This window comes from Chenopodium quinoa, unplaced genomic scaffold, assembly GCF_001683475.1.
Source record: "Chenopodium quinoa cultivar QQ74 unplaced genomic scaffold, ASM168347v1, whole genome shotgun sequence".
NCBI lineage: Eukaryota > Viridiplantae > Streptophyta > Magnoliopsida > Caryophyllales > Amaranthaceae > Chenopodium > Chenopodium quinoa.
Genome location: NW_018742810.1, coordinates 1,038,727 through 1,182,100, shown reverse-complemented (window position 1 = coordinate 1,182,100; position 143,374 = coordinate 1,038,727). Strand labels below are relative to the sequence as shown.

Here is a 143,374-nt window from a genome sequence, read left to right as displayed (position 1 = left end):
ACTCTGTATTATTTTGTCTTCAGAAGCTTAGTTGTCGTGTATATATGTAAGCTTGGTAGTTGCTACTGCTAGCTGTTATCTTTTATTGCTGGTTCAAGGACTTTTGTCCTTTATCTTGGTAAAAATAGACCTAGCCAACAATTAAAAGATCAAGGACAAATGGTTTTTTTTTTTTTTTTTTTTTTTTTTACCTAAGGCTTTGTATTTCTTTTATGTGTTAAAAAAAAAAAAGAGATTTAAACCTGACGTTATTTATATGTTCATTTTTGGCGAAAGTATCGATGGTAGGATATATTACTCGCAAGTACTTTTTTTTTTTTTTTTTTGAAGAAACTTACTCGCAAAGTCGCAAGTACTTGTATTAAAAACACTTAATACTTGACAAAAGTGTATTAAAAACACTTAATTATATGTTCATTTTTTCAAGTATTACTTGTAAGTATTGATGGTAGGATCATTACTTTGATCAGAAGAATAACTTTTGGCACATATATATCACCAATTTGTTTTGAAACAAATAGGATAGCTAAGTTATAAATATTAACATGAGTATAAAGTAGCATCAAATAGGTAAATAGTACCATTAAATATTGTAGTGTTATAAATATTTTTCTAATGGTACAAATAAGTATGTAAATTGTACATAAAATATTACGGAGTATACCTCTGTGAGATATAATAGTATTACTAAGACAATATATAATCTAATGATATAATATATATGCATAATAGTACACAAAAATACCATAACCATACAAAATACCTTTATGGATGTCAAATGACTATTTTATCCTCCTATTTGCAAAGAAAAAATTTAGATTCCAATTAGAGTTGTTTATGGACGGGACTACTCGCTAAGTCTGCCTTACCAAGTTTGTAAAACGGACGGGCTTGGACAACAACTATGAAAAGAATAGGATATTTTGACTGGCTAGACCCGACCCTCTAATATATATAAGCGGACATAGACAAGACAACTTGTATCGCAGGCTAGCCCGTTCGGCCCATTTATTATAAAACATTAATAATTTATTTTAGTCAGTCAAATTGTGTAGGTATATATATTTAGAAAAATATACAAAGAATGTATATTGGACTTTAAGCTTTTATTAGTTACAATAACTATATTTCTTTCATTTATATATAATAATCGAAAACTTAGGTGTTGTTTGGTTGCCTTTATATTTCATAGGCAATCAAAATTCTCATGGCTTTCCTTTTGGACATGCTGTTTGGTTGATATTTAAAAAAAATAAAAAAAAATAAAAAAAATTGGAGGAAGTCATAATTCATGAAAATTTCAACTTCTTACAAAACATGAGAATTTATTATTAGAGGTGATCAAAGGCCGGACCGGGCTAAAGCAAGAAAAAACAATCCGTATACTTCGGCGGAGCTATGCATCGATTAAAAAGTGCTTGCCCTAAGTCGTAAAATCATCGGGGCGAATTTCCAAGTCAGGGAAAAAATCAACTAAATATCATAAATATGCATGCCCAAGCCCGCCCCAAAAATTGCACTTGGCTCTTGCCTCTTGCCTGAGGGGATTGTAGGAACCTTTTCCATTTCATAATAGAAAGTGTTGCATAGATTAAAAAAAGCGGTCGGAAATTAAAATGATGCACTTGTTGTAAAATGATTGAATGTAACAAATGATACACTTACTTAAAAATGAAGGGAAAATGCAAATTCTAAACTATCCAAGAAATTAGGATAAAAAGCAGAATTGTTATGAAACCAACCCTACTGTTTTTAAAAACAAGTAGTATATATATATATATATATATATATATATATATATATATATATATATATATATATATATATATATATATATATATATATATATATATATATATATATATATATAAAACAAAATGTTATTAAGTAATAGGTTGTATGATTATACTCAATTAAAAAATATAAAAGTTGTAAAGTAATAGTCGAATTACATAAAGTAGGCAAAATAAAAACCAAAAAAAAAAAAAAAAAAAAAAAAAACCCAAAAATAACACTAAGAGGATTCGAAATTGGGACCTGCATACTTGTTTGGCCTTAAAATCCCTCCCCTCCAAAACTCTTGGGCCCATAGCTACACAGTTACGACTTACGAGTATTATTCATAAAGAGCAACAAGTTTAGTCATAAAGAGACTTGACTTAAATGATGATTTTAACCCTTCATAATGTATGTACTTTTGTAACTTCCTAGAACTCTAGAAGGCTAGCATCCTTTATTGTTGAAAACGTCAATGTTAGAGGAGATTTTTGTAACTACCTTTATTGAGTAGTCAAAATTATTACTCGCATCTCTTTCCAGTCCATTTGATGAAAGACCAAAGTAGAATGGCCGTTTTAATAACCAAACAAGGATAATAATAAAATAAAATAAAATAAAAGAGAAACACTCAACAACAAATTATAAATGAGTATATGTCAATAATTACATAATCGATAATTGATACTTTGTAGCTTATTCATGGAGTATCAAATTATACAATACATACATTTATATTATCTCTTTCCAGTACTAACTACTAAAATCTATTTTGTGATTGATTTTGTGCATGATGCACATTATACATTTGGGTTGTCAATTTGTCATAATAGAAGCTCATTTTGTTTGAGGTAAAATTACCCATGCCACGTGGCCCAATAGGTAGCTGACACATGTTAGCCCCTTAGAGGCCCAATGGGATCCAATCGGATGCTGACACGTGGCAGAGTAACCCTAATAGGAGGACAACTCTTCTTCTACTATAAATAGAGGAAAATCCTCATTTATTATTCATTCATGCCCAGTCATTAATACAAAACACCAGTACCGAGCAATATTAATTGCGGAATCTCCCGGAATCCGAGAGAACATTTACTTTCCGCATCCTTACACACTCAGACGTATTCTAACTTGATCGTTGGAGGCGGAGCTCCAACCAGCCGGAGTCTCTGTGCTTTTGCAGGTACAGGCGGTCGGCTACTAGTTCTGGTGTTGTAACTCTCCCGCAAGACACATCAAAAGACCCCGAAACATTGGCGCCGTCTGTGGGGAGAGTACTTCCAGAATGGCATCCCACGAGTCTGTACCCCTTAATAGCGAGAAACGGCCCTTGGTCGAACCCGAGGTCCATACGGACCAAGACAGTGGCGACGACCAAGAGGTCGAAACCCACATGGCCCCAGACGGGTCGTTCAGATCCAGGCGTCCCCGTCCCAAAGAAACAAGGGAACGAGATGACAAAGGTCTCAACCACCCAACCGGCCATTCGGCTGGGCAAGCCCAAACGGCTAAGGTGTTGCCTCTGTAACCAGAGATGAACTCATGAAATTCATGAGTAGCTTCAAAGGGGAAATCAGGGATCTGATCAGCAAGAAGGCAGGCTCCCACAAGGGTCAATCGGCCAAAAAGTCGTCCCCTTCTGGGAAGAAGCCTACTCCGTCAGGGAGGAAGCCTTCTCCCTCTAGGAAGAAGCCGGTGAAGGACCGGGTTCCAACTCCTCATCCAAAACCACATGGACCGGATTGGCCCATGGTGGATCTCTCAAAATTTCGCTTCCCTGAAGCGGGGAAGAAGAAGCCCCTCCGGCAAGTACAGCCGGATAGGTAAAAAAGGACGTTCTCTGATGCTCGGATGTTCCTCCAGCAAAAGAGAAGTCAATAACTGTCTGAGTCGGCTTCAACGTCGACATTCTCAGACAGTCTCCCTAATACCTCAATGGGGTATACAGAGACAAACCGAGAGAGTCAGTCTGGCGGTATGTCTGTCCGGACTGGCCCTCAGATTATCCAGCCGGCTCCGTATGTGCCCCAACAGCCATACATGCCGTATGGATCTCCTTACATGTAGCCGACCCTCTTTGAGGGTCAGGCGGCGTAAAATGTCCAGCCTATGGACTGGCAGCTTCGACTGCTAAACCTTGGGGAACAGCCTTCGGCTTTATCTAGGGAGATAACCGAGGCGGCTCAGCCGACCAAGGTTAAGAACGTGTTGGTTAGTGCCTATGATGGTACCACCAACCTGGAAGATCACCTTATGGCGTACACCAACCTCATGTATTTGTAAGGGTTGGACGATGCCGCCTGGTGCAGATGCTTCCCGGCAACATTGAAGGGCATAGCCCAACGATGGTTTGGTAACCTGCCAGCCGGTTGCGTTAACAACTTCAAGACACTGGCATACCTGTTCGTGTCTAACTTCTCTATGAACATCCCGGCCAAGAAGACAAGTCTCGATCTGGGGGCTATACAGCAGGGAGATAGAGAAGGGCTAAGATCATATGTCAGGCGGTTCAATCTGATGAGAATTCAGATTCAGGGACTGTCTGACGAAGATGCTTACACAGACTTCTTCAAGGGTCTGAAAGACGGGTCGACCTTTAAGTTTGACCTAGTCAGAAAGAGGTTGGCAACCCTCCAGGAAGCCTTGATGGAAGCCGAAGCCTACATACAGGCGACGGAGCTCTGTGCCGTCAAGCAGTCGTCGGACCCTAAAAAGTCCGACAAAAGGGACAGCCGGCTAGCTCAGCCGGTAAAAAAAAAAAGAGAGCAAAAAGAGAAAAGAAGTTTGGGTGGATGACCACTCTGGTCAATCATCCCAGAAGAAGAAGAAAGAGTTGAGGCCGTATGCCCCTAAGTACGAGTTCAACAAGGATTGCTCCTCCATCCTCATGGAGGTCACAGACCGGTTGTCTATAGAGAAACCGGCTGTAATGAAGAGTCCCATCAAAAGCCGGGACAAGTCTAAGTTCTACCATTTTCATGAGGACATAGGCCATGACGCCAATGGTTACTAGATCGCCTGGAAGATGAGGGGGCTTTAAAGTCCTACCTTGTCAAGCCCAAGGGCAACGCCCGAACAAACAATGGACATCAGTCCAAGAAGCCATACAACCTTGCTATAAGCTCTGACACTGATGAGGAGCAAATCATGACCATAGCAGGCGGCTTTGCTGGCGGTGGTCCAACTATCCGGGGCACAAAGGATAACATCCGGAAGTTGGAGGTCAACTCAGTAGATGAGGGCCAGGTGTCAAAAGACACCTTCCCTGAGGTCATCATCTCTGAGAAAGACCGGGGCAAGGTCAGGCGGCCTCATGATGACCCCATAGTCATCGAGTGCAAAGTCGCCAACCAGCGAGTAGGCCGGATCCTTATTGATACTGGGAGCTCGTCTGACCTAATCAACTGTAGGTGCTTAGAAAAGCTTAAGTACAAACCTAGCAGCATGCACAAGGCCTCCCACCCCTTGGTTGGTTTTGAGGGAGGAGTGGTGCATCCGGTGGGGAGGATTGACCTACCCATCCGGCTAGGTGAAAGGGGTAAGGGCGACACATGGTCGTCAAATTTCTGGTGGTCGAAGAATTGATCGCCTATAGCCTGATACTGGGCCGTCCTACTCTCAATGAGTCCAAGGAAGTCATCATCTCGTCTCTCATGTTGTTGAAATTCAAGAGGGATGATGGGTTAGTAGGCTCCCTAAGCGGGGATCAGAAGGCAGCGAGAGAATGCTATCTCTCAGACGTCAAACCCACCGTGGCTGCAGCCGGCTAAAGTGGGAAGTCTGCTGACCTTGACGACTGTCAAGAAGCCGCGCCTGCTCCCAAGGCAGTCGGCAAAAAGAGAAAGGCGGAACACTTAGTGGCCGTCAAGAAAGAAAAGCAATAGCAATCACTAATCGGGGAACGATCAGATGATCTCCGTCCCCAGCCGGCTGGTGAAAATATTGATATCGTTCTGGGCGACAGCCAGCCAGAACGAACTGTGAAGGTGGTATTCAGTGATCGACATCTCCCCCATAGCAAGATTAGAAAATTCCTCAGCCTTTTGTTTCTGTAAGAAGCTAGGGTAAAACTTGTCCCTAATCTTCTCCTGAAACATCGTCTAGCTGAATCTAAGTAGTGCCTTAATGGTAGCTTCATTTTGCTGCCACCAAAGGTCAGCTTCACCTCTGAGGTAATAGGTAGCACAACCTACTTTTGAAATTTTCGGACATCCTACTGCACCAAATAGTTTCTCAAACTCCCTCAACCAGTTTTCGAGTATAGTTACACTACACGAAACCAGCAAATTGGCAACGGCTCAAACCCCCCCAAAGGCAACGGTTTTGAACCGTTGAGTATTTGAGGGTTGCCAAATCCCAAAAAAATTGGCAACGGTTCAAAACCGTTGCCAACTCAAGCAATTGGCAACGGTTAACCGTTGCCATTGACCATGGCGCCCTTTTTTTTTTGTTTTTAAAAGTAATTGGCAACGGTTAACCGTTGCCAAAGCCAATGGCGCGCCTTTTTTTTTTTTTTTAAACATTGGCAACGGTTAACCGTTGCCAATGACCTGTATTGTTTTTTTTTTTTTTTGGCTGCACTAATATTGACCTGTTTTTTTTTTTTTGCTGCAATATTAATAATAATTATTATTATTATTATTATTATTATTATATTAATAATAATAATTATTATTAATATTATAATAGTAATAATAATAATAATAATAATAATTATATATGATAATAGTAACAATAATTAGTAACATTAATAACAAAACATAAATAATCACTAAAATAACAATCGCAAGAGATGATATAAATTAGAAAAATGTTTCATGTATAGTACATAATTAATAAGCTAAGGCTAGGATTGATGAAGAGATGATATAGTACAAAAATGTATGACGATATTTACAAATTAAATGTGATGTAGGTTGCCAACATCTCCCGAATTACATGGAGTTCCTCGCTCGTGTATGGAAGTCCCGTTTGCTCGTTGCAAAACTTAGAATACACAAAACGTGAGTTAGTAGAAGTGAAATAATAATAATTGGGGTTAGTTATAGGTGCCTAATGCTTGAGATTACAAGAAAAGAGCAAGTAAGTGGTTTTGGGACGCAATTTCAACCAAAATGGCTCAAGTAAGGCCATTTTGGCTACTATGATGCCTATTTTCTATATTTCTTGTCTATTGAACTCATAACTAGTTAAAACATGTCATTATCACTTAGTTATAGGTGACTAATGCTTGAGATTACAAGAAAAGAGCAAGTAAGAGGTTTTGGGACGCAATTTCAACCAAAATGGCTCAAGTAAGGCCATTTTGGCTACTAGGATGCCTATTTTCTATATTTCTTGTCTATTGAACTCATAACTAGTTAAAACATGTCATTATCACTTAGTTAAATGTGACTAATGCTTGAGATTACATGAAAAGAGCAAGTAACTGGTTTTGGGACGCAATTTCAACCAAAATGGCATACCTCTTCAAGCTGACGTGTGTCTGTACAATGACTCATCACTATGTCATACATGAATCTCATCACGTATAGGCCACAGTCAACTCCGTTTTCCTGTTGTGCACACTAGCATGAGGAACAAAGCACATGAATCAAAATTCATAGCAAATAAGCAACATCTTAAGCATTGTAAAGTAAGTAAGAAAATCACAACATCATGGGTGAATTACCTTGGGTGCTTTCCATGTAGGACCTCGAGGAGATCGAGGATTTATCTTCTTCATGGTACTACAAAAAATCAAAGTAATAAGTTCAAATTTGACTAGTATAATCAATACATATGAGTTAAGATATGAAAAATGAATAATCAGAAGTGAAACAAACTAGATGCTTACTTTTGAAGTATGGACCTCACGAGGCGCTTTCTTACTTGAGGTAACCGAGCAGAATCAAAGTAGAAGATTGTGTTACTGGAAACACAAATCACAAGTAGGGTCCAATGATAACTACACACGAGACAAACAAATCAATAGTTAGCCTATTACAACAAATAAACTGGGAAAACAAATGAACTTGACTAGCATAATCAGACGTACTCCTCATAGTATGGGACGAATATGAACTTGTCTCCCGCACTCACTGATTGCCTGATACCCCGTTCAGCATAGTACAACACGTCAGCGGAGTTGCCTAAGATTCTAGCAGTGGACATCTACTCAGGGCACAACCACCCAACTTGACAAGGAGATTCAAGCTCCCATATTTGCTCCTGGAGTGCTCTGCATGCATGATAACACAATGTTAATCGAAAACCAAACGACAAACACCACTAAACTGAATAATATAAATTGAGTATCAGTTGAATTACCTCATGGATATTTGAATGAGGGAAATGTTAAGCATTGCACCACTTAGAAATTCCTTCACATCTTCTTTGAATAGCCATGCCGTTGCATCATCATCGTAGTGGAACATTTCCTTAGGAAGTTGGATTTAGATGGGGCTGTCATTAGAAAACACGCAAACACGGTTGTGCAAATAAGCTAACTCCTGAGATAGCGATTGAAGCACCGTGTCTTCAACTAATGGAGTAGCTTGCGTAGCTGAACCTCGTGAAGGGCTCTTCATCGACGCCTTTCCACTCACCGAGCCATGTTCACTCCTGTCCTTTGGCCCCTGCACCCTCTTCTTTGGAGTTTGGCTTTTCCTCAATGGCTAATAAGACAGATCACACAAATGGTTAGATAAGATTTCCATCCAACTCTTGGGAAGAAAAGATTAAATCGTGAAATCTAAATCTTAATTACCAGCTGGTTCATCAACCGTGTCCAAGCAGATGACCATTGCACAAAACTACCTTTTGCTGCCCAGAGTGTAGTGAACTCATCCTCCTCCACGGGCACAAGTATTAAGATCTCTTCGAACCCGGGAACCACAGAATGGATCCCGACAGAATAATGCTCAGGCAAAAGAGGTTGAAGATGGACCGTACCTTGTTCGGCCGGTTGTGCACTACCATAGGCAACGACTTTAAAAGGTCCATCATATGATTCGCCCGGGTGAAGAAGTTCACAACGGGTCTCTTCCTGCACCAATTAGGAAGATACTTCATTTAAATATTCATAACTAAGTATCTTAGGTGTAATGTAGGAGTTAAATCAAGCATTGAGCTAAAATCATGAAAAATGCTCAAGTTAGAACTCATTTAGGCCATTTCGAGCCGTAAACACTCTAAATGAACCTAAAACTTGTGAAATTTCTTTTTTTAGGTTGTTTCAAGATTTAAATATTCATAACTAAGTATCTTAGGTGTAATATAGGAGTTAAATCAAGCATTGAGCTAAAATCATGAAAAATGGGCAAGTTAGAACTCATTTAGGCCATTTCGAGCCGTAAATACTCTAAATGAACCTAAAACTTGTGAAATTGCTTTTTTAGGTTGTTTCAAGATTTAAATATTCATAAATAAGTATCTTAGGTGTAATATAGGAGTTAAATCAAGCATTGAGCTAAAATCATGAAAAATGGGCAAGTTAGAACTCATTTAGGCCATTTCGAGCCGTAAACACTCTAAATGAACATAAAACTTATGAAATTGCTTTTTTTAGGTTGTTTAAAGATTTAAATATTCATAACTAAGTATATTAGGTGTAATATAGGAGTTAAATCAAGCATTGAGCTAAAATCATGAAAAATGGGCAAGTTAGAACTCATTTAGGCCATTTCGAGCCGTAAACACTCTAAATGAACCTAAAACTTGTGAAATTGCTTTTTTTAGGTTGTTTCAAGATTTAAATATTCATAACTAAGTATCTTAGGTGTAATATAGAAGTTAAATCAAGCATTGAGCTAAAATCATGAAAAATGGGCAAGTTAGAACTCATTTAGGCCATTTCGAGCCGTAAATACTCTAAATGAACCTAAAACTTGTGAAATTGCTTTTTTAGGTTGTTTCAAGATTTAAATATTCGTAAATAAGTATCTTAGGTGTAATATAGGAGTTAAATCAAGCATTGAGCTAAAATCATGAAAAATGGGCAAGTTAGAACTCATTTAGGCCATTTCGAGCCGTAAACACTCTAAATGAACATAAAACTTGTGAAATTGCTTTTTTTAGGTTGTTTAAAGATTTAAATATTCATAACTAAGTATATTAGGTGTAATATAGGAGTTAAATCAAGCATTGAGCTAAAATCATGAAAAATGGGCAAGTTAGAACTCATTTAGGCCATTTCGAGCCGTAAACACTCTAAATGAACCTAAAACTTGTGAAATTGCTTTTTTTAGGTTGTTTCAAGATTTAAATATTCATAAATAAGTATCTTAGGTGTAATATAGGAGTTAAATCAAGCATTGAGCTAAAATCATGAAAAATGGGCAAGTTAGAACTCATTTAAGCCATTTTGAGCCGTAAACACTCTAAATGAACCTAAAACTTGTGAAATTGCTTTTTTTAGGTTTTTTCAAGATTTAAATATTCATAACTAAGTATCTTAGGTGTAATGTAGGAGTTAAATCAAGCATTGAGCTAAAATCATGAAAAATGGGCAAGTTAGAACTCATTTAGGCCATTTCGAGCCGTAAATACTCTAAATGAACCTAAAACTTGTGAAATTGCTTTTTTTAGGTTGTTTCAAGATTTAAATATTCATAACTAAGTATCTTAGGTGTAATATAGGAGTTAAATCAAGCATTGAGCTAAAATCATGAAAAATGGGCAAGTTCGAACTCATTTAGGCCATTTCGAGCCGTAAACACTCTAAATGAACCTAAAACTTGTGAAATTGCTTTTTTTAGGTTTTTTCAAGATTTAAATATTCATAACTAAGTATCTTAGGTGTAATATAGGATTTAAATCAAGTATTGAGCTAAAATCATGAAAAATGGGCAAGTTAGAACTCATTTAAGCCATTTCGAGCCGTAAATACTCTAAATGAACCTAAAACTTGTGAAATTTGACAATTTGACAATTAGGAAGAACGAGCACCAATTAGGAAGAAACAACACAAAAAATAGGGCCTATTTGACAATTTCATTCAAAAAATATAAATACAAAAAAAAAGGTAAAAGAAAAAAAAAAAGAAAAGGCATACATATATGGCAAAGTAATACACCAAAAAAACATCAAAAGAACGAGCACCAACAAACGAGCAACAACAACACAAATCCAGCAACACAACAAGCAAGGGAGCCGCAAAACCAGCAACATACAACAACAGATCTGCTGTCTGCTGATCTGCTGACTGCAGGCTGCTAATCTACTGCCCTGCTGGTCTACTGATCTGCTGACTGCAGGCTGCTGGTCTTGCTGCCTTGTTGCTTTCTGTTGCTGAATGTTGAAGCTGTTGCTGGTTTCTGTTGTCGGATCTGCTGACTGTTGTTGCTGGCAGCAACACCAAAACCAACAACACTATAGCACACCAACTCACACAACATCATAGGCACAACACAGATCAAGGAGATTAAAGGTCAAAGTATCACAGATCGGGAAAATGTGAGCATGGGTCTTTCGTGATTTGCTAATAGGAGTGTAGCAATCCCGAGGAGAACTTTGCAAATTGATTGAAACGAACAACAACATTAGCTTAGCAACAACAATTATAAAAGAACAACAACAACATCAACATCAACACCACCAACAACGACAACACAAACACAACATAATCCAAACAAGTAAGTAAAAAATCACCTGTAGAATAGTAATGTGATGAGGTGTCGCAGTATCAAGCCCCCTTGAGTTCGCATGTGAAGGAGTACCAATCTGCAATAGTGTATTGATAGTGAAGCATTAATTAGAACCGTACCCACGTAACTCAACATATCAAAACTTATACAGTTGAATTATAATCACGTACCTCCTCGCGTGCATTTATCTCCTTTTCTCCTTCTCTTCGTGGGTGGCTACTTGATTCGGCCGGTGTTGTCGAGGAAAAGGGCAAGGTCGGCAAATTCATTTGCTTCGCCCATGCATTGAACTCTTCGCGCATCTCATTGCGCACTTGTTCTTTAATTGACGCCACTGTAGCATCGAAGTTCTGTGGCGAGTTCACACTTGCTCGGGATCTTCCAGATTTGGTATATTCGGGACCCATTACCTTCTCCCATCCTAGCAAGCTCCCCCAGCACCTAATACCCGTCCCGGATGGTAGGGCTTTCCCATAGCCAAGGTGAAGGGATCCTTCTCTACCGTCGGGACGAGCTTGCCTTCAACAAGCTCTCCAGTGTACTCAAGCTGTAGCAAAAACAAAACGGCAACATGAAGTAAGTGTTTATATAAAGTGATATACATGCAAATGAATAAAGTAGTTCACTAGTTCATAGTTGCTTACTAGCTTATCTGTCATTTCTTTGGTTTCCGGAGCCTTGATGGACCATTTTCCGGTCTTCTAGTCCCGCGAATGCATAGAGCAAAAGAAATCCCTAGCACGACTCACCAAAGTACTGGTCGTGGAGTCAGACGGCGCTGTGGAGGACCCTAGAAGCGCAGTGGGGTATACTCCTTCACTCACCCACGTTCCCTCCATTCATCATACGTCATTGCTCCCATATGATGGTGGTATTGCTTTTGCAATGCATTCCTGGAATTCTGCTCCCTTATTTCCTACATAAAAAGATATATATGTTAGTTTCATTACTAATAAAAAAGACGATAAATTACAACACAATTGTATTCAGAGTTCTTTAAACTTACAATTTCTTCTTTTTTACATTTTTGATGAACGAAAGCCTCCTAATCGTCCTTCGATATGCTAGGCCATATTTGCCAAGGGATTTTCTCTTCATCGATGACATCATCATCACTGCCACCTCCTTTCTTGTTCTTAGGTTTCCTCACAAGTTTCTTTGTGATAAACCGACGAACTAAGTTACACTTGAAGCTTCTGAATCTTGCCGCAAGTAAGGATTCAAACACCCTTCGCTTGGCGTACTCATTTGGAATGTTAAATAGACTCTTCAAGCAAAAATAACAAACATTATTAGTTTGCCAATAACATAACAATAAATTGAAATTGTTTATAAATAATCACATCAAATCAAACTTACCCTGGTATCATTCCAAAACGTGTCAATCAAGCCTGTAGGTACGTCGCTCATACGAAGCGTAATGGGGATTTTGCGCGCACAAATCCCAACTTGACCAGCATACTGACGACGCCATTTACCTGAGGGTTGCCCTACCCTGTCATACTCCAAGACCATAGGACCGACAGGTTTCTTGAAAGCTGTCGTCGGACCCCTCTGCTTTTTCTTCGTTGGTGCCTGCACCCCCGCTCCACTTTGATCCTCACGAAACGGCTCCATAATGGTATTATCGATTGGAGGCGCTTACTCAGCTGCAATTTCAAAGTCATCTATCATTCTCTCCAATACATCTTGCGCCTGATCTTTTGGCTCACCCAAATCAGTTTCCTTGTTCACATCATACGGCTGGTCCCCATCATTAGATGAATCATCTGAGTTAGATTCAACATCCTCAACTCGAACACGAAATCGATCGTCCGCCATTAGATGTTAAAACCTGTCATTACAAACATAACACGTTATTAGCTGCTGAATTGTAAGGTAAACTTATAATCATATATAAATTGCTGAATTATAATACAAATAAACTGTGAAAATGGTGATGCAAGTTACTTTATTCATTTAAAAGAGTATAAGAAAAATGGGCAAGTAGTTCAACAATTTCATTCATTTTCACCTAAAATGTGATTTTTTTATTCTTTCTACGCCTGCAATTCAAACTAACAGAAAATATACAGTACCTCAATCTAATATTCCTTCATCGTGGTCTGATCTCATGTAATTGGCTTGGTCGTCTATCTCATTTGGCATAGCAGGTCTAGGAACAGTGAAAGGTGCCGAGTCATCAAAGGCATCATATTCTTCCTCATCCTCGACATCTCCAACGCCGAGAATTCTTCTTTTGCCGGCTAGCACAATAGACCATTTTGAGTCGGCAGGGTCAGATACGTAAAACACCTGCTTAGCTTGAGATGCAAGGATGAATGGTTCCGCACTATCATTCAGGTTGCCAAGATCTACAAGAGTAAAGTCATCAAATTTGACGTTACGCTTGATATTATCAACCCACTTACACCGGAAAAAAGCAATCGTGAAGTCACAATAATCAAGCTCCCATATTTCTTGAATTCGACCGTAGTATGACAACTCTGCATCAACGGGTGATTTATCCTTAGCACTTGCAAACTCCCTTGACGATGCCACAACCGTTATACCACTGTTTTGGGTCGAGGACGATTTCAAATCTTGAAGCTCAGTCCAAAATGTGTACCCATTTATGTCATATCCCTCAAATGAGCGAACATCATCCCTAGGACCATAAGCAAGCCACCTTACTGTAGCTGTGACACTCTCATCCATTCCACCCATCACTCGATCACGAAACCAACTCACAAACTTCTTATTGTGCAACTGCATCAGTGCCCTTTCACCTTTCGACGGAAACTCATCACGCAAACTAGCCATGTGCTCGTCTAAATATGGGTGAACATCTGCAACATGGTGCAACACATAAAGGTGTGCTTGTAAGAACTTCTTTCGATCAGGTGACATTCGTTTCGACCCGATTGTGCCATGACCATCAAGTCTACCTTCATGTCGAGAAGTAGGAATACCAATAGGTTCAGCAACGGCTACATAGTCAGCCATAAAATTACCAATCTCCTCGGCCACGGTCCCTTGAATCATACTTCCTTCCGGGTGAGCCCGATTCCTAACTTTATCTTGCAATGTGCCCATGTGTCTTTCAAAAGGATAGAACCACCTCAAGAACACTGGACCGCACAACTTAATCTCACGCACCAAATGAAGAATCAAATGCACCATTATGTCGAAAAACAAGGGCGGGAAGTACATCTCAAATTTGCACAAAGTCACAACCACATCCGCCTGTAAAGCATCAAGGGTACAAGGATCAAGCACCTTGCTACATATTGTATTGAAAAACGAACAGAGGCTTGTAATAGCTTCCCTCACGTGCTTTGGCAAAATACCACGTATTGCAATTGGTAGAAAAACTTGCATCAGAACATGAATGACAATCATGGGATTTCATACTTGTTAGCTTCAATTCTCCATTTAAGGATACAAATCTTTTCATGTTAGATGCGTACCCTGATGGAACCTTAATGCCATACAGACATTCACAAAACCTCCGTTTCTCTACCCTTGACAATGTGTAGCAAGCCAGAGGTAAATAGGCCTTCCCCTCTTTGGCTTTTCCCTCATTTTTCTTCTTTGACGCATCCGCGGCCTTTCCCTTTCCCTTGCTCTTCCCCTTTCCCTTTTTCGAACCCATTTCTTTTTCCTTTTCCTGTTCCTTTCCCTTACTAACCCTTTGCTGAACCCACAATTTTGGACGCACCCCCATCTTTTCCAAATCTAAACGTGCACCCTTTTCGTCCTTTGTCTTGTTTTTAATATTCATCAGCGATCCCACAAGAGCGTCACACACATTATTCTCTATATGCATTACATCAAGACAGTGCCTAACGTCATGTTCTTTCCAGTATGGGAGCAACCAAAAGATTGATTCTTTTTTAAAGAGAGCAACTGATTCCGCCGCTTTTTCAGATTTCCCAAATACTGTTCGTACACCCTTAACCCGAGCGTAAACCTCCTCACCAGTCAGTGGCCTAGGAGCAGTCCCCTCTTCCACCGTCCCATCGAAAGCCTTTTTCTGCCGACGGTACGGGTGATCGCGCCTGAGCAGCCTTCTTGTCCTCAATACACCTGTTTGAAAGAATGATCAAGGCGTCTGCTTGGCGTATCATCAATACAAATGGGACATGACTTTTTCCCTTTATTCTTATACCCAGACAAGTTGCCATATGCAGGAAAATCATTAACGATCCACATAAGAGCTGCACGCAATGTGAACATCTCATTCTTATGAGCATCAAACACGGAAACCCCTTCGTCCCACATCTTTCTCAAATCATCAACTAATGGCGCAAGATACACATCTATGTCGTTTCCAGGTTGCCTTGGCCCCGATATCAAGAGTGAAAGCATTACGTATTTCCGTTTCATGCACAACCAAGGAGGCAAATTGTAGATCACTAAAAGTACCGGCCATGTGCTATGCTGGGTACTAAGAGTGCCAAATGGATTCATCCCGTCCGTGCACAAACCAAGCCTTAAATTTCTGACTTCATCACCAAATTCCCCAAACTTCATATCAAGGTTCTTCTATTGCGGGGAGTCGGCTGGGTGCTTCAGCATTCTGTTTTTCTTTCTTCCCTCTACATGCCACCTCAAGTTTTTAGCGTCTTTTGGTAAAGAGAACAGACGCTTAAACCTTGGAATTATGGGAAGATACCACAACACCTTAGCAGGAGGTCCCTTCATGCCAGCATTGCAACTCTTGCGCTTGTAGCGCGACTTCTTGCATCTTGGACACTCCTCCAATTGTTCATATTCATTTCGGTAAAGAATACAATCATTAGGACATGCATGTATCTTCTTATACTCCAAACCAAATGGACACATGAGCTTCTTAGCGTAATAGTAAGACTTAGGAATTTCATTCCCATCGGGCAACATCTCACTTAACACGCTCAACAAGGAAGTAAAACTATTGTCCGTCCACCCATGCTTCGACTTAATGTTAAAAAGAGTGAGCACGACTGATAATTTGGAGTATTTTTTGCACCCAGGATACAAAGGCTTTTTAGAAGCCTCCGATAATGACTCAAACACGTCCCCTTCAAAACCACGCATCATCTCATCCACACCTTCATCCTCAACCTCATCCACATGATCATCCTCAAATCCCTCCTCAGCACCATCATCAACAATATGTTCATCATTCTTGTATTCCTCGTCCACACGGATATCATTGCTTCTATCATCATGCACATCATACCCAATAACATCCCCACTGTACTCTCCTTGTTCACCATGCCAAATCCAAACATGATATTTAACCCTAAACCCACGACAAACTACATGATCTCTAATGATATCAACACTATTGACCACCTTCACATTATTACAATCAACACAAGGACAATAGAAGCACTCGAAACCCATGCTGCGCTGATAAGATGAAGCCGTCTCGCAAAACTCTTGAACCCCATTAAAGAATTCCAATGTATCACGTCTACCATACATCCATCCACGACCCCTCTCCATTAAGTACATGTCTCTAAACATGGCAACATATTACGAATATTGTATAATTGCTACATCTATTATATATACAAATCAAATTCAAACACACAATATGCATATAACATTCATATAGATACAAAAATGCATATATGCTTCCAAAGGGTCCTTATCACTCCAACCTAACCCATCCTTGAACGTTTACTCTCACTAGTGAATGTATATCAGATTTCCAATTTTAAGGAAAATCCGGCAGCATTTCCCCCCAGTTCTCCAAGTACACGACGTAGGTAATTACTTACCCACATATGTACCCAGAGAACATGGTGATCCAGGAAATGCTAAGCCAAGATGTTCCTTAAAATCGAAAAAAACTGACATACATTCACCACCTAAGTGAGAGTAAACGTTCAAGAACAGTCCCAACCGGGGACTATTCAAGACTTTCTCCTAATGAGAAAGCCTTGAACGGGTATCTAGGCATATGATGATACATGCAATCAATAAAAAACCAATGGATTAATCACACATCATGATAGAAGATGCACTAAAGTTATATCACACACCATCTCCACAAAATTGTGCAACCAAGAACTTATTGAAAAGTACCTATAAAGGCTCAACACTCTCAAATAGAAGGTCAATGCCAAGGTCTATGCTTCGCCCAAAAATTCCTGATAATCTTTTTCAGTGTAACCTATATAGAACACAAATAGAAAACCAGATTAAGGGAAAAGATAAGAATGATATTAGTGAGCAATGCAAGAACAAGGACAGTCAGAGTAAGATACCAGGATGTTTTCCGCCCACTCTCCAAACTGATGATCTTACCCTAGAAGCCCTTGACACCCATTTCTTAGCCTGAAACACGCATATATATAGTGAGAAGCAACTCATAAAGAAAAGTATATTCAAACCCTAAACCCTAAACCCTAAAACCCTAAACCCTAAACCCTAAGCCCTTAACCCTAAACCCTAAACCCTAAACTCTCAACCCTAAACCCTAAACCCTAAACTCTAAACCCTAAACTCTCAACCCTAAACCCTAAACCCTAAACTCTCAACTTTGTTCTCTTAAATAAAAAGGACTAAATTATCCTATAAACAAAATAAAATTCTCAACTTTATTAGTGGTGAAGGGCTTTTTGAATCTTGATTATAAGCTCTTTTGCGATAAGTTCATATACAAAACATGCATGGTTTTATATTAAGCTAAAGTATATATGAACATATAATAGTGTGTGAACTACTGTGCAATACCTCTTATTGCTGCAATTATAATGCTACATGACTTATTACTTTTTTGATAACATATTGTATGTAGTTTTTATGTATGGTGGATAGGTGAATTTGAGGGTGCTACTTTGGGAGGTTTGGGGTAAACAGCAACAAAGTTTAATTAATTGACTAAACAGCAACAATAACAACTACAAAGGACTTACATTGTGGAGGGGCAGCCTTGTGCGTTTAATGGAGGGGGAGCCTTGTGCGTTTAAAGGACAAGCCCTAGCAATTACAAGAAACTTTCAAATATTAAACTAAAGACAAATTCCTTAAAAAACCCAACAATGGTTTTAATGCAATACATGGAGAAGCTAAGTGAATGGAGGAGCGTTATTACTTACCTAGGTCGAAGCTGCTTCAATAACGCATGGAGGGAGGCAGAAGAGAAGAACTGAGTGCGTGCGTGAGGAGAAGAACGAAGCCCAGACAGGAGGCTGCGTGCGTGAGGAGGCAGAACCTTCAATGGAAGCTTCAATGGAAAATGGAGAAGAACGAAGCCCAGACAGGAGTGCAGTGCGTGAGGAGAAGAACGAATTGAAGCCCAAATAGGAGCTGCTGCTTGAGGAAGAACGTTGATAGCAATGGAAGCTTCAATGGAAAATGGAGGAAGCTAAGCGTTTGGGAATTGAATGAAAGCAGAGGCGTCGTGGGAGGGAAAGCAGAACGAAAATCGAATTGAATTGAATGAATGAAAGTTGAAGATGAACGTTGTAAACCGGATTTTTTTTTTCACTTGGCAACGATTAACCGTTGCCAAACCTTTACCTTTTAATTTTTTTTTTTTAAAAAAACGCAATTGGCAACGGTCAACGGTTAACCGTTAACCGTTGCCAACTATGATATTTAAAATGGCGCTCACTTAAGTTGGCAACGGTTTTCATGAACCGTTGCCATAGGGGGGTTGCCTATTTCATTTTTTCTACTAGTGTTAGATCAGGCTCTCCTTGATATCTTGGTGGCTTGCTCTGCACCACCTTCTTAAATAGCTCTCTTTGAACATCTAAATTATTGGTTGAGTTCCTTGCTAATTGTTGGGCAACAGCTGCCAACTGCCTCACAACTTCACTTAGCTCTCCTTCATCGTTGTTGTCACCACTCCCTCTTGCCATCTTTCTTCGCCTGAATTAACACAAGGGGTTTTTTTTTATTTATTAAAATATGGTGTTGGCTAGCTCTCAAGTTAGACGCCCATCTAACTAGTTAATACCCTTGAAGCATACACATTAAATTTTAAGCTAATAAATTGGGATTACAAAAGTTAAAATTCCCAAAATTTGCAGCTTTGTCAACCAAATATTGATTGCTAACCACCCACACATCTAATAAAGCATCACAATAATAAATAAAAATAATTCCCATGGATTCCCAGAGTTTAGTAATTAATTATTGGAATTTTTTTAGTAAGAGTTGGTTTATTGGAATAGTGATACGAAATGAATGATTTGGAAATGAAATGAATTAATTGTCGACGAAATGAATTAATTGACAAGGAAATAAATGAAATTTTATTGTTGAGTAAGGAAATGATTAGAATACTGACATAAAATGAGTTTGAATAACTTGTGCAACTACATAAGTTTACTGACTTACTGTGGACATGCCACTTATTACTTCACTGAAACTGAAATAAATAAAATGCGGAAACGAATATAAGAATCCTAAAAGAAATGAAACTACAAAAATCTAGTCTTTTCGAACATTATCATTCTTGGCGGTAGATTGTTTGTAGCTTCCAGGATCGAATTCAGGGTCATCTTCTTCCTCCATTGGTTCAGGTGTTTCTGGATCTTGCTCTACTTGGACAAACTCTTCATCTTCTTCATCGTCAGATGAAATGTCGATTATAATTGGAGGTGGATTTGGATTTGGAATCTCCATAATGGAACTATCAAGGATATGGTTGCTCTCATCCATCATCTCTCTTTCTTCCTGCCCTCCATCTATCCCTGCTTGATTACCCTGAGTGGGAGAAGAACATCCTGGCTGATGACTGGTGGAAGGGGAATTATTACCTGCCGAATTTTCATAGTAGTAGTTTGGATATGGAATATGCAAGCGCTCACAATGATATTTCTCAACTCTAACGAGGTTAGAAAAAGGGTACCTATAATCTGGATACCACTGGCCATAATAGTCTCTGTATTTAAAGTAGTTTGGGATGTCCCCTGGTAAATAGAAATTAGAAAATTTTGCTTTGACAGCAAGGTATGAGGGTTCATCCAGAAGACAGTGAATAATCATAGCAGAAACTCGATCGGGAAGGTCATAGTGCTCGTCTCCGAAGACATCGCTCATATGGGAACAATAGAATCTGATTTTCTTGACATAATCAAACGGATGTTCATTGTTTTTCGTAATTAGAGTACCAATTTGGGAATGTTTGCTAGGAAGAATCAGCATCCTGTAAAGGAAAAGGCTAAGAAAAGAATTCCTTTCCCAACAAAATAAAATAATACAGTTATTGCATGAATTAGGTTCAATGTTCAATCAAACAATTTCACCTATTTATAATCATATAATCACATGCTTTCAATCAATTCACAAGATTAAACATCACAACCTAAATATTAATGCATACAAGAACATAATCATTTCTAACTTATATGCCTAAATTCTTTCCTACCCAAGCTCACCAACATGCTTTTATAAACTTTTAATTTAACACATATTACTTACCTCAATCCTTGTTTTCCTGCAAAATGAACAAACTGAAAATATTTTTGACTCTTCTTTTAAATAAATTTTTCAAAAATAAGCTCCGAAAAAGGCCCAAATATTCGGCCAAATTTAAAAAAAAATCCGGACACCCCAAAATAAATAAAAAAATTCGGATGTCCTTCATAAATTTTTTTTTTCGGATTTTCTATAATAAAAAAAAATTAGAACCTTTAGAAAAAATAATGAACAAATTTTCCGGTTTTCAAAAACTAAAATAAGTGAAAATAACTCTCTTTTAAAATAACTTAATTAGATAAGCACTTGGCCAAGTTTAAAGCAAAACACTTTAAAACACGTTTTTGGCTTTAGTGGTAATAAAAATCTCAACCAAAGCTCCCAGATACCACTTTGTAACACCCTAGAAATTTCTTTCCTTTAAAATACCTGTTTTGCCTTTTTTAAAATACAAAATAGGAAAATCTAAAACTTTACCGCCACCGTGAAAACGGCTAAGACAAATATTAAAGACACACAGCGGAAGACTTTCTTTAAAACCATTCAAACGAATTAACTTAAAAGTCAAACCAAACGAAAGTAAAGTCAAACGAAGTCAACCTACAACTTGGAATTAATTTATCAAAGTCGTCTACATATTCAAATAATTATCAAATACGCGAACGTACCTTGAATATGATCTCAAAATCGCCACCACTACAAGAAATCACTCACTTGGAATCTCCTACAATCCAAAATTACAAAGAGGCATTAATACCTATTCCACACAAATTTCCGGCAATATATACACTCCTTAAATCACTCATAAATCCTTTAAAACAAGCTGAAATTTAATTTAAACCCCTTACTTTTATTCCCAATTAATGGGTAATTAAAAATCCTTTCAAGAAACTTAATTGTAGCTTATATACAAAAATTCCAGCTTTATTAAATCATCTAAAGTGCTGTAATTGTGTTTTAAAACACTTATTTCAATAATTTAAATCACCCATAAACAATTTCCATCAAAATAGATAAACTTAGAAACCTAGGTTTTGTATGTAATTTGGGGCTTTTTAATTCAAAACCAAATATGAAAATTTATATACATCATATTTAAAATCAAACATCATAAAAATCATCACAAAACCCCAAAACAATAATTAGATCAAGGGTGGATTTAATTAAAAATCAAAAGAAGAATTTTATTTCTTTCAAAAAGGGCACACGACCACCAAGGCCGGACTGTTGCCGCGCCCGCCTGGTGGTTGCCGCTGCCGGTGAGTGCTGGTGGCCGGTGGTGGTGGTAGCCGGCTGGTGGTGGTTGTGGTGGTGGCCGGCCAGTGGTGGTGTGTGTGTGGGTGGTGATGAAACAAAATAAAAATAAAGGAGAAGATGAAAATAAGAGAGAGAAAGAGAAAATAAGAGGAGAGAGCAAGAGAGTGTTACCTTGGGTATTCTCCACATTGGGAAAAGTTTAAATTACCCATGTGATGGGTATTTATACTCCCTTTTTAAAACCCTCCTAGACTTAAATTTCCTTTTTACCCTTAATGATCTCATTCCTATTTAAACTAACATTTGGACTTTCCTTAAATACCATTGATTTAAAAAATTACCTTTTTATAAAATTATATGCCCTAATGATTTTAAATTATAAAATAATGTATTTCCAAAATTATTAAATAAATAAATTGGACCTTTAATTTAAAACTAAAACTCTTTAATTTAGTAAAACATCATAAATAATTCATTTCAACTTATTTAAATACTTTAAGAAATACTCATTTAAGTTAAAATACGTATAAAAATACGAGGTTTACGTAACTGGGCGCGTAAGTGGGTTTACGTAACTCCTCAACAGGAAAATACATCATGAACGAGCAATAATGTCGTAATTGTAGGGGGTCCATAACAATAGAAACCATAGTACCATATACAGAGATCCCAAGGATATGATACACGTCATGTAACATGATAGTCATCTCACCGAACGACAAATGAAAACTGTTAGTATCTGGCTGCCATCTCTCCACGAACGCTGAAATCAAAGGCCAGTCAAGGTGCTGATACATAATACCTGGAAGATGTGATAGCTCGCTCTGATCTATCGAGGCTAATGTCTCTGAACGACAAATGAAAACTGCTAGTATCTGGCTGTCATCTCTCCACATACGCTGAAATCAAAGGTCAGTCAAGGTGTTGATACATAATACCTGGAAGATGTGATAGCTCGCTCTGGTAATAATGACTGTCACAACTGATCCAGTGCAGTGCACATCTTCCTCCTACTCATACATCTCAAAACACCTCGCTCCACACCACCCCATATCGCAGTTGCGACATGACCACCATAGCTAGGAATGACGCTTCCATCCTTTGGACCGTCGGCCATCGGCGTAGTCACTAACCAATTGTCCTGTACCAGAGTCCGACTACGACGAGTCTCCTGAGTACTAACAAATCTCCCACCGGCACCCCTATACGTATGAACAATGTCATCAGGCTCCTCCTCGTCATCGCTTGATAAACCCTGTCCTCCTTTGTACGAGTACTCAGGGCCCGGTGACTCAGTCTCCTCATGCTCAGACTCGAAACCCGACCTAACCCCTTAAGACCCCGAATGATGATCCTGTGCCTCAGAGTTCGAACTCGCCATGCAACCATCGAGGACTGGTGCCGTCTCGGTTCGAGGCTGAAGACGATAATGGTCTCTCTCCCTCCTAACCGACGTGTTCAAGCGTAGTGCTAAAGCGTGTCGTGTTCCCGAACCCTCAATCTTAATTTTTTTCAAAAGAAAATTAAAATAAGCCTATCTTTAGTTCAAAATGATAATAATAATGATAATAATAATAATAATAATAATAATAATAATAAAAATAATAATAATAATATATAACAACAACAACAATTATAATTTCATTAGATCAACCTACCCCTCTCCCTTTTTTTTTTTTTTTTTTTTTTTATAAAAAAATGATTAGTTACAAATGGAGTGTATAATGTACAATATCAATGACTTAATATATTATACTTGTACTAAGTATGCAATAATAATTTTTTTTTATCTCATAAACACCCAATTATCTCACATAATTTAAAACGAGGTAAGTTTATATGCTCTAGTCCAGACAACTCATAAGTCACAACTCACAAGGGAGGTTGTTGTTACTCTGTTGGAACAAGTTGCAATAAAAACTAACTCAGTTACGTATCTTATAAAACAGTTAACTTGTTAAGATAGCCAAAGTCCACTCATTTAAATGGGTCTTACACCCTTTGAACCAACCAAACAAACACACCCAAAGCCTCGTTAAATTCATCTCTCCTACTTTAAAATCCCAACTTCAAACCTCCTTTCTTTCTCCCTGCTCAAAACACCATAAAAGCAACTCACATACATAACAAAAACAAAAAACTAACACACACTCCCAAGTCCCACCTACAATACTAATGACGACAATCCATCTCCTCCTCCTCCTCCTCCCACTCTCTCTCCTCCTCCTCCTCCTCGGCTCCTCTCACCACCCACCGCCACCGCGCAATCACCACTCGCCTTCAATTGCACGAGTAAGCCCACATGTAGAGCAAGCCCACCCCTCTACTGGTTTCTTCTTTCTCTCTCTTCCCCTATCACCACCATCCTTCTTTTTCACTCCTTTCCCTTGCATGGCCTTCCTCCAATACCACTTCACCTCCCTCAACTCACGACACAAACACTAAGAGCCACCACCGCTGCCATCTCAAACCTACCACTAATTCGTGCCAAATCAGCCCCTTATGCCCAGCAATAACGACCCACAACAACCCCTATACTCAACCAATTCGTCACCACTCAGCCCATATAACAAGCAATTTCGGCCACCTATTGCCGCCACAATACCACCATAATTAACACCACCTCACGAATTGCAGCAGCCCACACCTCAATACTCGCCGCCCTCCTCTCCACCGTCTACAACAATGCAGTTACAATGCGGAACCGCCGCACGCCACCTCTTCTCCACCGCCTCACCAATCCGCCACCGAACAACAACACCTCTAGCCACCACCACCAACACCTCCTGCCACCACATACCTCCAACCACCACAAACCTTCTTTCTCAAAACTAAACTAAACATCAATTAAAAATTAAAAATTAAAAATTAAAAACTATGACAATTAAAAATTCATACTTCCATAGTTCCATTTAGGATCTAAAATACATTTCAGTCACATAGATTACTTCTGGAGATCTAAAAGACCTACGAACGCAACAAAACTCTTACTACTTTTCTGCTTTTCGGATTTAAAAGACCTACGAACGCCCAGAATTTTCAGATCTCCGGGGGTTCATTCGAAAATTTCAGGCGTTCGTGGTTCGCCTAGGATTTTCGAATGAACCCCCGGAGATCCGAAACTTTCGGGCGTTCGTAACCTGGAGATTCCAGATCTCCAGGCGTTCTTCAAAATCGGCGAAAAATAAAAAAAAAAGGTCAACTCACCCGCTCGCCGGTGACGACTGCCTTGTCTTTGCGATTTCCCGACATCTGCGCCTCCCTTGTAGCGTCTACGTCAAGATTAAAAAAAAAAAAGGTTTTCTTGGTGGTTGAATTTGGTGGTAACCGGTGATGGTTGTTGATTTTGGGGGATGAATTTGGGTGAAAGAAAAAGGTAGGTGAAAAGGGTTATTTAAGGGAGGGGAATATTAGTATGTTTATTTTAAAATATGGGCGTTACCCGATAAATACCGGACGTGATTTAGTAACCTTTTTATATTATTGTTTCCACTAATTTGTGTAGACGCTCGGCACAAAAGGCGGAAAGCAAGGGGGCCAAAGACCATGAAACGGCACCATAGCGGTGATGAGGAAGAAGAAGACGAAGAAGAATAGAACGAGGTTGCGGCAGAGGCAGATGAAGACGAGGACCTCCACCCTAACCCTAAGAATGCCCAAAATCCCAGAATTAGGGCAATATCTGGACCGGAAGTGATCACTAAAAGTGGCATCCGAATCTCGGACTTCCCTGCTGCCATGAAGTAAAATGTGAACAGGCCCCATTCGCTTGTGCTAGAAATTGCTGCTGCTGAGAGAGAAAGAGAAATCAAGTGGCAGGGGCAGTGTTTGGGTGGAGATGCCAATTTGGAGAATATATCGTACGGGCAGCTTCAGGCATTGTCCGCTGTGCCAGCAGATAACCCTGCTCTGTTGGGTTTGGGTTCTGGTTCAGGGGACCAAGAGAGTTCAGTTGTGATTACTCCACCTCCCATTAGGGAAGGTAGGGGTATGGTTAAGATGTTTTGGGACAGGCTTCATGTTCTCCCCTTTCACACAGGTGTCTTTCTTGCCTTTCTTCTCTCAACAAAGTATCATTATTTTTGTTTGAGTTGCCTCTATGATCTATGTTCAGATGTGATTTCACTATTTTTGTTTTGATCGTTGCCTCTATGATCTATATTAGGTTGTAATTTGCTGATTGGTCCTCACTATTTGTTAGCTCAATCCCCGTCTAATTAATAATTCTAGTAAACTGGATAATTGGGACTTTGTATAACAATATTATTCTAGCTAACCCAAGTTATTGCTTGGTTTTCTATGAAGTTGGTTGTTATTACAATTCAATCTCATTTGTTGTTGACCTTTGGCTTCTTCTTCATCGACAGAGTGGTTTCAACCAACAACAGTGCACAGGTTGGAACGGCAAGTGGTGCCTCACTTTTTTTCTGGCAAGTCTGCTGAACACAATGCTGATAAATATCTGGATTGTCGTAATCTAATTGTTGCCAAATACTTGGAAAACTTGGAGAAGAGGTTATCAATTGGGGATTGCCAAGAATTGGTTGTTGGTGTTGATCACGAAGATCTCAATCGAATCTTCCGTTTCCTTGATCACTGGGGGATCATTAACTATTGTGCTCCTTCGCCTCCTTAGGAGTCTTGGAGTTTTGAGTCGTATTTGAGAGATGATTCAAATGGCGAAGTTCATGTGCCATCAGTTATGTTGAAGTCCATTGATAGTTTAATCAAGTTTGACCTTCCAAACTGCAGGTTGAAGCCTTGTGATTTGCCCTCGTCATTTCCCTCAACTTCCCCTGATCTTGCTGACTTGGACAGTAGAGTACGGGAGATGTGATCAGAAAGTAACTGTAATTTTTGCTCTCAGCCCCTGTTAACTGCATATTATCAGTCAATTAAGGAGGTAAATTGCATTTTTTTCATTTTTTTTGGCTATCATAGTTACCTTGAATTTTTTTTTGTTTAATTTTAATTTATTTTATTTATAATTTCTGATTTTTGGCTATCATGGTTATCATTTATGCTATAATGAGGCGCAGTCTTTCAATCTTATTCGTTTGCACATTAGCTTTGCGATTTTATGCAACTCCTTTTGTTAATTGAAAGGTACAATACGTACTCTTATTTTCTGTTACTGAAATGGAGGAACTCCTTGTGAAAAAGTATCTATATCATAGCCCTATTATGTTAATTGGTCAAAATATAATGAGGGATGGACTTTGTTTAATCATTTAATATAGTAATTAGAAGAACTACACTTGAATATGAGTCATCTGGATGTTTTTTGGTCCATTTTGCTGACATTTGTAGCAGAATTTAGAACAAGTTATTCTAAGTTTTATGTCAAATCAACTTTAGAAAGATAGTAGTGAAAGGGAATGTGAGATATATATGATAAAAAGATACGATAAATTCCAGCGGTCTGATCTAAGGGGGTGTCTGGTTTCACCTTAAGAATGTAATCAAGAAATGGAAACAGATGAAAACCCTTCCATTATACATGCTGTATGCTGGGTATTCTAAGTAAATAGGAATTATTGTTGTTTGGTTAGTGTAATAATGACCCCCACCCCTCCCCCACCCCCCAAAAAAAAAAAAAAAAAAAAAAAAATTTCAACCATCCTTACCTAGTACTGTCTCCTCCTCATCTCACCTGTCAACTTGATCAATGCTTACTCCAATTTCAATGCTTCCACTGGAATTTTTTTCACAAGATCCAGATTGGTCATTGGACATCAAACATCAGACTACTGATTTGCATATGGTTGTTTCTTGCCCTCTAGTTTCAACGAAATAAATAGATGAATAGTTGTTTGATAAATAAAGTTTTCAACTTTTGTTTTTTTTTTTTTAAGAAAAAACTCGGTATAAGCATCTTCATCCAAGCACTGACCATGGTGGATTAAGAGTCCAAGTGGGAGGGATACTCGAATACATTTTATTGATGGAGGAAGGGCTTGCATTAAAGTAGGAAAAAAATAAGACATCTTTGTGTATTTGAAGTCAAATTGATGTTAATGATACTTGTTTTAGTTTCTTCGGTTAAGTGTTTGACCCACCTCGATCTCATGGGATACCCACGACTTGGTGTCACCAACCAAAGCTAACATGAGTTGTTTCAACTCTTACCTCTTTATTTTACTCCACGAACTATTCCATGTTCAAGATGGAGTTTGCTTATTTATCCAATCCCATCACCTTCACATCTTAAATTACCAAAGTGGTGCATATACATGTGCATGCCATTGGGTTGCTTGCTAGTTTTGTTTTTTAGGGTCATGCTCCCTTGACTTTCTTTAAATCGACTCTTTTGTTGTGAATAAAAAAACCCCATAATTTAGACTATTTCTATAGGGCTATGCACCATGCTAAGCTTAGTAAATGGTTTAACTGACCCTAAAACATAGACATGCGTTTAGAAGCCTCAATCTGTTTTGGCTATACCCTGGATCTGCCAGGGACGTATTGAGAAAAAAAGGACTAGATGGAAAAAGAGTTATCCCAAGCTTCAGTGCTTGTAACCTGTCCTCTTTTTAAACTGGTGACTGCAACATACTTTTCGGTACTTGTCCTAGAAGACTTAGAAGCATGATTATTGGGCTATAGATTGTGATTCATTGCTGAACTCTACTGTAATGTGAATTGTGTCAAGGAAGAGGCCTATATAATCTATGGTTCAAGTTTTAAGATAACAAAGGTGAGTTTTGTATTACAAAATGCCATGTAAAGGGAAAGGAGTAATAATTTATCACTGTAAGCCTTGTCCTTAGCAGGTCACTAAGTTGAAAGAAGCTTCCTGCATAGCAAGTTATGGCCTTGTACATATATCTTTTACAATTCTAATTGCTGGTTCTATGTGGGTAATGGGTTAGAGAAGAGGAAAAAACATGATGAGCCTGTTTCTCTTTACTGGCATGTTTGACTTAAAGATATGCCTGATATATTATCTTTTTTGATTTCCACTTGATGAATCCAAGACCCTTTATACCTGTGCCATTTTTTTGGAGGTGGCATGGCCTTGTTGTTTGTCTTAGTTTCATGCAATTTTCTTCACCTAATAATCTTTCGTCAACAGGGTGATACAATGCTATGTTCTAATTGCTACCATGAAGGGAGGCTTATTATTGGTCATTCAAGCATGGATTTCATTAAGATAGATCCTTCAAAAGAATATGGTGATCAAGATGGAGATACTTGGACTGATTAGGAAACACTTCTACTGCTTGAGGCACTTGAAATTTTTAATGATAGCTGGAATGAAATAGCTGAGCATGTTGGAACTAAGTAAAAGGCACAATGCATTTTTCACTTTCTTCGTTTGCCCGTAGAGGATGGCTTGTTGAAGTTCCATGTTCCTCTGGTCAAACTAATGGGTCGGTTATGGACAATCATGGTAGACCATGTCTGAATGAAAATGGCGTTTCTTCAGGTTTTTATACTCCTTGTGTATTTCCTCATGTAATCATTGCTCTCTTGCAATATCTGCCTTTGTTTTGTTTAATGAAACTCAATGTTAATACACACCCATATGTCATCGGTTCAGGACCTCAGGAGCATGATTCTCCTGAAAATAGGTTTCCATTCGTAAATTCTGAAAATCCTGTCATGGCCCTGGTATGTGCATACTGTTCGTTTTACTTGCTTTAGTTTTGATTTTTCTTTCTTGCGTAATAATCAAAATAAAAATGGCTTTCCCATACATTATTCTGTGCGCATTCTTATGGATTAATTTGCATGTATATGCTTTAGGAAAAAAGGTCCCTCCCTCCCCGAAAATACTAAATGATTTGATCTAGACCTATTTAATGGGGCAGGTAAGGGGCGCGGTCAGATCTTAATGGGGCAGTTCAGGGCAGGCCTTGATAAATATTTAAATAGATCTGGGTCTGCCCTGGCTTGTTTTGAACTTAAATAGGCTTCTTAAATTATTATAAAAAAAAAAACAAAAAAAACTTATCAACACTTGGGCCCTGTTCACCTTAAAAGAAATAATATTCAGTAAAAATAATTTCAGTTTAGCAAAAATAATTTCAGTTCAGTAAAAATAATTTCAGTTTAGTAAAAATTAGTAAACTTAAATAAGAAATATAACAGAAAATTAGTAAAAATAATTTCAATTTAGCAAAAATAATTTTAGTTCAGTAAAAATAATTTAAGTTAAGCAAATAATTTCAATTTAGTAAAAATAATTTCAGTTCAGCAAAAATAAGGTGAAGTGAACGGGTCTTAAATGGGCCTTTATTAGAATTTTTAACATTGAGTCATGATAAACTTGTTGCTCAGCTCTCACACAAATAGGAGAGAGAAGCTCTAGAAACACATCAATACATCAATGGCCGAAGAGGCGACGACGAGGGTTTTTTTGGTTCTGTTTTCTCTCTCCTGCATACTCTTTCCTTGTTATTTTTTTCTCTCTTCCTCTAGTATTTTTCAGAATTTTCCAACTCTTATTCCAAACTAGGTTACCACCCGTGTGATGCACGGTTTCATAAACAAAATTAGCTAAAGTTCATGTATAATAATACATAAAAAAAAAATCGTCGGTTTTAGTGTTTCATGTATTATATTCTCATTGGAGTTAAGAAAATCGAAATCTGAAAATCTTTCAGAACATAGATACATAGATTAGAATCTCAATGGCATTTAAAGTGGGAGTTGTGGGGTCATAAACAAAGAGAGAGCAATTAGATGAAATTAGTTAACCCTAACATATACCAAAAAACATTAACCCTTCTCAACAAGATATCTCCATGTATCACATATCGTTTGTATGTGTGCACCTACAAAATTTAAACGACAAAATTAAAAATCAAAATAAGCACAATTTGAACTTGGGACTGGGTGAATGACTAATAATTTAAACGACAAAAACATTAGCCTTTCTCAGGTTCCAACCTGTCGTTTTTGTCGTTCAAATTTTTTTGGCTACCTTTTCCTTTTACTAGAAAGTGGAAACTATACTACAAAACTAGAATTTTAGAAATGCGAAAAGTGCTTACTTTTGGCCTCCATGAATAAGTTGCTCCCTTTAGTTATTATTGTTATATGTGCTCCTATAAAATAACAAGTAACCCACTTACATTAAATCAGCGTGATCTTTTTTAGGAATAGTTAATTGATATGAGCGAAGGTGAGTTGAAACTTCATGTCTAACACCTATTCATCTAAAGATTTTTAAAAAATTGATGTATTGATGAAACTAACAGAGTAATTGTGTAGATATGTAAGTTTATAAAGTTTTTCTCTCTTTCTCTTTTTTATTTATTTTTTATTTTTTTTATATAATTATTTCGAATTGATATTTTGATTTTTGGTGGGTGAAAAATAATCGAGGATAGGTTCAAGGGTTATGAAACATGAATAAGGACTAAGGAGTGACCCTTTAAGAGCCTGCTCCGATCCATTACCAACCCATATTAGGCTGCCCTGTGTGAAATTGACATACGTGTCATCAATTTTATTTTTCCCTTTGGAGCTTTTCAACCCATATAAGGCCGCCCCGTTAAAAGCTTAACCCTTTTACAAGATTTACCGATCTCACCCGTCTATGATAGTGGTGTAGGGGCCTTAGTTGGGGCCCCGATCCTTTGAACATGTCTAGTTTGAAGTTTTTGAAAAACTTTGATTTTCTTTATTTTTTTTTCCCCTTAATTTAGAAGTTGGTTTAGCATCTTGAAATATTGACAATGACATACATCATAATCCTCTTTAATTCTTTATTCTTCATTTTTATTTTTTCCTATACCCTAATTTTTTTTTGTTATTTAATTTGTTTGGAGTTAACATTCTAGTGATTTTGTTTCTTTGGCTTCGTAGGTTCTGAACTTCTGATCGATAGTGTACATTTTCCAGGTTGCTTTTTTGGCTTCTGCTGTAGGTCCTGAGTTGCTGCTGCTTGTGCTCATGCTTCTTTGGCAGCCCTTGTAGAGGATGATGGATCATTGCATGGTAATAGGTGGGTGTGTCTTCATATTTGTCTGTTTTATTCTCACTTATGTTTTCATACTTTAAGATGAAGTGTCTCCCAGAATTTTATAAGTCTCTTCAATATTTAACAATAGTAAGCTTGTATTCAAATTTCAAAGTAAATATGCAACCAAAGAAGAAAAGAGATTTTATGATTCACTAAACAGCAGTGTTCTTTTAATTTAATTAATTAATTTTTATGTTGTATGCTTGTATTAGTTTTGACCAGTGCACTATATACCCTAGCTGTGTTGGCATTGATTATCAGCTGTATGTGTTGCATGTTGCATCATGACGTATGAAAATGTGAAATATGAAAAATTTGTAAGTATGAACTTCTTTTGGCCTTGTCGATTTGAAAGTATTTTCTACTCTAAGCCTGTTGATTGCTTGATTCTATAATCTATTTAGTTTGCTTGAAATGAATCTACTCTTATATTGTGACCTACTAGGTTAAATTTTTTAATAATTATTTTTAATTTGATACTGTATAAGTAAATTTACATATATTATAGTGATTTTTTTTTTAAATAATAATGAATTTATTATTAAAAAGCTTATTTGCCAAACAGATTTTTTCTAAATACGCATTTTACCATTCATAGTATTATGGAAGGACACATTAAATATTTTATTTATGTTAATAAGAAATTTGTTTTACAATTTAGTTTTTAGTTGGCAGTAAGGGCCCCTGTCAGCTTAATTTCAGTTCAGTTCAGCTCCAATCAATTCAGTTCCTAATTTCCTTTTCTCATAAACAGCTCTATTCAGTTAAGTTGTTTTCAGTAAATCGGAATAGGCCCTAAATATATATAAGGCATATCAATTTTTTTTTTTATTTATGTATACAATTTATATTCTATGTGAAAATAAAAAAAATAAGGGACACACCAGGAAATCACATGTGTCATTGCTGGTGTGTCTTTTAGTATATATTATTGATTGATTCCACTTCTTTCCCCCCACCCCTCGTACCCCATGCTTTTTTAAAAGAAATATTTCTTTATTGGTTATCCCCCATTAAAATTCATAATTATTCGACCTATGGATGAATAATGGTCCTAATTGAGTTTTAACTCTCATGCTTTCTAAAACTAAGGGTATGATGCCCTTTCCAAAAAAAAAAAAAAAAAAAAAAAACTATGGGTATGATGAGGCTTAATAAATTTTTATTTGAATGAAGAAATTATGCAAGTTTTCTTGTTATGTCATATCATAGAACAACTTTCTTTTACCCTTGTGAATGGTGATTGGTGAAAATTCATATGTTTTTATGATTGGAATTGTGAAAGGGCAAGTTTTACTTGAACCAGATACAGGTGTTTCCATGAAAAAGGATCTGTGTTACGTGTAAGAACATGTTGAAGATTCTTATTGGTCTGGGAAAAAGGAAAGGATGAATTGGAAGAGTGTGTGTGTTTGTTGCTTTAGGATATAGGGGCACATGATTTAGGCATTTTTTGGGAGTTTGATTCGCAAAGGGGAAAGGAAATGGCATCAAGAAAGGGATAGAAGAAGAAAGATAGAAAAATTCTTTGATGTCTTATGTTGTTTAGGTTAACAATATAATATCATCCTCTCTTCTTTCTCTCACCGGTCACCACCGTGCTCCCTCTTTCTTTCTTTCTTTCTTTCTTGGCACTGGCAGCTTCTCTTCCTTCTTATTAAATTCGTGGTGGCTGGTGGGTGTTAGGGTAGGTAGTGGGTAGTGGGTAGTTGGGGGCTATTAAGGGGGTAGTTTTGTGGGTCTTGTGTGAAGGGTAAGTAAAACCTTTTTTTAGGGGGTGGGGGGGGGGGGTGGGGTTGGGGTGGGTGGGAATGGATGTGGAGGACTCTGGAGGTAAGGAGAGGGTAAAGGGAATGATAGATTTGCCTAAAAAAATAAGACATAAGGGAATCAACCTACTTGATTCTCTTACCTTTCATGTAGACCTCTAAATAAATAACCCCCTAAAGTGTTTTGAAAGTTGAATTCTCTCTATGAATACTCAATGGTTAGCATTAATAGTTAAAGACTATCAAGAATTCAGAACATAAAATACAATCACCATCCATAATTAGATTAGCATAAACTAAAGAGTGAAAGCTAGAGAGAGAAAGCTTTTTTGCCGCCATTTTTTACTTGCAAAGCTTGCTTGGGCCATGGCCAATCGTAAAAGAGGGAAGGCAAAGAAGAATTCAGGATCGAAGTCTTCCTCTAAAGCAAAGAAAAAGCAAAGATACAAATTACGATCATGCGAAGGAAATGTTGCTGATCAAGAATTGATTTCGGATGTGGGTTCGACCAAAAGTTGGCTCGATGGTGATGTTATTGAAGAAATTCCGATTCAAGAAGTCACAGAAAAGATCAATGACCATCGTAAATTTGATTTGAATCAATGGTTGCAGGTAATCTTTGTGAATAATTCTTCACCTGTGCCTAACTCTGTTTTGGGTTCTGGAATTAGTTCTTCCAATCCTTCCCCTCTGTTAATGATTGCGGATGATATGCATGGTGTTGATGGTAATAATAATGGTGGGATTAGTTCTGCTCCATTGCTGAATTTTGAGGGTATTTTTCTAGCCCTAAATCTTTTTCCCCCAATTGTTCTTCCCCTGTTTTGCATAGTACCCCTGTTTTACATTCTGAAAATTCTTGGGGCGGTTTGTTTAAGAATGTGATTGATGAGGGTTTAAACCTTAAAGAACCAGTGTCTAATTGCAGTATGCATAATCAGATGGGTAATAATGGGTCTAATCTTCTTCAATTGTCTAAAGAGGATGTGTAACATGAAATTGAATTTTGGGATTCTGCAATTGTTTGTTATGTGTTATGCACCCATCCCCCGTATTCTGTGATGAATGGCTTCCTTAGAAGAATATGGGGAAAGTTTGGAATTGATAGGGTGGCTTCTTGTGATAATGGAGTTTTCTTAGTTAGATTTCGAACTCGAGATGCTAGAGAACAAGCTCTGGCTGCTGGTCCCTTTATGTTTGATAGGAAACCTGTGATCACTAAGCGATGGAGTTCTGATCTGAAAATCCGTGAGGAAAAAGTGTCAGATGTTCCTATTTGGGTTCGTCTACCTAATTTGGATCTGAAATTTTGGGGTAGAGAAGCTCTGATGAAGATTGCTGGTTTGATTGGAAACCTAGTTAAAACTGATAAAGTTACTGCTCAAAAAGAGAGAATTGCTTATGCCCGTATTATGATTGAAGTTGAAATTAATGGAAAACTCCCTGATTTCATTGAATTTCTTGATGAGGAGGGCAATCGAATTAAACAAGTTGTTCAGAATGGAAACCAGTAGAATGTCTTGGATGTAAAGGAATAGGGCATGTTGAGATTGACTGTCCTAATCAGTTTCTCAAAGTTAATATACATAAACCAAAACAGCAGAGTTTTAGAGAGAAGCAGAAGATCTGGAGGCCTGTTCAGAGGCCAATGCAGACAAACCATGGTCCTAAAGGGGAAGCTATGCCTGGAACAGGAAAACAGTCTGTGCAAAAACCTGTACAAAAGACAGTGCAAGTTATGCAGGAGAATACTGTAAAAAAGAAAGTTGAGATTGTTGTTAATGTGAAAAATAGGTTTGAGGGGCTGTAGGACATTGATCAGGAAGGAACTACTGTCTTGGATAAACAAGGACAACAACCTACAGATTCTGGGCAGGTGAGTTTGGTGGAGAAGAAGAGGGCTTTGAATGGGGTGTGGGAGAGGGGTGAATGTTCTTATCAAGTATATGGATAAGTGGGGATTCTGGAATGTTAGAGGTCTAAACCAATCTAGTAAAATTTGTGATGTGCTTTGGTTCCTAAAGCATCACAATATAGGTTTGTTTGGCCTCATTGAAACTAAAGTGAAGGCTAAGAAGTTCGGGAAGGTGTTTGAGAGTTTTAGGAATCAATGGTCTGTTATAACTAATTACAGCAAGGTTGATAAAGGCAGGATATGGATCATTTGGCAGCCTACTTTGTTCTTGGTTCAGGGTGTGAGAATTGAATCTCAATGTATTCACACTCATATTACTCATAAAGCTACTGGTGTGTCTTTTTGGTGTACCATGGTTTATGGTCTGAATGTGGCTATTCATAGAGAGGAGCTCTGGTGCCATATGCAGGAAATCAGTGCCACTTTTGATGATCCTTGGGTTGTGTGTGGTGATTTTAACAACATCTTGAATTTGGGGGATAGAATTGGTTCTCCTTGTTGTTTGAATGAAGTGGAGAAGTTTAGGGACTGTTTAAGACACTGTGGGCTGATTGATTTTAAAACTGGGGGTTCTTTCTTCACTTATACTAATAAACAGCAGGGTAGTGATAGAGTGTGCACTAAAATTGATAGAGTGTTGGTGAATGAGAAGTGGTATGAAGCTTTCAACAACACAACTGCTGTTTTCCTTCCTGAGGGCCTTATGGATCATTGTCCTTGCATCATTTCCATGCTTGGGGAAACTGAGAATGTCAGGAAGCCTTTTAGATTCTTTAATATGTGGACTGGTTTTCCAGGATAAAATGACATTGTTAAACAGGCCTGGACTACTGAGATCAGGGGTACATAGATGTTCATTCTAGTAAAGAGGTTATAGGCTGTAAAAGCTAAACTCAAACAGTTAAACCTTGATCAGTTTTCAGACATTGAAATAGCTGATACAGTGGCTGCTAAAGAGCTTCAGAGTTGTCAAGAAAAGCTGTGTTTGGATCCTGGTAATGAAAATCTCATTCAAGATGAATATGTGGCTAGAGAAAAATATGATACTGCCCATAAAGCTAAGTTCCAATTCCTGAGGCAAAAAGCAAAGCTTCATTGGCTTAAGGAGGGTGATGTGAACTCTGCTTATTTCCGTGCCTGTTTGAGAAGCAGAAGAGTTCATAATAGAGTTACTAACATCAATGTGGATGGAGTCACTACTCAGGATCCCTCCCTAATTGCAAATGCATTCATTGAGTACTATAAAGGCCTGTTAGGTACCTCTTCTGTGCCTCAACAGAAGGTTCATCCTAAGGTCATTGAGGAAGGGGTTGTGCTTAATACTGATCAACATGCGGCATTATGTAGGAGATTTGGAGTTGATGATGTTAAAAAGGCTTTGTGGAGTATAGATGAAGACAAAGCGCCTGAACCTGATGGCTTTTCAAGTAAATTCTTCAAGACTTCCTGGGAAGTGGTGAAGGAGGATCTGTGTAAAGCTGTGTTGGGATTCTTTGATCATGGTAATTTGCTGAAACAGGTGTGCACTACTACTCTCACTTTGATTCCAAAAGTTGAAAATGCAACTTTAGTTACTCAATTTAGACCTATAGCTTGCTGTAATGTGATTTACAAAATCATCTCTAAAATGATCTGCTCTAGACTAAAGGAAGTTCTGCCTGCTATTATTGATGAGTGTCAAGGTGCTTTTGTAACTGGTAGGTCAATTATGGACAATATTTTAATCTGTCAAGATGTCTTGAAAGATTATAATAAAAAAAGAAATCTCCAAGATGCACTGTTAAGGTAGATGTGAAGAAAGCTTATGATTCAGTTCATTGGGATTTTATTAAAGACATGCTCGGGGTGATGGTCTGTGTGTCCTCTCCTACTTATTCTTTGTTACTGAATGGTGGTCTTCATGGTTTCTTTCAAGGCAAGAGAGGTGTTAGGCAAGGGGATCCCATGTCTCCTCTTTTGTTTGTGATAGTCATGGAATATCTCACAAGGCTACTCAGGAAAGTGGGGAAACTGAGACATTTTAAGTTTCATTATAAGTCTCAATCACATGTTTGCAGATGATTTGATGCTCTTCACTTATGGGGACAGGAATTCAGTGGGTTTGATTTTTAGAGCTCTGAATATGTTTAATAAGGTGTCTGGGTTACAGGCAAACTCAGAAAAAACAGCAATCTATTTTGGTAATGTAGATGACAGTACAAAGGCTAGCATTCTGAATTTCACTGGTTTTGTGGAAGGATCAACCCCCTTTAAGTATCTTGGGGTTCCTTTAAACTCAAAGTACTTAAAGGTGGCTGATTTTGATGTGCTTATTGACAAAATGCTACATAGATCGGTATGTTGGTCAAGCAGGAACTTATCTTACTCAGCAAGGGTTGTCTTACTCAGCAAGGGTTGTCTTAATAAATTCTGTTCTTATTAGCCTTCACTCTTACTGGGCTCAGTGTGTCTTGCTGCCAAAAACTGTTATTCAAAGAATCAACCAGCTCTGCAGGGATTTTTTATGGTGTGGGTCTGCTATTTTGTCTAAAGCTCCCCCTATTGCTTGGGCTAATGTTTGTATGGAAAAGAAATTTGGTGGCCTGGGAATTAGGGATTGTGAAAGCTGGAACAAGGCAGCCCTAGGCAAATATATTTGGCAGATTGCTAAGAAAAAAGACTCTCTTTGGGTTAAATGGGTGCACAATGTCTATATTAAGAATCAAGATTGGTGGAGCTATAAACCAAAGAAAGCTGATGGGTGGGCTTGGAAAAAGATTTGTAATGTTAAGGAGGAGCTCTCACAGGGATAAATGGATGCAGAACAGTGCTGAAAAGGTGGATTGGACGGATTGGATCTGGAATAGATATAACATCCCCAAAACTTCTTTTATAGTTTGGCTAACTATGCTTAACAAACTCAAAACCAGAGATACTCTGATGAAATTGGGAATTAGTAACACTGATAGATGCCTTCTATGTGATGCTGCAGTGGAGAGTCATAAACACCTATTTTTTGATTGTCAGTATAGTAGAAGATGCCTGCTGCTAATAGGGAAATGGCTTGGAGTCAGAGAAGTCCATTTTGATATTCAGAAAACATGGAAGCACTGGAAGAGATGTTTCAAGGATCCAATTTTCAGAAAGATCAGTTTTGCTAGTCTTGCAGATTTAGTGTATCAGCTTTGGTCTGTTAGAAATACTGCTTTCTGGAACCATGCTATTCAGATTCCTGAGATCTTATGCCATAAGGTTTGCTCAGAAGTTGTAGATCGTTTCCACCAACTGATCAACCAGAAGTGGAAGAGAAAGCACTGTCAATGGTTGAGGAAATTAAGGAATACTATGCCTTCCTGAGTCTGTTTTTTTTTTAGTGGCTTTTTTGTGTTCTGTCTTGAGCCTTTTTTGTTGTCCTGTTCCTTTTGTTAAGTGCCCTCCTAGAAGATGCCTTAACACTTGAGTTCAGGTTAGGTTTGTACTGTTTTCTTCTCCCCTTTTCTGTTTAGATACCCTTCCTAGAAGGTGAGCTTTTCAGAAAAGAGGATGGGGTGGTGGAGTGCCCATTGGGGGCTGTGTAGTTTGGAGGTTATAGTTCTACTTTGTGTATTTTCTATAACTTTCTTTTCTGGTAATAAAATTACTTACTTACCAAAAAAAAAAGATTAGCATAAACTAACATAAAACATTTAGAAATATTTACTCCCACCGGATTTAAACGTCACGTCCGGTTGTTGACACGTTCAAATTACACTATTAACGTGACTATAAATTCCAAATGGGCAATAACCCGTAAGCAAAAAAGAGAAGCTAGAGAATATGAATCACCTTAATGCCGGAATCAAAAAAGTTTGGACGAGAAAGACGGGCAAAAATATCCTTCTTAGTTAAACCCATCAATTTATTATTATTCATACTACCATAATTCTTCTTCTTCATATCATCATCATTATCATTTTCATGATTCAACTCAGAAATCTTATCAACTATGAATGAGTAATTTGAAGGAAGTTTTGTATTCCAAATAAAATCAGCCGAAGAAGCGCCACGAAAGGCCCGATTTAATCGGGCCAACCGGCAAATCTCCGGCGGGTCAAAATGGCCCAACACCATAGCTATACAACTTTCCGGTATGTCTTCGAGTTTGCGACGACGTCCCGGCGAATCTCCGCCATCGGTGGAGGATTCCGATGAAATTCCGGCACCCATTTTTAAATATTTTGGAGAAATGTGATTTGTTGGAGGAGAGGATTAAAATGGTTGTGTATGTTATAAATAAGTAGGCTTTATCCATAATTTCGTGATTTATATATATGACTGCTATTTTGGTGGAATATTTTGTATTGTCCACGCCCTTTGGAAATTGCGTGCCCATAACGCTCCTTACCAAAGTCGCCACAAGATCGTTCGGTATCAATGTATCATTAAACACGTAGCTACTAGGTAGCGGGTTATGTTCTTTTCAACTTAATACATGTATTGGGCTAATGAATGATGATCTGTTATTGTTTTCCTTATTATAACTTGTAGATTTTTAAGTAATTAATGAATTCATAATTTAAAGTCATACAAAGGTTACAATCAAATTCAAAATCAAACAAATACATATCAAATTAGACAAATTATATTTTTTCAAGGAAAATTAGTCTTCGTGAATGAGATATGACATATTTATATATCTTTTTCCATACAAATTGTTGTTTAATAGTGGTCTATCAATCTTGCGTAGTTTTGTATGTAAAGATGTCGGATGTGTGAGTCGTGCCTCATGTCCAGTCTGCAAACCTAGATACTAGCTATGAACCATACTTTAGCTTCGATGGTTATATTTCTTTAATTTTAAGCTTATTCTAGACCAAATGCTAAATTTTTAATATGTATCGTCGCAATCCACATCACATGTTATGTATAAAAATTATGGTCAACAGTTTACAAATTTCAGGTTGAAAAGTCTATTTTGACAATTTGGTTGAAATATTTGAAACAAATGGAATAAATGGTGAATTATGGAAAGTAGAAGTATGTATATAAGAAACACTACAAGTCTACAATACATACGTTGGCCAATAGAAAAAAGAAGGGAACAACTACAACTACATCATCCATGAAGTGTAATATAGTTACTAGAAATATGTATTACATGAGAATATTCTTGATGACGAATTTGCGTGCACTCCAACGAATTTGCTAGTTGTATAAAACATATTTATATACAGGCTGCTATTTTGGTAGAATAGGATAATATCTAGTCGTAAACCCATACAAAATATAAGCAAGACTGCTTTTATTTTTTTTTTATTTTTTTATTTTTTTTTTTACAATAGCAAAAGGAAAGCAAGACTGCTTTTAAAGATTTATTAAATTGTTGTGGAGTAGTGATAGTGTTTATATACTTGATTAACAAGAAATTAAAAGAATTTCTATGTTCTTATCTTGAATCCGTTGTAAAATAAATAACTATAAATAAAAAATAAAAATTGATTGAAAGATGTTAATCAGAGCTATATATATATATATATATATATATATTAGAAGTAAGATCGATAAGAGTTTAATTTTCTAAGGAAAAAGTCATCCAAATATTTGCATTTATATATTCAACATACCATGCATTAATGCTAAATACTTCAATTCGTATGAAATTTCTTATGTTACTAGTATAAATTTCATTCATTAAATAAATTATCTAGAAAGACCGTCCTGATATATAAGTAAATGAAAGTAATTCCATGCATTAATAATACTAAATATAAAATTCTTATATTTTATTAATATCTCAGGCAGTAATATAGATACAATATAATACATAATTACATAAAATTAAATAAAACGAAGGATTTCTTGATCTTGATCCGACTTCATACACACATTACTTGGTTATTGTAATGATATACAAGTAATAACGAATGTCATTATTGATTAATTAGTCATAAAAGTGAAAATATATATTTGGATATGTTAATATTTCGATCAAATCTTGCATTTATATAATAATTATAGTTAAGGTAATCGATGAGCGTAATTATGCCCATTACGAATTATAGGCAGTAATGGTACTTAAGAAAATCTTTTCTAATTACGGGACGAAAACAAAGACAATAATGGTACTTAAGAAACAAAGTCAGACACTATCAATCATGGGACTTAAGTTAACTGTTTAGATTTCCAGTTGTCATTAACTAAAACATTTTAAAATAATAAGACAAGCTTAATTACATGGCTGTTTTCCACATGCTAATGATAGTGATAGATATTAAATGTTTAATGGATTGTTAAGTTTGATCACATACAAACTCTAGTCTGCATCTCTATAACTCTATTCTATAACCAATTATATTGATAATATCGTCTTCTTTCTTATATTTTGATGAGAGACAATTAATCCCAACATACATGTAGAATGTAGATTGCGAGTTTGACAATGAAGGATAATTAAACAAAGTGGGGCCTCTAATCCCCTGATATTAACTTGGAAGTAGCCCTTAATTAATTAGTAGGCTTGTTTTAGTACGCTACGTATGCCACTAGCAGTTTAGCACTACCTATCCTATACTCATACGGCCGACATTTAAATTTCGTGGATAGCAATTTTTTTATATAGTATTTTTTTGTAATGAAGATACAGTATTATAGAATATCAATTAAATAATTTTTTCTTTTGGTAGAAAAAAATAGTTTTAAATTAGACTAAACAATGCTCAGTCTAATAATATTTACGTATCATTCATAAAAATTTAACTAATTAAGATTTATTTTATTATTCTTTATCCAATTTGATTCTTCTCCCAAGTATTTATACTCCGTATTAGACTTGCTTAACCTATTACTGAAGTTCCAACCAATGGTGATTTCTATGATTATTTAGCTTTGAAAGTAGAACTAAGTTTAGATGTCGAACCAAGAATTGAAAACTCGTCTTTAGTTTGACTCGATCACCAACCTAAGAATATAGAACAGAGTTTAATAAGTATTTTTTAAAATTTTGCTCCATAGAGTATGGAATACTAGATTTAAGATAATTCACCTTGTTTACGTATTACATAATTAAATAATTTTTTATTGACATATTATATATGCAATATATTCCTATACTATATATACACATTACAAAAATGCATGTCATCAAACATTTTATGTGGCGAATCTAAGCAACTATTTGATTCACACATTGCAATAATACCAAACTTAGTTGATCTTATCTAATTCTATAGTTCTATTACACCCAATAACATTATTCTTAGGATAATTAATTACACTTTTCTAACTCTGTAATCTATTTTTAATTGTCCCCTTTGCTTTCATGTGAAAAAGAGAATCTAACCACTTAGAACTCAATTATGATCTTGTGCGTAAAACTATTACTCCCTCCGTTTTTTTTAATAAGCTTGAATTACTATTTTCGTACTTTTTTCTTATAAGCTAGAGTTTTACTTTTGAAAATCTCCTATCATTGAATAATACTACGTATATCTTTATCTACCAATGTCACCACTGTTTCTTACTTTATCATTCCTCACTCCTCCAATGGTCCCCACTCCCTCTCATGCCACTTTACTTTTCAATAAAATAATAACCTTATATACCCTACTAACATCTTATTTTATTAAATTACCTAAAACTCTACGCAATCTCACCTCTAGCCTATAAAAAAAACGGAGGGAGTACTAGTTACTAGAGTTAGCGGTTTTATCCTAAAATCGTCACTGATTTTAACGATTTTAGGGTAAAGTTTTTCAATTTTGTCCCCAAATCACAATTGCTTATCCTTGAGAATAACTTGTAAGTAGAAGAGCTACTCTTTCGCTAACCAATGTTTTTGAAAGTATAAATTTCCACATGCTCAGAGTTCAAAGAAGTGATAAATTATTACTTTGTAATAAGGATAAATAAATATTTAATATTGAAAAATGATGTACATAACCCTTAAAACTACATATAAGCATTAAATACACATTAGAAAATCGTATAAATTTAAGAAATTATAAAAATATAAACATTAATTACACTGATTTACGTGTGATTTTGTCATGAATTTCTAATTTTATACCATTTTCAAGAGTGTATGTAATGCTTAAGCTTAGGACTACATATAACATTACCCTTAAATATTTTCAGAGAATATAAATTATACAGTAATTGTTCAAACACTATTTGTAAGAGTCCAAATTTTTAAAAGAAGAATGAATAGGTATTAATATGGACTTCATAATTGTCATTTAAAACTCAAGTTATTATTGTTTCAATAAAAAAAAAATAAAAAAAATAAAAAAAAATTAAAAGTTATTTAGAGTTCTGATATTTTGTCATTTAGAGGGAGTAGTTTAAGCATGCTAAGTTGTCAGCCACTCAGCCCTTACTTGGTGTTTGTGTTGTGTATTGTGGTTAGCTTTTGTAAAATACTCACTTTGTTCTTAATATTGTCCCACCGAAATCTTAACAGATTAAGAAATGGAATTTAACAATGTACTCTATATTATTTAAAACACGTCTAGAAAATGCAAGCTTATATTGCTAACTACTGTAACACCAAACCAATCAAAAACAAGTAGAAAAAACTAGGCCAAAAAGATGGGGAAGAAGAAGAAAGCATATGCACATAATTCATATGAAGTACAAGTAAATGATTAGAACGAAGGATAATGGAATATCTTTAATATAGCAAATATACATACTTCATTTTCATGACATCGTGTTAGAGCAAGGATCCGATTCATGCTGTAATCTCGATAATATTATACAATAGATTGGAGCCTTTTAGTAGGTACACAGTTTACATGCGCATTTCTACCTTCCCTTATAGAATACGGCTTCAATTACATACGTTCACTTGAATGGATTCCCATAACACATTGCGTGTGAGGTCTTCTATTACATCTGTCTGACCTTATCGTCTAACATACTCCCTCTAAATGACAAAATATCATAACTCTAAATAACTGCAATGAGAAATGTGTTCCTGAGGCCTTATAACTTGAATCTGAGGAAGACTCGGATTGGGACTGTGAGGTGGATGTATGAGGAGAAGATTTAGGGGCGGGCGCTATTGGAAGATCCAAGAACTTTCTCGCTTCTGAGCGCTTAATAGCTGCAGGAAAGAAAAAGTATCACAATGTGGACATTCACAGCTGTGATTCATTAATGAGGTAATATTTTCTGCAACCAGCAGACAAATAAATTGTTTTTAGAAAAGGGACAGCAAGGTTTCTGACCCTGCCCAATTCTTGTCAAAGGGCCTAGCCCGACCATGACCAGCTTTATTAAACCACTTTGAAATTTCTAACCAATGCATACAATTCTATAGAAGTTTCTATAGTTCTTAAGGCTAAAGTGGACACCAGAACAAGGTTCTAATGATGCTGCTGTGAGCCTTCAGCGAATAGAATCCACGTACAAAATGCATACGAGGAACAAACTTCAGTAACTCTTATTTCTATTTGTTTCCCTAATTGATAGGAAAGATAATTCAAATAAACATATATAATACTAGGAGCAAGATTTTCAGGCAGATTGGACTTCAAACACAAAACCAAATTGTGGCCATTTCGGTGGTAATTCCATCTAGAAGGTAAGAATACTAGTTTTGTACTCTGGCTCAACTTATCGGGTGTTCATGGATTGTGGATGGCTGAGATTTGTGGCAAAAAGACTGATAAAAAGCTATGAAGCAATAGTAGATAATAATGGGCAGAGATGCTTGCTTAAAAGCCATCATTCAATTATGTATAGGATTATTATACTAGATTTAACAAGTTAAAGGGTCAAAGACTCACCTGCTCCACATGACAATGCAAACAGCCTGGAGGTTATCAAATAACAGAAGAATGCCTGCAATAATATTGTCATCCTCAATATTAGGGAATTAAATCAGAAATTCATACACAAGGGAGCACAGGTATGCATTTAGAGAAATCAATATGCGAACCCGAACTTCAATCACTGAATCACATAACGTGGGGTTTTACATCAGAATAATGCTAGCCGCATTGGAAATGGGAAGGGACTGGTAGACAGGGACTGCCTTAAAAGATTTCTTGACAGTATCTTTGCACAATTCTTGCAAGCATTCGAGAAGCTATTATAGTGATGGATTTTACTCCAAATAGAGCTCCACACTTGATTTCATGCTTGGGTTCAATTCGTGCAACAAGCCGATGGCTTTCCTGTATGTTCTTTTCTAATCTTTGTTCTCTTTTGTCTTTTTAAGAACCCTTGGCTAATTTAGGCTTCACCATTAGAAAAAGCATATACAAAGTACAGCCAATGAGCCAACAATAAGTGGGGTAACCTGGTGGCGTGGAGGAGCATGTCAAACACTGATCTCAGTCATATGAAATGAGATGAAACAACTATGATTAACTATTTTTACTTATTTCTCTACAAAACTTTGTACAAGTCTTATTAACATTTAATGAAGGCCATCGAAAATAGTGAAATACCTTAGAAAAATCCATTGTAAGGGGCACTACAAGAATAACAAAGTCCCTTGAGTATCTCTTAAAGTCACCTGCTGACGGATGTCCTTTCAAGCTTCTCAGCGTGTTGCACTAATGAAATTGTAGTAAGCAATGATTAAGTGAGTTAAAATAACAATGAAATATTAGTATTCCCCCCTCTCAAAAACCAAAATAACAAGTACTTCCTCGTTTCTTTTTAGATGACACATTTAATCTAGGCACACACTTTAAGGAGAGGAGAGAGAATGTATAAGCAAGTGGGTAGACCATGTGTTTAACTGATTTTTAATCAAGTTTGTAGTGGGGTTAACTAAAAAATATTCCAAAAAAGAATACGCATCAACTAAGAAAACAAGAGGTAGTAGAAGATAAGAGGAGCAACAGCAAGAGATGCTCAGCAGTGCATAGCAATACCTCACCTCCAAGTGGGCAAAGGATAATAGTGCTGTCAGAACTGGACAAATATACAAACTATCTGTAGTAGTAAGATCAGTGAACCAGAAAGCTCCACCATTTTTAAATGATGGAACCTTGTCAACCATGTTTGAGATCTGATACGTCATCAAAGAAGTTTGAGATAAAAATTAGAATAAATGCTATTTGAATCAAAAGAGCAAGATGCATACAAGTTAAAATTATGAAATCTTACAGCAAAGAAAAAGCTTATGGAAATAGAACCCCGAATCAGAATTAATTTCGGGAAAACTTCAATTCTGTCATCATTCCAAAAACATGTAGATCAGATGCTAACCCAGCCAACACAATAAGATTTGCTTGTGCAAATTAGGGAATCTTTTAAATCTCATGGATAGCAACTCTAAAAAAATTACTTACTCATTACGGAAAACATTTATTTCCTTTAGAATTTCGGATTTGGAATCCTTACCCTATACATAAATCAGGATAGCAATATGAGTTTCCATTGCATGCATCATATAAAGACACAAGCATGAATCTTTTGGTAACCTGCCTTCCAATATCTCATTTCAGATGATATATCTAATCTAATAGACAATTAGTTAGTGGTACAATATAAGGGATGTTCATACCAAATGCCACTTCTGTTTCAGCTCCTCCCAACGTAGCAACTGCGCAGGAATGAATATACATTGAATTGGCATACTAGCATCACGACTAGAATATAATTCATCACTTTGGTTTAAGCCAATCACAATAACACAAGTAACTAAGTAAGAGAAGCTTAATGTGTTGACATGATCACGATAATGATAGCACACATGACGGCATCAGACCATCATGCAAAAGTAAGAGATGGATCACAAAGTGGCCTAAGAACACGACATCTTACTCCCTACATTTCCTTATAATCCAGAAACCAAAAAAGGGTAGCAGAGGAAGTACAATGATAACTAAGAATGGGTGACTTACTTTCAACCCATTTTATTTAACATCATAAAATAAACAGCGTAAAACTGTAAATGATGAGATTCAACAAGGTAGGTTATGTCTGTCCGACTGTCCTTGCATCAAGCTAAAAACATTAAGAAAAAAGGATCAAATTCATTGGAATACAAATTGATAAAAAGTGCTAAACAGAGGAATATAATATTTTCCCAGAAAAGTTTGCACCGCCATACAGTACTCTTTGTTAATAACACATTAACAAAGCATAACCTTTAGACAGATGGTGAAAGTTATGGTGGCAATGTAAATCTAAAGCAGTTAGCTATTTTACTAATAACAGAAGAAAACAGGGGGGGGGGGGGGGGTTGTAATGGACTGAAAATCTGACTTGTATTTCTGATTTAATAAGGTTAATTAATAAAGATGAAAGCTTGATAAATTTGAATGATAATGGCTGAAAGCTTACAAAGGTAGTAGGTTTAGCCTACAACTCTCCTATTAGCAACTTGAGGTTGCCACTCTCTATTTCCAATAACCCAATCCATGCCTGCCTTTACCTTTCCCCCCTCTATCTATTTATAATAAAGCTAAGTACTATAAACCTAATAATACTGAACTTCCCAAATTACCCCTGCTAACATTAGTCTATTACGGGGTGGGGGGGGGGGGGTGATATGAAAATTATTCAAATATCCACGCACAGAGATTCACATTAAGTTTATATAAGCAGCTTTCAGTTGCTTGATGTGAAAAGGCTGAGATGCTCTTCCATTTCATAAAGTTTGTACAGTCTCCATAATCGCATAGCATAAACTCTTGACAGCTTTTGAAATTGTATAATGGCAATGATAATCCAAAAGAAGTAGCTATTATACTGATAAGAAACGGGGGGATAAAAAGGGACAATCACTCGAAATTACAAGCACATAGACTCACCTTACGTTTATAAGCAGCTCTTAACTGATTTATTGCAAAAGGCAGGACTGCTCCCTCAATCATTAAAGTTGTTATAGCAATAGCTGCCCACCTGAGAGGTAAAGAAAGATAATGTTTGATACTCCCTATCAAGGAAAATATCTAAAAAAAAAAACAAAACTCATAATACGGTGAGGCCTCAAAACATGCAAACCAAATTACAGGCTTTAACAGTCTATTACCTAAGTTTTCAGATCATAATTAATTGGCCATCTTATACTCCCTCTGTTTTTTTTTTTTTTTTTTTTTACATCTTAATCCCATACTCCATATTAGTTATACCTTTCCACTCACTCTCTCTTACTTGATCCACATTTTTCTTACACCTACCTGCCTTTATCTTTCTTAGTATATTCACTTTTCTTACACCCACTCAACTCTCCTTGAAACATGAGTCCATAGCAAATGGGTACATCAAAAGAAAACGGAGTGAGTATTAATTTTGTATTGCTTCCGGATCAAAGGCTCAAACTTCATCCTCCCCCCCCCCAACGCACACCCACAGAGAGAGGAAAAATGCAGCAAAAATATCCTTTATAGTTGCACACAAACGGAAATGAAATCAGTAGGATAACCTCTTATTAAAATATCAAAGAAATCCTCAATTAAAACTATTCTCCACCCAAAAGAAAAGAATGTGCCCATTTCAGGTTCTTGACCCCCTTGATATTCTGGACATGATTACATAGCCTGATTCACTAGTCAAAGATATCTTCTCTCTAGCCCACCCGAAAACACGGAAGTTCCAATCTCAACACCTTGTTATATTGCACTAGAATGCAAATACTTCGTGACCTTAAGCTATATTATCACATACTTCGTAGTTTTGTTACTAGTATTTCAAAAGCACTAAGCGCTTGAAATGGAAATTATATCACTAAATCAAAGTAAACAGACAGACTGCCCCTGTCATCCCCGTCAATAAACAAATTGTTAATATAATAAACCGAAAGACTGATCTTTTAGGGTGGTTTAAATGTTTAATCTTATAATAGACTTCAAACACAAAGAGCTGTTAAGGTCAACAAAATAAGAAAAATATTAGAGATGAAAATAAAATAGCCGGCCTTACAAAAATATATATTAATAAAAGTATAAAACAAGAAGATATACCAATTCAATCCAGTCAATGTCTGCACAGCATCAATCAAGTACTGCAGTGCAGCAACTGGGAAGGCAGAATCAGCAGCTGCGATAGCTACCTCATTAATGGCAGGAACTTGTGAGGACACTACTTCAACATTTTCACTAGTTAAAATGCTAATATTGTTGTCACCATGATGTTGAGGATGTTGAGCATTATCAAATCCTTCACCAGCTACGCTTGAAATCTTTCTAGATAACAACGGTACAACACTATCAGGTAATATGACAGCAGGGAACCATTTATTCCATCCAAAATGCGCTCTAAAACCCCCATTACCACCAATGTTGCCTCCATTATGAATGTGTGACAAAACATTATTACTAATTCCACATCCAAGTTGACTGAGTGCGCTTGGATATGGTGATCGGGAGTTCTCATCACTTTTATTACCGCGAGGAACAATGTGGCTCAATGACGGGTGATAACATCTTTGGAAAAGGTTGCCTTGTTTAGTTAACATTCGTCGACAAGCCATCTGAAAATGTAGCAAGGAGTGATTAGATAATGTAACAGACGCAATACATTCCATAAGAAAACTTGCAGCAAACCAATCTCTGGAGTCTAAGATTGCACTTCCAACAACACCCTTTTAAAGCTTATTCGCGAAAAAAAATTACGTTTTACAATTCTAACATACAATCAAACAAGTTTGATAGATTCACTACTAAATTACAATTAAGCACAGCTTCAAAAAAAAAAAAAAAAATACAATTAAGCACTAAATCGTCTTCTCAAAAAACAAAAATCAATCACTTCCCACAAGAAATTCCAGCCATTCCACCACAAAAATAGGCAAAATTACAGTTAAAAAACGGCTGAACTACCAAATTAGTACTAAAATATCAACTTTTTCATATTGTAATACAAATAATTTCAGAAACATATTTAATACGTAGTACATACATATAGCAAAAGATAAAAATATAACTGAATTTTTATACACCAAAACTCCTAATATAACATACAATTTTTTTGTCCGTACAAAAACATAAACCCTAAATTCCCATATACTTGGAAACTGGAACACAAAATCAATCATAGTGAGTACAGATTACTTACAGCAAAAAAAGTGGAAGCAGAATTTGATGAGCTCAAAAGATAGAAGCAGAATTTGGTTAATTTTTTGCACTCTTTCAATCTTCATTGGCTGATTTAAAGGTCGATAACATGGGAGGTGTACGTGAAGTAACCAAATGCAGAAATGTTAAAAACAACATTTGAAAAAGTGTACAGAAAGTATTCTGTTTCTGTTATTCTTTTTGGATTTTTAACCAAAAAAGTGTAGTAAGTTATATTAGATTACTATTTTGTAAAGTAGAGTTGGACAATGTTTTATATCCTGTTTTTTATATAAAAAAAAAAAAAAAAAAACAAATGTGTAAAACGTACAGAGATTGCTCAACTAAAATCCTTGATTATAGGAAATGCTACTGCCCAACGGATGCAACGCTCAAGGCTCCACTTTTATAGGATTTGTAGCTATCCTTTTCTCCTATAGAATAGCTTCTGTTGTTCTTATCTTCTACCATTGTACTCCTATTTATACTTACTTGCGTACATTAGTCAGTGAATAACAACAATAATAAAGCCTTTATCTCTCTTATACACTTGGTGCTAATTTTTGAAGATTTCAATTCACCAAACGGAACCACGTGAGGGCAGCAGGGTTGGATACGGATTCCCCGTCAATGGTGATTGAGGCGGAAGGAGTTGTGTTTTCCAGGCAACATAATTTGTTGGGGTAAGCTTAATGCAGTTTTGGACGTGGATTAGGGTCATGGGCTTGCTTGGTTCATCAAGGTTGGGAATCATGGCTTCTACTGCCATTGTTGCGGAACCGAGAAAAGAAAAATAAGGAAGATGAGGGTACTTAGCAATTAAAAAATTAAGAATTTAAAAAAAAAAAAAAAAAAATATTTACACTAAGTCAGCGTTTTTTGTGTAATTTTTTTTTCATATTTTAAAATAAAAAATTACAAAATTTAAAAAAAAAGTTAGATAGCGTTTTACATATTGATTTTGTTTTTTAAACCAAGGGTATAAAACGTTGTTCGAGCCTTGAGTTTGGTAAATAATTTGACCACGAGTCTACTTTACAAAATTATTTTCTAATAAAACTTACTTTGGAAAATGATCCAAAGTATTCTGTTATTCTTTTAGTCCTCGAGTGGTGTAGAAAATGACTAAGAATAAGACGAGGTGTCAATGTGGGTTATTGGCTTGACTCTAGTTAGGATTCGATTTATGGTAGGTCTACTTGGATTGGGTTAGTTTTTAATACTGTAATATTTTATTTTATTTTTGGACAATCTTTCATGGCTACATAGGGAAAACCTCAACTTGTTCACTTTAATCTAATAAGATGATAGGCAACAAAATAACTCACTCGTTTTACATGAAACCAATATACGAGTATATATATATATATAATAATTTCAGTCAATTTTCCAAAATCTTAACATATGTTTTATTTTTATTTTTCATAAAATGACCTATAACTACCTATTCTAGTATTCTATATTGTGGTGAAAAAAAAATTTACCTATTCCATGAACATTTCCAATATCTTTTTTGGAAGCCCCAATATCAACAATTGTTTTTTGTCGCAAAGAATTAACTCGTGCATTAGCATACTAAAAGAAAAGTGTATATAAACAAAACAGTTCCAAATTGAACTAGCAAATCAAATTCAGTTTCCAACTAAACATGATGATCATCTATAAGTCTAATCTTCTTATATGCATAGTATGCACGGTAACTTCATACAATTATCATGATACTGATACATGTAACACGAATTAATCCGTACATTGGCACGAGATATATCATTTGAAGAAAAACAATCTTAGATATTGGAGCGTAAAGTTATTGAGTGCAGTCAATATTAAAATTAACAGGAGGGGAATCAATATTAGCTCCACACTCAGTAGGCAACTGATGAACTTTAGTAGGATCATAAGTGGTATCATCTAATCCTTGCTTAAGGTACTCACAAATCTCCGCCACAGCTGATCGGCCCTTGGCTAACCCGGCCACGTTGTGCACCCCATTGCAGCAAGCCTCTTCGGGAATGGACGATTCATCCCTTATGAAATCCGCGCAGGGTGACAGTTCTGTTATTATGGCTCTGCATTTGGTTGACAGTCTTTGAAAGAATGCAGGATTTGAAGAGTAGTATTGTGGCAGATGTTGCAGGGAAATTATGATAAAATTCACAATGTGAAACATTTGCAACTCTTAATGAGAAAAGTGAAATCTTGCAGAACAGTCCACAGCTAGCTTGCCAGATGCTGTTTCTAGAAAAGGGATTATAAAAAAGTTTTCGAAGATAAAATTACTTCAAGAATTCCTACCAAAGCAAACAATTTTCCAGAATTCTCTATAGAGCTTTAAGGCTATAGTGGATACAAACACTGCAATGAACTTCTAGTTGGTAATGATAAACCAAAGGCTATCTCTTGTCAATGAACATACAAGCGCTTAATTTTGTTATTTGTCAGAAAAGCACCTCGATATGCATTACGGGATATGGATGACTGAGACTCATGGTAAAAGGACTGCCATACTACTGAACACGCAAAGTTGAAAGAAACTGAGAAAAATCATATTTTGTTCACCACTGTAGATACTAATTCTACATAATAGCCCAGAAAACCAACAAATTAAACGGTCAAATATTCACCTAATCCATATGACATTGAAAACAGGTTGGAGGTTATCCAATAACAAAAGAGTGCCTGCAATAAAAATAAATAAAGAAATAAATAAAATTGGCTTTCTCAGCATTAGAAATCAAACCAGGCATACATCCAAAAAGCTGCACATTTATGAATTGGTAGACATCAATAAGCTAAATGAATGCGTACAACACGGAATCATTACGTGAGAATAATGCTAGCCTCATTGGAGAAACTAGAAAGTTAAAGGGGCACAGTAGAATAATTACTCCTCCACTCTTATTTATGTGCTTGTGAGGTTGTAATCTGTTCAAGCCTTTCAACAAGTCTGGCTTTTATTTTTTACCGTTTATTTCTTCGTTTCATTTTATCCGCTTTGAGAGAGAGAGAGAGAGAGAGAGAGAGAGAGAGAGAGAGAGAGAGAGGGGGAGAGCGAGAGAGGGAGGGAGAGAGAGAGGGAGAGAAAGGGGGGGGGGGGGGAATGGGGTTCAAACATAGCACTGATATCACAGAAATCCATTTATTAGAACTGACAAGAAACTAATAGGATAAACCCGTTTTTTCTGCAACTTTTGTGAACCTGGAAATGTTGGCATACCTTAGGAAAACCCATTGTAAATGGCACTGCAAGAATAGCAAAGATCCTTGAGACCTTCTTCATTTTATCAGAGTTAGGATTACCTTCAAAGCCTTCTTGCATGTTGTACTAAGGTTAGTGAAACAGCAATAAAATGTTAGTAACAGCACCCTCCTCTTCTCCCTCAGAAAGGACAATAAAAAGAGACAACAACTTTGACAGAGAATTAGAAACAGAAGAAGATAAGGAATGCAACGGCAAGAGGTGCTCAGAAGCACATCGAAACTCCTCACCTCTACAAGGACCAAGAATGATAGTGATGCTAGAACTGGAAAAATAAACAAACTATCTGGAGTAGTGAGATCTGTGAACCAGAGCGCTCCACCAGATTTCATTGATGGAACCTTCTCAACCATGTTTGAGATCTGATACATAAATACAGAGTTTTGAGACGATAATTAGAGTAATACTATTAAAATCAAAAGATTAGAGATGCTAACAGGAATAAAATCTTACAGCTAAGAAAAAGCTGACGAAGATTGGGCCTTGAATTAGAAGTCCTTTCGACGGAGTGAGAGGGCTAACTCCATATCTGTCGGCATTCCGCAACGAAGAAAATTAGACACTAACATGTGTCCAGCATTTTCAGCCAACGCAAAAGACTAACTTATGCAAATTAGTGGATCTCTCGGATAGTGAGATGTCCAGGATAGTGGTCTACAAGAAATTACTTACTGTTTTAGCAAAGCATTCATTTCCTTTTGGCCTTCAGCAACAGCAACAGGATCCATACCCTGAAAAATATAAATCAGGATAAATAGTTAACACCCATCAAACAACTAATATGAAATGAAAAAAGGCATAAACATGAATATTGGTAAGCCTCAAAAATTTTATCTAAGATTAAATAAACCTAACCTAATACGTGAACAACAGGTGGGAAGTTCATACCGAAGCTTGCACCGTCTGTTTTATCTCCTCCAACCGTGATCTTATCAACTACACAGGATTGAATTGCATCAAAATGGCATACTAGTAACAAGGTTAGAATATATAAACTACAAATCAAACACAGAGCAAGTTGACATGAAAACAGTAAGGATTGCATGCATCAGACCAACAACATTACCTCTTTTTTAGTACATTTAGCAGCTGCAACAAGCCAACAACTAAACCCCCCCCCCCCCCCATCACCATCACCACCACGCACACACACATACAACTAAAAAAATAAAAGGGAAACAAACAGCAGTAGAAGTATAAAAAATAATTGTGAAATGGCGACTTGCAAACAATGTCAATTACATAACTTCACTTTTTTTTATTTTTTTATTATTAGACATTACAATCAAACAGATCACACTAAGATAAGAAATACAGTTGTACAAAACAGAATTTTTTTTGTTTTTTAAAAAAAAAATGAAAAATCAACAGCGGGTCAGCGGTAACAAATAACAATGATATCCAAAAAATTTAAAATCTTCCTACAGAAGCTTGTGCTGTATTATCAACGATTAAATAACATAAATTCTGGACAGCTTAATGAATGTCATAATTCAAGCACAAAGACTCACATTGAGTTTATAAGTAGCTTTGAGTTGACTGATGAGTAAAGGCAATGTTGCTCCTCGAATTAAAATAGTAGTTACAGCAATAGCTGCCCACCTGGAATATAAAGAGAGTCAAAATATGAAATCCATGACAAAATTGGACTAAAATACAACGAATTTGATAATATGGTAAGGCCTCACAACGACCAATCTAGATCACATATTACTTACTAGAATTTAAGCCTTTAAGGATTTCTCATCCAATCCTTCTTTGTCAGATATTTTTTATGCTTCCGCCTTTCATATATTTTCTATTGCTTCCAAACCAAAGGTTCAGACTTCATAACCCCAACCCCTCAACAAAACACCTTTTGAGTTCTAATCATAAAAGAAAGAAAAACACTAGCATAACCTAATAAAAAAAAGTCAAGAGATATCCTCTATTCAGATTATTGTCCAGCAATAAGAATAGAAGATTCTATCTCAATACAATTGCCAAAGATATCCTCCTTCCACTCCAGCCCTCTGCCAAAAAAAAAGGCAAGTTCCTATCTCAATTCCTTGCCCACTTTTAGATATGCATGAGCATATATTGACATTATTCAAAAGGATCTCTCTTTCCATGCTAGCTCTCCACCGTAAAAAATGGAACTTTCCATCTCACCACCTTTCCCTCTTTACTCCAATCTCACCACAGATAAAAGTCAAGGAACCGATTTAACAGAAACTAAAATAATAAAACAAAAGGAGGGTATACCAATTTAATCCAGTAAATGAATGAACAGCATCAATCAAGTGTTGAAGTGCAGCAACTGGGAAGGCAGAATCAGCAGCTGCAACAGCCACCTCATTAACGGCAGGAGTTGCTGAAGAAACTGCTTCCACAGTTTTATCGGTAAAAATGTGGGCAATGTCACCAAGATTGTCAACTTTGTCAGAGCCTTCTCCAGTTGCACTTGACATATATCTAGACAATGACGGTCCAACCCCTGCTGCTGCTGCTGGGAAAAGGAAGGCAGGCAAACTTTTATTCTGCCCACAAAGTGATCCGAAACCCCCATTACCACCAATGCTGTTTCTAGTATGAATCTGTGACATAACAATATCGCTAATTCCATATCCAGGTTGACTTAGACACGGCGATTGGAAATTTCTCATCGCTTCATGACCATGATGAACAATGTGGCTCAACAAAGGGTGGTACCATCTCCGCAAGAGAGTGTCTTGTTTAGTTAACATCTGACGGCAAGCCATCTGAATATTTAGAGGATATATTAGATAAGGTAACCCAACACAAGACAAATACAACACCCAAAACCCGACTTTTGGTATAATTGTTCAAAGAAAGAGCTGCAATTCACAATACATACATAATGAAAGCAATCAAGCAACCAATCATCTTAACTACACTACCAAAATAGACAGCGTAAAATACTGAAAAACAACACAAACCCTAATTTACTACATGAATGAAAGCACACAGGACACAACTAAGCAATTAAATTAAACAGCAGTTGAAGTGACTAACTCAGTACAATCACTATTAATGCAATTCGTATTATCATAAACCTAATTGCTAACTTGAAAATGCAATTTGGAAATACAGATATAACTTGAGCATGACAAAAATCAAAGAATGATGATAAATAATTTAAGAAAGAACAAAAGTGTAGTTACAGACTTACAGCAAAGAATAACCTCAATGAAGCTAAACAATGGGGAATGATCAAAACCCTAGCATCAAACAATAATCACTTCCGACATTGCTGACGGGAATCGCTAGAATTAGAACCGAGCAAGTGTAGCTGATGAATTCATTCGTTTGCTGAGGGTTTACAAGGGTATATGAATTATCACTGTAATCAATGTGTGATAGATAATGGTGTTATTTCTGTTTTTTGACATCAATTTTGAGAATTGAATGTTCAAGTATTTTTCTTTATCTATTACTATCTTAGAGTTGGCCTGGGAGTATTTATCCTTACGTGCTTGATCAGCTCTTAATTCCAACCTCATTCATTGTCTATATTTCAGGTTGCAAATCGAGAACTGAGTCTACTGAGAGCACAACTAAAGCCCCCCATCTTTGCAGGTATTCTTCTGAATGACTTGATACTGTCTGTAGTTCTCGATGACTTTCTCCTCCTTAATTTTAGGGTTTTAATTACAAATTTGTTCAAATTTGTTCGATTTTGTTGTTTAATTGGGGTTTTTGTTTTTGTTTAATTTGTTCAAATTTGTTAGATTTTATGTGATTACATGTGTTATGTTTTTTTCCCCTGTGATAAGGTCTGATACATTCTTTTGACCTTGTTCAGCCTATGCTCCAAGGATTGGGGAAGCAGAATCCGCAACTGATGCAGCTCATTCAGGCGCACCAGGCTGGCTTTCTTCACCTGATTAATGAACCTGTTGAAGGAGAAGGGACAGGGTATTGATTCTTCACTTCTATCATTTTCTTTTAATTTGAAAATACATGGTTATTAATGAACTGGTTAACTCCATCTATAAATGTTTTACTTTCAAATTCATTCATAAACTCTATTCTTCTATTTGATCTGTATAGTTTAATAAGTCCATGATTTTATGGAATTAATATATCTCTTTCTATTTTTTTGGGTTTAATTTTGTTGGGTTTTGCTTGCTTGGTTTGTAGGTGGAGATTGTGAAGAATTTTTGGGTTGATAGGGAGGTGAACCGGGCTAGGTTTATGCCGCAGAAGCCAACCCTTGTTGCGGCGAAGACGAGTGGTTTAGAGGTTTATGTGTTTGATGTTGCGAAACAGAGTGGGTGAATTTGTGTGACCATGATTTGAGGTTGAGAGGTCATGAGAAGGAAGGTTATGGGTTGCCATGGAATCCATTAAAAGAGGGTTATTTGTTGAGTGGGTCTTATGATCGTAAGATATGTTTGTGGGATGTGTCTACTATGCCCCAAAGTAAAGTTCTTGATAAGGTACTTTTTTTCTTCTCCTTCTTTCTTTAGCTACATTTGATTGTTTGTTTTTTGTGATGATTGTTAGAAGTTTGAAAGCTAATAATATCAGTTTTTGAATCCAATGTTAGGCGCTAAAGAGGTTCATGCTTTGATGGAGAAGTTATCTAAGTTTTTTTTTTTTTTTTTTTTTTTTTTTTTTTTTTTTTTTTTTTTTTTTTTTTTTTTGGAGTCTCACATCCTGCCCTTTTCACTTGTTCTTTCCAATATTCCTCCATTTGCTTTGTTTTCCTTTTCTTTTCTTTCCATTTCAATTAAATAGCATTGAGGCTGCTGATATTGTGGACACTAGATAGGAGTTAGAAATGGTCTAATTAAATAGCATGAGTACATATGTGATTCTGGGAGTATGCATTATGCAACTGTGTATTCTGCATAATATGTTATGGATTAAAGAAATAGGTATATAGATGCTTTAAAGCTAGGTTGTTGGCATGGGGAACTCTACTTGCTACTGGGTTGCTTAGTTGATCACAATTTTTGCTTGCATATCAGTAAGAAGGTGGCTCCTAGCAATAAGGTATTGTTACATTAAACTGAGTATCATAGAATTCTGCATATCAGTAAGAAATACAGATGGAGGTCATTCTTATATGAGTCATTGCTAAGATTAGTTGATCTTAATTGGAGCTTTTTCACTGTATTGGGTGAAATTGTAATAAACAATATATGCATGGTTGTGATTTTCTGAAGAGTAGTTAGCGGCTTAGTGCTACAGTCCAGTTTGTTTCAGTCTGTTTCCTTTGGTTAAAATTCATTCAGATTGCAGAACTGAAATTGCTAGAATGTACATTACTCTAGAGTGTGTTTTGTGCATGATTTGTGGTGTGATTTTGAGGTTCTTTGTATTTTGTTGGTTGTTAATTTGCAGCTAAAAAGGGTAATTCAGAGGTTGTTAATGATTCCCTGAGGTCTTCTGAGGAAAGAGCTGAGTTGGGATAGTTTCTGATGAATCTGAGAAGTTTTCTGGTAAACCAGAGAATATTTTGGGATAAGGGGGTAGTTTCTGGTGTTGAGAATGAGGAGAATAGAGTCAGTAATAATAATGAGTGGTGTATTGAAGTTGGTGAAAATATTGGGAGTGTTTCTAAGAGAGAAATTAGTTTGAGGGAAGCTGATAATGGAACTTAAGATGAAATGGGTAATAGCAATTTGGAACCTAAAGTAGATAGATTTGAGACACAAGATGAGAATGCAAGTGGGTTGAGGAGAATTAGCCGGGTATTTGAGCGTCAAGTAAGCGATGTAGGGGCCGGGGAGCGAATTGGGAGGACTAGACGAGATTATTTCGAAGGGGGAGATTATTGCAGTTTGATAGAGTGCTTCTTATAAAGGTAATGGACTTGGGAGTGTGTATCGATCTGGGAGGAGAATTGTTAATGTATGGTAAAGGAATGCTCTCGATATAGTGATAATTCATGGGGATGTTTTGTCCTAGAACTGTATTTCTAGTCAGTCTTTGAGAACTTGATCCAGGAAAATGCGAGGATTATTTAAATGAGAAAAACGCATTTCTTTTTTCGAATATTTACAGTGGTCATCGCGTTTTCTAGGTGAGTTTATTTTAGGGTTTTTTGGGTTTTCTGGAATTTGGTTTTCGTTTGTATGGGTTTGTTTGATTTGTGTTCGATTTTGCTTAATTTCTGTTCGTTTTTTGGGGTCACCGTGAGCCCTTTAAAAACGCATTTCTTTGTTCGAAAATTTACGGTGGTCATCGCGTTTTCTATGTGAGTTTGTTTTTTAGGGTTTTTTGTTTTTTCTGGAATTTGGTGTTTGATTTTCGTTTGAGTTTGTATGGGTTTGCTTGATTTGGGTTCGATTTTGCTTGATCTGTGTTCGTTTTTTGGGATTTTTTCTGGGATTTTGTGATACTGATTGGCGTATTGGTGATGAGCTCAAGATGATTTATCACTTTTGATAGTCTCTTGAGCTTAATGAGCAATTTGGGCTATTTTATATTTGGTCTTTATTTGGCTAATTTTGTGGTTTTTGATTGATGAGTTGCAGAAAAGTAGCGATGATAAAATCTAGCAAAAATACAAGATACGCGAAGACTAGAGAATGAATTTAATGCTTACGAATTTTTTGGTAAGAATTAGTCAAGGATTTAATAAGTATCTTCTCAAATTATTATTGCTAGAAATGTAAGATTGTTGGATCATTGAAGACTGGAGAGTGATCATATAATTTGACGTATGATTAGATCCTACTCATTCAGGATTAGTATGTTAATTCTACTGCATGTTGATACTATGTTTGCAAATTATTCCATTTATATAGGATACATATTTAGGATACATTCCATTTATATAGGATACATTTGCATCTGGCTGATCAATTCTTATAGGATACATTTGCATCTGGCTGAAATTTAGTTCGTTGTGTTTGAGTGTAAAATAAGCGATGTAGGGGCCGGGGAGCGAATTGGGAGGACTAGACGAGATTATTTCGAAGGGGGGTGACTTTAAAATGCTGTTTTCTGGGTGTATTTCCTTTGTTTTTTGTGGGTGGTTTGTTCTGGTTTGCTGCTTCTCTTATTTTCTTCTCCATCATCTCTTATTTGCTACTGTAGACATTTCGCAGCCTGACGGTAGCTTTCGCACCAGGAGAAGGCTAGCAGATTGTGCAGCCCTTGTTGAGGAATGCTGGTCAGTTTCTATTTATTTATTTCTTTATTTATTGTCACAGTTGTCGTATAATTAATTAATAATGCTAACAAGTTGATTAGATTGTATTACAAACAAAGGTTGTGTTTGTGATAGATTGAACTACCCCCCTGGTCTGACATTGTTAAGACTGACGTGCTCAAGGAACCTGCCCCTTATGACCCCAAGGAACTCCCAGATGATTGCGGTCGGTGCTTCATTTACCTTGCTGAATTTGATTGTTAAAAATCGGTTTCTTATAATTAGTTAAGTATTGTTCTGTTTGAAATGAATGCAGGAGCTTAACATGGCTAAGGATAGGGTAAGAATAACTGCCAATATGACTTCATGAACGAAATCCCATGTTATTTTTTGTATTGGATAATGATTTTGAATGACTGAATTGTTTTGTTGGGTTTTCAGCTGAAAACCCTGCAGCATGATGAGTTTGTCTCAAAGGATGCCATGTTTAAAGCTTTGATTCTTGAGATGAAGGTCCATTGTTTGTCATGTATCCTGTTGTCACTTGATATTTACTTTTTATGGTTTTGGTCGCTTATTTGTTTGTTGAAATTGGTTAAAATTGTAGGGTTCTTGATGTTGCTTGAAGATCTATGACATATTGGTGGAAATTTTGAGTACAAATTATATTTTAATGGTTGCATAAAGTTTGGGCTTTTCTTGTCTCTAATAAAGAATTATGATATAAGCGATCTTTCTTGTCTCTAATAAAGAATTATGATATGAGCGATCGTTAAATTTTCACATGAATACAAGTGAGAAACATAAAAATTATGGTTTTTTTTTTATACCTAATTAGATCGTACAGTAATTGTTATGATTATAGTTGTGATTGTTGCTTAAATCCTTGTAATTCTGATTCTGATTTCTTGGGAGAAAAATAAATCAGCAGATGAGAGTTTATTGGGTTAGTTCATAAAGCAAGGCAATTACCGCATATTTTCTGTTTCAGCAGTTGTTTTTTTAGTGACACGTATATATGCATATATGAGATTATATTCAGTGTTTTGATTGACGTTTGTTTTATTGATGTGATTTTTGATTGTGGGTGTTTTTTGTAAGGTGGATGAGAATATTTGCAAGTTTGCAAAGAATAGTCTTACTCCATCTCAGATTGGTGTGGGTTTTTGTTGAAGTTTGGTAAGTTTTGGGTTGGTTTTAGTTTGGGCTATGGTGTTTGGGCAATTGTGTGCTGATTGAGTCTTTCGGAATTTTGGTTCTAATTTCAGGGCTTTTGTTGATCGGTTGATTGATCGGCTGAACTGTGGTTGATCCTGGTACGAGCGGTCGATCGTGTGCTGCTTGGGTCTTTCAGAATTTTGGTTCTAATTGCAGGGCTTTCATGCTATTGATTTAGCTGAATTTGTGTGATTACTGGGTTTTGATTTTGTTTGTTTATGGTCTTTAGGCTTATGGTTAGCGGGATGTTCGGTGTATGAATGGCATGGTTTTGCTGGTATTATACAGGACTGCTGGGTGAAGATCGGGTTTATCTCGCTGGTGTTCGGCTGTGCGGGTTTGTGTTCTATGTCAGAGGTAATCACACGCAAGGCATTGTGAATTCTAACTTTACATGATTATGATAGTCTCAATGTGGGAAATAGTAGATAAGAGGTAATAAAGTAGTACAAGTATACGTCTCAGCTCTCAAATTCTTTGCCTTTTTTTTAGGTATTGTGAATTCCAACTTTACTTGATTACGAAAGTAAGATATATTCGTTAATCTTTTGGATTTTGATTTTCACGATTATAAGAAAAGATTTGATTTTGATTATCTGTCATTCTTTCCTGTATGATGATTGAAGTTTCAAAAGTGATGTAATGTTGTTGAGCTTCCAAAAATTTGGCATGTTTTGAGGGATAAATTTCGTTTTTGTTGGGAGTATTGATCATGGCTTATATTTCCAAATCATTGATGCATAACTGCAATTGCATCTTGCATGTATGATAATAGAATCTTCATGAGTGATGTTGGGCTTCCTGGCATTTGCATGTTATGAGGGACGAATTTCATTTCTATTGGGGGTATTGCTTGGCTTCTGTTATTGACCCCAAATGCTCGAGTTAGCTGATATGCCGAGGAATCACCGGATGATTTGCTTCTAGTCTGAGGAGGTTGTTTCAAGTTAGCTTATATGAACCCATGATTGCAGTATTGTTTTGTTGTCCTAGGGCAGCAAGGGCAGTTGTATTTGCCGCAGTTTCCGAGGGTATGCCTTTGGTGTTTTGTGGTTGCACTGTCTTTCATTGTTCCATATCAAGGTGAATGAGATTTTGAATGTAATTGTGACTTGTATTTTCTTATGTATCTTCTTCGAGTCATTTGTTGTTCCCTGGCTTATTTTGATGTTTGGTTGTCTAAAGATGGTGTTTTTTTTGTTGTGTGAAGGTGATGTGCTCTCAAGAACATCTTCAAGTGGCACTCATCATGCTGGTGTTTTGGAGGGTTGGTTTGGAGATCACTGGTGGAATGGCCAGATTGCTTCCGGTACCAATGTGGTCTAGGAAGGAAAATGATGAGCGAGTTGTACAGTTTAAAAGAAGAAAACTCCTTTTTCCATCTGAATTATCCACTGAGATTGACGACCGACCTAAATGTTCTCTCTGTTCACAGCAAGGATCTACGCCAGCTTTAATTTATATTGCTTGTGAAATCTGTGGAGGTGAAATGCTTATATTTTGTTGAATCTTTGTAAAGTTATTATCTGAATAGCCTGGCTGTGTGTTTAACTTTGGAGTGTGTTGATGTTAAAATGATTTTTTTTCCTCTGCAGATTGGTTTCATGGGGATGCATTTGGACTTGACCAAGAAAAAATTGAGTCTCTGAAGTGCTGAAGGAGTGATGAAATAGTGTCCTCGAAGGAAACCAGTATAAGCTGATCATTACACCACTAACAGGGCAACAGGACAACAGTTCTGCACCTGTTCTGAATGGGATAGACATAGATATCCTAAAAGTAGCTTAAGGGTAGATCATTCTTGTACCTTGGTATTTGTTTATAGCCGGAATTACATGAAAGCAGAGGCTGCAGTTTCTTGTTGTCAACTGATTATAGCAGTGGGGGCATGAATACCTCCTTGATTTTATGATAGATTGAAAGAGCCTATATTGCATGCAATCTGTGTGTATCCAAAATATGGCCCGAATTGAAATACGGTCCGATCTGAAAATTCAGATATACGGCCCAATCTGAAATACGGTCCGATTTGAAATACGGTCTGATCTAAAATACGGGCCAATCAGAAATACGGTTTGAATCGAAAATTCAGATATACGGCCCGATCTGAAATATGGTCCGATCAGAAATACGGCCCCATCAAAAATACGGTCCGATCCGAAATACGGTCTGATCAGAAATATGGTTCGATCAAAAATACGGTCCGAACTGAGATAAGGTCCGATTAGAAAGTAGGTGTGAGATTATAAGATGTTTTTGGAAATCTCGGCCATTAATAGATTAGTGCATTGCATAAATATAATCCAACACAATTCTTTAGTTCAAGGACATTCTTTAATATGGTTTGTTCAACAGCTCTGCAACAAAAACTTGGCTCAAACACAATTAATAATAGGAGTTATAAAGAGCACACATATTCAAGGACATGAACTTGCAAAAATACAGTATTTGTTCGTCTTCTTCTATAATGTTGCAAGGTAAGTGGACATTGTAATGCTAGAAGGGAAAAGTATTTGTTGGTATGATCTAATTTTTTAACTTTAGAATATTATGGTTATATTTTGGTGGGTGGCTTTTTTTTTTCTTTTTTTTCAAAGAGATAAAAAATAAATAATAATTTTGTAAAGAAATAATAAAAAAAGGGTGAAGAATCTTTAATACCATTTCCTTTATAGACATCTTTTAATTTTTTTTGTTTGGCCCTAGGTAAGACAGGTAGGTAGTATGATCTCTAGGTACCAGACTTTGTTTTGCCTTTGAAGTTTGAATTGTAATATATACAAGTATCTCTAATATTAATTTTGGGCTAATATCTGATACAGTTAGTGATGGCCATGGGCTGGGTTGGGGAAATTCAACCCGTGTTTGACCCACCAAGGAACCGGGTTGGGCTGGGCTGGGTTGGGCTGGGTTGAATTGGCTGGGGGCTGACCCAGACACGGACCGGTCAAGGTTGAGGTGGGTCAAGGACCGGGTTGGGTTGATGGGTTTCATGGGTTCGTTTGCTGGGTTAAGAACCGGGTTGAGGTGGGTCATGGACCGGGTTGGGTCGGGTTCGTGGGTTGGGCCAGATGGGTTGGGTGGGCTGGGCCGAATGGGTTGGGCTATCCAGGCTGGGTTGGTCTGGGTCCGGATTTGAAAAATACGACCCACGACCCACCTGGCCTATCCCCGGGCTGGGCTGGGTTGGAACCGGGTTGGACTGGGCTGGACCTGGTTGGCCCATAAGCCGAGTGGGTTAGGGTTGGGCTGGGTCGACTCGGCCCAGTCCATCTTTAGATACAATAGCTATTTCAGCTTTTCAAGATGATGTTTATGAGTGATTCTTATATCTTGTTCTTCTATTTGTAGTATATTACTGCAATCAGTCCAGTTATAAGTTAAACTTCTTATAATTTACAGGTTTGTTTGGTGACACTAATAAAGCTTGCTATGCTATATTTCTGTTCTACTACTATGTTGCATAATTTGCACTTGTTATAGATATGCATCGACTTCAATTCAGAACAATCGATGTGCCGGATATACCTCAACAATGAAGGTCCGTTGTCACCTGTTCATGTGGGTCTACAACTCACACTTGTACACCTAACATTGCTTAATCAACTAAAGGCAAAAAGAAGAAAAAAAAGAATAATATGATGTTTTGGAGGCTTACAGTAGCATATTAATGAATGACTCAGTGTAAGAATTTCATATAAACTGTCACTGAGCGACTCAGTTTAGAGATTTAAATGGGACTAATATTTTAAGCAAGAAACTTGATGTTTATCGTGCGTAAGTAGAAATACTAATATGGAAAAAGCGAAAAAAAATATTTCGTAGTTTATTTCATTTTATAAATTGTATAATGTTAATTCCAAGCAAGCAAATCCGTATGTCTTAGAATTTTAGGTAATTCTATTACGATTCTAATATCACAGACTTATACACTTTGAAGTTTGAACGGTTTAAAGTTATAGAGTTTTCTTTTTTCCTTAAAAATTTTCTCAAAACTATGACAAATATTCTACTATCTACTATTAAAACTCCCCCTATAAATCCACATGGCACTTCCTCACTCACCCTCACACCCCAAAATACACAAGTGTCTTCCCTCTAATTTACTCTCCTTGCAATCAACTGACACATATTTACTAATCACTTCATAGAGATCAATGTGACTTCATTTCTTTGATTCATCTCTCTAATTCCCTTCTCCTGTCACCTTCATCTTCCACCCCTTCACCTTCTTTCTTCAATTGCAATTATGTCCAGTCATTTAAATTCCTAATATTTTTGTTGATGCCTCACAAAGTTGAGTGATACAATCTCTACATTATTATTCATATCTTAAAAATGGTCCCGATTGCATTGTTGTCTTGGGAGATTGATAGTTCATGTTGTTAGTTAGCATAATTATTAATATGATTTGATTTCATTAATTTACTCTAATGATTTTGAAGTGATATTGTTCAATTTTATATTCTATAGTTAAAACTATATGCTGACAATGTTTTATATTGTCGATCAACCTGGATTTGTTATTATTACTGTTCAAATCACTTTTTATATGTTGGTAGTCCTTAATTCTTTTTTATCTAAATTGTATACATAATTGTTTTTTAATAATGTTGGTTTGCAGTTAAATAAAAGGGTTCACTTTTATTTTGAAGACTTCTCCTTTTGTTCTTCTTGAGGCCAGGGATGCTATTAAGACTCTTAAAGTTTGTTATTACTCATGCATTGTTAGTTTAATGGCATCATTGGCATGTAAAGTATTGTATATTGATAATTCCCACCCATGTTCATCCTGCGAATGCTAACGTCATATGTTTTTTAGTGTTGGTCAAGCAAGGTTGCAATGTGCAAGTTTCACAACATTTTGATGTGTCCTACAAGATTGCTAACCATTTTCCTAAGGCTACGGGTAAAGAAGGCATATGTACCATATTACACCTATGAAGACTGCATTTTGCTGCATAATCCTTTCAAATGAGATGACAATCCATTGCTATTTCGAAAGAAAGAAAGAATATAATAATTTAACATGTTGATTGTTGACATACAGTTTCAAGTTGATTTGAAGCACACAATAAAGTGGACTCATCCTATACTCATAATTATGAGGCCTTGATGGAAGTAGAGGATGTATGAAGCTACTGCAACGAACAATGACTTGATATATCATATAGCAACTCTTGGATCAAGCATCCCCCACCTACATTCTGAAATATGATGTACTTTATGAAAAATATTTAAGTTCTTTAATATTCTAAGAGTATTGCTCATGTATTTTATACCCATGTCAATGTATTTCTATCTTCAATCTTCATATCTCCTTTAATATATATTACAAGTCAAAACTTTGTGAGAGTTATTCCTTTAGTATGGTATTGAATATACCGAGTAATTGCACTTCCCTTTATTTTGATGTTGCAAGGAAATTCTCCAACTAAGTCACATGAACTAAGAAGCACACAAACTAAAGGTTTTTGCAGTTCAATAATTTTTTTTTAAAAAAAAACCATGTTAAAGACAAATTAACTATTTTTTTTTTTTTGGACAATAGCAAATTAACAAGAACACAACTAAAGCACTAAATTAGAGAGAGTACAACGACACTTCTTTGCAATATCATTGGCCCTTTGTACTTGTTCCCTCTTGACCTTAATAATAGAACATTTCCTAAATCTAATGGCCACAGTCCTAATCTCCTCAAGCATCCAAGCAATCGAAATTTCATTCCCTCGGGCACTTTTAGATTTTCTAGCAATAGAGCAGAGTCGGAAAGAATGAGCACTTCCTTCTTTCCTTGTGTTTCAGCCCATTTTAACGCTTCTAGGCATGCCCAAGCCTCGCACTATAAAGTCGAGGATGTCGTCCCATATTTGCCTCCACCATCAAAGGTGTAAGATTGGTCGAGCTCAGTGATAGCCCAGTCGATACACGCCCTCGTGGACGTCTTATCCCAAGAGCCATCAACCTGCAAAATAAAGTTAGCAAAGCTGGTTTTCTGTACCCCTAAGTGTACATGGTTGAAGCCAGGCGGCAGGGTGGGCTCAGTACTCTCTTCTGTCATACTCGGGCCCAGACCCCCTACCCTTTCAGTGAACACCTCATGTTCCTTAAGTGCTATGTTAATCAGTTCAGTAGTCGTTGCCGTGGTTACATCAACTCCCTTCAAAACTCTTGCATTCCTTGTCGTCCACATACCCCACAGTGTTGCAATAAACTTGGTGATACGTGTACTATATCTACCATCCTCGCTATAGAAGAGCAGGATAACGTGCTGGATCCAACTTCGTAGTGTACTATGTCCCATGACCATCTGCTGTGACAAATTAACTATTATGATTAAGTATTATTATTATAAGGACAATGTTATACATAGCCCTAGGGCTATGGGCTATGTATAACACATTATTATACTTCCTTAAATGGAAATAATTTGAGAATTTATGACAAAAACACGTGTAAATTAAATCAATGTAATAAATGCTTCATTTTATTAAATATTACCCCTTTAGTTAATTATTCGCCCTTAGAATTATGTTAATTATTTTCCTTATTATTATTTATTAAGTTACTATCGTCATAATTACTTCCACCATACAAAATTATTTTAACAATCAAATATTTCATAAATAATAACCAATTGTTACTACACATTTTTTTAATGGAAAAAGTATTATTATCATTATTGGTAATGTTTTATACTTTTATGGAATTTGTTTGTACACGTTAAAGAACATTTGCGATTGTATTTAATATGAGTGAACAAATAAATATTATTTCCTCTACTCTTGTATATAAAGCTGGGCACCGTGCCGTGCCGTGCCCCCGTGAACCGTGCCTAGCCACACAGCAGGTCGTGTCGTGCCCTGGCATGGTCGTGCCGTGCCGTGCCGGTCATTTTCACAAGTCGGCCCACGGCACGGCACGGCCCACGTGCCTAGCGTGCCGTGTCGTGCCGACCCCCGTGCCGCCCATTTTTTTTTTAATATTTTCTTTATTATTATGTTAAAAAAATATTAATGTTATTATAAAAGTATCGTGCTTGGCGGGCTGTGCCGACGGGCCGGTGTTCGTGCCGCTCGCCGTGCTCGTGCCAAATTTCAATTTCCTTGTTCACGGCACGGCCCACGGCCCATCGGCCGTTCCACGTGTCGTGTCGTGCCGCTGCCGTGCTCGTGCCGAGCCATCTGGTGTGCCGTGCGAGGTAGCTCGCGTGCCAGCCCGGCCCATGCCCAGCTTTACTTGTATAATTGCAACATTTGTAATTTGGCACTATTCACAATCACTTGTATAGCTAAATTTTGTGCTTTATACATATATAAAAAAAAAATAGACATATATGATCTTTTTGGAATCGTAACAAAAGATATATCAAAAAATCGTTAAAAATAGTCATTTGTAAATTTTTATAATTTTTAGCAAAACGTAACAAGAGATATCACAAATTACAGGGCAGACTCAAGACAATCAGATCTAAAATTAGGCAACTTTGATACTGGCTTGCTGCCCAAAGGAACCTTCCGACCTGAACCCAACTACGACCCGAACCCAACTACGATCCAAACCCAACTCCAATCCGAAACTAATCTGTTCCGAACCCAACTCCGATCTGAACCAAAAGTTCCAATCCTAACTGCAGTATTCGATCCGACACGACCCGATCCAATACCAGCGCATAGCCAAATAAGCCAATAGAGCTGCAGGATTGTTTCTCAACTGAAACAAAGATCATCAAATTAGAAAAAGGTGTGCATGGCCATATGGTAATAGAACAACATCTCAATCAAGCAAGGCATTCATTGATTCAACCATGTGAACTCAGTTACAAATGAAAGCCTTTCCTAAGTCATTTGTCGCAAATGAAAATGAATCAAAGCTCTAGTTCCATTGGATTATAAGAGGACAATATCTAAAGTCAGATTACATTTTATTGCATCTTTTTCTTTCATATATTAAACTAGACAATCAAGGGAACTTACCACAGGAATCCTAATTTCTTCATCTATTAGAGCTGCTCCAGCAAGCATTTCTTTTACGTCAATCCCCTGAAGAACAGTGGCTTCAGAATGCATACAGAATATTCTCTGTTCATTTAAAAAATAACAAGAGGTATACTTAAATACTCTAAGTGGGATGACTGTTCATACCTCAGCAGCAGCGTACTCAAGAACATCATCTAAGTAAACAGGAGCATCAATTATTCAAGTACCTATCAATTATTCCTACTGGAAACTGCAATCTAGCTCTCACTGACCTGGTAGTTTGCTTCTTCTTTGGCCTTGCCCTCTTTCTTCTTTGGTCCTGCAATCCAGCTAAGTAAACATGAGCACCAGCTGCAGCATGCTGAAAAATGGCAATATAAAATGTTGGATTACTTCTAAAAGAGCAATACTGATTACCTCTGAACCATCTCACTGGCGTCAATTTACATGGACCAAACATTCACAGAAGAAAAAAGTTTAATCTAGCTTCTTGAACTGTTAAGCCCGTATGTAATGTATAGTTTACGGGCCAATATGTAAAGCCCTAATACTAATCCTTTAGGTTGTATATATAAACTTGTGCATACTCTAATACAAACTAACAACTCTATTCTCTCTATTCTCTATATTCTCTCTATTATTGACATGGTATCGGAGCCACTACAATTCTAAACCCTAAATACTCTTTTTTTTTTCTTCTTCTCTATTATCTAATCTCTAATCTTCTCTGCTTCCTTAACAATGGTGGACGACGGCAAAATTGATCTTTCCTCTCCTTTCTATCTTGGCTCCGGCGATCAACCCGGTAACTTGATTACTCATGTGATCTTGAAGGGTGATAATTATCTATCTTGGTCTAGGGCTATTTCTCTGTCTTTAATTTGAAATCAAGGCGCAAATTTGGGTTTGTTGATGGTACCATCTCCAAACCGACTGAACAACGGCGGCTGCTTGATTGGGATACCGTCTACTCTATGTTGGTTTCTTGGATATTGAGGACGATCGAGCCGAAGATTGCTGCTTCAATTCCCTATTTCGATGAAGCCAAGCGCTTGTGGGAGTATCTTGAGAAACGGTATTGTGAGGCTAGCGGCCTTTGATTTGCAACAATTGAGGGCTTCCATCATCAACTGCAAGCAACTCCCCACCATGACTGTCGAGGAGTATTATACTCAATTGATGAGTTTTTTCGATGATCTTGTGCGCCTCAAACCACCTCATGGCTGTGAGTATGGTGCGTGTTCTTGTGATATTGCTGCGAAGTATGCGAAGGACAGGGATGAGGAGATCTTGCATCAATTTCTGGTTGGTATTGATGATGGAAAATATGCCATGGTTCGAACGAACCTTCTGTCTCAGCAACCTCTGGCGACCCTAGACCGTGCGTATCAGGCTCTCCTTCGAGAGGAGCGCTCGCGGAGTATCGCTCAAGCAAGACTCCTGTGGCAAAGGAGGATGCCCATGTCTTTGCTCTTCCTTCCTCTAATGAACGACAATTTCAAGCTTCTCGGGTTAATAAAACGAAGTTGTTCTGTTCTCACTGTAAACGCTCGGGGCATGACACTACGGGATGTTTTATACTCTATGGCTACCCTACCCTTCGTGGTGGCTTGAGAAATATGGCAAGAAAGGGGGTGCTGCATCCTCGGGTCAGCACGCTTCTCCCTCTAGCAATAGGCCTTCTACTGCCGCTGCTTCCTCTGCTCCTACTACTGCTGCCGCCACGGATTCCAGCAGACCCTTGGCACGGGCTCATGCCGTGAGCAGCCCTGCTGGTGGTTCTCCTATGCCCCCTTATGATACTCTTGCGGTTTTATCCGAGCTTCAACCTGAACATGTCCGAATGCTGTTAAATATGGTTAATAAACAACAACAAGATAAGATGACTGGTGAGCCTTTTTCTTTGTCTTGGATAGTGGATACTGGAGCCAGCCTCTCATCATGTCACTGGTGACAACTCTTGTTTGATGGACGTACATTCTATTTCTCCTTGCCCTGTGGGACTCCCGGATGGTGCCCATGCTGGCTATGGAGGAGGGGCGAGTATATTTGGCAGATGGACTTATTCTTGAGAATGTTTTGTTTGTCCCCAAATTAAATTGCAATTTAATATCGGTGTCTAAAATGATTGATGATTCACGTTGTTTTGTCCAATTCACTGACACTTTGTGTGCTATACAGGATCAACTCTCGGGGAACCTGATTGGAGCCGGTGAAAAATGCTTTCTTGCACGGCCATCTTGATGAGGAGGTTTATATGAAGCCCCCTGTTTCCACGGCTCACAGTCCGGCTTGGTGTGTCGACTTCGAAAGTCTCTATATGGGCTATGACAGGCACCTCGATGTTGGTTTTCAAAATTGGCCAACTCTCTGAAAAGGTAAGGATTCAAACAGTCGTACTCTGACTACTCTCTCTTTACTCTACAAAATGGTACTATTCAACTTAGTGTTTTGGTGTATGTTGATGATTTAATTAATAATTGCGGGTAATGACTCAACTATAATTTCAACATTCAAATCATATCTGAGTGACTGCTTTCATATGAAAGATTTGGGTGTGTTGAAGTATTTTCTTGATATTGAGGTTTCCCGGAGTCAGGAGGGTATATTCTTATGTCAACGAAAATATACTCTTGATATCATAGCAGAGTCTGGTCTACTAGGGGCACGCCCGGCAGGTACTCCCATTGAGCAAAACGATACTCTGGAAAAATCAGAGACCCCTCTTCTTTGCGAAATGTATCGGTGTCTTGTGGGTCGCTTGATCTATTTGTCTTTCACCAGGCCTAAGTTGGCATATACAGTTCATATTTTGTCTCAATTCATGCAACAACCTCATCAAGATCATTGGGAAGCTGCCCTACGTACGGTTCGCTTCTTAAAAGGATGTCCGGGTCAAGGTATCCTATTGTCTGCGGTTTGTGATCTACACTTGACAGGTTGGTGTGACTCGGATTGGGCTAGTTGCCCTTTAATGAGAAGATCCATTTCTGGATGGTTGGTGTTTCTTGGTGGTTCCCCTATTTCCTGGAAGACTAAGAAGCAACATACGGTTTCTAAGTCTTCCGCAGAGGCAGAGTATCGTTCAATGTCTAATATAACTGATGAGTTGAAATGGTTGAAGGCTCTCCTACACAGTTTGGGTGTCTCTCATCCGCGTGCAATGAGTTTGTTTTGTGACAGTCAATCAGCATATATATTCAGAATCCGGTATTTCATGAACGTACTAAGCACATTGAGGTTGATTGTCATTATGTTAGGGATGCAATTTAGGACGGTGTTATTAATCCGTCATATGTAAAGACAACGGATCAGTTTGCGGATATTTTCACAAAGGCTTTGAGTAAACAACAATTCTTGTATTTACTTGGCAAGTTGGGCATTTGTGATTTGCATGCTCCAACTTGAGGGGGGGGGGGGGATGTTAAGCCCGTGTGTAATGTATAGTTTACGGGCCAATGTAAAGCCCTAATACTAATCCTTTAGGTTGTATATAAACTTGTGCATACTCTAATACAAACTAACAACTCTGAGAGTGAGGGATAGCTCAGGTGGTAAGAGCTTTCCTCCCGGTTCCAGGTGATCCTGGGATCAATTCTCATCCCCGCCCTAAGTGGCTCATATGAATCAAAAAACAAACTAACAACTCTATTCTCTCTATTCTCTATATTCTCTCTATTATTGACATGAACAACAATATAATATGGTTGTAAACTTAGGATAAAATCAAATAACAAAATCTATTTTTCAACAACATTTCTACTACAATTATAGAATAAGAAATTGATAACATACGAATTAAATACAGCAGCATTCAGCAATTACGATGAGTCGATGACAAAACAAGAAGCATACAATTTACAAAGCAAGACAATAATCATTCAACTAAATGGCATCATAAGAAAAAGGGCACATTTTTATACCAATAAAGTATCAATTTTAATTCAGATTTTGTCACAAATTTGAAAACCCCACAATTATTTTTCAGAGGAATTCGGTGATTAATTTAAAAGTAGGAAACAAATTCAAAGAAAAAAAAAAGGAGAGAAATTACCGGAAGAAGAGGAAGCATTGAGAAAGGGAAGAAAAAGAGAGTAGAGCACTCCTCAATTTCACTATTTCACGCATATGAAACAAATCAGAGTTAAAATCCTCCACCAAAGAAGAAAAAAAATGAGTGCTCAATACCTCTCAAATTGGTGCATGAATTAACGGCTACTACTTCCGCCAATCAAAAGCAACAACAACTCGGAATCATCACTCCTCTCTCAACGACAAAACTCTCGAAATCCTTCTATGTGCCACCTTTCAATCCCTCAAATAATCATACATTGCAGTCTTTCCTATTTTATTACTGTAACACAACACAAAGAAATAAAGAAAGCAAGAGAAATAACATAAAGAAATCACCTTTCTTTTTATCATAAAGAAATGCAGCCAATGCAGCAGCCATGGCCTTTAAAACTGATTCAGTTAGGGTGACAGGTTCACCATTAACACCAGCAAAACCCAAATCCCATGATATATATACAAATTCAAAGCAAAAAAATAAACCAAAAAAAAAAAAAAGCGAGAATGAAGAATAGTAGGTTAAAACCTGACCTTGGATGAGAGACCGAGGAATATAAGAAGCCATGGAAGATTAAACAAATAAAAAATCATCATCCAAGATCTGTCTCTGCTCTTTCTTTTTCTTATTCTCATCATAACTACAAGAGTGTCGACCAAATCTGCAAAACTAACAAAACAAAGATTTAGCTACATCTAAAATTTGAACAACATAGCAAAGGTCGAACAACAATAACATAACAATAGATACATACTCTTGCTCCCCCAAAAACAACGGTCAAGACAGACAAAGTGACATGAACAACCGCAAGAACAAAGATGAAGATATGCAGATGGTGAAGCCCTTCAATGGATAAAAAGGGAACTTTATGCTGGATAAGAAAGGTAAAAACATTAGTGACACACTATAAAGCTTCAAGTAAGCAAACATGAAATCAACCAAGTGATAAAAGATAAGCAAACTTCTGTATCTTCACTGGTTAGCACATATTATTGCACAGGATTATACCCCATATATAACAAACTTACTGTGGTATACTAATAATATGCAATTGTAATTAAATTTTTTTTAAAAAGTCATCAATTAGGATAATAATTAAATCAGACTATAAGTCTATAAGATGCTATTATTAAATAGAAGAGAGACAAGCAAAATAGGAGAAAAAATTAAACTAATCTCATTTATCAGCTAATGCCTACAGCTTCAATTAGAAAACAAAAATAAAACCAAGTATTATATTATCTACAGTAACAGCCATAGACCAATAGAACAACAACACATTCTAGTCCAAATTCAGAACAATTAGTGATCGAAATAGTCTACTCGCCACGAAGTTTCAAAGACAGCAAAGACAAAAATCCATGGATGCGCCTAGCTATGCAAGGAATGTACTGGGGGAGTTGGTTGGTCATAATGTGGCACTCGAGACTTAAATTGAATCTTATATACCTCCTCTTCTTTGCTCGATGAAAATAGAAAAGCAAGTTACAAAAATCATAACTGAAAGTATCGGTCAACTAACCAACAAAGGCGAGAAATCAGGCTCCTTATGCGTGACTGAAAATTCTATAGCAAGTGGTGCAATCTGCAGCAAATTAATTTAAAAATACTACAAGACTGCTAAAAAAAAGGCTATTTATCAAGTTTAAAAGATACGATTTAAACCTGCTATCTTAAGATAAGGAGATGCTTTATCAGGAAAGGCTTAGAGATAAGAGATTAAAGTTATATTTCTTTTGGTAAAGTTTTTAATTTAGGTAAAAAAAAAATCTAAACTTTTTCAATACTCCAAACTCTTGAATCTTAATCATTAATTTTTGTATGCTCTAGTTTTTTATTTTAGGTCAACTTTAGATGATTGTCATGTACTCGGTAGTTTTTTCTTGTAGAAGTATCCTTAAAGTGGACTAATCGAAGCATAAAACTTTATTATTGTAGTCTTTCATTGAATGAATGAAGTGATTATGTGTACATAGATTTTAGATTACATCATTTAATAGAGTTGAAATAGTCAAATTTTATACTCTTTTGTATAACTACAGAGCACAAAACATCAGAGGAAATAATAATACTCCCTTCGTCTTTAATAGAACGACCCTTTTGGCCAAATTTTAGTCCCAAAATGTTCATCCCATTTACATTAAAATATCCTCCAATTTACAATAAGATTTGTGCAAAATTAGCTTTCTCATGTAAATTTTGTTTTTTCCATACACTTTAATTACTTTCTCTCTCTACGTTTTTGCAAATCACATGTAAATTTACCTTTTTAATGTACTTTTGTTAGCTTTCCTATACACTTGTATTTCCCATGTAAGTTTTTTGATTCCCGTGAAAACCCTGTAAAAGGGTCGTTCTTTTTAGGACGGAGGGAGTAATACTTATATTTATGTATTTCATCACTATATCACTCAATTATGAATTTAAAAAAAAATAAAAATTAGAGCAATTATAGTGTTTTATGCTTCTTAATATTAAAAAAATTATGTACGGAGATAAATTAGGTGTTACAAATTACGGAATACATACTTTTTAGGATTTGCTTGGGAAATAAAAACGCTATTACAAAATATTTATAGAAACAAATGATATAGAGGATTGCTAATTAATACTATATACGATACAGAGGATGGTCAACATGATTAAGAATATGAACAATGTGTAACGATGTTTAGTAGTATAATCAAAAGTAATAAGAGGAAAAAAAAAAAGGAACATCATGTTATTCATGTATCACACGAGTCAACTCGCACGAGTCATGTAGGGCAACTACGAGTTACAGACCGAGTAACTCAGATGTTGACGCGTCTGTTTTAGTCCTTTATTAGTCTCCCCTTTTATGATCCATTCAAACTATGACTTAGTCATACAACTACTATTATAATTATATTTATATTCCAAATTTAATTATAATACAAACTTTTCTTTACATTATTATTCCTAACGCGTAAAATGGGTCTATAAACATACCTTAATTTTCTACATAACATCTTAAAAACCCCCTTAAATAAATTTCATTTTTTTTCAGCTTTTCTACCTTACTCTTCTTTCATAACAATGAAACCATCATTTCTATGGCTTTCCCATTTAAATTCCCAACTTTTTTCTTCATTTTAGCCTTTTGTTTTCTTTCTTTTCCTCAATTCAATTCCCTTTCCACTGTTTCCATTTCCTATACCTCTAACAAAACACTAGTTTGTGCATTAGTACCTTCATTGAATAAACAATCATTCATCAATTGTACTAGTTTCCCAACCGGAATCCGAATCCCTTTCCCTAATGTATCATACTCTAGAATTGTGGGTGGAAAGGGATTCCTTTGTGCAATGAGATCACAATCTCTTGCATCATCTTATTCAGTCATGGAATGCTGGAGGTTCTTAGATGGTGTTAATGGGACTAACATGTCACATAAAAGAATTTATCGCGGTCCGATTTTGAGTGAAGTTGAAGCTGGAAATTCACATGTTTGTGGGATTGTAAATGGAACTAATAATCTCAATTGTTGGTTGTGGAAGGAATGGAAATCTAATAATTCCACCAAAAGTTTTTCCAGCATTGCTGTTGGTAATGAGTTTATTTGTGGTTTAGATAGTAATAATGGTAGCATTTATTGTTCAGGGAATGATAGTAAAGTTGTGGGAAAAGAGCCTAAAAATGGGAATTATAGTGTTATTGCAGCTGGATCACAACATGCTTGTGCAATATCTTTAAATGGAGGTTTATCTTGTTGGGGAAGTGTGGCAGGAAATCAACCAGAAGGTGTGTTCAAGGATTTAGCATTAGGAGATAACCGAGGCTGCACTGTGCGTGTCAATGACACGGTTGTTTGTTGGGGGGACGACGGTTTTAGGATGCCTACGACATTGGTGGAGACGGGTTTCATTGGAATTGTAGCTAAAGGGAGTGTTTTTTGTGGTGTTGTTGCTTCGAATTATTCGGTATTGTGTTGGGGGAATAGCACTCTTAATGGGAATCAGTTGGTGTTTGCTAGGGTGATGCCTGGACCTTGTACAAGTTACTGTCCATCATGTGATCCTTTGCCAGGATATGGTGACTATTGTGCTTTGGGAATGATGGTGTGCCAACGTTGTGATCCAAAGGCGCCTTCATCTCCTCCGTCTCCAGACTCCAAGTTGGAGCCCTCGGAGAATAGCAATGGTTGGACACCTAAGATGATTGTGTTGTTAGTAGTAGGGTGTTTAGGGTCCCTTTCATTGGTAGCATCTTTGGTTTTTTTCTTGTGTAGATGTCGCGGAAGTGGGGGAAGCCGGGTGCATGATTCAGGACCTATTGAGCTAGCGGAGAATCCCCAAATACCACGGCGTGAGTCAGAAGATCAACAAGTGGCACCACCAGTGTTGAAAAAAAGGTTAAGCCATATGTATAGCTTGGGCAATGGAGGACACCTCGAGGAATTTTCTCTAGAGGCCTTAGTAAAAGTGACTGACAACTTTTCTCAAGAGTATAGAATCGGTATAGGTAGTTTTGGAACAGTCTACCATGCAATATTAGAAGATGGGAGAGAGGTGGCAATTAAGCGAGCAGAAGTTTCCGCCTCGAGTGCAATGGTAATCAGGCGTAAGCAAGAAGACAGGGATGTAGCATTTATGGCTGAGCTTGAGTTTCTCTCGAGGCTCAACCACAAGCACCTAGTTAGGCTACTAGGCTTTTACGAAGATGCAAAAGAGAGAGTTCTTGTCTATGAGTTCATGAGTAATTGTACCCTACATGACCATCTTCACAAATTTAAGGGCTCATCTCCAATTGCATCATGGCCAAATCGACTTCAGGTGGCACTTGATGCAGCTAGGGGGATCGACTATCTGCATGCCTATGCTGTGCCACCTATCATTCATCGAGACATTAAACCTTCAAACATTTTGCTAGACAGTAATTGGACAGCCAAGGTGTCGGATTTTGGGTTGTCATTGATGGGACCCCAAGACGGGGAGTCTCACCTGTCTCTTTGGGCTGCTGGTACTTTAGGATACGTCGATCCTGAGTACTACAGACTCCACATATTGACTACAAAAAGTGATGTTTACAGCTTCGGAGTAGTACTCTTGGAATTACTTAGTGGATACAAAGCCATCCATACTAATGAAGAAGGAATGCCAAGAAATGTAGTGGATTTTGTGGTGCCATACATTATGAGAGGTGAAATCCACAGGGTGTTGGACCCAAATGTGCCGCCTCCAACACCAGTGGAAATAGAGGCAGTGCAGTTCATAGGGTACCTAGCCGTGGATTGTGTCGGCCTAGAGGGCCGAAGTCGACCATCAATGTCAGAGGTAGTTAATTGCTTGGAAAGAGCCTTGGCGGCTTGTTTGGTTCAGCCAACACTGACCCCATCTTCAACTGGATCCTCACGATGACGATTCCTTGTTGGAAGCTCAAGGGTCTATCAGGGGAGACAAGTCCAAAGGACTTTTCAACTTTGTAAATCATATTCTTTCAATTGTAAACTTTGTAAATTATTTCAAACGTCAACAGAATTTTTCCATCCACTACAAAGAAAAAAAGAACTTTCCTTCGGAAGTGTCTCAGCAATAGAAAAAAGAAGGAAATGGACAGGTGCACCTAATATATGTAGGTAGAAAATATTCAACATAAATCAATGCAATTTGCGCATACCTCATGCAAAGTTGACTTCAATCAATGATCATAAAGTCTGGATTTCCATATCAATAGTCAATAGTAAGAAACCTTCCAGCGAGTCTTCCACACTGCTTCCCAGTAGGCTAAACTAGCAAATCAGAAGTCACAATATTTATATAAAGCACATTCTATAAACTCTTCACAATAAATAGTGAAAACATATTTGAATTTAAGCGTGATATATAAAAGTCATATGATGCCTCCAAAATGTACGATGCCATGGAGGCTTTCATTTATCAAGATATAAACCTCATTTCTGTCGTATGTTTACAACAAAACTAATTTTGGTGAGTTCTTATGAAAGCTGGGCTGCTTCTATGTATACCAACCAAAAACTTTCTACAAAAGAATTATCAACAATCAAGACGATTACAAGCAGTAGGAAATAAAAATGGCTATCTAGTGACAAATAAAGGGAATCTTTGGCAAGAAGAGAGGACGGGTAGAGTATGTGTAAGCTCACTACTAGTCACATCTAGGCAGCCACGGATTCTGAAGCTGTCTTTTGCTCCACAAGATTGGAGAGTGCCTTGTCAATCTGAGCAAATACATCTTCTTTTAAAACACTTCCATCAACCTGCAGAAAGCAAAAAACACTTCCTAAATAAGTTACAATTAACATAAGGGAGCACTCGAACAATATTTGATACCAGTGCCAAAACTGAATAATTAAATATAAAATATGTAACTCGCATTACAAGTCACAGTTGTTCAAATATAGGTAACAAAATGTGTGGGTGTGTGTCTATATTATATGCACTCCATTTCAGATGTCTTTGCTGTTCCAGCTTGTTCAAATCAGGTTAATTGTGTTTGAAACCCAGTTTCTCCCATAAAACAAAGAAACTGTCAGTTTTTGTAAGTGTGTAACTAGGAGTTTTAGTAAAATTTAACATTAACCAACATGGGTACAGCATACATCTTTCCCAGAACACCAAATACAAATTTAAGGCAGATTGGAAAGATAAAGGAGTAGACAAAGTATCTTGGGCACAGAACATCCCGTATCACATCTCTCCACCTAATCACCAATTTATGAAGGAGCCGCTTCAAACCCAATATTAACTTAATTATATTAAAACCATATGTGGGTGATGTAACTCTCAATTATTTAGCAGATAGCATCTCTTGATGTGAAAATTTCAACTTTCAAAATGCTCAAATATACTGCACAGAAATTTCCCTCTGGCGTACAGCACTGTTTAATATTCAACCAGTATGGCCAAGGAGCATCTTGAGACTTCTTACTGTATCTTGAGGTCTGAGGACTCTAAAACGCCAACCCTCAACAGTAATCATAATCTACAATTTAAAAAAAAATCCATATACAAGCTAAGTAAACTTAAACTGCTTCCCCGAGGGCAAACAGAGAAGAATCTGCAGCCCAATGTTTAAAAAGTAGAATCCTGGAGAAAATAATACAAGGCACCTAGAGGCCTATAACATCACCTTCACACTCTTTTATAAAATCATTCCGTCTCAGCCCTACAAGAAGGGACCAAATGGATAGTAACCACCCTCTCAGAGTCCCTCTTTCATCCCGAAAAAATGGTGAGAGTGCTGACTCGCATTTTGCCTTATAACTAATTCAACAAAACTCTTCCAGACCTTTTGTTATCAACTTCTTAAGAAATTGTCATCATTTCTTTACACCTACTCAATACCCTACCACTCTCCTTCCCTGCCCACCAAGCTAAACTGAACTGGATCAAACCAGGGGTAAAAGCTGTAAAACCAGACTATAGTATGCTAAGCATTAAATATAGGTATTAATATTTGCTAATTTCAGGCATTCCTTATTCAATTCTGCCAATGCTTGGTTGACCAAAGAAGCCTATGTATTTTAGGCAACAATCACATTCAGCAAAAAGTAAACATTATTAGTAGTGATGGTAGGTGTATAAGGGGATTTGGAAATGGATGGGAACTGTGATAATTTGGGTGAAGAGACAGGCAGTTTCCCTGTTGCAGGGTAGACAAAGACAATTCTGAAAGTCTTCCAATGGAAGAGGCATGCTCTTATCGTACTAGGAAAGAAAATTCTTTTTAATAAATCATTCTGTAAGGGTAAATTAGGGACACCTAGAAGTCTAGATGTGCTTCAATCTTTCCCTTCTATTATCACAAAGATCTCATGAGTCATGACAAAGATGTTAAATCAATGATAATCAGATAAGAGCTCTTAAATGATCAAGTCAATGGCACCAAATGCTTCCCACAAAGAAATTCAGATGACCAAAAAAAGCAACAACCTGATTTCAGTTTTTAACAGCCATTACCATGACCTAAACTAGGACTCTTCACCTTGTGCTGACAAATAACATTAAAACAGATATAGATGTCTTACACAGAAACATATATCCTTGGGAAGTTCAGATCATGGAAGAGCAAAGTTCATTAATATATTATAGAATACTCGACCAACTCAATAAGTGAACACAAAATGACTACTTAAGAAGAATTTTCCATAGGCTTTGGAAATGGAGATGTGTAGTTTACGAGGCAGAGAGATACCGAATAAACCATAATCAGACCAACAAATAAAGAAACACCACATGTTGCACTTTAATATGGGATAAATGAAAGATTATGTGGAAAAACAAAAGAAGCATAAGATAAGTAGACATGCCTTCACAATTATGTCTTCGTACATGGAAAGCACGGCCTCCACATTTTGATGATGAGTTTGCAGGCGCAATTTTACCTAAATACAATGGAAAAAAAAAAAAAAAAAAAGCAAAGTAAATGACAAAATATGCCTACATAATGCCCTTAAAAGAAGATCAACAACAACAACAACAACAACAACAACAACAACAACAACGACAACAAACAAACAAACAAACAAAAAAAGAAGTGCAACATGGTCAATTATTGACTAGGTGCATACCTTCTCCTCAGTATCATCAAAGCGCTGGGTAAGCCTGGAAGCAATTTCATCATTCTCAGGAGGAGAATATGTCAGATGGTAGATTTTTCCAGTAACAGGATCTAGTCTCCGTCCAACAACCCTCTCAACAAGCAATTCTTCAGGTACCTGCATATACATTTAGAAATACCAAGTAAATCTAAAGAAGACCACAAAATGCCACAATATTTTAACAGATGGAACCAATCAAATTTCCATGGTAAAATCTATAGATCACAAGACAAAATCTCAGCATCAAAGTCAGTTAGGGCTATGGCTAGTGTAATTTGTGCATTATGTCCAAATGGTTGCTTCCACATTAATATCAAAAAAATCCAGAAAACTATTGTATCATATTTCCCAAGTACATGACTTTAATGAGAGAAATAAAGAAATGGGCATAATTTTTATTTTTTTTATTTTTTTTGGGGGTGGGGGGGTGTGGGGGGTCGAAAATTGGTTGAAGGTTCATATCGAATGCATCACAAAATGCTGCTCTCTCATAACACCATGGATTGTCTATTCATGTCAAGATTTTTTTTTTTTTTTTTTTTATACTTCTATGTTCGGGGGAATTTTCAAAGAACTGAGGTTAAAGGCAATGGCTGGTGAAAGAAGGTCATGGAGGGGTCATATATGGCCATTACGCTGTACTAGGCATGTCTAGCACGGCTATTAAAAACCAAAAGATAGAAAGAATAATTGAAGGAAAATCAAGCAAGAGTTGGTAAAATACTAGCAAACTCTAATGCCCCTCTTTGAGAATCTCCTTAGATAAAACTGTGGTGCAAAGATCATCTAATTGCTGGAAAACACTTAAATAATGAAAAATGATAAACAAAACCTTACTTCCAAAAGAATAAAAAGATCAGGCTGGAACCCAAAGTCTTTCAGAGCAATTGCTTGAGATAAGCTCCTTGGATATCCGTCCAAAAGCCAGCCCTTCTCCTGTGAATCAGGCTGCATCAGACGGTCTTTGACCATCTGCATAATAACAGCTAAGGTAAGGAGCTGTCAACAGATGATGCAAACATTGTGGTATAAGTTTATGCAAAATAGTACATTACCATCACAACAATTTCATCAGGAACCAGCTGTCCTTTATCCATGTATTCCTTTGCTCGTTTTCCATTTTCACTACCAGATGAAATCTCCGCCCGAAGCAAATCTCCAGCAGCAATATGCACCAAACCATACTGCATATATGAGGATTACCTGATTCAATTGTTTTCTTCAGGGGCAATCCCATAAAGAGAATTTCAAGCAAAGAACTAAGAGATAACATAGTCACGTAGAGATCCATCATGAAGTCATACATAAGAACTAAGTGATAACATAATCAAGCAGGGAAATACAGCCACAAGACCCACAACAAGCGCAAGTTGCATAGTACATACATAAGAAGAAAGAAGGGAAATAATACATGGAACATTAATCATAAGTTTTTGATATAAGAGCACTTTCAACAGAAAATTTATCACAATAAATGAATGTTATATAGTTCACTATGACAACAATCACAAAACAATGAGGAACTGCCTGATTTTCAAATCAATCATCAACCATCTTTCAAACTCAAAACCGAAGAAATAATAGCGTAATACTAAAATCTAAAGACATCCTCAACCCATGTCTTTCTTCGAAAGCGAGGCTGAGAGGGGGAGATATGTGCTTACTTTGTCAGTTATAAGCTCACATTGCGTTCCTTTGCCAGATGCCGGAGCACCCGATATCATAATCCTCAGTGGCCTTGAAGTACTAGTAGATGCCATAACCTGCCAACAATTAGTAACACAATCAATCATTCAAGTAAATCCCCAAAAATCCTATATCTTACATAATCTTCAATTGCCAGAAACCCTTCCTACTAAAGGATACAACATCATTACTTAAACAACATTCATGATATAATTAGGTCATCAATACTCCATAAGAGTTAGGAAATCTAATCATAAATTAACAAATTATTCCCAACACTCCAAAACAATCAGATTGAACATTCTAAACCCCACCCTATCCCTCCCATTATCTCCAACTAGATTCAGATTAGCCTTCCTACTAAATTGCATTCTTAATTCAAATTCATTTCCAAATTCAAAATTGATAGAAATTAACAATTTCATAACATTAACAGAAAATAAAAGCATAATTTAAAAAATGAAGAAATTACCACAGAATTGCGATGAAGACGACGATGATGAATCCGAGAACGGTGAGATTGATCGAATCGGAAGGACAAAGAAGGAGGATGATTGAAGGAAAGAGAAGATAATTTAGGGGATAATGTAAGAGAAGGAGAAGGAGGAGGGAAGAGAATGGCGGAATTAGGGTTTCCTGTAATGGAAGAATATCCGGAAAACGCCATTTTTGCGATTTCGACGTCCTCCCGCCTTCTTCGTCGGCGATTCTCTCTCTCTCACTCTTCTTTATTTTCTCTGTCTAAATTAGAGTACAGAAGAAGAAGAGTGAAGGGAGAGTGAGAGGCGTACGTGGCAGATGGATAATCAGAAGGGCCAGCTAAACAAGTGGGCCCTTCTTCATTATTTCAGGCTATCTAATGTACATCGGCCCACCAATTTATAGGATACGCTTATCAGTCCAAGATCGGTCTGAACCGGACCAATCCGGACCGGATCGAAAATTGAAAATTTGAATTTCAAGAATCAAAGATCGGACCGAACCGGTTTGGATCGATTTTAGAATTTCTATAAAAAAGTTTCCTAAATTTTAAATAATTTATGAAAAACTCAAAAAAAAATAAAGGAAAAGCAATAAGTTAACGTCTTTTTTTTTGTATGTTTAGCACAAAAAAGCTCATATGACTAAAGTTTTCCAAGGTTGTTAAGGATAATCTTAATCATTATAGGGTTTTGGACCGGGTCGAAGACCGGAAAAATAAATTTCTCAACCCGGAGACTGAACCGATTAATTTGGTCCTGTCCATTTTTCGGTTCGAACCAATTTTTGAACACCCCTACTCCCGATTTCAAGAGATTTTGTGATCGATTTTCATCACTCGTCCTTGTGGTTCTCTAAACACTAAAAAAAATAGTATCCAAGACTCCAACTTTTTTATTTTTTGGGGGATTTCATAGCTAAAATATTAAAAAATGACCAAAATTCTTGTTCACAAGTAGGGGAATGAAGTGCAGTGAGTGAATAGCTCAGTGGAGCTACACCACATTCCGTCCCAGGATCGAGCACACTCCCGGGCACTCCCACCCACAGTTTTCTCTTGTGATAGGATGGGCTGTGTGGGCCCCGCTTACCTCCAAAAAAAAAAGTAGGGGGAATGAAATCTGAAATTTTGTCCCTTTTATTTGAAAGTCGAAAATTTTTGCCTTTTTATTATTGATTTTAAAATGAGTTTTTATTGAAGGAAGAGAACTAGAATAATAAGGTTGTAAAAATGGGTTGGAAGGAACTCAATTAGTAACCCTTACCTTTGGGATACCAGTGGGTGCAATCAAGTTTGATCTATGTCTTTGCTAATTGCACGATGGGTTAGTTTGCATTTTATACAAAGTACTCAATAGTTAGTTGAATGCTGTATGTTAACTTACTAAGTACTCAATAGTTAGTTTGTCAAGGGTGTTGTAAACTTTTTTTTTTTTTTTTTTTTTTTTTTTACAATGGCTAACCCTCATAGAACCTGCAATAAACTTGTATTCCTTGTAATATAAGTGTTTGGTTCAAAAAAAATAAATAAAAATAATTTTTTGGAATATTTGTGGTTGTACAATTCTTTTTTGGATGTATAATTGTATATTACAATATACTAGTAACTTTTTTTTTATAAAAGGTGATTGAATCTTTGACTTGCTACTTTTCAACTTTAATTAAAAAGTTCGTGCACCATCAAATTTCCTTGAGGAAAGATGAGGTAAAGTTGATGTAAGGGAAGCGTAGCCCATACAGGCTGCTGAGAAGATTTAAAAATTAAAATGATGAGAGATTGAGAGCACTTCATTTCACTTTAAAAAATAATTTTTTTTTTTTTAAAACACCTACGGAGTATCATTAAAGGAGGTCAATTTCCGCCAGAGTTAAGAGACGTTGGGAAAACGGACCTAAATAAACAAGTTCAATACAATCTCTAGTACTCCATCTAGCTACATGGTGCGCTAGAGTATATTCCCTGCACGTTTAACATGAGACATAGAGAAAGCAATAAAAGATTGAGAAAGAGCATACACATCATCAACAATTAAAGAAAAAGGGGTGTAGTTTGCAGCATTCTTCTTAACCCCTTACACAACCATGGATGCATCACTCTCCAGCACAACAGCAGAATAACCAAGTCGCCTTGCCAACTGAAGTCCATAACGACACGCAGCTGCCTCTGCAATTTCTGATGTCCACCCAGCAGCACTCTGCTTCACAGCAGCAGCCAGCACCTTCCCCTCCTCATTTCTGATTACAGCCCCTAGGCCAACGTCCCTCCCTATATGAGCATCACAATTTATCTTCACCAGACCCACATCAGGCCGAGCCTAAGCATTTGCGGCAGGCAGTCCATGCACTCCATAATTCATGAATACCTTTTTTGCATAGTCCACATACTCATGTACATATTTGGTTAAGTTCGACGCTATACTGATGGGGCATGGGAATTAATGCTCAAAGATAGCTTTGTTTCGACACCACCAAGCAGCCCAACTTAATGTTGCTATCAAACACAATTCTTCATATGAGGTCTTTGAAGCTAACCATAGGAATCTGTCACTAAAACAGGCAGAAGGAGCTTGAGCAACCAACTGATTGAGACTACTAGCTGCCCAGATGACTTTTGCGGCCTTACATCCAAAGGTGGCATGAATCACCGACTCATCACCCTCACCACAAACTGTACAGCATTTATCTACAAGCAACTGACGGATATATAACCTTTCACGCACAGCCAGGAAGCCTTTGCAGGCCCTCCACAGGAAATGAGCTAATTTTGGAGGAACCTTCAACCTCCAAATTATTCGCCATATTTCATCTTGTGGGTGTCTTTGGATTGTAGTCGGACCTTGTTTTGCCATCCAATAACCCGATTTCACAGAAAATTCTCCACCTCTGGAAGGCCACCAGTACATCCGATCTTTCACACTCCGAAATGATAAAGGGATTGACAATATTTAAGTTTGCTCAATAACATTAAAGTTATTGCGAATTACCTCCTCTCGCCACGACATTGATTCATGATCAATCAAGTCACAGACTCGCAAGCTCATATCACTTCTATCCAATAGGGAAGGTACACATATCGAAGAGTTCCCTGGCAACCACGCACAATCCCAAACCGGGATATCAGTTCCATTTCCCACTCTCCACTTCAACCCCTCAAGAAGCAAAGATTTAGCACCCCATATGCTTCTCCACGTATAACTCGGATCATAACCCCGATAGGCTTCAAGCACATCACAATGTTTAAAATATTTTGCTTTTAAAATAGAATGCACGAGGGAACCTTGGTTATGGTGAAGTCGCCAAATCTGTTTTGCCAGGAGAGCTTGATTGAAACAACGGAGATCACGAAAGCCTAGACCACCCATACTCTTTGGTTTACATAAGTCATCCCATTTCTGCCAATGTAACTTTCTTGTTGCTCCCGTAGTCCCCCACCAGAAACGAGCTAAAAGAGAGTGGATCTCCTCAATAATTCCATCGAGTATCCTCAGAATTCCCATCATGTAAGTCGGGATAGCCTGAGCTACCACTTTGATCAGAATTTCTTCCCGGGCCTCGATAGCAATTTCTCCTTCCAACCCTGAAGTTTCTTCCAAAGCCTCTCTTTAAGCCCTACAAAGATAGCTCTCTTAGATATACCAATTATTGTCGGCAAACCCAGATATTTTACATGTCTGTTAACTTCCCGAACCCCAAGAGTATCCACAATTTCTGTCCGACGAGTATAACATACTTTTTTGCTAAAGGTCACCTCAGTTTTATCAAAATTAATTTTCTGGCCCGAAGCTCCTTCATATTTGCTAATTATATTAGCTATCACAGAGCACTCTATAGTGTTGGCTCTAGCAAAAAGGATACCATCATCGGCAAAAAATAGATGTGAAACACGGGGGGCACCACAACAAATTTTAGCTCCATGGATCATACCATCTCTCGCAGCCTTGTTTAGCAAAGTAGAAAAAGCATCAGCACAAATTAAAAAGAGATAAGGAGATATTGGGTCACCTTGTCGAAGCCCTTTAGTAGGAATGACCGACCCTGAAATTTGCCCATTTATTTTAAAAGCAAATTGGACACTCTGAAGGCAATTCATAATTCTTCCGATCCAAGCTCCTGAGAACCCCATTTTATCCATCACCTTCTCCAAAAACACCCATTCCACCCTATCGTAAGCCTTACTCATATCAAGCTTTAGAGCAAAACTTCCATCCTTCCCTTCCCCACCCCTCTTCATCGTATGGAAAATTTCAAAAGCCACAAGTGCATTATCCGAGATAATTCGACCCGGAATAAAAGCACTATGATTAATAGAGATCACCTTGTCTAACACCACCTTCAATTTATTTGCCACTGTTTTCGAAACAATTTTATAAATCACGTAACAACAACTAATGGGTCGAAAATCAGAAATTTGAGTCGGAGCCTCACACTTCGGAATTAGGACAATGCAAGTATTGTTCACTTCCGATAGACTCACATCCCCTCTCCACCATTTCTTCACAAAATTAATTATATCAGGACCAACAATGTGCTAGAATTTTTGATAAAAGAGGGCATGCATACCATCAGGGCCGGGAGCTTTATTGGGGTGCATCTGGAATAAAGCATTTTTAATATCATCTGCAGTTGGTTCACTATCTAGCATCTCGTTCGTCTCATCGGACACCACTTCCTCAATCCCCTCCAACGCATCATGAAACCCCATTGGCGAGCTCGTAGCAAAGAGATTTGTGAAATATGCTTCTATCAGTCTTTCAAGATCCACACGTTGCTCAAACCACATCCCATTATCATCCCGTAGCTTCATAATTCTATTCTGGGCCTTTCTTTGACTAGCTTTGTGATGAAAATATTTTGTGTTTTTATCTCCGTCACGTAGTTCATTTGCTCTAGCTCTCGCATGCCAGTACGACTCCTCTAATCTATATAAAGATTCAAGCTCCGCCGCAAGAGAATTACATAACTCTAACTTCATCCCATCCATCACACCCCCTTTTAACTCCCTCATTCTTTTTTCCCCCTTCTTTATCCTCTTCCTCACTGAACCAAAGGTCAAAGCAGCCCATGAAGCTAACTTCTCACTACACATAGCCACTTTATTTGCCATATTAAGCCCCGTACTTTCACGCCAACCCTGTGCTACCACCTCCCTGCATTCATCTCTTGACAACCAGAGAGCATCAAATTTATAACCCGTACTCCCACAATTTCCGGCAACTATTCTATCCGTAGATTAAATAATAGGACTGTGACTTCAAGATGGGCAGATTGCTGACTATAAAATTCGGGAAAAGTGTACACCAATCTTCAGTTGCAATAAATCTGTCAAGTCTTTCCCTCACAAAAGTGTCCATGGTGTTACCCCTTTCCCACGTGAAAATGTTGCCTGTGTATCCCAAATCACGCATAGTACAAGTATCCATAGCCTCACGGAAAGCATCCATGAGTCTTTCACTCCTTTGGGAGCCACCTTCCTTTTCATTCGGACTCAAAATCTCGTTAAAATCACCAAACATGAGACATGGTAAGCTACATTCACCTTTCAAAGAAGACATGAGGGACCAAGTCAAGTGTTTATTTGATTGTTCCGGCCACCCATAAATCCCAATAGCCCTCCATACCGCAACATTATTATCATCAAGAATATCAATAGCAAAGTGATGTAAAGAGTACGAGATCACATTCACCTTAATATCCTTCCACCACATACCCATACCCCCCGATCTCCCATTACTGCTAATACAAACACCATCAATATAACCACATTTATTTTTAATTTTATTAAGACGATTTGCATCAATCATAGACTCCATTACAAAGACAACATTTGGCCTATCTCTCCAACACATGTCGCAGAGAGTGCTAACTATCCACGGGTTGCCAATCCCGTGACAGTTCCAACTTAGAATTTTCATTGTTTTTCGGGAGTTTGGGTATCCCCAACACTCCCTACTTTAATTATAGCCTCAACATTATTTTCAAAAAACACACTGCGTTTCATTCTTTTTTCATGGCAATTTGCCTCGGCTCCCTGGTAGGCCATCTCAGTAGCATCTAATCTTCTCTTCTTCGACTCTACAGCATGCACTTGCCCTTCAGACACCTCCATATCAATAGCCTGGACAACAACATTATCAACCACATCGTGTAGAATAGCATCATCACGTGAGGACTCTTTGAACATCTGACCCGTATCCTTTCTTGGTACATAATCATACGCTCCCTGAATAGCTATAGGCCTCAAAACCATCTTTCCATTACCATCACCATCCACAGCTTTCAGAGATATGGATCTCGGCATAGGGGAATTAGCGCCTGATGCCATAGGGGTAGAAAATAGCAACTTCCTGGCAGCACTAGGTGGTCCAAGCCGAATGGCCTTAGGGTCATTATAATCCGATCGTTGCACTCTACCGTTCGTATTCAGTCTCTCCATCCATCTTTTTTCCTTTTCTCTTTGAGCCTTAGGGACTTTTGATCGATGAGGGGAAGCAGTCAAGAATGGGCCATATTGGAATACAATAGGTGACTCCCCATCGAGTTATCTTTCTCCTCGCAGTCCTTGTCTGTGTGGCTAATTCGACCATAATAATAACAAAAATCTCCAAGCCTCTCATACTTAAAACCAATCCATTTGGTACAACCAGATTCGACAGCAATTTTCATACCTCTCCTAAGAGGTTTATTGATATCCACAACCACCTTAACCCTCATGTACTCCTCCTAATAGAGAGGATCTGACTCATCAACCTCAACACACTCCCTAATACAATCCCCAATGTCACGAGCCACCTTAGGCGAACGCATACCAAAAGGCATATCAATGATCCTAATCCAGAAAGGGCATGAGACAAACACAACATCCGAGGGTTGTTCTTCGTCACATATTTCCTTCAGAAGCAGAATTTGATTATCAAACACCCAAGGCCTACCCTCCAGCACCTTACGCCTATCATCGATGTTAAAGAATTGGAACAAAAATATATTCGTGTTCACACTGCGGATCGCTACATTATCATCAATTCGCCATAAATTTTTTAACACCGTTTTCATAGCTTCAGCATTAAAGGGTTTCTTAGTGAGTAACTTCCCCACCAGAGACAGGGCAATCTTAGTATTCGATCCCTCCTCTATCGAGGATGCACTCGATTGTCCAAAGACAAAATTCTCATCGTCAGTTAACTTCAATCGCTCCCATTCCTTCATTAAACAGTCATCCATGATCAGCAAACTCGGAAAGGCCTTTTAGATACCGAATTGTAGAAAGACACAGCAACAATTTGTGGAAATTGATTGGAAAAACAACTTCCTGAACAGAACCCTAGGCGAGAGCGAAGACTGTAACCCTACGCGAGGGACTTCGTTTTTTTCATGTTTTTTACCTTAAAAAATAATATTAAATAAAAATATTTTCAGTTTAGTAAAATTAAGTTCAGTTTATTCAGTAACTATAAAGAAGAAATATAATAAAAAATCAGTAAAAAATTATTTTAGTTCAGCAAAAATAATTTCAGTTCAGTAAAATTAATTTCAATTCAGTAAGAATAATTTAAGTTCAGCAAAAATAATTTCAGTTCAGTAAAAATAATTTCAATTCAGCAAAAATAAGGTGAAGTGAACGGGGCCTAAATTAATAAGGAAATGTGTAATTATTTTTCCCTCTATCTCAAATTTAACTGATAGTCAAACTTTGCACACATGACGATGAACTAATATGACTTTATTTTTACACAAGAAAATATTAATGAATATTATTTATTCATTTTTGAAAAAAAAAAAACTATATTATATGAAACTTTATATCAATACCTATCTACAACAAATTTTATGATAATATATGTTGTTATTATGTTAATAATAGAGTCAAAGTTAATATATGAATAGAGGAAACAAAAAAAGTACGTTGTCTTAGTGATTCTAGGGATTATCGTTTGTATTGGTAATTTCATACTTGTATATGCTTACTAATTTATTTATTTTTTTAATTTTTGGTTTTTTGGGCTTATTGTGTCAATTATGTTATTGACATGCAAAGTTTTCAAGATTTCTATCTAGCTAGGAATGGCATCATACTAGGGTTTTTATAACATTTTCGAAACACTATGTGACTTTTGTAATGCAATGCAAGCAATCTCGTATACCTAATATTAGTCTTAGCATTCTATTATAATTAAACATTTCAACATGTTATTTCAAACAATAAATGTGCTTGTTTCGGGTGAAAACAATTGGTCCTTCGTCTAGACCCTACTTGTGGGCTGAACACTGAACTCGACCCAAGTGATGACTGGGACGAGGGCTTCCTGCACAGCAAACACACGTAAACTGGTCTCAGGGGTTGTGCCGAGGAAAACCCTTCCGATGCCAAAGTTAGTACAGTGTTTAGAGGGAGAAAGCTATGCAAGAGAGTTAATGCTTGAGGCTTGAAGTGAATGAATTGATAGAGAGGCAAGTCAAGGCTTTTATACCTTACTCAAATAGATAACTTAGGCCTTGAAGTCAAATGTGCTTGCCATGTTGACCGGGCCTTTGACTGAGCTGGCATGCTTTTAGGAGAATTGAACCTTCTTTGGGCTTTGTAATTAAATCATTTGTGGACTCGCCCAATTGGAGTGAATTGGACCCAAACAACTTGCCCCCTAGACCCGGTTCGGAATTGTGACAAAGTGGGTTTTGACTTGCAAATTGGAGGGAAGTAAATGATTTAATTAGCATTTAAATTTTTGAGGTCATAACAACTGTTTGGAGTTGATGGAGGATGTGGATGGTTTAGTGGGCGATTAATTAGAGAAGACGATGGAAAGGTGGAGCATTGAAGTGGAGTTAGTGGGGGTTTTAGTGGCGTGGACTCCCAAGATTCCCATTTCTGGAAGGTATTTAAGCCACTCGTTCCATTCTTTCTCCTTATTTCATTTTGCTAATTTCCAATTTCTTCTCGCTAATCTTCGGCTTTCTTGCTTTTCCAAGTACCCCCTCTTTTTCCCTTTTTCGCGCAACTACCTTCGAAAATGGCCGGCGACCGTGGAAAGAAAAAGGTAGAGGCTGAGCCAAGTATTAAAGAGGAGGAGGAGGTTCTGCAGTTGATTATGGGACGGAATCGCCCTCTGGCAATGATGCTTCCCCTTAGCGACCAGAACCCTAGGGCTAGGACTGGTGTTGCCGCCGCTTTTAGCAGCTCTGCAATTAGTGTCGTCCCTTTAACTACTTTGTCGCCTCGTGCTTCGGGACAAGCTAGCACCTCTAGCCGAAGCGCGACTTTAGTGTTTAGGCCTGTGACTCCCGAGGAAAGGGAGTGGCTGGATGAAAATGAAAACGCCGGCCTCATGTTGTCTCCGCCTTATAAATGGTGGATTGAAAACATCGCCGACTTCTACTTCGCTAAGCAACTTGAGGTTTGCTACGGAATTATGGAGGAAGATGGGTATTGGTGCCAAATGCCCTCTGCAGATGATAGGATTCACCGTCCTCCACCTGGCTACAACGAGGTTTATACTCGCCAGTTGCAGTACTGGCTTCGGTTACCACTTCACTCCTTCATAACCTCGGTGCTGAACGGGTATAACATTTCGTCGTGCCAACTTACTCCCGTGAGCATCCGAAGGGTGATGACTTATCTCTGGGTGTGCCTGTTTTACAGATTCACACCGAACGTTCATTGTTTTCGTTGCATGCATAAACCACTACTAGAAAACAGCTTATTTACGAGGGAACTATTCCGTCGGAAAACCTTAAAAATCCGTCGGAAAGTCCAGTTTCCGACGGAATTCCGTCGGAACACGCTGTCGGAGACCCCTTTGTAGGAAATTTGGGTTTTACCGAGGGATTTTCCGCCGGAAACAACCTTACCGACGGAATTTCTGACGAATTTTATGTTCTCGGAACCTTAGTTTGACCTGAATTGGAGGTCTGTCGCAAGCTTCCGACGGAATAAAATCCCTCGGAATATTCCCCTGTTCCGACGGAAATTTCCGTCGGAAGGCCCTACGTTTCCGAGGGAAAATTCCGTCGGAACAGGGGAAAGTTACGAGGGATTTATTCCGTCGGAAGGTCCCCCTTTTCCGAGGGATCTTTTTTCCGTCGGAAGCTCTCCTTTTCCGAGGGATTATAATTCCGTCGGAACTTTTCTTCTTTGCGACGAAATAAATTTCTATTTTGGCTATATATTTTCCTCCGGGACAAACCTGTAATTCCTGCTTCTTATATTATATTACTCACTGAACAAATTTGTGCAAAAATATATATACATATATATATATATATAGATACTAATTCCAATGTTTACAATACACACTAAGTTAATATAAAATTACAACTAACAAACACTAAGTTCATCAATGCTATACAACAGCTTGAACTTGGGCTTGAACTCGGGCTTCCATGTCGGCTTCCATTTGTTCCCGAATAGCCTGGACCTTGGATTCCATCTGATCCTGCATCTGAGAAACAAAGGAGGGCGTGTACTGCATGGAAGAAATGGAAAATCGGCGACCTATCTGGCTGCCATAGTACATGTCAGCACTTTCACCTAGTCTCTTCACACGTCCTTTTTTGTTCCGACCACCCACTGTCTCCCAGTACAGCTCATTCGGACTCTTCTGATTCCTTTGAGTGCTAGCCGCCTCAACCCTCTTTTGGTAGGCCTCCTACAAGATAAACATATAAAAGGGAACAAACGAGGTAGTAAGTTATACAAATAAGCTAAACCAAATTGAGCCAACTATGAAGTATATGACCTATTCTTTGCCCATTTTCTATGTTTTTGACCAAATGAACAATTTCTTTCTCTAAACATGTATATTTTAGGTATTTCAAGGGGTAAAACCCTTGAAATCACAAAAAAATACAAGTCCCTAAGGTTTGGGACGCATTTTGAGCCAAATGGAGCCAACTATGGCCTGTATGACCTATTCTTTGCCCATTTTCTATGTTTTTGACCAAATGAACTATTTTTTTCTCTAAACATCTCTATTACAGGTACTCTAAGGGGTACATGCCTTGAAATTCCAAAAAAATACAACTCCCTAAGGTTTGGGACGTATTTTGGAGCCAAATTGAGCCAACTATGGCCTATATGAACTATTCCTTGCCCATTTTCTATGTTTTTGACCAAATGAACTATTTTTTCCTCTAAACATCTCTATTACAGGTATTCTAAGGGGTACATGCCTTGAAATTCCAAAAAAATACAACTCTCTAAGGTTTGGGACGCATTTTGGAGCCAAGTTGAGCCAACTATGGCCTATATGACCTATTCCTTGCCCATTTTCTATGTTTTTGACCAAATGAACTATTTTCTTCTCTAAAAATCACTATTATAGGTATTCTAAGGGTTAAATGCCTTTAAATTCCAAAAAAATACAACTCCCTATGGTTTGGGACGCATTTTGGAGCCAAATTGAGCCAACTATGGCCTATATGATCTATTCCTTGCCCATTTTCTATGTTTTTGACCAAATGAACTATTTTCTTCTCTAAAAATCTCTATTACAGGTAGTCTAAGGGTTACATGCCTTGAAATGCCAAAAAAAATACAACTCCCTAAGGTTTGGGACGCATTTTGGAGCCAAATTGAGCCAACTATGGCCTATATGACCTATTCCTTGCCCATTTTCTATGTTTTTGACCAAATGATCTATTTTATTCTCTAAACATCTCTATTATAGGTATTATAAGGGTTAAATGCCTTGAAATGCCAAAAAATACAACTCCCTAAGGTTTGGGACGCATTTTAGAGCCAAATTGAGCCAACTATGGCCTATATGACCTATTCCTTGCCCATTTTCTATGTTTTTGACCAAATGAACTATTTTCTTCTCTAAACATCTCTATTACAGGTATTCTAAGGGTTACATGCCTTGAAATGCCAAAAAACTACAAGTCCCTACGTTTTTGGACGCATTTGGAGCCAAATTGAACCAACTATAAAGTATATGACCTATAATTTACCCATTTACTACGTTTTCGACCAAATGACCTATTTCTTTCTCTAAACATGCATATTTTAGGTATTTTTAGGGGTTCATGACTTGAAATCACAAATAACTACAACTCTCTAAGGTTCGGGACGCACTTTGGAGCCAAATCGAGCCAACTATGGCCTATATGACCTATTCCTTGCCCATTTACTACGTTTTCGACCAAATGACCTATTTCTTTCTCATAACATGTCTATTATAGGTATTATAAGGGGTTCATGACTTGAAATCACAAAAAACTACAAGTCCCTACGTTTTGGGATGCATTTGGAGCCAAATTGAATTTTCCGAGGGAATTAAAGTCCGTCGGAAGCTTTCCCTCGGAAATAAGCCTATTTCTAGTAGTGAACTAGTCCCGAACACCCAGGCCAACAGATTTCATGAGCCCGGCTGGTGGCAGATTGAAGATGAGAAGGGCTACCATACCTTTCGGTCTGGCCAAAAGATACCTCGGATAAAGACTGGAGGGGTCAATTGATCTAGGTAAGGGCGCCCCAAGATGAAGACCATCCAAACTACTTTGGTGTGCCAAGGTATCTGAGAAAGCTTGACCACAGCATGCCTACCATCGGCCCTGATGAGTTTTCCGAAGCGGATCAGAAACAGATGGCACTTTTCGGTCGGACCACAGTGCGTGGGGCCACAGGCCGAATGAAGGACGTGCCTACTACCTGGCTACCTTGCTACCACTACATCTTCCAAGAGAAGATGCTCGCTGTTGTCCGCCTCAACCGAAGATACCAAGGCGGTAAGGAGCTCGGCTGGGGCCGAGGACTATTTTTTATTTCTCTTGTTCTTCGATGTTTATTTTCTTCGCTGAAGCTAACTGTTGTTTTGTCTTTTCAGTGTTGTACGGAGAGAGTTCCGGGATCAATTACGAAGTGCTCATAATCGATCAGGAGAGGAATCCGATGACCAACACCCCGAAGATCACTGACTCGAAGGATTGGCCTCTCAGCTTGCACGAAAAAAGGTTAGAGGTAGTCAGCGCGGCTGAATATCAACAGCAGAAATCTTAGTGGAATGAGAGCGCCCCTTCTTTGTTCTAACTGCCGAGGAACAAGCTGCTGCAGCTCGTGCCTCTACTGCTGCTAAGAGTTCCGCCGCTGATGGGACTTCTGCTCCCGTTGCTGAGCGAGTTGAAACAGCTGCTCCAGGAGTACGTTGAAGTAAGTGAAGACGAAGACGAGCGTCTGCTCAAAACTTCGGTAAACTTTCAAACTTAGCTTGACTTTTTTTTTTTATGGCTCCTTGCCCCCCTGTTCCTTCTTCTACAGTCAGACGAGGAAGAATAGAACAAGGACGAACCTGCTGAAATTGCCCAAGAGATTTCTTCGGACGAAGAAATGGCAAGGCCGAAGCGAAGAGCTATTATCGGACATGGGCAGTTCCAAGCTGCCCCTGTGCCTGCCAAGAAGCCTGCCAGAGGAAAAGAAAGCAGAAAAGACCAAGGAGAAAACTCCTCCTCTTCCTGAGACTCTAGCCGAACCAATCGAAGAGAAGGCTGAGGAACAGGTTCCTCCTTCTGAGCCGCTGGTTGAGACTCAGGAGGTTCAGTCCAACACCTCCATCTCCTCGGCATGTGGCCGAGCCTTTTGTTGACGAGATTCAGCGAGAAGCTGATGCTCTGGACAACTTAATAGTCCAGACTGAGGATGAAGAGGTGCATATCCTGAGTGGGAAGCCCGAGGGCTTCGATGCTGAGACCCCGAAAGGTGCTGAAGCTGAGACGGAAGCAGAGACTGCAAAGGGATTTGATGTGCCTTCAACTTCGGTGGGCAACTCCTTCAGAACTTTCCAGTTTGCTGACATGGGGTTTGAATTAGTCCCATTGCTTCTTGTCCCTAACAACACCAGGAACGTCCTTTGGTCGCATCGAGATGCAACAGTCTTATTCTTTGGCGACTTGTCTGGCCTACCCGAGCTGGAGAAAGCTAAGACTTGGTCAATCAGGGCTACTGCTGGGATAGTCGAGCCTAGTGTGAGGGTGTCTGATCCTTTTGCTGAGAACTAGAAGCTGCTAATGCAGGTATAGCCCCTTGTACTTATGAATTTTCGCTAAAGGTTTTATATATATATATATAACTCTTTCACTTCGGCTGATTTGCTTTTAACTCCTTCAGGTCGTTCAGAACCACACTCTGACAGTGGAAATAAATGTGGAGCTGAAGTTCAAGCTGGACGAGGCCGAATGCCGAGCTAATCTTGCTGGGCTCCATGCCACAGCTGCTGAGGAAGAGGTTGCCGCAGCCAAGAATGTCTTAGAGACTGTCTTCAAGAATCTAGAGGATCATATATTCCCCATCTCGAGTCTCGGATTTAGGGTATGTAGCAACGGCAGGAGGAAACTCAGCAGATGATGGCTGAGGATTTCAGGCAGAGATTTGTTGCTGCTGAGGAAGAGTCGTTGAGAAGGCAAAATGATCTTCAAAATGAATTTCAGCGACTCCAAAATGAGCTGAACGCCAAACGGGTGGAGTCCTCCCGGTTTCAAAACAAGCTCAAGAAGGCTCAGGATCTGTTGAAGGCCCAGAAGGAGGAGGCTGTCAAGACTCAAACTGAGCTCGAAAAGGCTCAGAAGCTCCTGTAGGTGCGGATCTATACCAAGGCCGAATATGACGAGGGCTACGAGAATGGGTTCAATGTAGCTCGACGACTGGCTTGCGGGCTGAAGACTGAACTCGGCGCAAGTGATGACCGGGACGAGGGTTTCCTGCACAGCAAACACACGTAAACTAGCCTCGGGAATTGTGCCGAGGAAGGCCCCTCCGATACCGAAGTCAGTATAGTGTTTAGAGAGAGAAAGTTATGCAAGAGAGTTAATGCTTGAAGCTTGAAGTGAATGAATTGAGAGAGAGGGAAGTCAAGGCTTTTATACCTTGCTCAAATAGATAAATTGGACCTTAAAGTCAAATGGGCTTGTCATGTTGACCGGGCCTTTGACTGACCTGACATGTTTTTAGGAGAGTTAAACCTTCTTTGGACTTTGTAATTAAATCATTTGTGGACTGGCTCAACTGGAGTGAACTGGACCCAAACACTGCTTATTAATTCACGAACATATATGTGTTTGTAAATTAATTTATATATGTATATGATAATATGGTTGGCATGTCATTTCCTAAATTGAATGTACTTGTGTGATGATTTTTACCTTAAACCTAAGATCCCCCAAATTACAAGCAAAAGTAGGTGAAAAAAACAAAGTTAAGTGGATGAGATTCCAAAATCCATGAAAATCAAAGATCCCCCAAATTACATACGTAGTATTACATACATATATAAGTTGGTGAAGTTTTTCCCAATAAACTTTGATTAATTTTAGTGGAATACAGTGTGAATCTCTAAATCATGACCCACTATAATTATCCCATATATAGTGTTGTAACCTCAAATTAAAAGTTCTTTTAGAAACAACCCAAGCATCCACTAACATACATAATAATCATTAACTATTGAGTCAGCAAGAACTACTTTTTTTCTCCTATTATATACTTGTATTAGACAAACCAAGATACATGATAGATTATTCTCACTGGAAGTAGCAGCAGCCTGAAAGCTAACTTCATACCATCAAAATTTCAGTAACAATGAATTTTGATGATGATGGCCGCATTAGAACAGGTAATTAATTGCTCTAATCCAATGTTTTCATTATTTCTTCCTTGCTTGTTAATTACTAACTTTTGTTATTTAAATAAGAAAAAAAAATGTTGATTAAGTTTTAGTCAAGGGAAAAAGCTAGGAGCTATATTTTTTTTATCGAGTTTAAGAATGAATAATATTACATTTGATTTCTATCAATCACCTTACTAGATTAGTGTCGTTTTTATGAAGGTGGAGACTAAAATATTTGTTGAACTTGACTTATTTTTATTAAACTTTACTCGTTATATTGAGATGAGGTGATCTAGTAAAATAGCCTTAGAAGTCATTACCAAAAACTTCCTTAAAACTTGGAAAGTAGAGCATATGATTACTCCATCTAATTAAATGACATAAAAGAAAGGGATTATGTCATATAATAGGAGTCAATCTAACAAGAATAAACAAAGCTAATAACTTTTTTTTAGTTGAGCACATGAGCGCTATTTTTTTTTGTAGGTTGAGTGGTTGTTTTTTTTTTTCATGCACTCTGAGTCACTGGTGTGTTGCCCATCACTGCATCACATTCACCTTCATTGATACCGACTGGTAGAAAAACTAATCATAAAATTAAATAAAAAGGAAAGGAGAACAAAGAAATTAAATTTAAAGTGTAGCTAATTATTCTGATTAGTAACTCATCTTTTCCAACTTCATAGTCTTACAAAAAGTAACCCTAAATAATTTACGTACAAAGAACTTTTTTTAACCACATCATTACATTTTAGCAAAGAAAATGTGGCCATCTTAAACCTAAACAAAGAATATTCTACGTATATTATCTATCATGTTTGATTTTAGATTTTTATTTCAACCCACTTTTTTACAGAGTTATTCAATACATTATTATTGATTAATGGTAGCACAACTTAATGCTAACAAGTAACAACTCATTGATTGAAAAAAAAAATACTCAAACAAGTGAATTAAACCGTACAACAAGGTTACATTGACTGATTAGGTTGTACAAAGTAATGTAAGAAAGATGGAAATCTTAATAATTTCTAACATGAACAAAAAAAATGTACAACTTACAGGAACTGTATCGACTGCAACAGCACACGCGGTAACAGCAGTGATAGGATCAGGTGTGCTAGCAGTGCCATGGAGTGTTGCTCAGATGGGTTGAATTTATGGGCCACTTTCTCTCTTTGGTTTTGCTGTTATTACTTACATTACTGCCCGTTTACTCTGCGACTGTTATCGGACTCCTGACCCTGTCAAGGGCCAGAGGAACCACTCTTACATGGAAGTCGTACGAGCTACCTTAGGTGATCAAACGAGCATCTCACTACTATTACAATCTTAATTAGAATGAAATTATTGATGTTTAAATGTTACAGGAAAAAAAGAGGTGTTTATCTGTGCTTTTGCTCAGTATTCCTTGCTTTGGGGAACAATTGTTGGTTATACAATTACAGCAGCAACAAGCATGTTGTGAGTGTTTTTGCATGATAATTGTGCAACAGTTGATAGTTTAGGCCATTATTTTCATCATCTACTTTGTATTACATTAGTGCATTAACAAAGATTCTTAATTTTACAAATTTTATTTAGGTCTGTTAAAAGAACAAACTGCTACCACACAGAAGGACCAGAAGCTGATTGTCAACCATCAAGCAACTCTTTCCTGCTAATTTTTGGGGCAATACATATTGTACTCTCTCAACTTCCTAGCCTCGAGAAGGTGACTTTCCTCTCAATAATCGCGGCCACTATGTCACTATGTTACTCTTTTGTTGCACTATATTTATGTGTAGCCAAATTCGTGTCTCATCCCGAGCTTAGAGGCAACCTAACTGGTGTCGAGATTGGGACAAATGGCCTCACTTTGTCCTCTAAACTCTGGCAATCTTTTCAAGCTCTTGGAAATATTGCCTTCTCTTACACCTATGCTCAGTTGCTCATTGAGATTGAGGTATTATTGTATAATACTACGCATGCATGTGCTCTCTTCAATTGGTTTTAACCAAACTATTTGAATTTTACTGATTAAAACAGAATTTAACTGACTGCTTCTCTATTAATACTCTGCTTTCAGGACACGTTAAAATCGCCTCCAGCTGAGAATAAAACGATGAAGAGGGCAGCTTTGTACAGCATTGCATTGACTACCGCCTTTTATGTTTCCTTGGGTTGTATGGGATACCTTGCCTTTGGTAATGAGGCTCCAGGAAACGTTCTCACTGCCTTCCATGAACCCTTTTGGCTAGTTGACCTTGCCAATATTGGGGTGGTTATACATTTAACTGCAGCATTTCAGGTACGTGTATATCACTATTATTATGTACCATAAATGTCATCAAAGTTATCATAGCTAGTTATATATGTAGCCTATATCGACCTAGCAACTATTACAACAACTAATTTCGCTAATTGGATGGTGGTCATAAACTCATAACACATGTTCAGGTATTTGCACAACCAATATTTGCTAGCTACGAGCAGGGGCGGACCCACCTTTAGTCATAGTGGGTCCGGTGACACAGTATTTTTTTTAAAAAATAAAATATCAAAGAGACCACTTATTATAGATAAGGGGTCTCTTTGATGCTGCTAGTGGTAACAACAAACAATATCAAAGAGACCGCTTATTAAGATAGGAGATCTCTTTGATGCTGCTATTGCTGGTGTTTTTTTTTATATATTAAAGAGACCTGTTATTTATATAAGAGGTCTCTTTGATGCTGCTATTGCATTTCACAATTTTTTTGCGTTACTTTCTTTTTCATTAAAGAGACCAGTTATATTTAATAACTGGTCTTTTAAGTTATCTCACTTTTTTTTGTATAATTTTTTAATAATTTTTTTTCCCTTTTTATATCTTATATTTGTACAACCAATTTTAATATTTCCCCATAAAGCTTATCAATTAACTAAAAAATCATAAAGTTAATTCAATATAATAATTTTATTGTACCATTGGTTTATAACATGTTATTTGTAGTATTTTCGACTTGTAAAAATTGAATTCTTAAGTATTGTATTTGGTTGTGATATGAATTTTTGTGTCCTATTTTTGGATTGAAATCAATTTGGTATATGTATATATACATATATATGTATGTATATATACATATATATGTATATATATAAGTTTTGGATTGAAATTAATTATGAACAAGACATGGAAAAAAAATTGTACTTTCACAAATGATCAATAATTGATGGTGACACACTATCTCGGAAATCCTGGATCCGCCACTGGCTACGAGAAGTGGCTAGCCATGAGATGGCCAGCAGCGCGGTTCATCCACAATACATACACAATACAACTCCCAGGATACAAGACATTACGCTTCCAATTCACGCTATGCCGGCTTCTCCTAAGACCCCTAGTCGTTGTCATCACCGTGCTAACTGCCATGATGTTCCCGTTCTTTAATGCAGTGTTGGGGCTGTTAGGGTCAATCGCCTTTTTTCCCTTGACAGTTTACTTGCCAGTAAGAATGCACATGAAACAGGTTGATCTAAAGAAAGGAGGGGTCAAGTGGTTTATGCTTCAAGGGTTATGTTTGTTTGCTTTGCTTGTTTCTGTCATTTCTGCAGTGGGTTCTGTTGCTGATATTATTGATCGCCTTAAGCATACCAAGATCTTTAGTGCAAATCTATAGTTAGTTGACAACTCTTCAATTACTAAGTAACTTTTCAGATTAAACTGTAAATTAAATGTATATTGATAAAAATCATTATGTTTGAGTATTCTGTTTGTAGAATCGAACATTGAACAGCAAGGTGGTGCAAAAAATACTGGTGTAACGCCCACCGTGGGGCTCGAACCCACGACCACAAGGTTAAGAGCCTTGCGCTCTACCAACTGAGCTAGACGGGCTATTGGCCATAGGGAGCTGTTTTTCTAATTTGTTTTAATATTTTTAATTCAAACAGATTAAGAAACATAATTATAAGAAAACAATCTGCATAATTTGAGTTACTTTGATATCATAGTCAATATATTTGCCACATCTAAATCTATGTTCATTAAAAAAAAATCAGATAAGGGTTCTTTAGGTGAAAAAATCACTTTATAACTTTAAATAGGTTAGATGAGATTATGTACTTGGATAGACGGATGCATTAAACACATATATATTCACTCAATTTATTTTTATTTTTTTATTATGTAGTCACTAATCATTGCATCAACCTTCGTGTCTTTATTTGTGTTGCACATATCAATTGTATTATCTCATGTGACAATAATCAACGGAATGTAGATACCAAGTGTTTGGTTAGACTTGAAAGTTTGGATTACAATTACCATTTCCCTGGGTAATAGTTTTCACCTATCTAAGGTAACAATTACCCCTCCTCAAATGAAAATAAAAGGAGTTAGCTTTAAGTGATTACATTCCATGGTTAAACTAAACAAAAGAAAAGATAAGAGTTAAATGATTTTTTTTGTTCCTCCATATTTGTTTCCTTTCCATTCCATTTCCAATATACATATTAGACGCTCCTTTATAGTGATTAGGTGTTGTATAAAGTTTAGAAGCAGATCGTTAAAATATCTATTGGAAATTGTGACCCATAACCAATTTTTATATGAGATCAAGGAGTGGTTTCAAACATCTGCAATTGAATGCAAATGGTGAATAAAAAAGAGACGGTCAACCAACTCACTATTTGGTAAAGGCATGATCATGTGAATGCACTATATCGTTGATATTGATTAGTATAATTTGTATTCCGTATGATTTGCGTCATTTGCCCAATTGCGACTAGGACTTTCTCGTATGCAAGTAGTCATCTATAAATAGGAAACCCCTGAAGCTGTCAAAATCAAACTCATTAATTTCAATCAATTTTATAAAGTAATCCTTTACCAATTTCCTCTCTTCAAACCCTAACACAAAAAATCCCCAAATCAATTGAATTCAAATTTTCGTCGATTCGATAAAACGATGAGCACCACTAGAACGGCAACACCCACAATTTCTCAAACCCTAACCCTAGAATCTACCCCATCTTCAAATCAACAACAACAAGCGGAAACCCTAGTTCTTCGTCTGAATCGCAAGAAGAAGGTGTCCTGGAAAGAAGGCACAATCAATAATGAATTTATGAACAAGAAAAGCTCCAAAAAATGCTGTATTTTTCACAAGGAGAAACCCTTTGATGAAGATACTAGTGATGATGAAGATGATAATGTTGCTGATAAATCCAATGCTGCTGATAAACAACACCATGATCATGGTTGTTGCTCGCATGAAGCTGGTTCCAGTAGTGGCGCTAATCAATAACTTTGTGCAATTGATTAATTTGCGAATCGATTGTTCATTTTGTCTTTGATTTCTCAGGTATAGATTAATGGGGAGAAATTTTTAGATTTGTTATTAAAATCTTCGAAATTTGAAATATAATGGATTAATGAGAGTTGAGATGCTGTTATATTGTGTATATGATTAACAATGTTGGATGATTTAGGTTCTAAAGATGTGCTGTGAGTTTTAGTTTATGAGCTTAATTCGTTCTATTTTTATGGTTAATGTTGTATCCGAAGCACCTTATTGGCTGTTATTTTATGAATGAAGATAATGTGAGTTGCTATGAAATTCTATTGCATCTAATTTGTCAAGATTAGCTCGTTGTTCTAACATGCTCGAGTCTATGTTTACTTGCTAAAACGAGGTTTTAATGGGAGTGTTGTTGCAGGATATACTATATTGTGACTTTAAAATGTAATAACATATGTGATCTTGAGCAAGAAAGAGGTCTAATATGGAGTGGAAAGAGTACCATTTATGTGGAAATGCAAGAAAGAATTTCATAGGACGTTGATTGAAGGTGAAGCAATCTCATTTACAATAGACTAGTACTGAAAACTTGTGACTATTATATGGTTTTATCATGTAAATTTGAATCTTGCGAAGAGATGGAGGATGTATTTCATGAGTTGAGTCTTGGAGATTTGCTATGATTTCTGAATCGATGGGTTTATTTGCTATTGGATGTTTATCGATCTTCAAGTGTTTGTATTAGTCTAGGAGTTCGTCATATTGCTTGAAGAAAGAGGAACCATTAGCGATATCACTGTGGTCTGGGGTGGACTGCTGATAAAACATGGATGAAAAAAATTTAGCTTCTTTTGTTAGCCTGGTGGGCTGATTGAAGGGGACTAACCAGTGTTTCAGAAAGTTCAAAGTTTAGAAGGTGTACATATGGTTTCCGGATACAGGGATGCCTGAATTCGGAAACCATCTTTGTCAAGTTTCACAATATCCACCCAAACTCCCAGACTGGCTACCCCGAGATAGGGACCCAGGCCCTGTACAGTGTGATTTTCGTGAAAGATTGTATCATATTCGTGGAAGAAACAGAGCTCGGTAGCAATGTGATATAACACTTTGCAAGGATTAGATTCAATATTGAAGCGTCAGACACCAGATTAGATTCAAAATGATGCAGTGTGCCAAATCCTGAACACAAAACAGTATTAGCGAAAGTTTCCCATTCTGTAAGTAACCCCAATTCCCTTAATGTCAATTATAGCTAACTTACCCCGATCAAGATTAGCAAAAATGTTTGTACTTTCTTTTAAGCAAGTACAATTTTGTATTAATAATATCGCAATCTTCCACTTCCTCAGGTTTTGAGATATGAAGTCCGACTTTCTTAACAGAACTTCCCTTGTCAAATTTTCATTTACAAAATGATTTGCTACTTGCCCAAATTTCATCTTTGCAAAATGCCGCATCATAATTAAGGATACAGCCATTGAATGCGATTACACATAACCAACATCTGACATAAAATCAACTACTCTAATAACTTACGGCAATTTTTTCAAATATACACAGCAATATTACTATTGTGTGGACTGTAACAGCACAATGCACACCATAGAACCAAATAATTAAGTGATCAAGCTAATCCAACGAGTAAAATGATAATGAACATGGTCACAGTATCGAATACATATACTTTGTATTTAGCAGTTACTGGTGAGCTTCCGGCCTTCTAGAACTTCAACGCATAGGCAACTTATCAAAGTTCAACTGTAAAAGTGAAAAAAAAAAAGAAAAAAAAAATCACTAATCAGAGATACAGAAATGTGTCCACAATTACAGACAGAAAGAAAATACACACTGCAGAAACATGTAAGCTGCCAATATGAATCACATATGCCTACTTTAACAGAAGCGTAGATTTTTTGTTCTCCAATGATCAATGCTATGCTAGAGCTAGAGATCATACATTGGTATAGCCTAAAACAGATCTCAGAATACTAACTCGTCCAGTTGAAAGTATCTAGTCATATCTTCTAATTAAAAGAATTACGTAAGTCTTCTAACTAAAGTAGATAGAGAAGTAGGGTCGAATCCCATAGAAACAAGTCTTTCTATTCCTAATTAATTAATAAATCTAAACTATTAAGTAACCGAATTATTATTATGTGAAAATTAAACTAAGGGAAAATAATTAAACTAAAGCAAATTAAATAAGGGAGAAATCAATAAATCAAAGCCTAGGGTATAGGTTCACCAATAAATAATATTCCAGGGTAAAACACATCAATCAATGCATCAATTAATCAGATCATAAAGGGCTTTCGCTACGTATTACAATCACAAAATTAATCTACTGGCATTAAATCGTATCTCTCGAATCTTGACTTAACCATTTATAAATTAACCTGCCTATTGAAACTAAGTCTAAACATCAATTCTCATCTCTCGAATCTCAAATCAATATTGCATAACTCATACAATTAAACCAGGCCTAATCTAATTACATAGCAAATCAGTCAATAGGAAATCAACCAAAGCATTGACAATCAACAATAATAAATTACCCCCTTCATATTATCTATGGATCCCCACAACCCTAGAAATAAAACTACTCACACATATTTAAATCTAAACTAAGCAAAGCAAAACAAATTAATAAGACATAATTAATCAAAGCAATTAAATTACTGAAAATAAAAAGGGAAGAATCGTTACCAAAATAAACGGAAATAATGAATTGCATAAACTAAAAGTGTAGAGAGAGAACAAGAGTATTAACCAAAAGCTTAAAACTACGAGAACACTAGAAAATCCGAGAACACTAGTATTAACCAAGGATTTCCTCTTTGGGTCTTTACTCGGATTTCCTCTTTGGGTCTGTACTCGAATTTCCTCTTTGGGTCTATACTCGGATTTCCTCTTTGGGTCTTTACTACTCGTAGTATTAACCAAGGATTTCCTCTTTGGTCTTCGCCGAGCCCTTAATCATCGGTTTGATAACTCTAACCGGTCTTGGGCTACAGAAAATGATCATATGAATGCACTCCTACTCCAATGCTCGTAGTTGCTCCAATAAGTCAGGGAAAATCTCCAAATACGCAATTTCCTATAAATAATACTAAGACTACGAGAACACTAAAAAACACAAATCTATGTAATATATAAAGAGAAGAGGTGTTTTTGGTTGGGAATTTTTTAATGGACCATTTTACCCTCGATCTCCAAAAAAATTATTATAATTAAAAAAAATTAAAATCTATGTAATATATAAAGAGAAGAGGTGTTTTTGGTTGGGAATTTTTTAATGGACCATTTTACCCTCGATCTCCAAAAAAATTATTATAATTAAAAAAAATAAAATCTATGTAATATATAAAGAGAAGAGGTGTTTTTGGTTGGGAATTTTTTAGTGGACCATTTTACCCTCGATCTCTAAAAAAATTATTATAATTAAAAAAAAATTAAAATATATTTTAAGTTTAACCTTAAAAAATAACTTCCATTTTTAACTACTCAATGAATTTAAAAGATAACTTCTCTTAGGGTGGATATTTTTTCTCAAATCAAATAATTCCTTCAAGTGTAGTTATGTTACACTGTATATTAGTTTAATTCGGGAATATTTATTTTTTCATCATTTTTCCTTTTTTTTGGTGATATAAATTTGACACTTGGTGTTTTAAAAGTCAGTGTTTTGTAAGTTTGCATATGATTTTTTAACTTTTATATAAGTATAAAAGCAACATATTATAATTTAATTAGTAGTACGAATATTTACATTGTACACATATTTTACAAGTATGTATTATTGGTTTGATAAATAAATTGGAACTTATTTTACAAGTATATGTATGATTTAAATGATACATAAATACAATGAAATTTATTTAACCTGTATAATGCATAAAGAAATAAAAAATAAATAAAGCCCGTGCAAAGTAAAATCTAGGATTGTTTTGCATGGTTTTCTTTAATAGCTCATCCCTTGAATGGGTTCTTAACATTACTAATTATAAAAATTACGGAATAATAAAATTATGTCAATATATATGCCATTTATGCAAATAAGTAAATTATAAAGATAACATTTTGCACAAAGTATAAAGAGGAGGGATAGTCGTGCACGCATTGCGTGCGCCTCTAAACTTGTTTTAATAAAAGTGACTTTGAAAAACCAAAAATACTCCTAAATATGACCAAGGGACGGAGGTAAATCTCTATATAAAATGAACATATCACCAGTTTTGTCAACATAAGAACATGACTACACACATCTACCCTTTGCCAAGACTCGAAGAACGAGTAAGTGCATGCAGGAAATTGAAAGCTCTTCCGACTAACTTCATCAAATTTCAAACTTAGTCAATTCAAAAAAACAAGATCCTTGTATGCACTCAATCTGTTGTTATGCTCTTTACAATGGTGCAATCAAGTTAGATTGAACTTAACAGAAGCATGAGAATCTATATATCTATTAGATAAACTGATGAGAAGGGGGGAAAAACACAAAGAAACCACAAACTCTAGTAGTAACCTTGAAGAGATTAGCCTAAAATGCATTTACCTCATAGATTCAAGAGGTTCCCAGGTAGCAAGGTTATTGGCGTGAGGTATGATAGTATCATGTGCCAAAAATTTTCCACGGTCCATTCTGATCTCTCTGATTTCTTCAAGCTCAAAATCATATGCAAACAATTTATCTCTTCTCCTGAACACCATTTCTTTGGCATTTAAAGCAAAACAAGATAATGAATAATAATCATTATCCACAAAACCAAACCCCTCATTATTCTCATCACCCACATTTACATGCTGCTCATTGTCCAAATTCAAAAGCTCCCCATTATCCTCGTCATCCACGTTATCATGTTCCTCATTATCCTCATTACCATGCTCCTCATTACCTTCAATCTCCTCATTACCATGCTCTTCATCATCCACATTAACATGCTCTTCATAATCCACATCACCATACACCACATAATCCAAACCCAAACTAGCATCAATAAGAATAGTATGTTGTTTGACCCATTTTGTTCCTTCTAACCCTTTCAAGATCCACACCTCTATGTGGTCTTTGTCCAAACCATTCACAAAACTCAAAGAACCACCCATTGCGACTAGCCTATCATACTTATCCATAGTCTTTGGAAGGTCGGTTATGAAGAAATTTTCATCGTCGGCCTTCATAGAGATTATGTAATCATAACCAAAAGAACCAAGAAGCCAGTGCAAAGCTCCTACAGTTGGAATGGGTGCTTGGCCAAAATTACGAAAAAGTACTCCAACTGGTCCATCAACCGCCTTCCATGATCTTGTCTGCAAGCTCAAAATCTCACAAGCAATACACCCTGATTTATCCTTGAACAAATGCACCACTTTATAAACACCCTTTGAATGGCTAAACACCAGCCCATACGACTCATCGTGAAGTTTAAAAGGAAGAGTTCCTAGCGGAAACCCTATCAACTTCCTAGTCATAGGATTCATCACAATCAATTGCCCTGGGTTTTCTTTGCTGTCAACCAAAGGCTGGTCCAAAGATGAATCTCTATACCTCCCAAGCACTTCATGCTTAGAAGTGATCAAAATCAATCCATTGCAAGAGGATACAACTGAGCCATAACAACTCATATAAAGGTCAAGAAGCTTGCCCTTCTCATTTTCAATCTCTAAGAAATAGATGAACTTGCTTCGTCGTCTAGACCCCAAGCTGCAAGGGAAGAGACTAAAATTTATGGATAGATTGAGTTGGGCTTCGGCATGGAAAGTGTTCGATCTTTCCCCATAAATTCTTCTGAGTATGACTGGGGTATTTTGAGCATGAGCATTATAAGCCGAAACAAACTCAGCACAATGGATCAGCTTATACCATGCCTTGCAAACACAAGTAAATCTCAAAATTGATTTAATTGGAAGTTTCAGAAAGATCTGAAATATCAAATCATTAGGTAAAGAAGGTGTCAAACAAGTTTGCAGTTTGGCAGCTTTTTCTAGTACTGTCTTGATTAAGCTCATCTGCCTCTTTTCAATCCCACAATATTTTTCATCAATCAAAGAATTTGGTTTCGTTCTCATCTTTTGTGACTCAAGTGATCAACCTAATGATCATATAACAAATGCTATCAGTGAAACAACATGAATTTTATACAAATAATTCAACAAATTGGAAAACCCACATTATGTAGGTTTAACCTAATTCACAATTCTAAACAAAAACATAAACATACAATTACAGACTAAAATAAGCAGAACTACTCAAATACCCAAAAGGGTGTTCAAATTTCCATAATTCACTGAAACCCAAATGCAATTTCAATTATTTCATACTTCGTATATCACTAACTTAGTATTAAACAGATTAACATGAGGAAAGCATAATCAATTCATGAACCCATTTAAATTTTTGAAATTTATTTGATCTACAAAATCGATAATCTGAAGGAAACACAGAAATTAAATACAAGAAGCTGAATTGATCAGTTTTGTTTTTTACTATTTTTGACAGGGTAATTTGATCAATTAAAAGCGTATATATTAACACAGAAAGACAGGTAATTTGAACCAAAAAACTCAAAAATAAAATGAGAAAAAAGATTGAAACAGAGAAAGGAGAAGAATTTGTTTACCAGAGGAGAGAGATTGAAAGGAAGATGAAGGAGGAAAAGCAATACGATGACCAGAGGGCTGCACTCCTGCCAGTCGTTGCACTCTTTTTTCTAAAATCTTTAGTCGCACGCGTTGAGGGTTTCTATACTCCGTAATTACACTTATGATAATGTTTAATGGATCGTTTGGTTCCATAAAAATGAATTGGTATGAGATCTCATACTAGTATATATGACTTCTAAATTCCATAATTATTCTTTAGAATTGTTTTTAGGAAAAATTGACAGGAATATTATGACATATGCTCCGTCCGTCCAAAATAAAACGAACTTTTGAAAATCCCCCAATAAAACGACCTTTTACCCTTATCTTCTTAAAATAGGACATCTTAAAATGGTAATCGGATGTTGTAGGTAGAATGCTTACGCGGCAATGACCGTTGGGGTTTATTTGAATTTTAAATACTCCCCCTTTATTTCACCTAGCTCTCTCTCGTTCTTCTCCCCTGTTCCCCTCCTCCGCTCAATAATCCTCTAGTTTTTATTTTTATTTTAAATTTTGTGCTCCCCCTTTTATTTTATTTTTTTCTGGTCTCATGTCTTCAAGAAGGCAATCTTCTAATGCATCTGGGTCATCTTCAAACTCAAGAAGGGATACTCATCCAAAAATTCAATGCAAGTGCGGGAAATATGTTGTGGTTAGAACAGTGAGACAAGGGCCTAATTTGGGGTGTAAATTCTATGGATGTCCGTTGTGGCCAGTAAGTTTGTATGTTTTGCGTAATTGAAGTTAATTTGTATGGATTGTAGCTATCTAATGAAGTTTTTGTTGTTTGTAGGATACCCATTGCGATATGTTCAAGTGGTTCATTGACAACAATGAGGTTGAAGACTACCAAAAGAAGATGTTGGAGAAAGACACAATTATCTTGGAATTGGAGTATGAGCAAAAGATAAGAGAAGACAAAATTAAGAAACTACAATTGAAGAAGGAGAATTTGGAGGAAGATGTACAAGAGATGAAGAGTGAAATATCATGTATCCGGATTGAGTTAATGAAGGCTTGTAGAAATGAAAAAAATATGGTTATTGATTAGGGGATTTTGCTCCCACCAATCGGAATGCGCCACGTGGGCTAATCAGGTCCTGCCAAGTGTTCCCCAGTTGGACCTCTCAGGGCTTGCCACGTGGCACACGCTTATTCGTCCGCCTTGGACCTATTATGTCATGACACGTGGCATACTCCATGCCTAATGGAGAAGTCGGCCACCCGGGCCCAACTTCCGAGGGAAGCCCAATCAGCCCAAGGTTAACCTAAACCTAGATTGGCACGTTTCCCGAGGTTATAAATACCTCCCTTAATCCTCATTAAGGGAGATTACGCAGATTACACACATTAAACTCTCTCACCTAGAGAGACCCAATCACTTTAATTTCCGCATTAATTACTCCTTAATCAAGTATTAACTTGACCGTCGGAGGCGGATCTCCAATCATCCGGAGCATCCGTTTGTTTTGCAGGTACAGGCGTCCGGTTCCAGTCACGGAATTGTAACTCTCCCGCAGGACATCAGAAAACCCCGAAACATTTTGGCGCCGTCTGTGGGGAGAGTACTTCTGAGATGGCATCCACGTTTGTACCGGCTTCTGAAGAGAGACGTCCCCTGGACGACCCTCTAGTTCAGTCGGACCACGATACTGAGAATGAATTTGAAGTTGAAGCTCACACAGCTTCAGATGGGACCCTAAGGGCCCGACGTACCCGTCATACCGAAAGGAGGGAACGGGAACATCTTCAAACTGGAAGCGAGCCAGCAGGCGCACCGCCTGTTCGGCAGCAGCCGACTGATGGGTCTGCTCCCATCACAAGGAACGAACTCATGACCTTCATGAGGGACTTCAAGGGAGAAATTCAAGAGTTGATCAACAAGAAGCTGCCTGCTCTGGACAAGGAGCAGTCGGCTAAGAAACCCTCCACTTCACGGAAGAGGAAGCCAGTTCAAAGGCGAGAGGCGACCCCTCATCCTAAATCTAGGAAGTGGGAGCCACCTGCCCTTGATTTCACAAAATACCGTTTTCCTACTCCAGGAAATAGGAAACTTGTTCGTCATATTCAGGCGGACGGGTCGAGGAAAGCATACACAGACGCTCGGCTATTGCTAGAACAAAAGAAGAGTGACCGATTGTCAGAGTCGGCCTCTACTTCAAACTTCCAAGACAGTCTGCGAAATACCTCGAAGAGGCATACTCAGTCGTATCATGAGAGTCAGTCAGGCGGCACCTCCCGTCAGTCCGGCTTTCATAGCGACCAGGCGGTACCAAACTTACCGTTTGTACCGCAACAACAATATTTTTTACAGCCACCTCCGTTTGGTGAACATGCAGCAAAAAATGTCCAACCTATGGACTGGCAGCTACGGTTGCTTAGACTTGGTGAACAGCCGTCGGCCTTCTCCAAGGAAATTACTGAAGCCGCTCAGCCGACCAAAGTGAAAAATGTATTAGTAGGCGCCTATGACGGCACTACTAACCCAGAAGACCATCTGATGGCATTCACCAACCTGATGTACCTTCAAGGGTTGGATGATCCCACTTGGTGCAAGTGTTTTCCAGCGACTCTCAAAGGAATCGCACAACAATGGTTCGGCAACCTGCCGACTGGTTGTGTAAATAACTTCAAGACGCTTGCTTACTTATTCACCTCCAACTTCGCCATGAACATCCCTGCGAAGAAGACGACCCTTGATTTAGGAACAATTCAGCAGGGCGAGAAGGAGGGGCTTCGTTCTTACATCAGGCAGTTTAACCTGATGAGAATACAGATTCAAGGGTTACCGGATGAAGTAGCCTATACTGACTTTTTCAGAGGTCTCAAAGACGGGTCGACCTTCAAATTTGATTTGGTCCGAAAGAGGGTGGCGACTCTTCAAGAGGCCTTGATTGAAGCGGAAGCCTATATACAGGCGACTGATATTTGTAGTACGGTAAAACAGTCAGACGGGAAAAGGTCCGACAAAAGAGAAGGACGACAGAAGCAGTCGTCAAACAAAGACGAGAAGAGAAAAGAGGTCTGGGCAACTGATTCCTCTAAACAGCCGTCCCAGAAGAAGAAAAAAGAATTCAAACCATACTCCCCAAAGTATGTGTTTAACAAGGATAGCCAATTTATCCTAAAGGAAATCAAGGGACGGATCTCAATTGAGAAGCCGGTCCCCATGAAGGGTTCTGCAAACAATCGGAACCAAGAAAAATTCTGTGATTATGATGAAGATGTTGGTCATCACACCAATGAATGCATCAGTCTCATGCGGTATCTGGACCGCCTGGCTGAAAAAGGTGATCTTGACACTTATGTCAAGAAATCTACGAGGAACACTTCCTCAAAAAAGCAGTCGACCAAAAAGAATCAACAGGCCGACAGCTCCGATACAGATGATGCAGTCGTCTACACCATTGCAGGCGGCTTCTCAGGAGGCGGCCCCACTATTAGGGGCAACAAAGACAATATCAGACGGTTAGATGTAAATTCCGTTCACCAAGAACGACCCTCCAAATATTCATTTCCTGAGATTGTCATCACTGAAGAAGATCTAGGAGGGGTAAGAGGGCCGCATGACGACCCTATCGTTATTGAATGTAAAGTGGCCAACCAGAGAGTTGGCCGAATCCTCATAGATACCGGAAGCTCCTCATATCTCATCAGTAGCAAATGTCTGTCGAAACTAAAATATCAGACTGATTGCATACATCCGGCATCCCATCCTTTAGTAGGGTTTGGAGGAGGAGCCGTCCACCCAGTGGGACGAGTGGATTTACCCATCCGCCTGGGCGAAAAAGGGGAAGGACGACACATGGTAGTCCGGTTCCTGGTAGTAGAAGAACTCTCGGCCTACAACATGATTCTGGGACGACCAACCCTGAATAATTCCAAGGCTGTTATAATCCTATCTCTTATGTTGCTCAAGTTTGAGAGGGATAATGGAACAGTCGCGTCCCTAAGGGGATATCAGAAAATGGCCCGAGAGTGTTATCTCTCGGATGCCAAGCCCACTGTTATGGCCACTATGTCGAGCGATGGAAAAATAAACCTTGACAATGTCAAGGAGAGTGCGCCTGTTCAAGAAGCAGGCGGCAAGAAGAGAAAGGCATCCCAGACAGGGGCCGCAAGAAAAGACAGAAAATAGCAATCATTGGCAGAGGAGCGGTCGGATGAATTCCGCCCTCAGCCAGCTGGTGAGCATACGGACCTGATGTTAGATGACTCGCGTCCTGACAGAACAATCAAGGTTGGGACGACTGCTCTAAGGGACCTGGGTGACGACTTTCACAAACTATTGAAAGAATACAAGGACATCTTTGCATTCGAAGTCCATGAAATGCCAGGCATTAGTCCTGATCTGGCGGTACATAAACTGGCCGTGGATCCGAAAAAGAAGCCGGTACGGCAGAAGAAGCGGAACCATGGCGAAGAAAGAAGTCAGGCGGCAGCCGCCGAAGTTAAAAAATTACTTGATGCAGGGTTCATTCGGCAATGTTACTTCCCAGACTGGGTTGCAAATGTGGTGCTTGTTAAAAAGCCGAATGGCACCTGGAGAATGTGTGTAGACTACACAGACTTAAACAAGGCGTGCCCCAAAGATAGTTACCCTCTGCCTAAAATTGATAACCTGGTCGACTCAACAGCCGGCCATGCTTTGATGAGCTTTATGGACGCCTACTCTGGTTTCCATCAAATTCCTTTATGGGAGAAAGATCAGGAGAAGACGGCCTTCGTCACTGATCAGGGGTTATACTGTTACACGGTCATGCCGTTTGGTCTTAAGAATGCCCCGGCCACTTTCCAGCAAATGATAAACACTGTGTTCTTTGATCAGATTGGGAGAAATGTCGAGGCATATATTGATGATATGATTGTCAAGTCTAAACTTCAGAAAGATCATCTGTCGGACCTCCGAGAAACTTTCGCCACACTCAGGCGGCACCATGTCATGCTCAATCCCAAGAAATGTGTCTTTGGAGTTGAGTCTGGGAAATTTCTCGGATTCCTTATCAATCAGAGAGGAATAGAGGCGAACCCTGAGAAGGTGCAAGCGGTCATCGACATGCAGTCGCCTCGTACCATCCGAGAGGTTCAGAAGTTAACAGGTTGTCTGGCGGCCTTGGGAAGATTTCTAAGCCGATCAGGCGACAAATGCCTATACTTTTTCCAGGCAATTAAGAAAAAGGCAAGGTTTGAATGGGGGCCGGATGCTGAGGCGGCCTTCCAGAAATTGAAAGTTCACTTGCATTCCTTGCCGAGGCTGGTCAGCCCCTTGCCCAAAGAAGTACTCTACATGTACCTGGCCGTCTCTGATCATGCGTTAAGCGCTGTTCTCCTTGCTGAAAGAGACGGCTGTCAGCTCCCGGTCTACTTTGTCAGTCATGTACTGAAAAATGCCGAGTTGAGGTATCCCTTAGTGGAGAAATTTGGTCTTGCACTCTTCATGGCTGTTAAAAAATTGAAGCCCTACTTTTTGGCACATGCAGTCGTCGTGTATACAGACCAACCTATCAAGCGGCCACTGACCATCATGGAGTCGTCAGGCCGAATGATCAAATGGGCCATAGAAATACAGAGCCTCGAAGTTACTTTCGAGCCTAGAAAAGCAGTGAAGGGGCAAGCCTTTGCTGACTTTATTGTTGAGATGACTCGTCCTCCTGACTCTCAAGTTACAGACCAAGTCTGGAAGGTATATGTGGATGGAAGCTCTACTTCAAATGGTTGTGGAGCAGGAGTCATATGTCAGTCGCCAGAGGGCGACAGGTACGAGTATGCTTTACGCTTCAGTTTTCAGGCCTCAAACAATGAGGCAGAATATGAAGCTTTACTAGCCGGAATCCGCATGTGCAAGGCAGCAGGAGCAAGAAAAATAGACGCCTGTTTTGATTCACAATTGATAGTGAGTCAGTACAATGGCGAATACAAAGCAACCCATCCGGCCATGATCAAGTATTTACAGGCAGTCCGACAAGTAGTCGGCTCCCTTGAGGATTTCCATCTGACCCAAGTGCCGAGATCTGAAAACAACCAGGCGGATGCACTTTCAAAATTAGCATCATCCGCCTCCTGTGATACTCCTCGAACTGTTTTTTGGGAAGTAATGGAGAGGAGAAGCATTGAGGAAGAACCTATTGGAATCTTAGACAGAAGCTCAACCTGGATGGATCCAATCAGGGCATATCTGACAAATGGTACCCTGCCGGATGATCATCAACAGGCGGCAGCACTGAAAAAACGAGCAACCAGTTTTGAAATAATAAAGGGAGAACTTCACAAAAGGGGGTACCTTCAACCCTTCTTAAAGTGTGTTACTCCAGAAAAGGGGCGAGAGATACTGGACGATCTTCACTCTGGTTACTGTGCTTCCCATATAGGCGGTAGGACGCTTGCTCAACGGGCAAGGCGGCAGGGCTACTTTTGGCGTACTTTAGAAGCAGATGCGATGGAGATGGTGAAAAAATGTGACAAGTGCCAAAGGTTTGGCAAACTAATTCACCGTCCGGCTACTGACCTCACTACCATTCATAGCCCACTACCGTTTGCTAAGTGGGGCATGGATATTCTGGGTCCATATACGCCTGCTACAGGCGGAAGGAGGTACATACTTGTTGCCGTCGACTACTTCACTAAATGGGTAGAGGCGGAGGCTGTAAAGGGAATCAAGACGAAGGATGTAATTTCATTCATTTGGAAAAATGTCATCACTCGGTTCGGGGTTCCCATGTCTATGGTTTTTGATAATGGTCCCCAATTTGAGACGCCTGTTCTCAAAAGTTGGTTGGGTGACCAAGGAATTGCACACTACTTTGCATCTGTCGGCCGTCCACAAGCAAACGGCCAGGTAGAAGCCTTAAATAAAATCATCTCAGACGGTCTCAAGAAAAAGATTGAACGATCAGGCGGCCTATGGGCGGATGAATTACCACATGTTCTCTGGGCCATTAGGACGACTGAAAAAGGGGCGACTGGAGAAACTCCATTCCTCCTAACTTATGGTGCGGAATTTGTTCTTCCAATAGAACACTACGAGCCGACTCTTCGAGTAATGCTATATGACGAAGAGGCAAACTGGGAAGTCATGCGCCTGGCATTAGACTCACTTCCTGAAAGGAGGGGCAATGCTGTCTTGCGCCATGAAATTTACCGCCTGAGAATGACTAGATCATACAACAAAAAAGTACACAGGCGTCCACTCAAAGTGGGGGACTTTGTACTTAGAAAAATGGAAGCTGTTGGAAGGGCTAATGAGTCTGGCAAACTAACTCCCAACTGGGAAGGACCCTACCGAATCTGTGAAGAGGTCAGGGACGGTACCTACCGTCTGGAAACACCAGACGGCCAACCGTTGCCTCGAACTTGGAATGCAGATAATCTTAAGAAATATTTCTTCTGAATGATATAAATAGTCAAGGGCTACTTGATAAAAGTTTGCATACTTAATATTCAATTTTGTACTAAGAGGGGCACGCCTACTAACAAACAGTCGGCTACTCTCCATACTCAGTTTTCATTTTTACTTAAGAGGGGCATGCCTACTGACAAACAGTCGGCTACTCTCCATGTTTAATTTTTATTCTTACTTAAGAGGGGCAGGCCACCTATACATTTACAGTCGCCTACTCTCCATTGAGTATTTCACTTTATCATCAGAGGGGCATGCCGTCTGTACCTTTACGGTCGGCTACTCTCCATTGAGTATTTTACTCTATCTTCAGAGGGGCATGCCGTCTGTACCTTTACAGTCGGCTACTCTCCATTGAGTATTTTACTCTTTCAGAGGGGCATGCCGCCTGTACCTTTACAGTCGGCTACTCTCCATTGAATATTTTACTCTCACCATAGGGGCATGCCGTCTGGATATATAGTCGGCTACTCTCCATAGAAGAGGGCCGACTGGTTCCAAAGCACACAGCCACCCCCCTTATACTTAGCTAAAAATGATCAGGGCCTGGCCGACCCTGTGCCTAAACAGGCGGCTACCCTCCTCTTAGCACCTACGTTCACCAAGAACTAACCAATTCCACAAGCCGAATGATCAGTCCATGCGCCAAGCCAACTGATCCAATCTCTAAACTAATTCGACCTGTCCCAACATCATAGCAGGCGTCCGGCGGCATCCCTCCGGATGAAATTCGTCGCAGAGAGCAGCTCCCTTTTGGGTGGAACATTGCTCTATAAACTAATTACACGACACCTATACGACTGTCCCCAAGGGCAACCACGTAGCCGTTTTTGAGACAAGGATAACTCTATCACTAACCAAACCAGTGGTAGCAGTTGGCATCTGAGTCAGATGACCGCCTGTATTACTTGGGATAAATGCAGGGGGTACCTATTGAGTTAATAGCCAACAAACATTGGCGAATCAAAAGGTTCAGCCGGCCTCCGCCGCCTGGTACCTTTACTACTCAAGCAGGAGTGACGGCGACTGAGTAACACCAAAGTTAACTCATAGTCACTCTCTCAAACTTAGTATGGAGCCTAAAAGGTATGAGTCGTCCGCCTGTTTTTAGCAAACAGGGGCTCTCAACCACTACTCCTGCTAGGTTAACAACCTATGAGTTAAAAGCCAACAAACATTGGCGAATAAAGGGGAACAACCGGTACCCACCGCTTGATACCTCTACTACTCAGTTACTTGGCGACTAGGTAACAATCATGTTTACTTGGTCACTCCTTAAAAATTTAGTATGAAACTAAAAAGGTGTTCATACAGCACCTGTTCACACTAGATTAAATATGGCGGGAAACAGTCGGCCTAGACGGCCTAAAGTCTCTAGCCTAAAAGCATGACAAGTAGGAAACAACTTTCCTACTTGGTTAATTTTACAAATGACAGGACCGCCTGCCTAAAGGGGATCCAGTCTTTAAAATGGTTCGAATACCGATTGGATAAATGGCCGACTGATCGTCTAGCCTGGAAACAGACAACCAGTCGTCCAGGGGCATAGGCGGCGTGACTAACTATCCGTACCTGTCTGCAACTATCGGCCACGTAAAACAGTCGGTATAGTGTACAATTGGATATCAGAATATTCAATACTTAAACAAATTTGAAGCAAAACATAAATATTCATTAAAAAGAAGCCGGTCATTAAAGACCGGCAAAATATTCAGAGCCCCGGCCCCCTGGCCGGGTAAATACAAACAAACGGCACGCAGGCCGTGGAAAGAAGACATAAAGCTTAAGAAGGGGGCAGATCTTCAATATTAGCAGCTGCCGCCTGGTCAGCACTCTTCTTGCTGGACTCGGCTTCAGCTGCATCCGTCTTTGATGCATTACCCCCAAGCGGCACAAGCGCCACTACCGGCTGCTCCTCCTCCTCCAACGCCTCTTCCTCAGCAGCCGCCAGGATCTCTTGATTATATCTATCAGAACACTGGCGGTACGTTTTTTCCCATGAGGCAAAGTCGGCATTGGGGAAGAGGCGGCCCCAAGTCATGCGCTGGATTTGAGCAGAGTCTTCCATCATCTCCCGGACCAGCTCTTTCTTTTCTTGCTCGGCCTTTTCCGAGAGCTCCTGAGTAAGACTCTTCTCCTTGGTCACCAGGCGTACCTTTACGCTCGCCAAGGATTTCTCCAAGGTTTCGTATGAGGACATCTTTTGGCGAAGAGGTCTCAGCTCGGCCTTGAGGTTGTTTATGGTCGCCTCCAGCTCGCTATTCCTCTTCTGGGCCGCCTCTAACTGAGCCCGGATAGCGGCGGTAGCCTGCGCCTGATAATAAAGAATATCAATGGTCAGAACTTCATTTTGGGCAATTTGAAACATTGCCTTATCACAGTCAGAGGCGGCGATAGCTTTTGCAGCCTTTACCTCTTTGTTCTTCCGGTCAAGCGGCTTGCGAAGGCCGTTCACTCGGAGCAGGGCCTAAGTAAAAAGGGGAACATGCGTCAGTTTCCAAACAAAAAAGAAAACAGGCGTCCTGGAATTCAAATACTCAAAAATATGCTAAGTATACCTCAGCAAGGACCCCTGCAATCCCGTCTAGGTCAAGGGTGCCGACACCCCTGACCGCCTCCCTTTCAGCTGGAGGAACGACCTTGATCATAGACTTGGCCACCTCGACCAAGTCAGGCTCCTGAGGGCCGGCAGCATCAAGCATAAACAAACGGATTAGACCTAGTAAAGAAGGGAGCAAGTCTAAAATTTACAAGGATAATTTCATACTTCTAGGTGGCCCACTGGAGTTTTAGAAGAAGTGGCCGGCTGTTTCTCAGCCGCCGCATGTTTCCTGGCAGAACCAGGAGAGCTCGCAACAGTCGTCCTCCGGGCCTTAGGGTCCGGCTGTTGGGAAGAAGAAGCTCTTGGAGCGCCCGTCTAAAAAAGAAGAAAAGAGTCAGTATATTGATAGGCCGTCGTCGAGCCTACCAAAGATAATAATTCCTATCTTGGTCTCACTAACAATAGTAAGGGTAAGAAAGGGTCGAACCCAAGAGAGGCGTTGAATCAACCACCGAGTACTACCGTTTAAATAAGCTAAACGAATTCTAAATTGGGTTGGTTTTTAGTAACTTCTTCTAACACAATTCAACTAAGCTAAGAGGAGGTTAACAATATTAAGAGGAATCTAGGGCTTGGGTTATACCACTCAACTTCATCACAAATCACAATTAGCATGCAACAATCAAGGTAAATTAATGGGATAAATTAGGGGAAGTCATCTAAAGCACCCAACTACTCTCTCAAGCTAGAGGGATTACTTGAATCATGAATACGACCTACTCTCGTGGTTACATAGCATAAAACAAGTGTTAAAGCATAATCACGATGACATAAATATTCCCTTGACCGGTAATCCCTATTCTCATGGCATTTCGGGTCAATCAAGCATAAGGGAGCTAACTCAAGTTCATCTCTCGATCCTTCGTTGAGAAAGCTTGGATAAATAGTTCTAGCAATGGCCATATAAAAGAACTAAGCAATTAAACCACTTAAGCTCAACTAATTAACATCCCACAACAACCAAATTAGCACATACAACAAGTAATTAGTGACTACATTGAGGGTTTTGCCCAAACCCTAGAATTTAGACTACTCACAATCCATGGGGGTTAAAGCAATTAAAGATTTCAAGCAATTCATGAACAAATTCAAACTAAGGATTAAGCTAATTAACAATCCAAAACATGCAAGAACTAGCAAATGATTAACAACAAAGTAAAGAGAAGTAGAAAAGATGAGTAAGAAATGGTTACTATGAAGCTTCAAGGTGAGCAACAATGGTGGATTTTGTCTTCTACAATGATTGAATTTGAATAATTCCAAGCTAATAATTGAGAACTAACTAATGATTTGAGAATTTAATGTTCTAAGACTACAAACTAAGAGAAAAGCTCTGAAAAACTGCCTCCCCTACAAATGAGCTCTAAAGGGGTATTTATATGACCCCCAAATAAAAAAGACGGAGAAAACAAGGAAGGAGTTCGACTGCAGGTCTGCACGGACGTGCCAGATTTGGCACGGCCGTGCAAGGCTAAGCACGGCCGTGCCAAGTTTGGCACGAACGTGCAGAGGGGGCAGAATTGAGGCAGAACGTACTGCTAAGAATCGAGCAGTTCCGCACGGACGTGCAGATATTGGCACGGACGTGCAGCTACATCTGCACGGACGTGCTTAATTTGGCACGTCCATGCAGGCCTTGGAAGAATGTTCTGAGTTTCTGGAGCACTTCTGCACGGACGTGCAAAGTCTGGCACGGTCGTGCACCCTCTTCTGCACGGACGTGCCAGATTTGGCACGGACGTGCAGGCCTTGGCAGCTTGCTGAAGCTTTCTGGAACCTCCTGCACGGACGTGCAAGGTCTGGCACAGCCGTGCAGGGTCTTCTAAACCCCTTTTTTTCATCTTTTCTTCTATAATGCTCCTTTCCTTGGCTTCTTTCATCCATCTTCTTGCTTCTAACCTCGGCTTTGTATCCATGGGCTCCATTTGGTCGTTCTTTTGAACCTAGAATCTCAACAAAAACACCAACAACCCGTGAAGCATAGGATACACAAAAATTGCATAATAATAGAGTAAAAATGAACCAAAACGCAATTTATATCAAGTAAACTAGGTTCAAAACACCCTAAAATCGTATCAAATAGCAAGTTATCAAATCCCCCCAAGCTAAGCTTTTGCTCGTCCTCGAGCAAAACAAAAATGTCAAACCAAAGGAGGAAAACAAATTGCTAATCATCAATCCAAGGAGAGGCAACAAGGGGGAAGCATACATAAACAAATCCGCATGGTGACAACCATCATCACTTTTAGCACAAGTGAGAAGCAATTTAAACCTCTATGTCGCCTTAGAGGACGAGTTTTTATCTCGTGAGGGTTTCCAATGAGTTTGCCCCACAACTCACGCAGACCACAACAAAACTATCAAACTACACAAGTTCTGATGTTATTATCACCCAAGTCAACTCATCGAGATATAAATCGCAAGCAAGACAAATGAGCGACTTTCAAGAATTACCAATCATACAAATGTGCACATGAGTTGGGGGTAAAGAGGAGGACTAAGCAAGATTGCACTAGGATACTTCTTTAGACCTTTTACTAGTTCATTAGAGCACACCTAGATATTCCAAAGTTGTAATGAGCCCTCTTTCGGTTATAAAATCTCAAAATGCTAGTCCACCTCCCAAAATGCACACCCAAGGCCCCTTAATTACACTCTAACTCGGGAATTTCACAAGAAACAATAAGCAACAAATTCGACAATGTGTGGGAGGCATCCACAAGTTGACCTCTAAAGAAAAGAAAATAAAAATTTTGAGAATTTTTGGGGGAGTTTTTTTTTTTGTTCTCCCTTCTTTTCTATTTATTTTTTTTTCTCATTTTTTTTACATTATTGCCCTCGCCTCTTTTAACTGTGAGCGGCTCTTTCTTTATTCGAAACGTGTGGCTTATTATGCCACTTATTACACATAATACAAGTATAACCAATTCCCTAATAGAGTTTCATTTCGGGGAGGAAAGGAGGCACATTAAGGGCACAAGGGACCGCAATTCAATTCAAACATAACCTACTTGAGCGAATTAGACAATATCCTATACTGGGTGTGCAATTGAGCATTCATTGACTTTCATTTCATATACACTAATGCAATCAAGATTAATAGACCTCTAAATGACCCCATCTCTTGCATACACCCTTCTAAGAGAACTAGTACTCATCGCTCAAGAGTCAAGCAAGAAAAACATATAAGCATTGTCATTTGAGTCTCAACCTTGGGAATTTTTTTCATTTTTCAATTTTTTCATCATTTTTTTTTGAAGAGAAAGCGAAAATATTCACATTACTAACTAGAGAGGGAACACTAATATTCACATGACAAGAGGTTTGGATTTCAAGGAAGCTAAATTGGATTAAGGGCCTTGGATATTAGGGAAATGAAACAACCAAAACAAACGCAACCAAACAAACCAACATGTCAAGAAGGCATGCAAATGACTCCCCCCAAGTTATCATAAACATTGTCCTCAATGTTAAGCAATAAAAGCTCATAAAAAAAAAGGAGAAAGAAGACTAACTCAAGGATCGGGTCTTCTTCGACGCTTGAACCTCCTTGGTACCTTTGTTCCTGTTGGTTGTTGTTGGAAGACATGCACTTTGTGCTGTTTTTTTTTTTCTTTTCTTTTTTTTTTAAGTTAATCCACTACAAAAGTATTCGGGTTGCCTCCCGGAAGCGCTTCTTTAACGTCACTAGCTTGACGACATTGCGCTATCCAAAATTAGGGAGGGTCAAGGCACACCTTTTTGACCCATCTCATTGTTCCCACACACTTGCCATTTTCCTTAGGCAAAATAATCACATTGCTATCATCACTAGAAATGCAACCAAACATATTGTCTATCAACTTGATCTTGTTTTTCTTTTTCTTCTTGGCCCTCTCTTGCTTTTTCACCTCCGGAGCATGAGTCGATTCATCTTGTGACTCCTCCATGTCTTCTTTCAAAATATTAACCAAAACATCAACCCGATGAACTTGTTTAACCATGGGGTCATTCAACGTTTCCGGAAATGAGAAAGAGATTCTTTCATGCCCAACATGTAAGGTAAGCCGCCCTTGTTTCATGTCAATATTAACACCCGCGGTTTTCAAAAAGGGCCTACCCAATATGAGAGGAATTTTGAAATCCTCATCCATCTCCATGATTACAAAATCACAAGGCACAAGAACCTTCCCCACTTGAATTGGGATGTCCTTCAAGACTCCCAATGGGACTTTAACCGAGCGGTCGGCTAGTTGGATTGACATTTTGGTGGGGCTAATCTCCCCAAGATTTAATCTTTTTGCCATAGAGAGAGGCATAAGGCTAACACTAGCCCCAAGATCACACAAAGCATTTGTTGATTCAAGATCTCCAACCTTAACTGGTATAGCAAAACTACCGGGGTCACCAAACTTCTCGGGAAGCTCATTTTGAGGAATAGCACTTATCTCCGTTGGAAGAGAGATAGAATCACTCTCCTCAAGCCTACTCTTGTTAGAAAGAATATTTTTCAAAAACTTTGCATATGTAGGCATTTGAGACAAAGCATGGAGAAGTGGAATGTTTGATTGAAGTCCTTCCATTTCATCAAGGAACTTAGAAAGTTTCTCATTTAGCTTCTTCTCTATCATTCTATGAGGGAATGGAATATGAGGCTCATATGCTCTCAATGGAGCTTGACTCTTCACTTCTCCCTCATCTCTCTTTGAGGCACCCTCATCACTCATTTTTGACCTTCCTCTCGCCTCCTCACTCACTTCATTTTCAAACTCACTTTCATCTACCCAACTATCTCCCTCATCTCCCTTTTTGGCAACATTTTCTCTCATAATTGGAGTTTCATACCCCCCTTCCATAATCAAGGTGATTGATTTCGCTTGCTCTTTTGGATTCATTACCGTTGTGCTTGGAAATTGACCACCGGGGTTAGAGGTGCACCCAACTTGTTGTGCAATTTGAGATAATTGACTTTCAATCATCTTATTGTGTGCTTGGAGTTGTTGAATTGAGCTACTAACTTCCCCATTGATCTTGATTTGTTGGGTCATGAAGGTTTCCAAAACGGATTCAATGTTGGATTTTGGAGGAGGAGGGGCTTGATTGTATTGGGGTCTTTATTGGACATTGTCTCTTTGATTGGGGTGGCGATAGGGAGCTTGTTGTTGTGGAGGGGGTTGATTGTAAGGAGGAGCTTGGTTGTAATTGTTTTGAGGAGGGGGAGCTTGATTGGGTTGTTTCCACCCAAAATTTGGATGTTGTTTCCAACCTTGGTTAAAAGTTTGGGAGTAAGGATCATTCCTACCAAGTGAAGCCACATGCTCCGTTGTAGTGTTGCAATAGGATGCCAAGTGGTCATTTCCTCCACAAGTCTCACAAGACATGACTTGTGGGGAGGAGCTACCGGGCACATTGTTCACTTGATCTAGCTTTCGAGCTAACATATCAACCTTTGAAGCAATAAGATCTATTGCTTCAAGATCATGCTTACCGCCCTTCTTGGGTTGACCTTGCCTTTTATCACCTCCATAAGCATAATGCTTAGCCACTTCCTCAATCATTTTGTAGGCCTCGTCAACCGATAGCTTTTTAAGGCTACCTCCGGCTCCCGAATCAAGGTTGGCCCTTGAGGTAGGAGTAAGACCATCATAGAAGCTTTGCACTATGATCCATGAGGTGAAACCGTGGTGAGGGCATGCTCTAGTATAATCTTTGAACCGCTCCCATGCTTCACTCAAAGTTTCATCAACCTCTTGGTTGAAGTTTGTGATCTTCCGTCTTAATTCAGCGGTTTTCTCGGGAGGGCAATACTTCCCAAGAAAAGCTCTAGTCACCTCATCCCAAGTACTCAACGATCCCTCTTCAACCATTCTCAACCAATGCTTTGCTTTGTCTCGAAGGGAGAATTGAAACATGTGCATCCGAATAAACTCTTCCGAAATGTTGTTTTGCTTGATAGTTGTACACAATTCAAGAAAGTTGTCCAAATGAGCAAAAGGACACTCATAAGGACTACCCCCAAATTGATCGCTTTGAATCATGCGGATGAGTTGAGGTGAAAGCTCAAAGTTGTTTGCATTCGTGGTGGGAAGACGTATGCCACTCCGAAGTTGGAATGCGTTGGGGTGGTCATAGTCTCTTAACAATGGTTGAGGAGGATTCTCTCCCATGTTATCTTCTTCGTTAGCTCCAAAAACCTCTTCCGGATCGGAATCCGAATATACAATGGAAAACTCGGGTGTGCCTTGCAAGAGTCTCCTCACGTTTCTCAAAGTCCTATTTAGCTCTGGATCAACGGGAATAAGCGGTGATTGCTTACTCTTTCGTGTCATGCAAAGTCAAACAAAGCTAAGAAAAACGTTAGCAATGACTATCGCAAGTTAAACACACATAAACAAAAATTAAGGTAAGAAAACTACTATACATATACACACATCTAGTCTCATTCAACAATAATACATTCAATGTGACTTTGCCTCCCCGGCAACGGCGCCAAAATTTGATAGGCCGTCGTCGAGCCTACCAAAGATAATAATTCCTATCTTGGTCTCACTAACAATAGTAAGGGTAAGAAAGGGTCGAACCCAAGAGAGGCGTTGAATCAACCACCGAGTACTACCGTTTAAATAAGCTAAACGAATTCTAAATTGGGTTGGTTTTTAGTAACTTCTTCTAACACAATTCAACTAAGCTAAGAGGAGGTTAACAATATTAAGAGGAATCTAGGGCTTGGGTTATACCACTCAACTTCATCACAAATCACAATTAGCATGCAACAATCAAGGTAAATTAATGGGATAAATTAGGGGAAGTCATCTAAAGCACCCAACTACTCTCTCAAGCTAGAGGGATTACTTGAATCATGAATACGACCTACTCTCGTGGTTACATAGCATAAAACAAGTGTTAAAGCATAATCACGATGACATAAATATTCCCTTGACCGGTAATCCCTATTCTCATGGCATTTCGGGTCAATCAAGCATAAGGGAGCTAACTCAAGTTCATCTCTCGATCCTTCGTTGAGAAAGCTTGGATAAATAGTTCTAGCAATGGCCATATACAAGAACTAAGCAATTAAACCACTTAAGCTCAACTAATTAACATCCCACAACAACCAAATTAGCACATACAACAAGTAATTAGTGACTACATTGAGGGTTTTGCCCAAACCCTAGAATTTAGACTACTCACAATCCATGGGGGTTAAAGCAATTAAAGATTTCAAGCAATTCATGAACAAATTCAAACTAAGGATTAAGCTAATTAACAATCCAAAACATGCAAGAACTAGCAAATGATTAACAACAAAGTAAAGAGAAGTAGAAAAGATGAGTAAGAAATGGTTACTATGAAGCTTCAAGGTGAGCAACAATGGTGGATTTTGTCTTCTACAATGATTGAATTTGAATAATTCCAAGCTAATAATTGAGAACTAACTAATGATTTGAGAATTTAATGTTCTAAGACTACAAACTAAGAGAAAAGCTCTGAAAAACTGCCTCCCCTACAAATGAGCTCTAAAGGGGTATTTATATGACCCCCAAATAAAAAAGACGGAGAAAACAAGGAAGGAGTTCGACTGCAGGTCTGCACGGACGTGCCAGATTTGGCACGGCCGTGCAAGGCTAAGCACGGCCGTGCCAAGTTTGGCACGAACGTGCAGAGGGGGCAGAATTGAGGCAGAACGTACTGCTAAGAATCGAGCAGTTCCGCACGGACGTGCAGATATTGGCACGGACGTGCAGCTACATCTGCACGGACGTGCTTAATTTGGCACGTCCATGCAGGCCTTGGAAGAATGTTCTGAGTTTCTGGAGCACTTCTGCACGGACGTGCAAAGTCTGGCACGGTCGTGCACCCTCTTCTGCACGGACGTGCCAGATTTGGCACGGACGTGCAGGCCTTGGCAGCTTGCTGAAGCTTTCTGGAACCTCCTGCACGGACGTGCAAGGTCTGGCACAGCCGTGCAGGGTCTTCTAAACCCCTTTTTTTCATCTTTTCTTCTATAATGCTCCTTTCCTTGGCTTCTTTCATCCATCTTCTTGCTTCTAACCTCGGCTTTGTATCCATGGGCTCCATTTGGTCGTTCTTTTGAACCTAGAATCTCAACAAAAACACCAACAACCCGTGAAGCATAGGATACACAAAAATTGCATAATAATAGAGTAAAAATGAACCAAAACGCAATTTATATCAAGTAAACTAGGTTCAAAACACCCTAAAATCGTATCAAATAGCAAGTTATCATATATGCATAAACACAACTCCAAAAAGAGGGTGAAAGGTTCGAAGCCCACCAAGGGTGCCCCCTTGTTGGGGGAGTCGGTTGAAGACTGTTACACGATGGAGGCCCGCAACATGGCCGCCGCAGTCTTGGAGGCGGTAATTTTGCTCATGGCGTCCGCTGCAAAAACAAATAGCAAAGTTAATAAAAGTCATAACAAGAAATGCATGGAACAACAAATTATTCGACAGGCCGGCTACCTCTTGAGCACCGACTGCTGAGGCCACAGGCGGCCAAAAAGTACTCGTCGTAGAGCCATTTGAAGCTCGGGACGCAGTGCAGGGGTACTTGCTCTCGTACCCCTGAAGTAGAGTTCACTTTCGACTCTACTTTGAAGAGTCCTTTATCTAGGATCTCTTTCTTAGCCTTGGGGGGGACAGGCGGCATGCTGCGGCCGCCTGCAAGAAGGGGCGGATTCCTGTTCCACCTGTTGAAGCGCTTGTTCAGCTCTGTGTCTGAACTCTCAATGATAAGGAAGGTGCTCCGCCAGTCCTTCCATTTGTTTGCTTTACCTCTCGTCATGAGGTAGCCCCTGTGGCTCGTCAATTGATACCAGCCGGTACCGCCTGCCTTAGGGGTCCGGCTGAGGTAGTTCATGTGGGCGAAAGCCTCGAAGTTCGGCTCCACCCCGTGCAGTTCGCACCCGACCACATAGCCGAGTACGTTGACCCAAGAGTTCGGGGCTAACTGCCATAACCCCAACTCATACCCATCCAAGATCCGCTGAACAGCCGGATGTAGTGGGAAGCGCAGCCCAGCCTTGATGGTCGCCTCGTAGCAGCCAAAGCAGGCGCCATCATAACTGGTACCAGCCGGCCAGACGACTGTGTCTTCTGGATCCGACACGAACACTAAAAAGCCAGGGCCCATTGTGTGGTTTGCGATAAAGCTCTCCACTTTCTCTTGCATGGCTGTGATCCGGCCCTGAGGTACCGTGCAGTAGTAGGGGGTATTTTGCTCTCGGTGAGAGGCGGATGGCTCCCCAATCGTCCCCCTTCCCAACTGCGTGAGAAAGCCTCACCTCTTGTAGGCGACTGTTTTTCTCTTCTGTGTCCAGTGAAGCATGGCCAGAAGAGCTAGACTCGGAATCGTCCTCTGACGAGTCCAAAGAGGACGACTCCTCCCCTCTCCCGGAGGGGCCCGCCTCCTCTCCTTTAAAAGGAGCAGGAGAGAATGTAGAATTGCCAACTGTAAAATGGGAAGGGGTCACTTTGACTCCTCCCTCAGAACTGCTGGCTTTCAAGCCGCTTTGTTTCACTTCTACATCTGGCGCCTGGTCAGATGTTTCACTAATCGGCACCCTGTGGGAGGAGCCGTCTGAGTTTGAGATCCTGGCAGTCTTTTTTGTTCTGGCCATCATGCTCTACATAGACACAGATACAGTCGGACTTTGTATAAAGGGCAAAGATGGGTCCAGAAAAGGGCAGGCGGCACTCCTAGTCCTAGATTCAGCCGTCCCCGGTGACCGGATGATCACTAACCTAGGTCGTTTCGTGTGCTTCCGTGGTGCCATTTCAAAATAGAATAAAGTAAAGAGAAAATTAAGAGTAAGAGAACCGACGGTTACCTGAACGAGTGACGATTGATGAAGTTCTAAAAATCCTTTGCAGTCGGCTTGTCAGAGCAGGCGGTAGGCAGAAAGGGTCCAAAATGTCAGAGCAAGTTCAGGGGTCCGAATGTTCTCTCACAAAGTTTTCAAGTGTGAAAATGACCGAAGTAAACACTCCTTTATATAGGCGAAGTGAGAAGGCGAAGGGTCACTTCCAGAATTTAGGAATCTCTCGGCCTCTCGCCGAGTGACACCTGTAACAGGCGACGGGCGATACCTGTCACGTGCCACCTGTGAGGGGCAAATGATTAGGGGATTTTGCTCCCACCAATCGGAATGCGCCACGTGGGCCAATCAGGTCCTGCCAAGTGTTCCCCAGTTGGACCTCTCAGGGCTTGCCACGTGGCACACGCTTATTCGTCGCCTTGGACCTATTATGTCATGACACGTGGCATACTCCATGCCTAATGGAGAAGTCGGCCACCCAGGCCCAACTTCCGAGGGAAGCCCAATCAGCCCAAGGTTAACCTAAACCTAGATTGGCACGTTTCCCGAGGTTATAAATACCTCCCTTAATCCTCATTAAGGGAGATTACGCAGATTACACACATTAAACTCTCTCACCTAGAGAGACCCAATCACTTTAATTTCCGCATTAATTACTCCTTAATCAAGTACTAACTTGACCGTCGGAGGCGGATCTCCAATCATCCGGAGCATCCGTTTGTTTTGCAGGTACAGGCGTCCGGTTCCAGTCACGGAATTGTAACTCTCCCGCAGGACATCAGAAAACCCCGAAACAGTTATAATAGTGGTATTTTCATGGATCTTCTTTGTTGCAACAGTCTTGTATGTGAAGTAGTTGATGGTCGATGTTATGAACAAGTTGTAATATGTTATTAATGTAGTAATTATGGGTTGTATTTGAAGAATACATTGTCTTTTTATTTTCTTTCACTTTTACTGAATGACATGAATGATTTCATTGTCTATTGTATACCAAACAAGATAATTAAGCAATTAGCAACAACATGTACATGTCATATGTAATTAGTGTTCAGTGAGTACCAATTTTTTGGACTAGGTACACATGATTAGATAATGATTCAAAAGACTTGTCCACCCACAAAATGTCTTACCAAAAACATAAACATAACTAATTCATAACAGACAAATGCTGGAAGCATTAAGCAAAAAAAAAAAAAAAAAAAAAAAAAGGCCTTGTTGTTCATAACACAACACTATAGCAAATTAGGCTTGATGAGTATCAAGAGTGGAAGTTTGGCTTGACTGAGTTCCAATGAAGAGGCTTGTAGGACCCTGCAGCAATGGAGTTCCACCTGAGCTGAAAACCACTCCAACTCCAACTGGAACCTGTACACAAAAGTGAATGGTTAGTTTCAAATCAAACACATTCAAACAGGATTAGACAATGTTTTTGGAAGATATACCTTAGTCCTCCCTTTGGCTCTCCCTCTTTCTCTCCCTGTTGCAGTTGCACCCCTGCCTGCACCTCTCCTTGCTGCTGTTGTACCCCTCCCTGAGCCTCTCCCTGATGTAGTTGCACCCCTCCCTGCTCCTCTACCTGCTGCACTAATACTTGAGCTAGTTGCTCTGACAGTGGCTTGGCTAACAATTCTTGCATCCTGCCCACCTAGAATGAGCCTTCCACCTCTACCAGTTGAGAAGGTTGTGTTGTGGTTATGTGATGTTGTGCTGATGGTTGTGCAGTTGTAACTGGTTGACTAAGAGTGGATAAGGAAGCCATCTGTGATGCAGGCATGTTCTGGGATACAGTTGCATCATTTCTTGGCCTTCCTTTCCCCTTTTTTGGAGCAGGTTTTGGAGGCACATAAGACCCTTTATCTGGACATCTCCTTTTATTATAACCCTTTACTTGACAAATTGAGCATGCCATTTCAATCCCACTTCTTTTTAAAGAACCAGGTTTCTTTGGGTTTTTCTTAAGGTGCTTAATCCTGTTCTTCCTTGGTCTCCCTGGACCAATCTTAATTGGGGGTGGGTCTAGGTTATAGGGTACCTTTGGCCAGTACCTTTCACCTTCACGTAGTGGAATAGAACTACCATATGCTAGGAAATAAGTCTCAAGTTTGTAGCACTGATCAACATAAGCTTCTGGCTCTTTGTTGAGAAAAAATATACAGGTTATGGCATGACAACAAGGAATATCTACCATATTCCACTTCCTACAGCTACAGGACCTACTGTCTAAGTTTACAATCAGTTGGTCTAAGTTATGTATAACATTGAATAGAATGTCAGAAGAAGGAAGGACATCACAATAGGCAGCCTTTGCTTTTTCTTTGTTCACCAATCTCTGCATAAGGGCAACCCGAATATCTTCTAGCATATAAATTAAGTGCTTTGTTCTAGCATTAGTTATGTATGCATTGAAGGTTTCAGCCATATTATTAGTTATGGCATCTGTTTTCACAGAGGTGGACATGAAAGCTCTACAAAAGCAGTTAGGGTTATACATCTTGAATGCAAGTGCAGCCTCAGGGTTTAATTCATTCAACTCATTTAAAGCTTCATTGTACTCTGCCTCATTGTAGCATTTGGCAATCTTCCAAAATTGAAGCTTCGTCTCATCACCCTTGTATGTTCAGTGCCACAGGGCAAAGATATGCCTTGCACAGTGTCTATGCTCTGCTTTTGGGAGCACAACAACAGCTGCATGGAGTATTGCCTAAGAACAAAAGTCACACAGTAGCATAAGGTTAAATAAGATGTCATTGATGTGCAAAAAAAAAAGGCATGACAATTGTTTGGGTTAGAATTACCCCAGCCACGTGGCCCAATGGTTGAGCGACACGTGGCACCTTGCCATTGGTCAGCAGGGCTCCAATCCCCTACTGACACGTGTCTTAGGAACCCTAAATGGGGAACCAATGCTCCCCACTATAAATAGTGGGAAAATCCTCATTAATGGGGCATTTAATACAATCATAAATACACTTACACCAAAAACCGAGCAATATGAATTGCGGAATTCTCCCATTACACGAGAAGTAATTACATACTATTTTACGCACTTTCTTTCTCCCGTACGTCACTGACTTGATCGTCGGAGGCGGAGCTCCACCCAACCGGAGTCTTCATGGTTTTTCAGGTACAGGCGGTCAAAGGGCATTCTTGGAATTGCAACTCTCCCGCAGGTGATAACTTGTTATTTTGTATGATTTTAAAGTGATTTTGAGCCTTAGAATTGTGGGAAATCAATGCTTAGTTCACTAATTACTCTATTTTTATGCATTTTTTGTGTATCATATGCTTCACGGGTTTGCTAGTGTTTTGGTGCATATTTAGGTATAAATATGGCACTTTGAAGCTTTTGGACAAAGAAGAAAAGAAGTTGGAGACAAGAAGAGGAAATAAGGGAGCTATGGAAGAATGAAAGAAGCAAGAAAAAGTGTACAAGAGTGAAATAAGAGCATTTGGAAGGGTTTTGGAAGGATTTTTTCACTAAGGTCAACTTCAAATGACTATAACTTTTTTTCTACTCAAGTTTTTGAAGTGATTCAAATTGGAGATTAAAGTTCATCTCAAGAGCTATCCAACGACTGCTTACATGCCTTATTCCAATGAGTAATGAAGAAGTTATGACCTTCCGAAATAAAGCTGTTTCGCCAGAAAAAGCTGCACGTCCGTGCCAATTGATGCACGTCCGTGCCAATTCATGCACGTCCGTGTCAATTGATGCACGTCCGTGCAAGGTCAGGAAGTAGCTATTGTTCTCATTTTAACAGGTCTGCACGTCCGTGCAACCTTTGGCACGTCCGTGCCGACCTGTAGACGGGCCGATTCTTGGTTTCTCCGTCCTTTTACTTGGGGGTTATATAATATCCCTTTAGCTTCATTTGTAGGGGGGGGGGGGATCTTCTTAGTTTATTTTTAGCTTAGGTTAGGGTTTTTAGAGAGAGAAACTCTCATTTTCTAGAGAGAGAAAGTGAGAAAATCTTGTTGAAAGCTTGGAATATGAAGAATTGAAGGAAGGAGACTTGAAGATTTGGATACTCCTTGCAATATCAATGAGAATTTCTTACTCTCTCTCCTATTTTGTTATTCTATTTACTTATTTTTATATCTTTTCATCCTTAATTACTTGTTTATGTTAGATTAGTGTTTGTTTCATGTTCTTAGTTGTTAATTCCTTTAGTTTTGCAATTTATTATGATTTGTGAGTAGTTCTTTTACTTGGGATTGTTGAAATCATTGATGAATTCACAAATACTTGTTTGTATGTGTTGATTTAGCTAATGTGGGATGTTAATTAGTTGAGCTTAAGTGGTTTCATTGTTAGTTCTTGTAAGTGGCCATTGCTAGAACTATTTATCTAAGCTTTCTCAACGAAGGATCGAGAGATGAACTTGAGTTAGCTCCCTTATGCTTGATTGACCCGAAATGCCATGAGAATAGGAATTTCCGATCAAGGGAATGTTTATGTCATCGTGATTATGCTTTAACACTTGTTTTATGCTTTGTAACCACGAGAGTAGGTTGTATTCATGATTCAAGTAATCCCTCTAGCTTGAGAGAGTAGTTGGGTGCCTTAGATGACTTCCCCTAATTTTATCCCCAAATCGCTATGTCTTGTATGTTAAATTGTAGTTTGTGAACGACTTAATTGGTGGATACCTTCCCGAGATCCTCTTTATTATTGTTTGTAGTTTTTCTTCATAACTCATAACCCAAAAAGACTTGACTTAGCTTATCACAAATCGATATTTGTTAGTGCTCCCCTTAGTCCTTGTGGGATCGACCCTTACTTACCCTTTCTACCCATTAGAGAGACCAAGTTAGGTTTTTATCTTTGGTAGGCTCGACGACAGCTTATCAGCAGGACACATCAAAAAACCCTGAAACATTTGGCGCCGTCTGTGGGGAGAGTACTTCTGAGATGGCTTCTAACCCTGTACCACCGGATCAAGACAAGCGGCCATCGGCCGAGCCTGAGGTCCAGACGGACCATGAAAGCGGTGATGATTACGGACTCGACACCTATGTGGCCCCAGACGGGTCCTTCAGAACAAAGCACACCCGTTCCAGGGATAAGAAGGAACGGGAAAACATCCAAGCTGCTCCAAGCAACCCAGCCGGCAACCCGGTTGGAGCTGCACAGGCGGCAGAAGGCTCTGCTCCCGTCACAAGGAACGAACTCATGACCTTCATGAATAGTTTCAAAGGCGAAATTCAGAGCCTTATTCGGTCAGCTACTCCCAAGAAGAGTCAGTCGGCCAAGAAGCCTTCTAACAAGAAGGCAATCAAAGACCGAGTCCCTACCCCTCACCCAAAGCCAAAGGAGGGGGAGGGCCTCAGGTTCGATCAAAACCGGCTCCGCTTCCCGCAAGCGGAACCCAGAAAACCCATCCGGCACTTGCAGCTGGATGGTTCAAAAAAGATATTCTCTGACGCCCGGACGTTTCTCCAAGAAAAGAGAAGTCTGGTGTCTGCTTCGGCTTCAACGTCGACCTTTCCAGACAGTTTCCGTGACACCTCTAACAGGCGTACGGGAACAAGTCTAGGGAGTCAGACGGGCAAACCATCCGCCCGGTCTGGACCCCAAGTGATCCAACCTGGTCTATTTGGTTCGCTGAATGGGCTAGGTGGATCCCCTTTTACCCAAACGGGTCCGTTTGGAAGAAATATGCAGCAGCCGTTCCAGCTCATGGACTGGCAACAGCGCCTGCTGAATTTGGGAGAACAGCCTTCGGCGTTCTCCCCTGAGATAACCCAAGCGGCACAGCCGGCCAAGATAAAAAACGTGTTGGTAGGGGCCTATGATGGTACCTCCAACCCAGAAGATCATTTAATGGCTTATTCCAACCTCATGTACCTACAGGGGTTGGATGACGCCGTCTGGTGCCGATGCTTCCCGGCTACCCTACAGGGAATTGCCCAACGGTGGTTTGGTAACTTACCAGCCGGCTGCATCAACAGCTTCAAGACCTTGGCGTACTTGTTTACGTCAAACTTCTCAATGAACATCCCGGCTAAAAAGACAAGCCTCGATCTGGGGGCAATACAGCAGGGTGACAGGGAAGGGCTCCGGTCGTATGTCAGGTGGTTCAATTTGATGAGAATTCAGATTCAAGGGCTGTCTGATGAAGTTGCTTACACAGACTTCTTTAAAGGTCTGAAGGATGGGTCAACCTTCAAGTTTGACGTCGTCCGGAAAAGGGTAGCCACCCTCCAAGAAGAGTTAATGGAAGTTGAAGCCTACATACAAGCGACGGAGCTTTGTGCTGTAAAGCAGCCGTCAGATTTCAAAAAATCCGACAGAAGAGACAGCCGGCAACAACAACAACAACAACCAGCTAAAAAGGAAGAAAAGAAGAGAAAGGAGGTCTGGGCGGCAGACCGATCTGGTCAGCCGGCTCAGAAGCTCAGACGGAAATCTGAACCGTACGTTCCCAAGTATGAGTTCACAAAGGACTGCTCCTCCATCCTCATGGAGATCAAGGACCGGATGTCTCTCGACAAGCCGGCTGTTATGAAAAGCCCCGTAGGCAGCCGGGACAAAAGCAAATACTGCCAGTACCATGAGGATGTTGGCCATGACACTAATGGTTACTATAGCCTCAGGTGGCTATTAGACCGTCTGGCTGATGGAGGGACTCTAAAGTCTTATCTGCCCAAAGCCAAGGGCAACACCCTGGCCAAAAAAGGGCAGGCGGCAAAAGCTGTTCTTGCAAATTTAGAAACGGATGAAGAGACCATCTTCACAATAGCAAGCGGCTTTGCCGGAGGGGGTCCCACTACTCAGGGCACCAAAGATAACATCAGGAAGCTGGTTAATTCAGTTGAGGAGACTCAGGCGTCGAAAGACGTCTTTCCTGAGGTCCTTATTTTTGAAAAGGACCGAGGCAAGGTCAGGCGGCCTCACGATGACCCCATAGTCATCGAATGCAAGGTTGCTAATCAGAGAGTTGGCCGGATCTTAATAGATACCGGGAGCTCGTCTGACCTAATCAGTTATCAGTGCTTGACCAAGCTCAAGTACAAATCCAGTAGCATGCACCAGGCGCCCCACCCGCTTGTTGGTTTTGGAGGAAGCGTTGTGCATCCGGTAGGAAGCATAGATCTTCCCATCCGGCTGGGTGAAAAGGGGGAAGGACGCCACATGGTGATTAGATTCCTGGTTGTAGAAGAGCTTGCCGCCTACAACATGATTTTTGGCTGTCCGACCCTCAATGAGTCCAAGGCTGTCATCGTTTCTTCTCTCATGCTTGTCAAATTTGAGAAGGACAATAGTACAGTCGGTTCCATTAAGGGGGATCAGGACGGCTAGGGAGTGCTATCTCTCTGACGTCAGACCTACTATAGGGGCAGCCGGAGACGGCAACCCCATAGATCTTGATAACTGCGATACAACAGTCCCGGCTCCAAGGGCAACCGGTAAGAAAATAAAGGCGGGCCAAACGAATCCCGTCAAACAAGAAAAATAGCAATCACTAGCCGGGGAAAGGTCAGATGATCAACGACCTCAGTCGGCTGGAGACTGCATTGATGTCGTCCTTGACGACAGCCGTCCTGACAGAGCTGTCAAGGTTGGGACGGTCGCTTAAGAACGGTTGGGGACAGACCTGCTCCAACTTCTAAGAGAATTCAAAGACATCTTCGCCTTTGAAGTAGAAGAGATGCCAGGCGTCAGCCCGGATCTAGCTGTCCACAAACTCGCCGTGGATCCTAAAAAGAAGCCGGTCAGGCAGAAAAAGAGGGATCATGGTGACGAAAGATCTCAAGCGGCAGCGGTTGAGGTCAAAAAACTGTTAGATGCTGGGTTCATCCGGCAATGCTACTACCCGGATTGGGTAGCAAACGTTGTCCTCGTGAAAAAGCCGAATGGTACTTGGCGGATGTGTGTAGACTACACAGATCTAAACAGAGCATGCCCAAAGGACAGTTACCCGCTTCCAAAGATCGACAATTTGGTCGACTCTACAGTCGGTCATGCTCTGATGAGTTTCATGGATGCCTACTCAGGTTTCCATCAAATACCCCTATGGAAGAAAGATCAAGAAAAGACGGCCTTCGTCACTGATCAGGGGTTATTTTGTTACAAGGTGATGCCGTTTGGGTTAAAAAATGCACCGGCTACATTTCAGCGCATGATAAACACCGTTTTCATCAATCAGATTGGCAGGAATGTAGAGGCGTACATTGATGACATGATAGTCAAATCCAAGCTACAGACGGATCACCTACTGGACCTCCGAGAAACATTCACCACACTCAGGCGGCACTGGGTCATGCTTAACCCAAAGAAGTGTGTATTTGGTGTTGAGTCTGGGAAGTTTCTCGGATTTTTGATTGATCAAAGGGGAATAGAGGCTAATCCGGAAAAAGTACAGGCGGTCATTGACATGCGGTCTCCCCGCACTGTAAAAGAAGTCCAGAAATTGACCGGTTGCCTGGCGGCGTTGGGAAGATTTCTCAGCCGGTCAGGTGATAAGTGCCTCTATTTCTTCCAGGCCATTCGGAAGAGGTCCAGATTCGAGTGGGGTGAAGAGGCGGAAATGGCATTTCAGAAGCTAAAGCAACATTTGCATTCGTTGCCAAGGCTAGTGAGCCCCCTGCCCCGGGAGGTCCTCTATATGTATCTAGCCGTCTCTGATCATGCCCTTAGTGTCGTTCTCCTCGCTGAGAGAGACGGTAATCAGCTCCCGGTGTATTTCATCAGCCATGTTCTCAAGAATGCTGAGCTCCGGTACCCCATGATCGAAAATTTTGGGTTGGCCCTGTTCGTTGCAGTCAAACGGTTAAAGACCTACTTTTTGGCTCACCCGGTGATTGTATATACAGACCAGCCGCTCAAGCGCCCAATGACCACCATCGAGTCATCCGGCAGAATGATCAAGTGGGCTGTTGAAATACAGAGCCTCGAAATAACTTTTGAACCCAGGCGGGCAGTGAAAGGTCAGGCGTTTGCTGACTTCATTGTTGAGATGACTAGGCCTGTGCAACCGGAAAATCCTGATCCGGTTTGGAAGTTATTTGTAGACGGTAGCTCTACGGTGAACGGCTGTGGTGCAGGCGTTATATGCCATTCTTCGGAAGGGGATAAGTTTGAATATGCACTACAGTTCCGGTTCCAAGCCTCTAATAATGAGGCGGAGTATGAAGCCCTGCTAGCCGGTATACGCATGCGTAAGGCAGCAAGGGCAGCAAAAATCAGCGCCTGCTCAGACTCTCAATTGATTGTTAGCCAGTACAATGGTGACTACGAGGCCACCCATCCGGCTATGATCAAATATCTGCAGGCAGTCAGAGAAGAGGCTGTGTTACTTGATGAATTTCATCTAAGTCAGGTGGCCCGGTCCGAGAATAATCAGGCGGATGCCCTTTCTAAATTGGCATCATCCGCCTCTTGTGATGCACCTAGAACGGTTTTTTGGGAAGTTATTGAGAAAAGAAGCATTGATCATGACCCCATAGGTATCCTGGACCGAAGTGCCACCTAGATGGACCCCATCCGGGATTACTTGGTAGACGGTTCCTTACCGGATGACCTTTCTGAAGCAATGGCGCTCAAGAAGCGTGCTCTGAGCTTTGCTATGCATCATGGAGAACTTCTCCGGAAGGGTTATCTACAGCCGTTTCTAAAGTGTGTAACCCCTGAAAGGGGAAGAGAGGTTCTAGAGGATCTGCATGCGGGTTTTTGTGCCTCACACATAGGCGGCAGGTCTTTGGCAAGAAGAACCAGACGGCAGGGTTACTTTTGGCCCACTCTTGAGGCAGACGCCATGGATTTGGTTAAACGGTGTGACAAATGCCAAAAGTTTGCACGGCTGATACATCGACCGGCAACTGACTTGACAGCCATCCATAGTCCGGTTCCGTTCGCAAAATGGGGCATGGATATTTTGGGTCCGTATACGCCTGCCACAAGCGGTCGCCGATATATTTTGGTGGCAGTAGACTACTTCACCAAATGGGTTGAAGCAGAGGCGGTCAAAGGCATAAAAACAAAGGACGTGATCTCCTTCATTTGGAGAAATGTTATCACCCGGTTTGGGGTTCCAATGTCTATGGTCTTTGATAATGGACCTCAATTCGAAACGCCTGTCCTCAAGAGCTGGTTGGGAGACCAAGGAATCTCCCATTGTTTTGCATCCGTTGGCCGTCCTCTGGCAAACGGACAAGTTGAGGCCTTCAATAAGCTGATCTCAGATGGTATAAAAAAGAAGGTGGAAAGAGCCGGTGGACTATGGGCAGAGGAACTACCTCATGTCCTTTGGGCCATCAGGACCACTGAAAAAGGGGCAACCGGTGAAACCCCATTTCTTATGACATTCGGCACTGAGGCGGTGCTCCCAATTGAACATTATGAGCCAACGCTTCGCATCATGCTATATGATGAGGCGGCCAACTGGGAAGCCATGCGGCTTACACTAGATGCCCTCCCAGAGCGAAGGGGCAACACAGCCTTGCGTCATGAGATTTACCGCCTAAGAATGACAAGAGCCTACAACAAGCGGGTTCACAAACGACCCCTGAAAGTAGGAGATTTTGTGCTCCGCAAAATGGAAGCAACCGGTAGGGCCAATGAACAAGGCAAACTGACTCCAAATTGGGAGGGACCCTACCGGATCTTTGAAGAAGTACGAGACGGCACATACCGCCTGGAAACCCCAGACGGTAGAAAGCTGCCTAGAACCTGGAATGTAGATAATCTCAAAAAGTACTATTTCTAGAAATTGTATAGATTTTGTATATTTCTGTATAATTAATGAGAAAGATTTACTACATATAGTGCTTACATACGCCATGTCTTGTGCTTAACACAAGCGACCCCTTTTACCTATTTCCCATGCGCCTTGTCTTGTGCCCGACACAAGCGGGCTCGGAAATTTAATGCATCAGCTGGTGACGCCCATTCGGGTGAATTCATCGAAGAGAACATCTCCCATTTGGGTGGTAAATTGTTCTAGTGATAAAAAATCAGACGGTCCTACCCGCCTG

The 143,374-nt window shown here is 38.9% G+C and overlaps 13 protein-coding genes, 1 non-coding gene and 1 pseudogene across 23 annotated transcripts; 7 read left to right on the top strand and 8 right to left on the bottom strand.

The window, feature by feature from the left end:
* Positions 1–25,495: 25,495 nt before the first annotated feature.
* LOC110725082 lies at positions 25,496–32,464 on the top strand (annotated as a pseudogene).
* A 2,403-nt stretch (positions 32,465–34,867) lies between these two features.
* LOC110725081 lies at positions 34,868–38,513 on the top strand. Its single transcript, XM_021904553.1, has 7 exons — positions 34,868–35,296; positions 35,410–35,559; positions 35,617–35,682; positions 35,831–36,472; positions 36,638–37,418; positions 37,779–38,056; positions 38,166–38,513. The coding sequence occupies exons 1-7, from the start codon at positions 34,868–34,870 to the stop codon at positions 38,511–38,513; spliced, it is 2,694 nt and encodes an 897-aa protein (XP_021760245.1).
* A 4-nt stretch (positions 38,514–38,517) lies between these two features.
* On the top strand, positions 38,518–39,057 carry LOC110725080. Its single transcript, XM_021904552.1, has one exon. It carries the CDS (start codon positions 38,518–38,520, stop codon positions 39,055–39,057), a length of 540 nt encoding a protein of 179 aa, XP_021760244.1.
* Positions 39,058–44,337: 5,280 nt separating this feature from the next.
* Positions 44,338–50,447, bottom strand: LOC110725225 (mitochondrial inner membrane protein OXA1-like). Its single transcript, XM_021904714.1, has 3 exons — positions 49,605–50,447; positions 46,134–46,241; positions 44,338–45,522 (listed from the first exon to the last, which is right to left on the bottom strand). The coding sequence occupies exons 1-2, from the start codon at positions 50,165–50,167 to the stop codon at positions 46,229–46,231; spliced, it is 576 nt and encodes a 191-aa protein (XP_021760406.1). The 5' UTR covers positions 50,168–50,447; the 3' UTR covers positions 44,338–45,522; positions 46,134–46,228.
* Positions 46,652–64,202, top strand: LOC110725226. 6 transcript variants are annotated; one of them, XR_002512144.1, is made up of 9 exons: positions 46,652–47,112; positions 57,761–57,873; positions 58,099–58,397; positions 60,444–60,524; positions 61,009–61,289; positions 61,380–62,242; positions 62,332–62,638; positions 63,057–63,765; positions 63,877–64,202. XR_002512144.1 is itself a non-coding variant. In XM_021904715.1 (4 exons), the coding sequence occupies exons 2-4, from the start codon at positions 62,630–62,632 to the stop codon at positions 63,936–63,938; spliced, it is 345 nt and encodes a 114-aa protein (XP_021760407.1). In that variant the 5' UTR covers positions 60,713–62,242; positions 62,332–62,629; the 3' UTR covers positions 63,939–64,202. The 6 variants fall into 6 exon arrangements, 1 of the variants encoding a protein (XP_021760407.1); XR_002512146.1 differs by having other exon boundaries at positions 61,009–62,242; positions 62,332–62,379; positions 62,511–62,638; XR_002512143.1 differs by having other exon boundaries at positions 61,009–62,242; positions 63,057–63,364; positions 63,492–63,765.
* Positions 53,053–57,278, bottom strand: LOC110725227 (mitochondrial inner membrane protein OXA1-like). Its single transcript, XM_021904716.1, has 9 exons — positions 57,128–57,278; positions 56,200–56,696; positions 55,467–55,557; positions 54,844–54,891; positions 54,628–54,686; positions 54,409–54,484; positions 54,186–54,317; positions 53,914–54,021; positions 53,053–53,375 (listed from the first exon to the last, which is right to left on the bottom strand). Exons 2-9 carry the CDS (start codon positions 56,694–56,696, stop codon positions 53,301–53,303), a joined length of 1,086 nt encoding a protein of 361 aa, XP_021760408.1. The 5' UTR covers positions 57,128–57,278; the 3' UTR covers positions 53,053–53,300.
* A 5,424-nt stretch (positions 64,203–69,626) lies between the features above and the next one.
* Positions 69,627–76,085, bottom strand: LOC110725224 (glucose-6-phosphate isomerase 1, chloroplastic-like). 5 transcript variants are annotated; one of them, XR_002512141.1, is made up of 7 exons: positions 75,852–76,084; positions 75,084–75,200; positions 74,863–74,998; positions 70,533–70,579; positions 70,426–70,454; positions 70,258–70,323; positions 69,627–69,994 (listed from the first exon to the last, which is right to left on the bottom strand). XR_002512141.1 is itself a non-coding variant. In XM_021904712.1 (7 exons), exons 3-7 carry the CDS (start codon positions 74,463–74,465, stop codon positions 69,908–69,910), a joined length of 246 nt encoding a protein of 81 aa, XP_021760404.1. In that variant the 5' UTR covers positions 74,466–74,998; positions 75,084–75,200; positions 75,852–76,085; the 3' UTR covers positions 69,627–69,907. The 5 variants fall into 5 exon arrangements, 3 of the variants coding, with proteins under 3 accessions (XP_021760404.1, XP_021760403.1, XP_021760405.1); XM_021904712.1 differs by having other exon boundaries at positions 74,449–74,998; positions 75,852–76,085; XR_002512140.1 differs by having other exon boundaries at positions 70,426–70,579.
* Positions 76,086–77,215: 1,130 nt separating this feature from the next.
* On the top strand, positions 77,216–79,854 carry LOC110725222 (serine/threonine-protein kinase-like protein CCR4). The gene has a single exon (XM_021904709.1). The coding sequence runs from the start codon at positions 77,404–77,406 to the stop codon at positions 79,705–79,707; it is 2,304 nt and encodes a 767-aa protein (XP_021760401.1). The 5' UTR covers positions 77,216–77,403; the 3' UTR covers positions 79,708–79,854.
* A 283-nt stretch (positions 79,855–80,137) lies between these two features.
* On the bottom strand, positions 80,138–85,366 carry LOC110725223 (adenylate kinase, chloroplastic-like). Its single transcript, XM_021904710.1, has 7 exons — positions 85,069–85,366; positions 84,575–84,673; positions 83,966–84,094; positions 83,748–83,882; positions 82,881–83,027; positions 82,620–82,694; positions 80,138–80,567 (listed from the first exon to the last, which is right to left on the bottom strand). Exons 1-7 carry the CDS (start codon positions 85,261–85,263, stop codon positions 80,466–80,468), a joined length of 882 nt encoding a protein of 293 aa, XP_021760402.1. The 5' UTR covers positions 85,264–85,366; the 3' UTR covers positions 80,138–80,465.
* Positions 85,367–88,021: 2,655 nt separating this feature from the next.
* On the bottom strand, positions 88,022–88,573 carry LOC110725079 (uncharacterized mitochondrial protein AtMg00310-like). Its single transcript, XM_021904551.1, has one exon. The coding sequence runs from the start codon at positions 88,571–88,573 to the stop codon at positions 88,022–88,024; it is 552 nt and encodes a 183-aa protein (XP_021760243.1).
* Positions 88,574–101,739: 13,166 nt separating this feature from the next.
* Positions 101,740–103,233, top strand: LOC110725041 (amino acid permease 2-like). The gene is made up of 4 exons (XM_021904517.1): positions 101,740–102,130; positions 102,251–102,611; positions 102,735–102,956; positions 103,106–103,233. Exons 1-4 carry the CDS (start codon positions 102,126–102,128, stop codon positions 103,157–103,159), a joined length of 642 nt encoding a protein of 213 aa, XP_021760209.1. The 5' UTR covers positions 101,740–102,125; the 3' UTR covers positions 103,160–103,233.
* Positions 103,234–104,452: 1,219 nt separating this feature from the next.
* TRNAK-CUU lies at positions 104,453–104,525 on the bottom strand. Its single transcript has one exon. It is a non-coding gene; the product is annotated as a tRNA-Lys (tRNA).
* Positions 104,526–105,597: 1,072 nt separating this feature from the next.
* LOC110725078 (type 1 phosphatases regulator ypi1-like) lies at positions 105,598–106,140 on the top strand. The gene is made up of 2 exons (XM_021904549.1): positions 105,598–105,916; positions 106,121–106,140. Exons 1-2 carry the CDS (start codon positions 105,598–105,600, stop codon positions 106,138–106,140), a joined length of 339 nt encoding a protein of 112 aa, XP_021760241.1.
* Positions 106,141–107,311: 1,171 nt separating this feature from the next.
* Positions 107,312–112,714, bottom strand: LOC110725221 (F-box protein At2g43440-like). Its single transcript, XM_021904708.1, has 3 exons — positions 112,554–112,714; positions 110,489–112,025; positions 107,312–107,691 (listed from the first exon to the last, which is right to left on the bottom strand). The coding sequence occupies exons 2-3, from the start codon at positions 112,000–112,002 to the stop codon at positions 107,688–107,690; spliced, it is 1,518 nt and encodes a 505-aa protein (XP_021760400.1). The 5' UTR covers positions 112,003–112,025; positions 112,554–112,714; the 3' UTR covers positions 107,312–107,687.
* Positions 112,715–127,669: 14,955 nt separating this feature from the next.
* Positions 127,670–128,722, bottom strand: LOC110725077. The gene has a single exon (XM_021904548.1). The coding sequence runs from the start codon at positions 128,720–128,722 to the stop codon at positions 127,670–127,672; it is 1,053 nt and encodes a 350-aa protein (XP_021760240.1).
* Positions 128,723–143,374: the final 14,652 nt, after the last annotated feature.

Excerpts from the sequence above, each read along its gene's own strand:
- LOC110725080 (XM_021904552.1), top strand. The coding sequence starts at position 38,518 with ATGCAGAACAGTGCTGAAAAGGTGGATTGGACGGATTGGATCTGGAAT.
- LOC110725227 (XM_021904716.1), bottom strand. The coding sequence starts at position 56,696 with ATGGCTTGCCGTCAGATGTTAACTAAACAAGACACTCTCTTGCGGAGA. Across the intron at positions 54,318-54,408 it reads TCGTCAGCTTTTTCTTAGCT|ATCTCAAACATGGTTGAGAA; the intron begins GTAAGATTTTAT and ends TTTATGTATCAG. Across the intron at positions 53,376-53,913 it reads TTACAATGGGTTTTCCTAAG|GCACTCTTTTGTTATTGGAT; the intron begins GTATGCCAACAT and ends TTTTTATTGCAG.
- LOC110725224 (XM_021904711.1), bottom strand. The coding sequence starts at position 74,896 with ATGGCTTCTTATATTCCTCGGTCTCTCATCCAAG. Across the intron at positions 70,622-74,862 it reads TCCTCGGTCTCTCATCCAAG|CATGCTGCAGCTGGTGCTCA; the intron begins GTCAGGTTTTAA and ends GCCATTTTTCAG. Across the intron at positions 69,995-70,257 it reads AAGAAATTAGGATTCCTGTG|TTGAGAAACAATCCTGCAGC; the intron begins GTAAGTTCCCTT and ends TCTTTGTTTCAG.
- LOC110725225 (XM_021904714.1), bottom strand. The coding sequence starts at position 50,167 with ATGGAATGTATTGCGTCTGTTACATTATCTAATCACTCCTTGCTACAT.
- LOC110725077 (XM_021904548.1), bottom strand. The coding sequence starts at position 128,722 with ATGGGAGAGAATCCTCCTCAACCATTGTTAAGAGACTATGACCACCCC.
- LOC110725079 (XM_021904551.1), bottom strand. The coding sequence starts at position 88,573 with ATGGGAATTCTGAGGATACTCGATGGAATTATTGAGGAGATCCACTCT.
- LOC110725226 (XM_021904715.1), top strand. Across the intron at positions 63,766-63,876 it reads TGCTTGTGAAATCTGTGGAG|ATTGGTTTCATGGGGATGCA; the intron begins GTGAAATGCTTA and ends TTTCCTCTGCAG.
- LOC110725081 (XM_021904553.1), top strand. The coding sequence starts at position 34,868 with ATGAATGGCTTCCTTAGAAGAATATGGGGAAAGTTTGGAATTGATAGG. Across the intron at positions 36,473-36,637 it reads TGCTTGGGGAAACTGAGAAT|TTTTCAGACATTGAAATAGC; the intron begins GTCAGGAAGCCT and ends AACCTTGATCAG. Across the intron at positions 37,419-37,778 it reads TCAAGGTGCTTTTGTAACTG|ATGATTTGATGCTCTTCACT; the intron begins GTAGGTCAATTA and ends ACATGTTTGCAG.
- LOC110725222 (XM_021904709.1), top strand. The coding sequence starts at position 77,404 with ATGGCTTTCCCATTTAAATTCCCAACTTTTTTCTTCATTTTAGCCTTT.
- LOC110725041 (XM_021904517.1), top strand. Across the intron at positions 102,612-102,734 it reads AGTTGCTCATTGAGATTGAG|GACACGTTAAAATCGCCTCC; the intron begins GTATTATTGTAT and ends CTCTGCTTTCAG. Across the intron at positions 102,957-103,105 it reads ATTTAACTGCAGCATTTCAG|GTATTTGCACAACCAATATT; the intron begins GTACGTGTATAT and ends ACACATGTTCAG.
- LOC110725223 (XM_021904710.1), bottom strand. The coding sequence starts at position 85,263 with ATGGCGTTTTCCGGATATTCTTCCATTACAGGAAACCCTAATTCCGCC. Across the intron at positions 84,095-84,574 it reads GTGAGCTTATAACTGACAAA|TATGGTTTGGTGCATATTGC; the intron begins GTAAGCACATAT and ends TCATATATGCAG. Across the intron at positions 83,883-83,965 it reads CTGATGAAATTGTTGTGATG|ATGGTCAAAGACCGTCTGAT; the intron begins GTAATGTACTAT and ends GTTATTATGCAG.
- LOC110725078 (XM_021904549.1), top strand. The coding sequence starts at position 105,598 with ATGAGCACCACTAGAACGGCAACACCCACAATTTCTCAAACCCTAACC. Across the intron at positions 105,917-106,120 it reads CTCGCATGAAGCTGGTTCCA|GTTCTAAAGATGTGCTGTGA; the intron begins GTAGTGGCGCTA and ends TGGATGATTTAG.
- LOC110725221 (XM_021904708.1), bottom strand. The coding sequence starts at position 112,002 with ATGAGAACGAAACCAAATTCTTTGATTGATGAAAAATATTGTGGGATT.